At 39.1% G+C, this 144,179-nt stretch overlaps 3 pseudogenes; all 3 read left to right on the top strand.

Annotated features, from left to right (window-relative positions):
• The first annotated feature begins 18,819 nt into the window (after positions 1 to 18,819).
• LOC141566991 (large ribosomal subunit protein eL6 pseudogene) lies at positions 18,820 to 19,737 on the top strand (annotated as a pseudogene).
• Positions 19,738 to 23,556: 3,819 nt separating this feature from the next.
• LOC109449063 (small ribosomal subunit protein eS12) lies at positions 23,557 to 60,018 on the top strand (annotated as a pseudogene).
• Positions 60,019 to 79,401: 19,383 nt separating this feature from the next.
• LOC109449080 (large ribosomal subunit protein eL31) lies at positions 79,402 to 79,828 on the top strand (annotated as a pseudogene).
• Positions 79,829 to 144,179: the final 64,351 nt, after the last annotated feature.

A 144,179-nucleotide genomic window follows, 5' to 3' on the forward strand; every position in this document is an offset into this window, starting at 1 on the left:
AGCAGGAATCCAATCCCTCACAGACATAACAAGGGACCATGGGGCAGGCTGTTTCCAAAGACAGGAACTTAGGTATAAAGGCTAGGGCATAAGTCCACATTATCAAAACCCAAAGTAAGTGACCCACAGAGGACAGGGCCTAGAAATCTTCCAATTCTTTCAGAGAGCTTCAGCATAAGTCTTTGTCATCAATTGGTTTAACTCAGACAAAAGCCACAGTGGAACCATAGTGACCTAAACAGTGGGGCTGAATGGACTCAGGTAGAAGGTCACTGGAGTCATTACCCTGAAAGGGCAGCTGGCAGAGCAAACAACCTCATTTGGACATGTCCTGTGAGGAAGGGTGGGAGTAAGTAGGAGGCCAGACAGTAGTGAAAGTTGTATGATCAGAGAAAATAGACGTCTTCTCCTTCCCGTTAATAGAACCTTACAGTATTTCTTGTTTAGCTTTTCCCTCCTTCCCCATTATCTGGGGAAAGACAAAAGCCACACCAACATGTTCTCTAGAGAAAAAACAGAGAAGCAGAACTAAACTGGCTAGAGAGTGGGCAGTGTGACAAATTGGGAGGCATGTGCTGCAGGGTGAGGCAGACAGGAGAGGGATCGCAGATGTCAGGTATTGAGTAAATGTGATAGACACTTGGGGTGGGAGTTGAGAATAAGAGAGTGAGAGGCTTCCTAAAATTTGGGAGCACTAGAGAAGAGGGCAGAGAATGTAATAAATAAATAAATAAATAAATAAATAAATAAATAAATAAATAAATAAATGAAAGAAAAGAAAGAAAAATCTGTGAACTATGTACTGGAAAACTCTCAAATGTTAGCAAGAGTCTCAAAGAAAGATGAGAATTCCTGTCTGTGTTACGCTTCTTTAAATGCAGTACTTTGAGACTGGACCACATGGGTCCCAGCTGTCGAACAGTTGAAGTTAGTGGGAGTGCAGTGCCGGACAAAAAGCATAGCCCTGTAAGACCTCCCTGTTATTACATCTAGAGCGTGAGAGCCAGATTTGTGGAGTAAAAGGAGCTAGGCACCACTGCCAAAGCCTCCAGGGCTGTCAGGGCCAAAGCTGCCCAACCTCAGCCCTCCCCAAAGTGCAGGCCGTACTCAGTCCCATTGTACAACCCCTTGCACCTCCCCCATCCTGTGTCTTCATGCCCTAGGGCCTTCTAAATGCCTGCCCTCCCTAGAGTATTCACCTTCGCTAAGGGGAAGTGTTAGCGCTCCTGTACCTCAGCCTCAGCTTGCCCCCGCCTTCCTCCACTTCACCCTGTCAGCAACTTCCAGCCCTGGCCTCTCTCGCTATTTCATTCGTACCCTCATCCCTGCAAACCATGGAAACTTCAGGAGATACCCCCCTCCAGTAGCTCATGTGCCAGTACGGTGATTCTGCCTCCATCAAACAATCAACCAGAAGCCAGAATGAACATGCAGGACCTCCAACAATAAGAGACACAACACCAAACCCAGTGGGAAAATGGAGGTAAACCTTTGCAGGAAAAGGAGATACATGATTCCAGAAACCAGACTAATTCAACCTGGTAAGGGAGAGGAGAGGGTACAGGCTACACCAGGATCCAGGGTTCTTAATGGGACTACACACACCAGATGTGGGGCAGTAAGAGTGATCCTAGGCCTCCCTCACTGAGTGGTAGAGGTGCTGTTAATTTCCGGCCCTATCAAACTTGGCTCACGCATAGAGTAGCTTAAATTCTCAGTAGAGGGAATTGGAGTTAGGGAACCTTCTGGGAGGGACAAAGATGGCACGGTCTGAGTGTCAGGGACTCAGATGGGCAGAGGTCAAGGAGGTCAGTCCCCGGGAGGAACTTTCAGGAGTGGGGCTAGATGTGAGGGGAGGAATGTGACATTTATCAGGCACCTACCAATTGCTGGGGACTGGTAGACGTTTTATATACGTCATCTCCTTAAATTTCTACAAAACTCTAGGAAGCATTAGCTCCATGTTACTGCTGAGATCACTGAGCCTCAGTTTTCCTTGATTTTTTTCCTAAGTCTTAGGTAATCTGTGGCAGGGCTTTAATTTTAACAGACCTGCAAGTCTGATTCTAAATGCTGGGCTTGTTCCCACATCACCAGTGAGCATGAACCAGACACCATAGACCTGCACAGACTCAGGCCCCAATGTGTGCTACAGAAGAAACCAAACAGTATCTGAGATCTGTGTCAAAATCAAGGAGGACGGTGGGCGGTGAAATGAGTGGGAGGAGATGTGAAACAAGATTGGCCATGTGTTCATAACGGTTGAGGCTGCAGGAGAGGCTGAGGGTTCAGTGTATTATCCTCTCTATTTTTGTATATGTTTGAAATTTTCCATAATACAAAACAAACTTTGAGATGAGCTATGTGAACAGTCAAGTTAACACACCACTTCCCCTGGCCTTAGCCATCATTAAACACATGCTTTTTGGTTTTGTGCTTCCTAATGATTAGAAAACTGAACGTTTCATTTAACGACTTTTCACACTTTTCCAGGAATTTGCTTCTGTGTTCAGTAAGCACACACGTTAGGCATAGTTCCATGGGAAAGAACATTTTCAGGAATTTCTTGTCACATGAAAATAAGAGACTCAAGAAAGAAGCTTTTCTTACTATAATATTAAGTGAGGAAAAAAAAACAAGATATAAAACCACATTTGAACCATGAAACGAATGCTATTTAAACCCACATATAGAAGAAGGAAATGCACTAAAATTAAAATTGTGGAATTAATTTCTGAATTTTACAAATGACATTGAACGTGTATTTGTTTTAGGAGCAAAAGAAAAATATTTTAAAGAAAGTTTCTTTAATAGACTTTAGGGACACAGAACCGGCTTACTTAAACTCCTTGGTCTATAACTCTGTCGCCCTTGGTTTAGCAGTGCTTTTTCAATCATTAGTGAAGCTACTATTAATCAAACAGCTATCATGTGCCAGGCAATGCACAGGTTATTTATAATCTTTACAACAATCCTTCAAGTTCAATGTTTTTAATTCCCACTTTACACTGATTTTGAACTCAGATCTGCTGACTCTGAAACCTGTCTTGTTTCATCACACTTTACCACCTGCCTCTTCAGCTTTTACATTCTACAGTGGAGAAGGCACGAGAAACAGATCCCAGGAAGACGAGGACCAGAGGTTAACATCTCCAATTGTGGTTTGGGTTTCCTCTACCCTGTCGTGACCCATATTGCTCAGCAGTCTGAGTCTGGCCAGGACAGGGCTGATTAACCACCATCTGGCCAAGGAAACAGATGAGCCTGTTCTTCCTTCCCCTGAGCTGACAAACTATAACCCCAGTCCCCTGTTCTATGAATTGATCACTGCTGACTTATACTGTAATATAACCATTTTCTCAAAATAATACTAAAATAACAATTTGCCTATGATTTAGCTACAGGCCTTGGAAGGGAGAATGCTTTTCACCAAGGGAGAAATGGGTCGAGATCACCTTTTCCTCCCTCTGGCCTTAGAAGCGTCTACCTGGCAAACATGATGAAGTATAGAGGGGGAAGAGGTATCTCGAAGGAGACCTGAAGCAGACCCTGAAACCAGGAGAAAGTTGGAAATCTGAGCCAAATGACAAGAAGATGTTCCAGACAATTCTCTAGAAGGGCTACTGGGAGGCTGGCAGCCTGTTGTGTTAAGAGGGCAGGGTGGACAGTTCATAAATGGCCACAAAGAGAAGGATCCAGTCAGTAAACCAGGTCTGGAAGTTTACAAGATCCAAGTTGTGAAAGCCAGGCTTTCGTCTAGATCCTACCATTCTCTGAGTCACTGTAAGGACGAAAGCAAACACAATTTATTTTCCTATCAATGAAACTTGGACACACCTGCTCCTTAGCAGGAAGATTTCTTATTCTACGAAGTGTGTTGAGCAATTCAATAAAAAGTATCATATGCATAGCTCTAGTTTACAACAAATTATCCCAGAAATGACCAAATCATTTCCCCTGGTAACTAATGCAACCCACCGCACACCAATTCCCCCAAGGGAGGTTAACCACTGTGGTGGCACAGCTGTGCACAAGTCCCCACCTAAATGTCCCACAGTGGGGTGCTCAGCTCCATCTGTTTTCCAGGCAGTCAGAGACTTGGGTTGAAGAGTAGGCTGTTGAAGGCAGCCTATTCTTGGTCTCTTCTTTGTTCTACTCAAATTACAGTAACCAAAAGTACTTCTACCCTGGCCAGCCTCCCGTGCTATAACCAGAATAGGTAGGGATCAGACTTGCGAGAAAAAAAAACAAAACAAAACAGGAAAGTATTTGGGACTACTTTCTTCATGAAAAGAAATGGACCTAAGAGGTGGTGTATCTCATAGAAATCATCCACCTTCACAAAGCAAAAGTCAACCAGGCCTGAGTGGGATAGAAGGGAATTCCTAAAATCAGTCATTGCTGAAGAAACTTGGGCCTGAGTCCCTGATAGTGAGCAAGGAGTGAAACCCCAGCAAAAGGATTCCAGTACCTCCTTGGTCATTGCTAAGTGATTTGGTCAGCTGCTTTGACCTCGATTGTTTGCTACTGACTTGAGTTAGCCGTAGAGACTGCCCTTTGCACGTTTGCCGGGCAGCTGAATGACTTCCACTTATTTCAGGCCACACGGATTTGAACACCTCACCTTATTTGGGCTGCGATTCCAAACACTCATCCTGAAATCTACAATGCCTTAAGATAATTAAGATAAGGAAAAAGAAGGCATTTGATTCCTAGGCATTTGCAGAGAATTACTGATTTCAGATATTTTTAACAAATGAAGTGTCGCTTGCTCTGTTTTTAAGGGCCAAGGTATTTTATAAAACAGCTAAGCTGATTTAAAGGATTAGGCATCAGCTATTGGTTGTGTTATATTTTAATGATTCAAAAACTACTAGCCAAGAAAACCATTAGTAACCCTCTTTCAAATTAACTTACCTTAAAAAGCACCTTTGTGTGTATGTGGTTTAGGTTCGTGTGGGTTTTCTGTTTTGATTTTTTGGTTCTTTTTGTAGTATAAAGGGAAAATGATGGGGGAAATACATATTGTATTTTATCAAACCCCATGTGAAAAATAGTTTGAGACTGCTGACGCAGTTGCAGCTGGGTTCAGTGAAGCCTAATTAAAATGCCGGTAACACATGATTCTGCCCAGAAATGCTGACTACAGTGGGTACAAACCATGGACACTTTGATGTACAATATTAATAACAACAATAGGTAGAACATTATCATAAACGTTTTGAGTGAAGCCCCCAACCTCTATTTCAAGGTTTACAAAAATCTCTTATTTTCCAGGCAGTGATAACCACAGAGAAACCAGGCTTAATTACAGAATAAGAAACTAGCAACTGGCATATGGCTAAGACTCCCCGACTCCTCCATCACTATCAATCACTATGATTCCATCCTGCATTCATTGTTCTAGCAGTGCACTAGAAGCTGGGGACACAAAGTTAAAGTAAGGTTATGATCCATGATCTTAAGAAGGCCAAAATCTCGGGGGTTAATGCATTAAAAATCTTGCTTAAATCTTACGTTTTCTGAATCACAAAAAGCTGGTGGAGAAATGAATGACAAATTAACTCCATCAGAAAGACATGAATGGCTGAGTAGACGATATAGAAGGGAAGTTATACATCAATCCCTTTGCTGAGTGCTATCAGAAGATAATTAAGTAAATAGAGCTGATGTTATCATTCAAAAGTATATAATGCCCCAATATACCTGGCATTATACTGGTAGCAATTCAAATAGACTTGATTTCTGCCCTAACAATAACAGCTAATACTTAAATAGTGCTTACCATATGTCACACAGTATTATAAGCACTTTATATACATTAACTCCTTTAACGCTCAAATAACCCCATGAAGTAAATAGCATTACTATCCCCATTCTACAGATGAGGAAACTGGGAGGATAGTAATTCATTCTAGTTTATCCAGCTGAAAAGTAATGGAGCCAGGATTTGAACCCCAGCAGTCTGGCTTTAGAGACTGTTCTCAACTACTATGTTACCCTACTTCCTTATGAAAACAATTATATTAAAAGCAAAGGAACCATACGTAAATCCTGTACTCTAGTTGCTAAATTTGTTTCTCATGGGATACAGGATAACAATTCTGACTCTGCTTTACATTTATATCATCGTTGAATAATTGAATGAACAGTGGACAGTGGCAGCCAGGTTTCCTACTCTTGGAGAGGGAGTAACAGATAAGCAAGAAAGGAAGGCTAGAATGAGCCCTGTGTTGCTGAATTATAGTCAGAGAGACCAGTATAAACTCATGTTTAGCTTAATCTATAGATATAAAAATAACTATAGATAGGTATTTATATGGCTACTATACACACATGTTTTCCCAGCTCTGTCTACTAATAAGAACTTGAAGCATTGAGACCCCAGCAGAAATAAGCACACCCAGCACCAAGATCTTAGTTTCTAAATACCATTGCCCAATTAAAAGAATCAAGGCTCCTTAGAGAAATGGCTCTTTCTTGGATTGGGGCAGGGAAAATACAAGATGTACCTGGAGCATCTTGTAGTACCAGGAAAGAGAAGTGTTAAAAAAAAAAAAAAATGGGATATGCCAAAGTGACACAAGAACCAACCTGAAAGACCTCCCAATGACTGAAGCTGGAACAATTTAAGCAACAAAATAAATAACATCCTATAGGATTATAACCCAAAGTATAAAATAAATATACATGAGTCCATACTGATATAGGTAAATGATGAAATCAATAGGTGAAAAGAGACAAATCTTCCTTACAGAAGCCTTCTCAATGTTGTAGGCAGATACTCTGTCCCAGGAGGTAGAGCATATTCCCTTCCTCCTCCCTGCTGGGGGATGGGCTAAACTTAGTGACTCACTTCCAAAGAACACAGTAAGGAAGTGGAAAAATAATGACTTTCCAGTGGAGAAGCCTGCCTGGCAAATGCAGTCTTAACCAAGCGATGAAGGTTAACATCCTCAGTGATATCATGTGAATGTCATGTACCCTGTCATATGATGTGACACTCTACCTCAGCAGTATTCTTTCCAAAAACCCATAACCCTAGACTAACCCTGAGAAAACATCAGACAAATCCAGACTAGGGAACATTCTGGGGATATCTAGCCAGCACTCCTCAAAACTGTCAAAGCCATGAGAAACAAGGACAGACTGAGAAACTACCACAAGCCAGAGAAGATTGGGAGACACGACAACTAAATGCAATGTGGTCCCCTGGATTGGATCCTGGAACAAGGAAAGGACATTAATAGAAGGGGAAAAAAAAAAACTGGTGAAAGGCAAATAAAGTCTGGACTCCAGTTAGTAGTAATATACCAATGTCAGTTTCTTCATTTTGACAAATGCACCATGGTAGCATAAGATATTAACATCAGGAGAACTGGGTGATGGGCATATGGGAACTCTCCATGCTATCTGTGCAACTTTTCTGTAAATCTGAAATTATTCCAACATAAAAAGTTCATTTAAGAAATTATCATATTCTAAAATAGGCAATCTATGCAAAGTAAGTAAAAGAACAATTACATATCATGCCAAGGAAAGGAAGCTAGAAGATTTTAACAATTTTCATGTTAACATTCGCTTCCTGCTACCCAGAACTGCTGATATGACCGTTATTCCTTGACTCTTCATACAGTACTTTGCGGGGAACACTAAACCCATCCACAGATGCTTACTGAGTATATGCCAGGCACTGTCCTAGGCACAAGGGATGCTCTCATAAAGAAGGTATACTTCCTGCCTCCAAAGAATGTTTAGTCTCATTGGGAACAAAGAAACCAATACAAAATAAAACAGCATGGTAAGTCTTGCATGAGAGGTAATTTCAAATGGTAGGAGCGCACCTGTAAGGAGCATCTGACCAATTCAATGCCAGGGCACCATGTAGGACAGAGATGCTTTCCTGGAAGAGTCCATGAATGATCTAATGTGGCTTATAACCATCACAAGAACCCTGGAATGTCATATACACAAACCTCCTTCTGCGAGCACAGAGCACTTTTGGGAAATACAAACTTAATCATGCCATCTCTTCCTAAAATTCTTTAAGGGTTTTCCATTACTCTTAGGATCAAGACAAAGCTCCTCACCGTGTGTGATGGCTAGTTTTAATGTCAACTTGGCTAGGCTAGAGTACCCAGCAATTACCCACTAATCTAGGTGTTGCTGTGAAGACATTATTCGATGTACCTAACATCTACAGTCAGTCAACTTTAAATAAAGAAGATTACCTCTATTACCGTGTTTCCCCAAAAATAACACCCAGCCAGACCATCAGCTCTAATGTGTCTTTTGGAGCAAAAATTTATATAAGACCTGGTATTATATTATATTATACCCAGTCTTATATTAAGTAAGACTGGGTCTTATACAAATTTTTGCTCCAAAAGATGCATTAGAGCTGATGGTCCGGCTAGGTCTTATTTTCAGGGAAACATGGTATGTAGTAGGCCTCATCCAAACAGTTGAAGACTTAAGAGCAAAAACTGGTTACCCAGAAAAAAGAAATTCTGCCTCAAGACTGCCAAGACTTAGGCATCAACTTTTGCCTAAGTTTCTAGCCTGCCTGTCTTTCTGCCCTTCAGGCTTCAGATTTGCCAGCTCTCTTAATTTATATTATATATATATAGGATTATATATTATATATAGGATTACATTATATAAAGAATTGTATATATAATATGTAAGATACATATATAGGACATACATAAAATATCCTATTGGTTCCTCTGGAGAACCCTGACCAATATATCATGGTCATGGTCTCCAGGCTTCATACAGTCTAGCTTCTCCCCTCCTAGCCAGCCACACCTTCCACCCCACGCCTCCTCACACTGGCCTTTTCTCATCCTTTTCTTATCCTGAGTCCTTTTAACTCATCCTGTCCCCTCCTTCCACAGGTTGTTTTCTCTGCTTGGATCACTCTCCCTTCTTTTCCCTTAGCTCAAGTGGTCCTACTCAGGGAACCTTCTCTGACTTCCCAATGTCAAACTCACTGAGTGTAAGCTTTCAAAGCCCCTTGCACCTCTCCTGTGTTGCTGGAAAAGTTGAAACTTCATCCTTCCTTACATGTAAGCTCCATGAAGGCAGGAACTATATCTGGCTTTGCTCATTTTTTTGTAATTATATTCCCTAGCACAGTTTTTGGGACATAAAGGGCTTTCAATGAGTGGTTGATGAATGTGAATGCAGATGGTATCAGAGCAGAAAACTGCTCTCTTCACAGCCACAGCCTCTGAAGTTCTGACAGATAGAATCCAGTGGCCCAGTCCTCTTGACAACTCATCAAGCTGAAACTCAGGGTCAAGAAAAAAAGGGGAACTCGGGGAGGCAGTCAAAGCAGGCAGGAGGAGGGGGCTTTACTCGCCAGAGACAGAAATGTCTCTGCAGATGGGCTGGAGGTGGTCAGTGTGGCTGCAGCCTCACATTGACACCAACTTCTCCAAAAATACCACCTGCCTCAAAACCCAAACCAGGCTTTATGTAATGACATTTCCCACTTATTGCCAGCTGTCGACTGTTGAAACTTTCAAAAGCACCTTTTTTAAGTCTTAAAAGGAATATCAACTTGAGCCTATTAAAAGAGACAAAAACAGAAAGGTATGTCCTTACCAGATTTCTCTTTATAAATAAAAAAGGCTCAAACCTAAAACACAATTGAGCCCTAGCTGAATTTTGATAAATATAAGCAAGTGATTATTAATATTTCTTCTTCAGATTATTTTTACCCTGAGGTACCACACCAGATACCCTGGCAAATTCCCAACACATCAGTTTCCTGGGTCACATTTCCAAAGGCAGTAGCTACAGTTGATTCAATTTCTATACGTGGCAATTTTAAAGCCTATCTTCAAATTTGTTGGTATTCTTCCTAGTGATTCTTCCTAGTGGGGTCTGTTTCCCCTGTTTTTGAATCTGGGCCATTTGTGACTATTTATATCCAATGAAATATGTTGGAAGTGCCGCTGCGTAACTTTTTGGGGCTTGGTCATAGAAGACGATACAGTGCCATCTTGTTCACTGCAACAGTCATCTTTGGAGCCTTGAGCCAGCAGGTGAGAAGTCTGACTCTGCTGAGGCTGCCATATTGTGAGGAAGCCAAGCCCCACAGGGAGGCCACATGGAGATGCTCCAGATGGCCATCCTCATCTGCAAGTCCTCCTAACCCAGGTGCCAAACATGTAAGTGAATAAATTCCCAGATGATGCTAGTCCCCAGCTGTTGAATCAACCCCAGACTTTTAGTCTTCACAGCTGAGGGGGAGGAAAGGCTCAAACAAGTCATTCCCACTGTGCCCTTTCCAAATTCCTGCCCCCAAAGCATACTAAAATAGTTATGGTGTTACACCACTGTGTTTGAAGTGGTATTTGTTATGTAGCAATAGAAACCAGAACAATATAGAAAAACGGGAGTGATTTCAAGTGTACGACTCTTCTTCACAGGAGTCAATGCCTATCAACAGCTTTTACCTCTGGCAAATCCCTCAAATGTAAACAAATAGAGGCCGACCTTAACATTTCACGAAAGGAGTGGATTCCAAACCGCTTTACCGCCTCATAGAGAATTGTTTTGAGGAAAGGGAGCACTCAATCAATGTTTGAGTAAAGGAGAGCCGTGAAATGTTTCAGTAAGAAGACAACAGAAGGTAAAGCATCCTTTTCTGAGACCAGTGGCAACCTTATCCCCCAGTTCAAAAAATTCAGTCCTATAGAAATCTCTCGGGCTTGTCCTCCTTGTGTTCTTATTCCATCATATTTAATGGAGCCTTATATTCATTTGAGCTCTCAATATATTTTGAGGTATTCCTCCTCCTCACTTCAACTGACAGGATTAGCCACAGAAATTTAGAACCATTTTTAATGCTTTTAAAGAATATCTGGGTGGCCCACCATCCCTACTGCTCTCTACTTGAATAAATTGTAAGAAAACTGAGAGCTTTTGCAGAGCTAAAAAGAACCAAAGAATGTACAGCTGGAGGTATCAGCTGTTCACATATAATTCTAGCCAAAATAACTCCCAGGAGTGTCCAGCTGTAGAGAGAGAAAGAAAAAGAAAAATAGTAATTCAGTCAGGGAAGTCGATAGCGGCTAGAGAGTCAAGTTGGTTACAGAGCTCTACTGTAAGTTGGGTACAAGACAAGGTGCTGCTGCCACCACAACTTTTGGGTAACTTCAATTGCAAAGTGCACATCTGTTTGTGACCATCTGTCTGAAAGCATGTTTGGGTCAGAGGCACAGTAAAATGCAGTGAAATCCTGAAAGTGGAATGAGATAAGATAAGGAGAGGAAAATATGTAAGGAATCTAATTGATTTCACTTAGAAAGAGACAGCAAGTTGAAAGAAAGTGTGGGATGGGGTCTCCTTAAGTAAATTATGACTCAGCAAGTGCTATTTTATCTGTCTAAGAAAATAATTACAGGAAAGCAATGTTTCCTGAAAAGTGTCTCCGTGAATGAGCCTGTTTGGAATAGTGACAGAAGATTCTGGCAAATGAAGTGTAGTACTGCATGACTTCCCCAGAGATGACCTGGCCTGATCTTAGTCAGGTACAGAACTGAGACATTACAATCATGTACTTCTAGAAAGCACTGAAACCTGTTTTTCTTGGTCTCTGTGACATCTAGCACATTCCATGTGCTGATGGTTCTCTGACCTCCCCTGGCCATCCTGCAGTCACTTTTTCAGGTTTCTCTTCCTTGGCCTGTTTCTTAATACTAGATCTCCTCAGGCTCTAAGCCCTCTTCTCTTCCCACTCACTCTCCCTAGGGGAGCTCATATGCTCCCTGGGCTTTAGTGTCATTCATGTGTTGATGACCATCAAATATTTACTCTCACCAGATTTCTTGTCTGAGCTCAGACCTGGACAGTAATTGCACACTGGGTATCTTCTCTTGGGCATTTTACAAACTCTCCTTGTCTAAAATTGAACTCATGACTTTCTTCTAGAGACTCATGCCTCCTCTGCTATTTCCTTTCAATAACTGACACCTCCATTCCCTTGTTACCCAAGTTGGCCACCACCTAGGGGTCCTCATTTGAATGCTCTTTCCCTTCAACCACTCGCCAGTGTCCCAAATTAATCCACTGCTCTCCAACCCCATTTCCATTATCCTAGACCAATGAACCACCATCTTTTGTTTCATTATTCCAACAGCGCTCTGATTTGTTTTCCTGGTTATGATCTTGACTCTGCCCTACTTCATCCCCAATCTATTCTCAAGCACTCATTCTGAAACAAATCAAATCATCTCACTTCTTTGGCCTAAAACTCTTCAGTGGATTACTCCTGCTCTTAGGATAAGGTCTGAATTTGTTAATATGATGTACATAATTTAACCCACCCCACCTTCTTACCCCCCACCTTTGCCTCCCTTTAAACTATGCAGTCTAGACATGCTGATTTTTTTTTTTCTAGTTCCTTGAAACCACTAAATTCTCCCTCAATTACCGTATAGGCTGCCTGGCACTCACTTCTCGTTTTCTTTGTCGGACAATGACTATTCATCTGTCAGGTCCCAATTGAGACAAAACTTTCCCTGACAAGCCCTCCCTGACCAGTCCAGTCTGGGTTAGGTGGCCATGTAGTGAACTCCCCAACACGCTGTATTTCTCCATCAAATCATACTCTACTGTTAATGCTATTTACATATATTTGTCCTTTACTAGACCTTGAACTCCATGAGGACAGGAAGCATGTCTTTTGTGTGGGCAATCATGTATCCAGCAATCAACCCAGTATTATTACATGTTGAATGATTACATGAACATGTAGACTCTCTGATTAGAAGTGAAACCCAGCCAGGTCTTTGTCAAACAATGTCCCCTCAGAGAATTAGAAAGATTTCCAAGTTCCTTTGTCTGAGATGAGCCTAGCAGCTGCAACATCTCCAGGAACATTTATTACCTGGTGTGCAGCCAACAGGAATCTACTGAGGGGTTCTCAGCTGTAGCTCACTGCAAAGCTCTTACTCCAAGCACAAAATAATCTCTTCACTTCCAGCAAGAAACATCAATCGATAAAAAAAAAAATCTTTCCTTTGGTGTCAGGAGCTGAAGGAGGCAGAATATAAAGCAGAAAGGTCTAGATGGACTCGGAGTCTTCCTACAGAAGATTGTACTGGGCTGTTCCCTCAATCAGTGGTTTTAAAACTTAATTTTAAAACTTAAGCTTGTATTAGAATCACCCAGAAGACTTCTTAAAGCACAGGTATGTGGGTACCTGACCCCCAGAGTTTCTAATTTGGTAGGTCTGGGATGGGCCCATAGAGTTTGCATTTCTAACAAGTTTCCAGGTGATACTACTGCTGCTGCTGGTCTGCGGACCACAACATTGAGAACCGCTGCACTAAACACTTGAGTCACCCTCTTAGTCGTACAGCCCTAAGAGGAGTAGGTTCCCACTGTGCTGAGGGAGAAGCGGCACATCTTCCTAAAACCCTTGAGAGAAAGTTCTCCTTGCTGAGCAAGGAAACTTGCATAGAAATTAAAGAAACTCTGGGAAACAAGAAATGAGAAAATCAAAACTCCAATCCCTTTTGTATTGAGTTTGAAGGTTACGAGAACTATTGATAACCTAGGACAGTTCAAAGTATAATAATTCTTTAAGAAAAGGACATCAGAGGCCTTGTGGTAAAAGTACCTACCCAGCATTCATTCATTCTTCTATAAATAGCTCATTTTCCCTTGGGGACCTACCATTCCCTAGTCCTTTGTCCTTATAATTCAAGTAAGACAGACTTCATCCCCTAGGCACAGGTGAGGGCCCCAAACTCAGATCTGTCCAAAAAATGTGTGCCATACCCAGCTCACAATGATTGGTTAAGAGCTGGCATGACCCAACATGGTCCAATGAGAGTCAGACCTGGATGACCGTTGAAACTGTTCGGACAGGGACCCTCTTTCTCCTTTGAGGTTGCCAAACTGATAGGAGGTAAGCCTGGGGCTTCTGGTGGCCACTGGCAACAGAGAACACTCAGCCAAGAGACGAGAGACACATACTGCTAACAACATCATATGAATCCAGTGGGGCCTGAAATTAGAATATCCCTGAACTTGAGCTGAGTTTCTGATGCTTGCAACTGAAAGAGTCTTGACTGATGGAATTCTATTAGCAAACTCATGCATTGCTCTAGTTTAGGATGTTTAACAAGCTATTCTTGTGGGTTCTCAAGATGGACAGAACTGCCAGGCTTGCAGCTTTCCCAGCCCCTCTGGGATTCTACTAAATAAAAATTTTCCTGGGCCGGCCCAGTGGCTCAGCCAGTTAGAGCTCCGTGCTCCTAACTCTGAAGGCTGCCGGTTCGATTCCCACATGGGCCAGTGGGGCTCTCAACCACAAGGTTGCCGGTTCAACTCCTCGAGTCCCGCAAGGGATGGTGGGCTCTGCCCCCTGCAACTAAGATTGAACACAGCACCTTGAGCTGAGCTGCCTCCCGGATGGCTCAGTTGTTGGTTGGAGCACGGGCTCTCAACCACAAGGCTGCCAGTTCAATTCCTCGACTCCCACAAGGGATGGTGGGCTATGCCCCCTGCAACTAGCAACGGCAACTGGACCTGGAGCTGAGCTGCGCCCTCCACAACTAAGACTGAAAGAACAACAACTTGAAGTTGAACAGAACCCTCCACAACTAAGATTGAAAGGACAACTTGACTTGGAAAAAAAAAAAGGCCTGGGAGTACACACTGTTCCCCAATAAAGTCCTGTCCCCCTTCCCCAATAAAATCTAAAACAAAAAAAAAAGTACAAATTTAAAAAAAAAAATTTCCTAACAAATAATTTCTTTAGCATAGCACTAGCCTCCTCACTTGCCTTCTTTCTCTCCTCTGTGAGGTCCCTGACTGTAACAAGTATGCTCTTTACAAAAACTTTCTTGGTTGCTATGAACAGTAGCTGGCTCACAGTAGGTGCTCAATTGAGTTACTATTTGCAAACAGTCTTGAAAAAAAAAATAACAAGTTTGGGTCTGATTAGTCTGCATCCAAACAAAATGAAAGAAAAAAGGGGGAAGGGGAGCAAGGACAGCAAAGCACATTGGAAGCAATACTAAACTAAAACAGGTAATAACCCGCAAAGGTGAGCTTCCAAAGTCACATCAAACTTCACGCTATGATACACTTAAATACCAACTCGCATTAGAAGCTTCACCATTTTTCTTTTCTTTGAAAGAGCCGTTGTGGAGAAGGGGATGCCAGAGACTGACAACTAAGCTATGACTCCCACATAAGTCAACTTCCTCTCCTCCAAATCAGTTTCCAGAAACTGTGCCACATCACACAATGATGTGGCATCTAACTCAAAGAAAATTCTCAGAGGTCTTGGGCAAAGACAACCACAGCCCTCCTTTGGTGGCTTTCCATGATAAATAGCTTCCTGCTAGAGGGCTCACAAACCCCAAACTCGTAGAAAAGAATTACTATGGAAAACAGAATCCAGGAAAGGTTTGTAAGCATCTCATGTACAGGGTTTGTCACTCACATCTTAGTTGTTAAACGTTCTTGCAGCCTCGGGAGGAGTGTCTCGGAATCACTTGTGGTCATCGACTCTCCATTCAACAGTTGGATCCAAGATGTGGCCATCATTCTGACATCAAGATACCTGCCATGGAAGAAAAACAGAAACAGCACAGATGGAGCTGCCTTTTCAGATCCTTGTGGATGTCATGAGATTAGCAGCTTTCCTCTGAATTGGGCTCAAAGACTTCCTTTACAATTGTTCATGAGCTAGCTCAAGGGATAGGCAGTGAAGTTCTCTAAAAACAAAGACATAACCTCAAACATCCAAAACAGCTGGTGGAAATTGTGACTGTTTTAGAGGAGCTGACTTATCTAGCTGAGTCAAAACAAGTGTGAGTGCTTCAAACAGGCACGAGATCAGAAACAAAATTAGGTGTTTATTGAGTGCTGTCCCTCTTGATATTTTTTTTCCTCCCTTGCCGGACATGAATCTCCTCCTTAGCTTCATCTTGACAAGGAATAAAATTCTTCATAAAAATTGACATTTTGAGAAATTTATTTTAAAATAAGGTTTTTTATTCCCAATTGTAAAAGTAATATATGTTCTTTAGAGGAAATTTAGAAAATGCGGGGGAAATAAATAAATAAAATTAAAATCACCTGTAATCCATCGCTACTATTTCCAATTCTTTTTTGACTTTGGTTTTTCACACACACACACACACACACACACACACACAGACCACAATTTTAAATATACATGATTTTGATCCTGAGTTTTCACCTAGTACATTATAATCCATTTCCCCATGTTATTTATATATTCTTCCACAACCTTTTTATGGCTGTATATGAGATCCATAAATTATTTAGCTAATGCCAACTGTAAACATTTAGGATATTTCTAATTTTTTGCTATTGTAAATAATGCTGTGTACAATATCCTTGGTGATAAATCTTTGTACAGGTACATAGTTAGGAATCTACTTTCTCTTTCAGAGCACTGAAATTCAGGATATAAAATGGATGGTATTTGGCACTGAAGAAGTGTAGCTCCTTTCTCCCTGAGAGTTTCTGCCCTTTGTCTCCTTGTTAATATTTTCAAACCATTTAGACAGCTACTGCTAAAACTTGAGGGTCTTCCTGGTCTCATAGAAGACTTGCTTTCAGTCAAGTTAAAAGTCCCATCAGTTTGTAATGCAGAAACATTAAAATAACTGATTTTTAAATATATGGCAAAAAATGGAAGCAACTAAAATGAATACTACGAAAGATTACTAATCTTGTTAGAAAAAAGAAAATATAGAAGAGCAATTACATCAAAAGAGGTATCAGGCTGATTACACTGGGCTACTCAAAACTTTATCTTCCAAAAAACTCAAATTTAGATCATTTATAGCAGGTTTTACAACCACAGGAAACTAGCTGAAATTTTCCACTTTTTTATTTTTCCTATTTTCTAATTCAAAAAAGTGAAATGAAACATTCCTAAGGAGAAGATTCCCAAATGGCATTGTTGTTGCTCATTCTAGATTTACTGCCTACATTGAACAATTGCTCCCGTGTTGGCAGCCGTTCAGTCACTCACCAGTAGGGGATGAATCACTGCCCATGAAAAACCATTCCAGAATTTGGATAACAGAGAAGTTTGCCTCCCGCCAAAAGCTCAAGAAATGCTGGTAAAATTTAGGAAAATCATTATCATGCAAGTCTGCAGTGGTTTCAAAGAGCATCTCTTAGTAGTTTCTGCACTCTCTGACCTCTAGAAACAGTGGAAGCGACTTCATGCACACACACACATCCCCTGCCAGTTTCCCTTAAAAGTCTCATTCTCTTCATCACCACTGAGTGGAATTAAAAACAGTTGGTCAAGCTCCACTAATCGACAGCTGCTTGCAATTAGATAAAGCATTTAGAGTCCTTCTCTTAACTACCTTCCCAACTGCCTAACCATTCAGTATGAGCAATACACCGTGACAATTTGCCAGAATGTTTAACTTATCTCCATCTCTAGTGGTTTCTATACCTTCCTTATTTTCTTCAGTCTTCCCACACACTGTCTGACTCTTCCAGTTCCTCTTGTTAAATTAGGGGTATACAGAGAAGGGATTAGTTGAAATCCAATCGAGCCGCTTCGTGCTAACATGGAAACTTCTATCCAGGCAACTATTAGAGGGCAGAGCAGACCTTGATGTTTCTCAAAGAGAAAAGACACCCCCCCTTTTTTTTTTCTAAAAAATGAACTGGAAAGTTCACTATAATTTTTCTCTTTAAGGATGATGAGGAAAAGCAAAAGGTACTGGACTTCTATAAACTCTTTACAATTCTCATTATTTATAAACATTCATTTTAGAGTAGGGAGAAATGTACAGATCACTTTATTCGATTTTTTTTTTTTTCCCTTAAAAACTGGGCATCAAGAATCTAGATGCTTCTCCCAACGTCACAGAAAAAGTGGCAGAGCACTGACTGAAGCCAACTCTCCCAATTCTCAGTCCAGATTGCTTTCTGCTACTCCAGCTCCCTTCTCTAAAAAGAAAAACTTCCCATCTCTAGAAAGACGGAGAGGCCAGGGTGGCTCCCCCACTCACCTCACCCACCAAGCTTCTCTAGTCAGGAACCCAACTTAGGTCTTAAAGTGGAAGGAAAAATAGACACGATATAGCTTCTCCTTTGCAATTGTTTTTCTCATACCCCACCTAAAAAATACCCTCCACAAACTTTACGATTCAATTTTTTCTCCATCTTACCCTCCCTAATGTTTACTCCCATCCTATACTCGTTTGACCTATTCTGAGGAAGAGGGGGCAGAAAGAGAATGAAGGCGATATTGTAGGAAGGGAAGAGAAAGGAAGTAAGAGAAAGGACAAGGGGAATCAGTAGAAGGAGGCAGTTATAACCACTCAAAATTCAAGAAGTAGAATAGAGCTGAGAGAAGGATGAAAGCCCTCATACTCCAGACCGCATGCTTACAGCCCTGGCTTTTTCCTTTCTCCACTCTTCCTGAAGCTAATTCCCTCATCTCCAGGAACTTCCCCCTCACAACCTCGAGCCTCTTGTCCAGTCTTTAGACAGTCATGGAGCGTTCCTTCTGTATCTGAGGGCACCCTGAATAAATGTATTTACTTTCTCCTTAAACTCATATTTCCATTATACTTATCACGGAGAGTTATCCTTATATGTTTTTCTGCTTCATATCTTTTTGTGGATTATTTTATTATGGTCTGTATAATATATAATATCATACATAGACAGATACATAGATACATAGGAGATATAATTTTTTTTTTTTAATTTTCCTGTGGCCACAATGTTCTAAGTGTTAAGAAATATATATATTTTCCTGTCTCTTTCCCATCCTGCATGATGGTGGGTGGAAAAGCTGAGAAGCCAGATACTAAGCAGAAGAAACCTGAAGCCGAGAAGGCTGATGCCAGTGGCAAGGTTATGAAGAGGAATCTCAAAGCCAACAGGAACAAGAAGGGGAAGCTCCACTGCCGCCGAAACCCCATCCTACTCAGATCAATTAGCAGATATTTCCAATGTGTCATGTATTCCAGAAAGGCCATGTACAAGAGGACGTTTTCAGCAGCTAAATCCAGGATTGAAAAGAAAACAAGAAGAAGTTTCTTGCTACCGTCACAAAACCAGTTGGTGGTGAGAAGAATGGTGGTACCCAAGTGGTTTAATTTTGCAAAACAACTAAATACCACCCTACTAAAGTTGTGCCTCAAAAGCTGTTGAGCCATGACCAAAAACCTTTCAGTCAGCAGGTGAGAAAACCGTGACGTAGCATCACTCCCGAACCACTCGGATTGTCCTCACTCAGGACCACAGAGGCAAGAGGGTGGTGTTTCTGAAGCAGCTGAACAGTGGCTTGCGACTTGTTACTGGACCACTGATCCTCAATCAAACTCCTCTGAGTAGAACACACAGAAATCTTCCAACACCACCTCCACCAAAACTGGTATCAGTGGTGTGAAATCCCAGAACATCTCACTGATGCTTGCTTACTTCAGTGAGGAACTTGTGTAAGTCCAGATACCGGAAAGGTGAGAGCTTTGACACAGAGAAAGACAAATACAAGCTTGCAGAGCAGCACAAGGTTGACCAGAAAGCTGTGGACTCACAAATTTTGCTGTTCCTCAGCTCCAAGGCTACCTCTGCTCTGTGTTTTCTCTCACAAATGGCATTTATCTTCACAAACTCTGTGCTAAATTTCTTACAAAGAATCTAGTTAAAGCACTAATACATTTCAAAAAATATTATTCTGATTGGTGTTAGTATTACATTTATTACAAGTATACAGCTGGTCAACATAACATAAATATATTATAAATCTTATAATTATTAAATATATAAAATATATTGTATTTAAAATTGATCTCAACGAATTCACTGACATTATTTTTTAGCCCAATTAATTCATGTATTTATGCTTTGCTATTACTTAATGCTAAACTGTGGCAGTTTTCAGAGTCAATCCTTTTTGTAATTTTTCATTTTTTATAGAGGAAACCACTGAGAGAGTGCTTGTTTTATCCACTTAAATAAATAGAGGAAATGAAAGTTTTATTATAGTGATGACACTAAATTCAAGGGTGTCCTTCCTAATTATATATCAAAATGACAAAGTGATCCATCATCAAAAATTATTTTTAATGCCCTACTTGCCCTTAGTTAGGGCCTCCTTCAATTTTTTGAAAGCCAAAAACTAGAGGCCATCTTTCTTGAGAACAGGTTTTGTTCTTATTTCACGATAAGAGTAGTTCACTTGTTGAACACCAAGGTCACAATTTTGAGTTATTCCTTGTTTCATCCCCCAAGTTATTTTACACCCTAGCAGTATTCGCTAGGAGATAAGTATGCTTTGATCCATAAAGAGGTACGAAAGGTAAATGAGCATTACCCAAGCACTGGCCCTTAAGTAGACCTCTTAGGAGAGCAAATAAGATGATTCTCTTAAAACTATGTGCCTAGATAGCCTTAGAAAGTCTTCCTGTGGCCTAGGAATATACATATTCCAATTTTAATATCACTGAACTAAAAACCCTGCATGATCTAGCCCCGACCTATTTTCCACTGTTGTTTCAAGCCCTTCTTTCTTCCATGCTTTCAGTTCCTCTGGGGCATTGAGTAGGCTATTCCTGTTGCCTGAATGTCACTCTCTCAGACAGACCTCCTCTGACCATTAAACATACAATAGATTTCCCAGTTATTCTCTCTCGTAGTTCTCTGCTCTTCTCTTTCCTAACACATCGTAATTGGCCATCATATATTTATTTGTATTTAAGTAAGCCTCTAGACTGGTGTCTAATGTGATCCCTTACCAGTATCTTCAGCATTAATTGAGAATTTGGTAGAAATGCAATTCCCAGGTCCTACCCCAGCCCTGCTGAATGAGAAACTTTGACGCAATCTGTGTTTTATTAAGTCTTCCAGCGGTTTCTGATGACTCTAAAGTTTGAGAACCACTGCACTGAATCATAATTTCCATGAAGGCAGAGACTATGTCATCTTTTTCATCACTATATACCCAGGACCTTGTCCAGTGGCCAATATATAAGAGATGTTCCATAAATATATATTGTTGAATGAACTCAAATAAAACAAAAGCTTTCCTACAGTAAGAAACACATTTATATAGTGAATATATATATATATATATAAGAGATATATGGAAATACATACATAAATAATAAGTTTCACAAAATAATAGCCCTACTACATACCATGCACTCCAAACATTCTCTGTCTTTTTATGTGCAGTTGGAAAAACCCTAGTCATTGAGACTATTCTAAACAAAGTCAGGCCTATGCCCCTGTTATTATTTTAATCTGGAATTCCCTTTCCCCCTTTACCTCCTCATACCCAAATCCTACTAAGTCCTTAAGGCCTATCTCTCATAGTAGATTTCTCTGTAGAAGGTATTCATTTCCTCTTCTGAATTCCCACCACATTTTCTCTGTACCCAGGTTATGACTTTTCTTACTTTCTCCTTTTAATATAGTGTTTATGGGATATCGCTTTTCCCATTAAAGTTAATCCTTCAGAGCAAAATTCATATCTGATCACAGCATTCAGTATAGAACTTCAAATAATGTTTCCCACATAAACTAGACATTTAAGAAGGGTGCTGTTCATTTCATTTATGGTTCTGCAGAGAAATATTTTTAAAAGAAGTAGAATTTCCGTGGGTGGCTGAGAAAGGGAGGGCATATGAGAAAAAGGGAACCATCTGGGCAAAGTACCCAAGACAGAAAAGTGCAAGGCACATTCAGGCAATGCTATGTGTGTAGAGAAAAAGCTAGAAAGATCAGATGGCCAAGTGCATTAAATGACCTACACTTTATCCTGCAAGAAAAGGGGAACCATCAGAAGTCCATGGTTGGTTTTCTATTTTAAAAATGATAACGTTAGTGGCACTATGTAAGAGATACAAGGGTGCTGCGGCTGCGAAAACGAACCTCTCAGATCTGCTGCCGGCAGCAGATTCACTGACTTCCAGCTCCTACGGATCCACCGTGTTTGGGCTGGGGACATGTTTTCTCGGCTGCCCCCAACCTGTGACTGGGGGCACTAGCACGGACCCATTTCTGTGGGACATGGGACTCCTCTGATTTTGGCTCAAGGACTCCCCACCAACCTGGCCACAACCTTATTAGAACTGCTCTGCAGTCTGATTTTGTCCTATGGAGTCCTCTTCCTTTCCTCCAGTCAGAGCTGCATTGCAGTGTGAAGCCTCTCCAGACCACTCCTGCTTCCTCACCTTAATCCTTCCCAGGCATTTCCCCTAATAAATCTGTTATACTCCTAATCCTGTCTTGGCATCTGCTTCTCTGGGGATGTGAACCCACTGCAGAGGAGCAAATGCGATCAGAAAGGAGGCGGAGGCGAGAGGTAAGATTGGCATGCCTATGTATTAAAATACACATAGGCCTGAAAATATACATATGTGTTTGTTAATGGGCACATGCAGATGTTCAATCCACAACAGACACTCAAATTACTGAAATGATCAACACTGAAAAAAAAGGAAGAGTTCACCTAGGAAGCCTCTGTATAGGAAGGAATGCAGATCTTTTATCCAACTGCATTTCTTCATTGGCGTAAATCCAACTAAGGCATGAGACAATCTTTCACAAAACGTGAGGTGCCTGGCTGACCAGAACACTCTCCCCATATCACATGCTGCCAGAGAAGCTCGGACCACAAAATACAAGCAGATGTCAACACTTTCACCTTCCACTTTCTAAATATCGCTGATCCGGCCAAGTTTCATTTCACTTATTGGGCCACTTTCCATGTTGGGGGAGAAGGGTTGAGGAAGGGCGGAAGAAAGTGTTAGGATTCCAGTTTCATATCTGCTAAAGTAAACTGATGTTGCTTACTGCCAGATTTCAAGAGAAAAGCTTCCCTAAATCAGCCAACAGTTGCTCAGAGGAACATATAGACGAGGGGGCAGGCGAATGTTTTAAGGGGCCAGATAGGAAATATTTTCACCTTAAAGGGTCATAGAGTCCCTGCTGCAACTACTCATCTCTGAGTTGAGTAGCATGAAAGTAGCCGTCGAAAATATAAAAGTCAATGTGTGGCTACATTCCAATAAAACTTTATTTACAAGAACAGTGGGCCAGATTTGGACCATGGATCATTGTTTGCCGACCCCTGACATAGAGCATGAGGCATTCTTCCAAAACATACCCTCTTTTGCTTTGGAAGCGAATGCTCCACCTGCTTTCTAACCTGTTATCTACTTAATACAAAAAGTACAGTATTCAAATCTAGTTGAAAATGATCAATTATATTAAACACCATCTCTAATATGGGAAATGGCCACAAAACCAGCTCTGGCCTAAAGGAAAGAAGCCCAAATAGTTATCAGACTTCAATCTGAAATGACTTTTATCTACCAGACCAACAGTTCTCAAAGCCCAGTCCTTGAATCAGCAGCATCAGCACCACCAGGGAAATTGTTAGAAATAAAACTCCTCAGGCCCTGTCTGAGACCTACTGAATCAGAATATGTCAGATCATGTGTTTTAACTAGCCCTCCGAGTGATTCTCATGCAAGGGCAAGCTTGAGAACCATAAAATGCGCTATGTCGGAAGCTGCCTGTGCCTCAATTTCTCCAGCAGCAGAGCGGAATTATGGAAGTTATAAGGTTCGTTTTCACAGCCGCAGCACCGTTGTATCTCTTACATAGTGCCACTAACGTTATCATTTTTAAAATAGAAAACCAACCATGGACTTCTGATGGTTCCCCTTTTCTTGCAGGATAAAGTGTAGGTCATTTAATGCACTCGGCCATCTGATGTTTCTAGCTTTTTCTCTACACACATAGCATTGCCTGAATGTGTCTTTCCCCTATCACAAAGGCCACAAAGAGATTGCCAAGGCTGGGCTGATATACATTGAAGGTGCTTCATTTAACTGAATTGCTAAGTCAAAATACATGTTCCACATTTCTTTTTCTTTGAATTGGATCTGCATTTAGAAGAAAAGATTGTTTCATTCTAAATCAAATATGCATATACATATATGTGTGTGTGTGTATATATACATACATATATATGTGTATATATATACATATATATATATACACACATATATTCATTAAGGTTTTCTTCAGCTTGATCTGTAGAATGATAAATAGAGTCCTTAGGCCTTTAGAAATAAGATATATAACATGTAATGGGGATCAGATTCTTGCTGGCCAGGGCCAAGATTTGTATATCTCTGCTGTGTGGAATTAGGCAACACCCCAACCCTACCCAAGTAACTATTTGCACTCCTAATTTGCATAGGGACGAAGGAGCATCTTGGGAAAAAATCTCGAGCCATGTCTATGGCTGGGAATCAGATATCAGAGACATATCTGGGAAACTTGGTGGGGTGGGGTGGAAAGGAAATGATGAATAAGAGGGAAAAAGAAGCCAGGTTTCAAGTCTCCTCCTCCCCAACATGCACACACATGGAAATAAAATTAACCATAAGGGAAAGTAATCTGACAAACCATACACGACCAGCTAGAACGGCCTTCAGCACCTGAACACCGAAGCAGAGTTAGATTTTTTGTATGTCATGGCAGCTGGCATGTGAACCATTTCTCCCCAGCCCTCCTAGAGGCACCTGAGCACCCCAGGGATACACAGTGGCTGGGCTCATTGGGTTTGCTCATGGAAAGTGCAAGCTCACTAAGTTCTATCATGTTCCACGGGTCCAGCAATTCTCCTGAGCCATGACATCCTTTCCACTTAGCAAGAGGCTATTGAACTCTTTAAAAAGAAGTATAAGAATCACTGTTCTGGAGTCTGATGAGGAATTGGCAGCACAGCAGAAGCCAGGAGTTTTACAGTCAGGAGCACCACAAGAGCTTTTATTAGGCACCCTTTGAGAACTTCCTCAACATTTGGGGAAGTCTGTGTGAAGTCCTGGAGTTTCCAAGGGAGCCAGCTGGAGCTTGACTGCAGCAAGATTCAGGTAACTGTGTTAATGTAACTTTATTGTACCTATAACATAGTGAGCTGGGTGGGGGGATGTTTCTGATATCCCTTGTGCCCTGCATCAGATTCTCTCTGCTTCAACTTTCATTTATTCTAACACTCACTATAGCAACTGGTTTTGCACAGATTCTAACTAGCCTCACACAGATGCAACCCAAAGGGACTCTTCTCAAGAAAGCCTCTTGCCTTGTACCCCAAGGCTTCTCTGTTGAGACTGGGGAGAGAGGCAATTAACACCCATAGGGATAGGAAATGATTAATAATAAATGCTTTCATCTTTTTCCCACCACCACCATCACCAAATGGAAGGTTCCAAGATGCATTTCTTTCAGGTCCTCAAGCGACCTCGGGGGTCAAGTAACCAGTTGCCCACAGTTATGGTTGACTTGATATTGCATACTTGTTTTGGGTCTTTCTCCTTCCCTGCTTTACAACACTGTCCATCACTAGTGACTTCTGGATCTCACTCTCCCATGAATAATTGCTCTTAAACATTTGGTTCAGGCTCTGCTTTCTGAGGAATTCAGGTTAAGGCAGAAATGTTGAGGTTTTACATGACTTAGAAGCAATAATACATTTGTAGCCAATATAGGACTTGTACATCTTTCAAAACAAATAAATGGTACTATTTCCTATTTTATATTATTTACATACAGTGTAACAATCCCATTACATGCCTTTAGCAAAGATATTATAATCCTCATAAGTTCCCTAGATTCCTAATCTTGTATTTCCAACAAAGAATCTTAGCCTTTTTTTTAAAGTTAAATATAACCACATGCCAGCACTCGAAGAATTCATTAAATTCTAGTGATCTGAAACTGCAGTATCAAACAAGTTACGAAGTAGACTCAAGATAGATACTGAGAAGAAATACAAGCAGAAAGAAGACGCAAATACTACAGTGTCTTAGTTTCAGCAAAGAGAATGAGCAACTGAAGATTTACTTTCTACAACTATAATAATAAATCATCATTTCCTAAAACTGAAGGGGAAAAATGTTTTGACTGGTATTTAAGTTCCCATCCTATTCTGTTCGTTTCCCTACCACCACCCCCAATCCTTCCACTAAGGCCTTTTGCTTCTCTGAACAGATGATTGCTGCTTTATTCTGTATTCTGTTTCAGGCTTTAGTATAAAACTCCAATGATCATTTAGATTGCAGCAAAATTAAAGGGGAATAATTATACTAAGGGAGTGAAAATAAATTAAACGCAGCTATGATTTTCAAAACAGTCTATAAACTAAAACACATTAATTCTTTTTTAATTTTATTTTTTATACTAGTTTCAGGTGTACAAAACAACATAATGATTAGACATTTATACCCCTCACAAACTGATAACACCCCCCAAACACATTAATTCTTAATGTTAAAAAACAAATTCTTGGAGTATGAAAAGCTGAGGATAGGGAGAAATCCTCATTTCAAACACTCTAATTTTCTAGTCTGAAACAGAAAAATATAGTGGTAGAAATTCATTTTTCTACCTATGGTAGAAAAATTTTAATTTCTTGAACATGAAAGTAAAAATGACCTAACCTTTTGTCATACATGGCACACGGACCACCTGACAGATCTTCTCAAACATCCTTAGTGGCTCCCCAAACCATCAACCTTTAACCCTCTTCTGCCTCTGTCCAAGACCACCCCAGGTGTGAATCATTTTTAATTCCAGAAAATAAAGCTTCTTCCAAGACAGAGCCTTTAAATGCTATTTAAAATTCCCCTCTGGATTTTTGTCATCATTTGGCCGAATTTTCAACCCATGTAGCTCTCAGGGATTTTATCCCTAAGGATAGTGGAAGCTGGCCATCTATCTGGCTCTTTGGCCTTGAACCACCACATTTTGCTGACTCTACATTTTGATCACAGTGATAGGTAATACCATAAACAAGTACTAAAGTACTAGTTTGATATTACTTCAATATAAGGATCAATTAATTTACTGGGCAAATAGTTTTTTGGAACTTAAGTTACATGAAAACTTATTCATAGTCACCTTTTGCACTCTCACAAATGTCTCTAATAGTAACCCAAGACCCACACAGCTGTGCTATGGCAGGAAATCTCAGCTCATTTGATTTTTCCCAACAAAATGAAATGGCCGAAATAAATAAGCCACCTAAATAATCAAAGGGATATTACTATATTTCTCAGCTTCTCAAACGTGGCTAGTTCTGGCTAATAGTTTAGTGTCACCAGAGGGTAAGGGGAGGGGGGATGGTAGAATAGGGAAAAGGGAATCAAATATATGGTGATGGCAGGAGAACTGACTCTGGGTGGTGAACACACAATGTGATATACAGATGATGTATTATAGAAATGTACTCTTAAAACGTATGTAATTTTACTAAACATTGTCACCCAATAAATTTAATAATATATATAAACATTATAAATATGTCCATATTTTTCTGTTCATCTATAAATATAATATAATCTCTATAAAATTCCTTTCATTGTTGTTTTTTTTCTGGAGCTAGACAAGTTGATTATAAAATTATTGGTTCTTGGGGGCGGCCGACGGCTCAGTTGGTTAGAGCGCGAGATCTTAACAACAAGGTTGCTGGTTCAATTCCCGCATGGGGTGGTGGGCTGTGCCCCCCGCAAGTAAAAATTGAAAACGGTGACTGGACTTGGAGCTGAGCTGCGCCCTCCACAACTAGATTAAAGGACAATGACTTGGAGCTGATGGGCCCTGGAGAAACACACTTCCCCAATATTCCCCAATTAAAAAAAAAAAAATTATTGGTTCTTCTGGGATAGGTCATTAAAGTAAGCCTTTATCCCTTCCTTCTTCCTACTACTAGAAAGTAAGACAACTGGAACTCCAGGAGTCATCTCAGGCCATGAGAGATTTTACAGATAAATGCCGCAGGCTAAGATGGTAGACTGCAAAATAGAAAGCGCTTAAGCCACTGATGATGTTAGAACCAGCATGCTAACCTTTGACTCTTACCTTCAGCCTTCTCTTACCAGAGAAAACAATTCTTTTAAACCTATTAAGCTACTCTGCTTAGTTCTTTAACTTTAGTTGAACCTAGTCCTACCTGATGCACTATACTGTTGGCCAAATGGCCAGATGGTATCGTCCATGATTCAAAATGAGTCCATCCCTTCTGATGACTGCTGCTCACTTTGAAATGCATTCCCCCAAATAATAACAATAAGATAGACTGATAAATGTATAGAGGTGGATAAATATATGATTAAGTAAACACAACAAAATACTAATTGTAAAATATGGATGGTGGGTATATGGGCATTCAGTATACAATTTCTTCAACCATTTTGTAATAAGATGCTGAAAATCCTATTGACAAGACCTCAGTGCCATTTATCATGCTGTTAAAAGCTATTCCTAGAAATGAGGAATTTTGCAGCTTCTTTTTTTCTTGCTAAAAGGGTCACTTCTCTTCCTGTTCCATAAACACTATTGTGGGCTTAAAGTCTTAAAAAATAGAACTGGAAGTACTGCCAATGGGACAAACTGGGTGCAAGTAAAAATTTTAAAGGCTGTATAAACAGAAATCCATCTGGAAAGATGTTTTCTCCATCAGCACAGTAAAAGCTAGAATAGAATTTCCTGATATAGATGTACTGTTTGACTCTCCACAAATCCCATCGGGTACAAGAGAGAGGCATCGTGCTCTTTAATTTAAAAGCAACTTTCACCCATAAAATGAGGCTAAGAATGTTAGAATCTCAACTAAGCTGAGCTCAGCCCAAGGCAATTTCATTTTGTTCCCCTGTAGGAGTCGCTCCTCCTTCCTCATCAGTATCGGTAGTCTTCTAAAGAGATATAACTTCAGCTTGGTCTTCTGATCTACTTGAAGCATTTCTGTTGAGAGAGTAACTATTGTGGTGCTGAACCTTTTCCCCTGGGTCTGTATTCTAAGCAAAACTAGACTTGAAATGCCTGTTGAACAATTACTGGCAGAGCACTAAAGTTTGCAGAAGCTTTGCCTGCAAACTGCCAATACAGAAAAAAAAATGTCTTTTCCTGGTCTCTGAGATGCAGTAAGAATATGAATTGGGTTCCTGAAAGCAATCCTAAAATATTGATTTGGACTATTGTGTCTACTGAAAGAATCTATTTATTGGGACTAACATGTCTACAGAAAATGGTACAAATGGTACAAATTTAATTCCAGAAACTTTATGAACTCATCATCCAACAGTATTTATTTATTATACCTATTGAAGGACTGCAGGAGCAGACACTGAGTCAGTTGAAAAACGTGGAATCATATTATAATCCTGTAGAGTCACTTCCTTATGATTTACTGAAATTGTCTGATTCTGAATCAACATTTTCCAAATTTGATCTCATCTCAGAAAGAACGCTCTTGCAAAGCCTGGAGAAAACATCCTCAGCTGTGTTTATATTATTCAAGGATGAAAAAGAATACAACTTCCATATATATTTAATTTTAGTGGAAAATCGCCCACTGTGCATAGAGGTATATAGCATGGAGAGAAATAAGGAATGGAGAGAACACCAGATATTATAGACATTATCTGTATCAGGCAAAGTATTAAGCACTTTCCATATTATTACCCCTGATCTTCACAAAACCCTGTAGGACACAGATTGTTATTATCCCATTTTATAAATAAAGAAACAAAGGCTTAGAAATGTTTGCCCAAGTTCACCTGCCAGTAAGCGGTAGAGCCAACACTGGGACCCAAGTCTACCTGATGCCAGAATCTTATCTTTTAACCACCATCTGATAGCGCGTGACCTTTGAAAGCCAAATACCACACAGAGCACTCAGTGCGTGGGGAGGGGGGATAGAGGGAACAGGGAAAGGAGGAGGAGGAAGAGGAAAGGAGGGCCAGAAAGACTGGTCTAACACACAGGTTGGGAATATTATAAAAGAAACATTTAGAGGTTATAGATATGAAGTACTTCACATCAATCTGAGGGACTTCTTTGTTTCTTACTTACTTTTTCCAACCTTCATTTCTTCTGTGTTTTATTTCTGAAAAATAAAAAATAGAAAAGTATTTGTAACTTAAACAATTGTAAAATTGATTAATTGTAAAGTACCTCTTCCTCGCCTCCATTTTTTCTACATCTTTCTCCCAAATATTTATTGAACACCTACTGTGTGCCAGACCCTGTCATTTATATTCTACCTATAATATAGAATAAATTCAACTTAATTCACTTTTATTAATTATGAGAAAAAAGTATTTTAACTGTTAACACAGAATAAGAAAATGAGGTACTATGCTAAAAGTTCACCAAATGAAGTGTCAGAATACTAAGAGTATTGGCATTAAAGAATCAGAGGAAATCTCACGTTAATAAACCAGACCAAATGTCTAGCTTCAGTTATAAGTACATTGCCCCTGATCAACACCATGAAAGATATGCACCCTCCACCAGCACCACTGATATTAAGGCTCCAGAAAGAAATTGATACCACTTGAGAAGATCCTTTTGTGGGAAGGAAAACAGAAAAAGAGAGTGGGAAGGAACCAGAGAACCAATGAGGAATGATGGGGAGAATTGAGCCTACTCCATTTTTACTTTACTTATGGCCTGGTGGCTCTGTGAATTATCAGAAAAAGGTTGAAACCTTATCTATTATGGTCACCACTGTATCCACAGCAGTTGTCACTACAAGAAATATAGTAGACACTCAATAGAAAATTGGTTGACTAGATGAATGAATAAGCCAGAAAGTGACAAAGAAGCAGTGACATTATTATCTCTCTTATTTGACACAAAATAGCTATTCATCCAGTAATCTCAGACAGCCTAGAAGTTTTATTATGAATCCACATCTCACAGTAACCACAAGAAAAAACCACAGTAATCTATAATGCTAATATAAGATACAATCATAGATAAGAGATGTAGAAAGACGGCACATGGAGGGAATTACTCACTTCCTTACTTCTAAACCTGTTTGGTTTCACAAAGAGATTCAGTCACCCTCAAGATTTGTCACACCCATGAGGGAATCTTCCTCTTGGAAGAATCACCTTATTGGTTTCTGTCAAATGACCCCAATGATCACTGACTTCCAAATATCCTAATCCAGCAATGATTGTGAAATGTGGGGAAATCTTTTTTAGTTCAAATCATAAGGCCCCAAAACCCCAACCAACAGTCACTAATATTTAGTCTTGTCAAGTACAATAGGAATAGCAACTATTCTGATCAATTTTCGTCATTGATGTCACCTGTTTCTGTCCCCACGTCACCCCAAGGGAGTTTCATGTAACAGAGTCATCGCAGTTGAGTGCAAAAAAAAAGAAGGACATGTCAAAATAACATACTGTAGCAGTCATTTTTATTCAAGCCTTTTGAGTCCCTCGACACATATTTGCTCCCTATCTCAAAACAATCCTCAGAAGCCATCAAGAGTAATTGCCCTGGAGCAACTCTGTGCACAACTCCAGAAAAGTCAAGACATGTCCCAAAGGAGCAAAAGAGAAGCAAGTATCAAGAGAAGTCAGAAAGAGCGCCTGAAAGGGACACAGAGCAGAGCAACCTGGCATGGAACACAGGGTCCCTGAGAAAAACAGCTGGACAGGCAGAGATAAAATGGGGTATAAAAAAGGGGGTCTTGATGTGGTGATAACAGGTAGTAACAGTACCCAAATAGTAATGTGAAGGAAACAGTGTAGGTGGAGAGGAGAGAGAGAGGAGACAACGAGACAAAATAGATATACCATCAGCGTAATCCAAACGTAGGTGATAAAGACCTTGGCTGGAGCTATAGTGATAGAAAAGTCAGAAAAGGACCAGTTTAAAGTCTCACTAGACTGTGTGTCCTCAGGGCCTCATGTTCACCACATTTTTGTGGAATGAATGGAACGAAAAATGAAAAAGAAGAATAAAAATGACAGGCTGGGTACTTAACAGGACGGCTCTAAGTTTTACTCCTAAGAACAAGAAAAGGAGAAGCCCCTATGCCAGAGTGGAGAAAGGTAGCACTTGGCCGTGGGATTGAAGTGACGGGGGAGGGGGGGGGATGCCAAGTAGAGCAGAATCAGGACTGGAGTTGGGAGTTTAGAGATGAGATCTAATGGCAGGAATGTGAGATCACAAGAAAGATGCTGAGGGCAAGAAGCAGAGCTTTAGGTACATTAGGAAAGGGAACTAGCCAAGGAGACTGAGAAGAAAAAGTTGGGGGAAAAAAGAACAACAACCAAGAAAGTGCAGTTTCATGACTTTGGTGGAGAAAGTTGCAAGGGATTGTTTGTGATAAAATGAGAAGAACTCAGGCCTGAGAGGGAGGGAGGCTGAACCTGAGCTCCAGGTCTGTCACAAGCTCAGTTTGTGACCTGGAGCTAGTGGGCCTTCATGTTATGATCTGCAAGTGGTCTCTGAGTTCTGTGCCAGCTCTCAGGGTCCCTGAGATTCTGAGGACTGAAGGTGTCAGAGATCAGGAAGAACGGGACAAGGAAAAGAGAGTGGCAATTAATCTCGAAGAGAAAATGCCACCAGTAAGGGCTGAAACCAGCTGGCAAGGACTGAGGAGAAAAGAATGAATAGGACTTCAAGACTTTGCAAACAAATGCAAGTACCCAAAAAGCACCAGGATCAAAGGGAAGTTTTGTTTGGATGAGAGAAGAAGGTAGAGGTTGTCAAAGCCACAGGAGAGGAAGATTAATGGTGAAAATTTGAGACAAGACCTTAGAGAACATGGGTAAAAATGGGATCCAAAGTATAAGTAGATAAAAATGAAAGAACATTTTTTTAATCTGAGGTGCTAAGGAGAATGGTGTTGGAAAATTCAAAGAACTCTACTGTATAAGTCCTATGAAGGCAAAAATTAAAGAATAGAGACTGTTCACCTAGAACTGAATCTCTTTATGACATAGTCTAAAGAAAGCATATCTTTGTATTAGTTATCTATTGCATCATTACAAATTGTCCCAAAACCTTTGATTTAAAACAACAAAAACTTCATAAGAGCCAGGAATCCAAAAATACCTCAGCTCAGTGTTTTGGCCCAGAATCTTTCATGAACCATGTAGTCACGATATCTTCTTGGGCTGCAATGATCTGAAGTCTTGACTGGGACTGGAAAACTCACTTCCAAGATGGCTAATCTCATGGCTGTTGGCTGGAGGCCTCGGTTCCTGGTCACATGTACCTTCCTTCATGCCGTGGCAGCTGGCTTCCCCCAGAGCAGGTGATTTAAGAGAGTAACAAAAACGGAAGCTGCTGTCTTTTATGACCTAGTCTCTGAAGTGACAGGGTCGCTTCCACCATATTCTATTCATTAGAAAGGAGTCAGTAAATCCAGCTTACTCTCAAAGGAAGGAGAAATAGGCTCCACCTCATGAAGGGAGAAATATAAGATAACTTGTGGACAAATTTTAAAACCACCACAGTGTGTATTAGGAGGAAGATTGGCAGTTTTGAAAAAAGTAGCTGTGAAATATCCACTGTGGGGGCATCTTAGGGGTTATTGAGAGGAGATTTAAAAGTTCCCAGGAAGGTTATACTTATGTTACAACAAGAACAACAAAATGAACTTTTCGAAGAGCAAAAATAATCATATGGATTTATATCAGACCAAAAGTTTACAAAGGAAGAAGACGAACGCTAACAGATGGGGTAAAAGCTTAAAGGTCATAAAAGGTAAAAGACTAATATCACACCAGATCCACCAGGCAGACTTGCCCTCTCTGGAGTCAAAAAGGAAACACAGAGGCCTGCACAATATCAGGCACGTGCTCTTTATGCTCACTGCAGTGGTCAGTGAACCCCAACATGAACCCCTTCCAACTGAGTAAGAAAGTTCCTGAGTGCTCTTAGCTCCACTGTATGAATTATCCCCTGGAAGCAATTTAGAGCAAGAATCGCGTTGCTGTTGTCATTGTTATTCTCATTTTAGTATCCCCAGTATTAGTACAACATCTGGAGGAGGAAAAGCACAGAGAACATATACATATCAATTGGATGGGGATGGATGAAACTAGTTTAAATGAAGAAGCTAGTATCTGTAATTCCCCTTTTATGAGCTTTGAATGTTTAGATTTTAGTGAGACAAAAAGGTACTGAATTCATTTCTGAACGTTGGAAATACTGGTAATTTACAAAGGACCATAAATAAGTAGCATACAATGTGGGAGCCAAATAGGAAATTCCTGAAGTAGGAAAAAATTAATTGAATAATTAACAAAATTATTTGTTAGATTTCTTAGGTATATTTTTAACTAAATGATTTATTCATCTTTAGTTTCTTTTACCTGTCACTGCTATTAAATGATAAATGTGTACAATAGATATGCTTGAACCTAACACATTTTCAAAACGGAGGAACCTACACTCAATTAATATACTTTCATAATCTAATTATTTATAAGGATAACTATCTTACTGTGAGTTGAAACCCATTTGTCAAGAATAAATAAATAGGGGCTGGCCCGGTGGCTCAGGCTGTTGGAGCTCCGTGCTCCTAACTCCAAAGGCTGCCGGTTTGATTCCCACATGGGCCAGTGGGCTCTCAACCACAAGGTTGCAGGTTCAACTCCTCAAGTCCCGCAAGGGATGGTGGGCTCTGCCCCCTGCAACTAAGATTGAACATGGCACCTTGAGCTGAGCTGCCTCCCGGATGGCTCAGTTGGTTGGAGCGCGTCCTCTCAACCACAAGGTTGTCAGTTCGATTTCCGCAAGGGATGGCGGGCTGCGCTCCCTGCAACTAGCAATGGCAACTGGACCTGGAGCTGAGCTGCACCCTCCACAACTAAGACTGAAAGGACAACAACTTGAAGCTGAACAGCACCCTCCACAACTAAGATTGAAAGGACAACTTGACTTGGAAAAAAGTCCTGGAAGTACACACTGTTCCCCAACAGGGTCCTGTTCCCCTTCCCCAACAAAAATCTTAAAAAAAAAAAAAAAAAGAATAAATAAATAAATAAGAAAGCCAGTTTAAAAATTAGCTAAATTCTTCCCAATTACAGATAGCCCAGGTGTGCATTTTAATATATTATAAATATTATTTTTTCCTCCTCATAAAAATATAAAACTATGCCATCATAAGCATATATTTAATTTTGTTGAGCATCTGTTGTAAATAAATTGGATATTGTACTGGAAATAAAGAGCAATGAATGTATTTATTTGGGTAAATAAAATAGAAATAACTCTTTGGTGGATAGCTAAAAAAAAAGTTGTCCAGATCTATTTTCAGCATGGCTATAACTTTTCTGCACATTTTGTGTATAATGTAGAACAACTTTAAGTTAAATAAGATTAAAAGCAAATGGAATGTTTGTTGCTTATTTTAGTATTAACTTTATTGTAACCTTATTCTAACTTAATATAATACTTATGTTTGATACTTATTACACACATGGGAATATATATTATATCACATAATGAAATATGAAATATATATAAAATGGGAACCATATATGATTGTATAAATATCAACATGTCAAATGCTCTTAAGAAAGAAATGAATATTCTGCTCTGGACTTTTATAGGAGAAGATTTAAATTATTTGCTACATTTATACAAATCAACTTCAGTTATTTCTAAATACTAGGAAATTAAATGTTCTATTCTTTTTAGTGGAAGGGGAAAAGAGTTAAAGCTTTAAGAAACTTAAATAAAAATTCACCTCCTAGATGCTTCTAGGTGATTCTTCAAAGTGGCAAATGGTAAAATGGAAGGAAAGAAGGAAGGGAGGGAGGGAGGGAGGGAGGGAGGGAGGGAGGGAGGGAGGGAGGGAGGGAGGGAGGGAGGGAAGGAAAGAAGGAAGGAAGGGAAGGAAAGAAATATATGCTCATCTACGAACAAGAATGAACTGTGTTTTCATAAATGGGCAATGATTTAATTGGACTTCTCTAGGAAGTATCAGAGATCCTACCAAAAAAAGCAAACTGCTTCATGCTGAAGAATAAATGACTGCAGAATAAATGACTCTGAATCCATTCCCAAAGCCTACAACGTGACAAATGATCCAGAGACTTCAGGTCCTGACCCTGCTTAGGAACAGCTAGGGAGAAATTACATGTCCGCAGTGTTTGTATCTGTGGATATCTCTTGGGGAGAGGAGGGGACCACATGCAGAGGTGTGCTGGAGTCAGCACCTATGGGTGGTCAAGAGCCAATTGTGTGTATCGCTTCCCAACTCCATGTTCAGTGATGTATTGGTAGCTTGACATGAGCCATGGTGGGAATATTTACATTGCAGAAATTGGCAAATCCTAAAAAACAGGGCTTTTTCCAGACAGTGAGTTGTTGAACACTTATGGGCATACCACTACTGATCACAAGTGAACATATCTACAGAAACACTAGAGATCAGTGTTCATGACACCGTTCCCGAACATAGCAATCCTGGGGAGATTACATTCTGAACTCCAAATTTCTGGGTGAAATCAACACTCTTTTGAAAATAGGTTAGGCTATAACTATTAATTATTTGATTAACTTAAATGTCCAAGTGATTGATTGTGCTGCCCTCATTGTTCAAGTCAATAAAATTCAACTGGATTCGAAGCTCCTGAGTCCTTAGCTGAAGAGAGACAGAAGAGTTAAAGATGTAATCCCTAATACTATGTGTCCCACACCATAGCTAGAATTACTTTATTCTCTGGATGTTTATTTAAATGAATTGCTCATACAACACTGTCAAATGTAAAGCAGAAGTAAGCAGCACAGGATGAAAAAAGAGGACGAGACGCTGATGAACAATCCAGAGGCACAGTTTGCCTCAGCTTGTACGTGGATTCCTAGAGACTATCCCAGATAATGGATTCAGATAGATGGTCTGACTCTCTTCCATTTTGTTTCCCTAAGTCAGCACTAACAGTAAAGATAATGGCTGGGTATCTTCTGGTTCTCCTCCCGATCTGCTCTCCACCTCTCCTCATCCTGCTCTGTGTCGCGGGGACTGACCACGGGCTGCATCAATAAGGCTCCCTTGTCATCTGGCTCCTGGGGAGGAAAAGAGGAGGAGAGGGAAATCAGGACCTTTTCCCCCAGCTCCATCCCTCCACCAAAAGGAAGCTGCACCCCTCCATCAAAGGTCACAGCTCTTGCCAGGCAGCCTCTCCACGAAGTTGCCCCCTTCCAGTTCCAATAACCTATCCTTCCATAGCTCCCCTGCCCCCAGCCTTGGGTGGTAGCAATGCCTGGCTGTGACAGCTCCAGCATACTTCACTATCCCTTGTGGGTGGCCAACACCTTGCCAAGGCTTCTTTAATTCTCTCTTTATTACATCCTGTTCCTATTACTCAATGTGAGTGTGCCACCTATTTTCTGCTGGGAACCTGATGGATATAACAGTGTTGGAAAATCCAGGAAAACTAAGTACAATCAGGTTGCTGTCTCCCTGACACTTCTGATACCCTCCACATGACTGTGATGCATAAAACCCTGTGTTTTCAGACTCATCTGAAATATCAGCCAAATGATCCACAAGAACTCACTGGGCCCGTGTCCCACACCCAACACCATCCTGGGCACTTGGGTCGCATGCTACCTACAGAGGATCAAACTGGTCAACTTTTCATTTTTCTAAGTTGAACTCCTTTAGGACCCTGATCTAATTTCTCCCATAGAGTTGTACAAATGTGCATGACCACATTAACTTTGATATTATTTTATCCCCCGTATGACACTTCTATATTTAAAATACAGAAATTACCAAAAACAAAATAAAGCCTGCCTCCTCTACAGAATCAACATAAGGCAGAACAGAACAGACAGCAGAGAGCATGTCAACCTCCAAAATGTCAAACACAGGTTTAAATTCAGTGGGAGAACAATACCCACCTCACTATTCTCATACAGAACCATGCCAGAAGCCCGAATGAGAAAAAGCTAATATTTTTTGAGTGCTTACTACAGGACAGATCCTGTGCTGAGTGCTTCACCTGGAATAGCTCATTGAACACTCTAAACAACTCTACAAAGTAAGTGCACTGCATTAGCACTCCCATTTTATAGATGACGAAACTGAGGCTTTCAGGTTGTGGTTCTGGTCCAAGCTCACAACTGGTAACAAGCTTGGATTTGAATGCAGGCAGCCTGCTTCTAGAATCCAGGCTCCTAACCTTTGCACCAGCATTCAGGCCAGGGTCAAGAAACTTCTGGAGACTGGAAAATCTGATGTTTGAAAGGACAATTTTAAAGAAGAAAAAAACCTTCAATTTTCCTGTAAAATATTCCTTTTGTCCCTTTTAAACCTTCAAGGTCATCATCTGGATCTAAGAGTTGAGGGGGAGTGTGTTCTGTATTACTTTTGTACTTTGGACAGAATGTCTTCTTGGCCTTAAGCTATGGTCTCCCCACACCCCGTGGAGTTCTCAAGTTCATATGCTTCCAAAAGCCCCTATTGTCTTCACTTGATAATGGCTTTGTAGTATCCAAGGCCATAAAGGATTTAGTCCGTAGTTCTTTATAATGAACAAAGGCAAAAACAATGATTTCAAAGAATTTTTTACCCGTACTCTCTTTTGTGATACTTCAGGTTGCAACAATTAATAGAAGTTCCCCTAGGATATTCTAATTATAAACTTCTTCCCAAGGGAAGAAGGGAAATGGTCTGTTTCAGAAGAGTATTTTGTAAAACTCAAATTTCAAATTGAGCTGAAAATGAATTCAACTATTTCACCTCATCTTTTTCCTGCCGTTGGAGCACCATTATATCCCATTTGAACTTCAAATAATGGCCATCGCCACTTCCTTTGGTGGGCAGTTTTTGTTAAGTTTACACATTCATTGGAACTAGCAACCCTAGTCTTTTGTGCTTCTAGAGACATTACCATATCATTCTCATCTACCATATACTAATTTTTTAACTCTCCACAAAGCGGAATGTCCTGTTTCATTTCCTCCCCAATTCTAAGGATTGTGGTATTAGTATATCAGTTTGCCAGGTCTGCCATAATAAGGTACCACAGGCTAGATGCCTTAAATAACAGTATTTATTTTCTCCCATCAAGTTCTGGATGCTAAAATTCCAAGATCAAGGTGTCAGTGGGGTTGGTACCTTCTGAGGGCTGTGAAGGAAGGATCAGTTCCAGACCTTTCTACTTGCTTGTAGGTGGCAGCCTTCTCCCTGTGTCTTCACAGTGTCTACCCAATTTGCATATCTGTTTCCAAATTTCCTCTTATAAGGACACTAGTCATATTGGATCAGGGCCCACTCTAATGACCTCATTTTAACTTAATGACCTCGGTAAAGACCCTGTTTCCCAATATATGTGATCATATTCTGAGGTATTGGATGTTAGGACTTTAACATATAAATTTTGAAGGAGACATAATTCAGCCCATCACAATCAGCATTTGTCCTATAATTAGTTTACTGTCCTTTTGATATCAACCTATTGATATTTAAAATAGAAAATCCAAAATAGCACATCTGTTTTTGACAGATAAAGCCCCTGCCATTTCAAAAACTGTAGTTACCTTCACTCCAAAATGTACTGACTGAAGCCTTTTAAAAATTGTTTTGTTTTGTTTTGTTTTCAAAAAGAAAAGAAGAACGTGGATAAAAACAGCTTGTTGAGAAAGCTTATGTTTTAAAGCCAGTCCATCTAACAGAGCCTTAGGTCCTAATCCTTAGAAATTCCCACCTGAGAGGCCTCGTTCTACCACTTATGATTCTCCCTGGGTGCCGGCCTGCAGGCCTGCCTTTGCTTTTTTTTTTTTTTTTTTTAATTATTGTTTTTCACTCTTTAGAACATTTATTTGTTGTGGTTTTCTTTTTATATATTCCCCAGGGTGAATGTTCCCAATTGGGTTTTCCTTTCTATATTTATCTTTCCCATGGCTTTGGCTGATGTCCATGTGGGCAGGTTTAGTTAAAAAGACTATGATAAGGGCAATATGCTCATCACATACCAGCAATAGCAAATGAAATTCCTTATATAACGTTTCTTTTGAGTACCATCTCTTACTTTAAAAAAAGAGAGAGAGAAAGAGAGCGAATTTCTGTTAACGCAAGAAACACTTATTATTGGCCTACCCACTTTCTCATCCCTTCTAAGGCCAACCATTACAAAATGCACATTACAGAAGTGGACAAATTGGAGCTCAATGCGTATGCATGAGTTGAATGAATGTTTTTATCTATGTGTTTTATTTTATACAACTAGTTGGCTAGTGATTCAATAGTGGTGATCACTAGTTCATTAGTGATTCAATAGCAGAACTTTCTGATTTGATCACTAGCTAGTTTATGGAAACTTCAAGAAGTCATTCCATATCTATGCCTCAGATTTCATATTGATAAAATATGAGTTATATCACCCAAGATATTTATTTTATAGAGGCATCATATACATATATAGATTCTATATATATATGTAGAAGTGTCTCTGTACCTCCTATGCACTCAACTCTCAAGGAAAATCTGTGAAGGACAGAAGAGGGGGGTCTATAGGCCTATGGGAAGGGGCTTCTTAGAAGTGGAGGAGAGCAAGGGACTCAGCAGCCTCAAGGTGAAGGAGGGAGAACTGCAGTAAAGGGAATCAGGAGGAATGAGCTGCGAGGAAGAGGTTTTAGAACCACTTGTCCAGGAATCTGACAAAGATTGGGGGTGGCAGGTGCTGGTGCAGGGAGCTGCCAGTGTACCACGTACTCTAGATCAGGTTTAGAGCCAAGTTTGTAAACAAGCAGACCAGCTTTTATTTATTTGTTTGTTTATGCTAATTGACACTTAGTGCTTCCTGAGCCAACAGAAATGGAATGGCGAAATGCAGTTATCAAGGTGAATGATAATTCTTTATGACACTGAAGGAAAAGGATCTGCTTAGGATCATTCAGGGTGTAACAAAACCTACACTGGAACCTCATAAAATCTTTTCAGAATGAGTGAATGAATACGAGAAATAACTGCAGAGCCAGATGATAAAGTCAGATATCAAAAAGACATGGATATCCATTTCAAGTAATATACGGTTACGTTACATTGTAAATGAAGTTAAATGTCCATCAGTAGGAGAAATACCATACAGCTTTTTAAAAAATAAAGAGACTATATGTGTGTGTGTGTGTGTGTGTGTGTGTAATATATTATTAAGTGATAAAGGCAAGGTGCCAAACAACATGTCAATATGTGTTTTGTAAAAATGGTAGCACAGTCCTACATAAATATATATACCTAATATATAACAGATTTCTAAAAGGATATCAATTATGGTTACCTCTGAGGAATGGGCATATGAATTGCTGTAAAAGACTAAAAGACAAACTTTACTGTTTTAGCCTTCTGTGCTGTTCAAATTTTTATCACAAACAAGAACAACTTGTTTTTTCATTTTTATTGTAGTAAAATATACTTTACCTAAAAATTACTATTTTAAACATTTTTCAGTGTACAGTTCAGTGGCATTAAGTACATTCACATTATTGGGCAGCCATCACCACCATCCAGAATTGTTCTCCTCTCCTCAAGTTGAAACTCTGTACCCATTAAACAATAAATGCCCCCATTCTCCTCTTCTCCTAGAAGGACTTATAACTTAAGACACTAACGTAGAGAAACATCAAAACATCCATATTAAATTAGCTGATAACAGTACTACCTTTAGAAGTGATAAACACACTCATTTGTGATAGACATAATTTGATAATAAATTCATGATGTGAAATCAGGCTAACAAGCAGATTTTCTAGATTCTATTGAAATCATAATCAGAGTCTGTTTCTGAAACAGGAAATTCCATAACACCATATCAGATTGAGTATTCATCTGTATACTATTCATGTATGCAATTTATTAATCACCCTTGATGGGAGGTGGTTCACCTCCTATTTATCCTGACTCTCAATTGTTGCTACATGCATGCATTTGGGACTGCAAACTGAAGTATCAAGTATGCTAATAGATCCTAAATGCTTTGCTCACCCTTCCCAGATGCATTCCTCCTTTCCTCTTCCTAGCTTCATGACAACAATGAATCCATCGAGAGGGGAAAGCTATTGTATTTACACAAATTTGTGTCAGATTGCTCTGAAAAGAGGACCAGCATGTGACATATACCATATGTGTTCAGGCACCAGATGAGAGGGGAGAACAAGCTAGAGGCAGGAGCGGGCAAGTTGGGTGGGTGTGACACGGGCAGGAGGTGTAACAGGAACAGAGGCTGGGGAGGCCCAGATGGCCAGAGCTCTGCCATGGGCATCTGAGACACAGACCTGGGGAGCAGCAGTGCTTCTGAGCAGAAGAGCAAAAACCTAGCCGAGGATCAAGAGTGTGGGGAAGGCAAGCTTAGCACCCAGAGGGCTGAGAAGTAGAGGTTGTTTGGTTCATTCTCATATATGACACATTACTCAACCAGTCTCTCTGATAAGGCAAGAACATGTTGCAAGTTTTCTCAGGAGTTTTTGGTCTTCGTTTGTCTGCTAGAGATGGAGTAAAAGGAAACCAGACTTAGGATTTCTCAATTTATAAGGGAAGAAAAACATCTATCTGAGAATTTTCAACTATCTAGGTATTCCCCAAAAGTATAGCTAGAAAAAAAAGAATGCAAAGTTGATGACATTAGCCATGTCTAGAAGTGGGTAGTGAGCAGTGAATGTGTGACTGCATAATTTTGACACATGCAAAACACAAGCAAGGTGATTAGGGTGTGGCTTCAGGGAAGCATGTCCAGAATGAAATTACAGTGAAGAAAGTTGACACCTAAATATTTGTATTGCGAAAGCACACAGAAAGATCATTACATCAGGAGGAAAATTATTTGCAGCGTCTGGGAAAGTAATAAGAAAAATAATAATAACAACAGCTAATCATTTCTTGAATGTAGTGCTATGTGCCAGGCTATTATTCTAAGTGTTCAGAAAATATTAACTCACTAGTCCTTAGAGTAAGAGGGCAGTGCTGTTGTGATTCTTTCCATTTAAAGATGAGGAAACTGAGACAGACATCGGGAAGAATGAGGGGGTATTCTTGTATCCAGCACTGTACAGAGGAGAAAAACATTGGCGTATTGAGCACATAGTTTCTGCTCATTCAAGAGGTCCCATCTAGTGCTGGGCAGAGATAGGCCATGTGATTCATCATAATCAACATGACATGTCCAGGAGGCCATCTACCTTCCTTTGCTCTGATTCCATTCTTTCCTGGAAATTATCTGACTAGAAATTCTGCTTCCCTAGGACCCTGATTAGTGAGCACAGTACCCTGGGCACCAGAAAGGAATATCCACCAATACACATGGGTAGATTAATATTCCAGCTTATTTATCAGTCTCTTGTGAGTTTCATTAACCTAAATTGGCCCCAGAAAGCCTTCAGAGATTAAATAATTTCTGAAATTCCAAGCTGAGGGGCTGGGCCAGGGTGGTCTCATCTCTGGAAGGCCTTGTCTAGGATGTCATTATTTCGGGTCTGTCCACAGCAGTGAACCATTAAGATTAATTTGCCAAATTTAGTATTGGTTCAGCTCTATTCTTTCCTTGAACACAGTTGTGATCTATTCCAAACATTCCCTTTCTCTAGTCTTACAGTAACAAGTCTGTTTCTTTATAGAGATGCCTGCCTATTCACTACTATGAAAGGAAACCCTGGTCCCAGGATAAGAAAAAAGTCACAGAGGGCTGGGTTCAAGACTTACATGAACAAGCACATAAAAGAAGATGATGGTAATTTAAGAAGCAATAAACAAAGAGGAGTATCCTACAAATTTCTGTTTGATTGTCTAGAACTTAGACTTATCACCAAGTTTCAAGAGCTGATTTTAATTGAAGATAGATTCAACAAATACGCATAGAGCATACTTCATGTCCCAAACCATGTACTGGCATCTATAGGCATACAGGAAAACTAGACCTAAAATCTCATATTCTGCAGATAGTTTATTTCTGTTTCTTTCTCATACAAGACTAGGAAGATAGTGATACATAATCCACAAATTCTTCTTGAGTTAACTTAAATTTTGGTAATTTCAGTTCAGTGAGATAACCAAGAAAGTTTGCAGATACCACCTGATTCCCTAATGCATTATTTCTATGCATATTGGTTTAGTAAGGGAATAAAAGCCAAAAAAGAAAAAAATAATGAGCTTAATGTTAAGAACATGCAAAGATTCCGGAGATCTGACTTTCACCACATTAATGTCTCCTGCCTGGGTCTTTTGCCTGAAAACTGGACATATACAGTTAACCAGTAATAGAAAGTCTAAAACAATTCAGATAAGTGCTGTGAATGTTTTTCATCTCACTACCTTTTCTCTCCTATTTCTGTTGAATGACACATGCCTGAAACATTTTTTCAGAGGCTACTAAGTAGTGTAGTCTATTAGTTTTCAGCATAGTTTTATTGATCATCTACTAGGACCCAGATACTACGTCTAGCTCCATTAGTAATATTAATAATATTTCTTATGCTATTAAGGGCACGCATTTTAGAATAAGACCCAGTTCCCCAGATTAGTAGTTCTGTGAATTTCTCTCTTCAATTTCCTCATTTGTAAAATGCATATGATCATAATGCCTACTCTAACTACCCTCAGAGAGAACCATAAGAACTGCTTTCTATATAGCGGAAACTACTTGTATTTGAAGATAACACTGCTAACAGCATCTTATGGGGGGGAAATCCTATAAATCACAGGCAACATTCCACATTCCTTTTTAGCACTAAAGCAAGCAAAGGGTGTCCTATGGCTCATTGGAGCTGAGGCTTTTAGGACTTGTCTCTACATGTTGCCCTACTTTTTTGCAATGCCCTGGTCCCTGAAAAGTCTTTGTTAGAAACATAAACATTGTTATGGCCACTGGGGTTGTATTATTAAAAGATGTGCTTCAAGATATCCATTGCTGAAGAAACTTATGAAGAATCGACACCTGAAAATCTTAGAGAACTCTGTAGCTTGGATAAAGATGCTCATGGTTCAAACCAGACTTGGTTGTATTGGAAAGCACATCTTCCCCACCAGGGCCATGCTGTGACTTTTGTAGGCCTTGGGCACTTTTGCCTTTATGAACCCCTTCCTCCATTAAAAAAAAAAATACACACACACACACACACACACACACACGCACACATATATATAATCTTTTATGACTACCTTGATAAAAAGATGCATATAATCCAAGCAGGACTCATTAATATACATTTCTTATTATTATACTGTTTCTTTTACAAGAAATTAAAATATTCTCATTGGCCCTAAAACTATTGTGGGCTCTAGAAACTCACTGGTCCTATTCACTGAGGCAGATTCCTGCCACCTCTGCAGGCACACAGGAAATGATCATAGCTGAACTCTCTGGGCTCCTTTAAGAAAGTTCATTCAGCAAGTGTCCTGTTAAATATCCACTATGGGTCAGCCACCATCTGAGAAGAATTGGATTACAGTATTCCACCCTTATTCATGGGGGATATGTTCCAAGACCCCCAGTGGATGCTTGAAATCACAGGTAGTACCAAACCCTATATATGCAGTTGACCCTTGAACAACATGGGGGTCAGGGGTGCCAATCTCCTGTACAGTCGAAAATCCACATATAACTTTTGACTCCCCCAAAATTTAAGTTGTCCCTCAGTATCTGTGGTGGATTGGTTCCAGGACCCCCATCCCCATGGATACCAAAATCCATGAATGCTCAAGTCTCCTACATAAAGTGGTGTAGATTAATGCATATGATCGAGTTTCCACAACCACAGACTCCAATGAAAAACAGTATATGTATTTATTGAAAAAAATAAATACAGTTCAAATCCATGTTGTTCAAGGGTCAACTGCACTATGTTGTTTCCTATACATACATACCAATGATAAAATTTAATTTATAAATTAGGCATAGTAAGAGATCAATAACTAATAATAAAATAGAACAATTAAAACAATATACTGTAATAAAAGTTATATGAATACGGTCTCTCTCTGTCTCTCAAAATGTCTTATTGTACAGTACTTGCCTTTTCGCTTACTGGAAGCACTTTAGAGCTTCTCTTTGGCATATTCGAATTATCAGCATCACTCCTCTTGCACTTTAGGGCCATTTTAAGTGAAATAAGGGGTACTTGAACACATACCCTGTGATACCACAACAGTTGATCTATCTGGTAACCAAGATGGCTACTACGTGACTAACGAGCATGGAGCATCTACAACATGGATACACTGGACAAAGGGGTGATTCATGTCCTGGGCAGGATGGAGCAGAACAGCTCAAGATTTCATCATGCTACTCAGAACAGCACACAATTTAAAATTTATGAATTGCTTATTACTGGAATTTTCCACTTAATATTTTCAGACCACAGTTGACTATGGGTTACTGAAACTGAGGAAAGAGAAATCATTGATACAGGGGGACCTCTATAGTTTCTACCCTCAAAGGATACAATGAAAAGGCAACCAAATCAAAACTTGAAAACTAGGAAGCACTTTGAATGGACATATATTCCACTCCCTGCCTCAGGCAGGATATGGGACATTGTTTAGACTCGGAGAGAAATGTTTTTTGGGGAATGTGGGGGACCTTTGTTGTTTGTCAGCATGCTTCTTTTGGTAATATTACATCTATTATCTATTGAACAATTATCTTTCTCCCATTATATGTAAATTTGGCAAAATTCTCATTCAAGGTCCCCAGCCTTCTTCTCTGACAAGTGATCAAGTGACCCAATAGAACCAATCAGACTTTCTCCAGAGGCTTGAGTCTTAGCAGTAGCACAAGAGTGTAGGGGGGAGGGAGAGAAATTTGAAGCTTTCATGTATTCCAGTAGTGGCACCTTCACAAAACCATAGGTTAGTTCCTACGTCTAAGAACCCCAGAAATGCCCAAGTATTCTTCACTTCTAAGCCTGATTCTCCAATTTGCCTAGATTTTATAAAATTCCTATTAACTTCTTTTCTGTTTAAGGAAGCTAGAGTCATTCCTGCAAAGCCCCCTGACTAATCCAGGGGGACAGGTGCTGGACGAGAGTCAGTAGACTGGGTCTCCAAATGCAGGGAAACCAAATGACCGACTTCTCTGTGCCTCAGCATCCTAAGACTTCAAAGAGAGGTAATTCCTACTCAATAAACTTCCCAAGGTTATTGAGAGGTTGAAATGAACTAGTAAATTAACTAGCCTATGTGTCAGATAGGTCTCCCAGGAAGCAGATTCTGAGACAGAGTTAGGAGAGCAAGTGGTTTAGAGGTAACACCTCTGAAAGATAAAAGGGGGGAAAGCAGAGACAGGCAGGGAAAGTCTTCATACCACAAGGTGTAATCTTGTCATAACTTGATGATGACAGGAATGTACATAAGCATAAAAACCAATGAATCTTTTGGGGAAAAGGAATCCAGACCCCAGCCTTTTCCCTTCTGAGGTTCAAAATTATTAGAACTTTTTGATGAGCTGTTATAGCCTCAACTGGAATCCAAAGGGGAACTCATCCTAAGAGAGGGGCAGTCTAGACTGGTGCCTCAGGCTCACTACTAGGTTTATGGAGAGAGTTGTTCTGGCACTGCTTGTGGAAACCCTTCCTGAGCTACCCTTGCTTGCAGTCTCAGTGCCCAAGGCCTTGATTCAATGAACAGTCTAGACACTAAATGTCTGATTTTACATTTTTTAATTTTTTTTTTGTTGTTAATCTTTTCAGCACTGACTTCTTTCTAGTTCTACCCTCAGATATGCATAGACAACTGGTTGATGTTAAAGGAAGACAAAATAAAGAAGCTAAAAAACCATTGAACATTTTAACCTAAGTGGAAAAAACATAGTTTTCAATAGATTAAAATTAGTTTAAATCTATTTAAAACTAATTTGCTTACATGCTGTCAATAAACGTATTGCATTTATCTCTAAAAGAAGCAAAGATCCTGGGCAGAAAGAGGGAGTACGAAGAATGTCCCCAGACCCATCTAAACCAGACATCAAGGGCGAAAACAGTCGCTGAAAAGTGACCATGCTTCTTTTTAAAATATAATTTGTAGAGTAACAAAATAAGAGGGTGGGTGTTAGGGAATGCGTTCTTTTTCTTTTTCAAATTGCCCTAGTGTTGACATGAGGAAGATTAACATTTGATTCTATGTGACCTTAGAATCCACTTATTTGTCATCTTGGAAACAATACGTTAACAGTTTTCAAAATAACCGAACAATATAAACAAACAGTTGCTTTGACTAATCTGGGATCTACTGCCGCCATGAAGTCACCTCGAGGACATTTTCAGAAAGGTTTCTTTTAAATCTCCTGACAGCGTGAAAAGCCTGAAAATTGACTGGTGTGTAAAAGGAAGCCATTATTCACACTAATGGGGTCCTTCAACTTGCTCTCCCTGTACTCTGAGCTGCCCTAGAGCTGAAATGTGAGGCTTCTGACACCCAAGGATGGCCAAAAGAATTTCACCACCCTTCCTACACACTCAATGTAGGCTTCTTCCTAGTAGATTTTCTCTAGGTTTTCATCAGAGTACTATAATCACTGAGATAAAGCACTCAATTTCTAAGCACGTGAAAAGTGCTGATATATATGTACCTCAAATGAATAGGGTGTTTAATCTACTTCTCCATGTTTCCACCCCCACCCCCAGCAATAACCATGTGTGGTGTATTGACACAATCTATCTTTATTCAACGTGCTATTTTTGGTTTGTTTGTCCTTCACCCTGCCCCTCACCACAGGCGTATGTACAAAATTTGAATCACTTCCAAAAGCTGAACCAATAAACTAAGATGCTCAACATTTTTATTTATCTACTATTATTTCTCAAGTCTGGAAAATTCAAGTTTTTATGAATTTTCCCAGGACAAGAAAATTCTCCATAACCACAGACAGCTTTCATAATCACTCCACGGAAATGACAAGGTCTTCCTGGGAACAATTTCTTTTGCTTTCTGAAATCTGAGGTGAGAAATTTGTTTTTTAGCAAGCCACAAAAATGGATGACGTCATTCTAATACCACAGGAATTGGTACCCTAAGCTCTATCAAGAAAGGTATGTTCTCGTTTCCAACAATAGATTACCAAATTATGCATAGTATTAGTGAGTAAAGGGAGGGCAAAGATGAAAGTTGCATTGCAATTATTGGTTATGCAGACTGTATCCCTACATTTCTCCCTTCTGGTATTTTCTTCCGAAAAGTGTCAAGGGAATATTTGGGGCTTTTTTCTTTGTGTCATTTCCCCTCAGTTGGAAGCTGCTAGCTATTTGTCTAGATTGGCCCCAAACAAGAGCAATCAGCTTACTGGAAATAAAGGTTCTACCTCCTCAACTACATTTGTGACAGGGGTTGTTGGGTCTACAGAGATATAATAGAAAATGATAACAATCATGTAGCAAAATATCTGCTTAAAATATTTTTTAAATCAGATGAACCTTTTAAGTACTTAGAGATATTATATTCCAGCCAGACACCTCCTCTATATATAAGGAACGTAAGTACCAAAATGTTGGGCTGATTTTTCCAAGATCACACGGCTAATTAGAGGCACAACTGAAACTGGAACTTAGCCCTTCTACATCTATCCTTATTGTATAATTATAATGGTAATCAAGAAATTTATAAAGTGGAATTTAAGATAGATTTTTATATTCAAAGAATGTTCAACCACTATTTTCCATTTAAAAAAAAAAATCCTACTACATTTTGCCTTCAATACTAGTACATCTATAAAGTTATCCAGATCTGTCTTCACCTTTACTACACAGCAAATAAATTTGGTGAAATAAATTTAACTACAATACACTGAAGTGGTAGTAGTCTCAAAGAAGAATCTGAACAGAAGGGTTATTGAACCCTGGATCAACCGGGTAGGCAGTAAAGCAGTAAAAATCATAGACGCTTCAAGGACGCGGAGCTTCCTTCCCTACGACTTGAGTTCAGGTTGCACCTATTAACTTGTTTCCAAAGAGCAGAGTATATAAAAGGGGGAAAGTACTTTTACAGTGGAGAAACCTGGAAAACACCACCCAGCCATGTTATCAAGGTTAATATGATGTTGATAACATGTTCTCTTGATCTGATGTAATGAAAAGGGCACTTCATCTTTGTGGTCTTCCTCCAAAAAACCCATAACCTCTATCTAACCATGAGAAAAATATAAGACAAATCCAAACTGAGAGACATTCTACAAAATACTGGGACAATGCTCCTCAAAATTGTGAAAGTCATCAATATCAAGGAAAATATGAGAAACTGTCACAGTCTAGAGGAGGCTAAGGAGACATGACAAATGTAATGTGGTATCATAGATGGGATCTTGGAACAGAATGGACATAAGGAAAAAACCAGAGAAATCTGAATAAAGTGTGTGTTTTAGTTAACAGTAATCTACCAATGTTTATTTCTTAATTGTGACAAATGTAACATTCTAAAGTAAGATGTTGTAATAAGGAGAACTGTGTCCAGGGTATATGGGAACTCTCTATATTATCTCTGCAACTTTTCTGTAAATCTAAAACTGTTCTAAAATTGAAAGCTTACTTAAATTTAAAAGTATAGAGCAATTGTATGCCTGAGATATGGTTCTGTATAACAGATAAATAACTTCCTGGAGTTTTCTTCATCTTGGTAATACACTTTCTCTCATTCAGAAATAAGGCATAATGGAAAAATTATACGTCACAAACAGATCAGCAATAACCGAATACCAAAGGAAGTTCTTTGAGCAAAAGGAATGTGACCCTAGTTGGAAACAAACTAAAATGAAAAAATAAATGAAGAGCATCTGAAAGGATAAATACGCAGATAAATCTAAATTAATATTAACTCTCTTCAACCATAATAATAATAATGTCCTGTGGAGTTTAAAATATAGGAAACATTAAAATGCATGAAAACAATAGCACAAAAGTTGAGAGAAATAAATTAAGGTCAAGTGTAGTAAGATCTTTGCATTGTCTTGAAGTGGGAAAACTACTTATTTATATCATAATTTGAAGATACATTTGAACTCTAAAGTGATAATTTAAAAAGTAGTAATGTATACTAACAAGCTACTATTGGGAGGAAATAGAAAAATAAAAATAAATAGTACAAAAGAAATGAAGAAAAGAGAAAAAGAATAGTTAAAACAAATAAAAATAAGTAGTAAAATGACAGATTAAAACCTAAATATATCATAATTACATTAAATAAATTATATACTTCTATGAAATGGCAAAGTTGGTTAGACTGGATTTTTAAAATTAATTATGCATTGCTTATAAGAGTTATATCTTAAATATAAGAATATAGTTTAAAAATGAAAGGAAGGAAAAAATATATTATGAAAATGCTAACCAAAAGAAACTGATATGACTACAATAATATTAGACAAAGTATACTTTAAGTGAAGAAGCATTGCTAGAGATACAGATGAGCATGATAAAAGAGTCAATCCACCAAGAAGATAGTATAATTTGAACTTTGTATGTACTTAATTATATAGCCACAAAATGTAAAATGAAAAAAAAAAGACAAGCCTAAAAGGAAAAATAGACAAATCACAATCATAAAGAAGACTTTAATGCACTTTGCTCAATAACTAATAGAACATGCAGACAAAAATAAAATCAGTAAACACACCAATTTGAGCAAAATGATTAAAAAACCTTTCCTAAATGACCATATAAGGAAACTCCACCAACAGCACAGAAAGCACATACTTTCCAAATGTATATGGAAAATTTACCCAAATTGACCATGTGCTAGGTCATAAAGCAAGTCTCAACAAATTTTAAAGAATTAAAATTAAACAGTATATGTTTTCCTACTATATCAGAATTAAATTATAAAGCAATAATAAAAAAGTACTGGAAATATTGCAATATTTAAAAATATTAACATATATCTAAAATAGACAAAGGAAAATTCCAATGGAAATTTTAAAATATTTTGAACTAATTATAATTAAAATGTGATTTATCATAAGTTGTAGGATACAACTAAAAGTCATGCTTAGAGATAAACATATATAAATAAATATATAAGAAATGAAGAAATGCTACAAATCAATGATTTAAGTATCTACCTCAAGAAATTCAGGAAACGTGGGGTTGCAAATTGGTATAGCGACTATGGAAACAGTATGGAGGTTCCTCAAAAAATTAAAAATAGAACTACCTTTTGACCCAGCAATTCCACTCCTGGATATTTATCCAAAGAAATCCAAAACACTAATTCGAAAAAATATGTGCACGCCTATGTTTACTGCAGCACTATTCACAATAGCCAAGATACAGAAATAACCTATCAATAGATGACTGGTTGAAGAAATTGTGCTGCATTTTATATGATGGACTATTATTACTCTGCCATGAAAAAGAATGAACTCTTACCATTTGCAACAACAGGGATGAACCTAGAGGATATTATTCTAAGTGAAATAAGTCAGACTGAGAAAGACAAATCCCATGTGATCTCAGTTATATATGGAATCTAAAGAACAGAATAAATGAACAAACAAAATAGAAATAGTCTCATAGAAACAGAGAACAAACTAATGGCTGCTAGATGGGAGGGTGGTTGGGGGGGTGGATGAGAAAAGTGAAGGGAATAGGAAGTTCAAATAGGTAGTAACAAAATAGCCATGGAGATGTGAAATACAGCATGGGGGATATAGCCAATAATGTTGTAAACATTACGTATGGTGTCATGTAAGTACTAGACTTATGGGGAAATCACTTCATAAATTATATAAATGCCTAATCACTGCACTGTATAACTGTAACTAACATAAAATAATATTGAATGTCAACTATAATTTATATATATATATATATATTTATATATATATATAGTCACAGGATGTAAAGTACAGCATAGGAAATATAGTCAATGGTATTGTAATAGCTATGTATGATGTCAGAGGGGTAGAAGACTGGGGGGGTTTATCACTTTGTGAGAGGTGTAAATGTCTAATCATTATGTTGTTTTGTACACCTGAAATAATGAATAAAAAAGAAGTGCAGGAAACAAAACAGCAAATTAAACCCAAAGAAAGTAGAAAGAATAAAGACAAAAGCAGAAATTAATGAAACAGTAAACATACAATAGAGAGGATTTTTAAAAAAATAAATATTGGTTCTTTGTAAAGGACGTTAAAATTGTAAGACCATGGCAAGACTAATCAAGAAAAAAAGAGAAAGAAGATATAAATTACAAGTATCTGGTTTGAAAAAGGAGATATCACTATATGACTTACAGACATTTAAAAGACAGTAAGCAGATACTACAAAGAAGTATGTGTCAATTAATGTGAAATTCTAAATAAAATAATTTCCTAGGGAAAAAATGTATCAAAATTCACACAAGAAATAGAAAACCAAATAGTCCTTCTTATAGTAAATGAATTGAATCTATAATTAACAATCTTGTATCCTCATGTATTCTTCTAAGCAGTTAAAGAGGAAATAATCATTCTTTCATAAAATAAAATAGAGAGGGAAACACTTCTTGACCAATTTTATAAAGCTAGCATAATCTTGATACAAAAAAATGACTGAAAACTAGAAAAAAAATTTCTAGTGAGTCTCTGCCATAGGTCTTGGGTTCTGAGAGCTTCATTTAGCTTGAAATAATTACCCTAGGGCTGAGGATTTGCTTGTTTTCTAAATTTCATGGGTGTTGGCTATTGCTGTGACAATCTAGAATATCCTATTAATTCTGTGGACTCTTTAAAAAATAAAAGGCAAGCACATGAGAGCCTTGGTGTTGAATGAATACAACCTCTGAGCTGTGAAGGCTTCGGCTTCAAGAAAAAACCCCTGGACAGTATGATAAGAAACTGGACAGGATAAGTTTGGGATTCAATTCCTTTGTACTATAACATCATTAAACTCTAACTTATTAGGGGATTTCATCTTTGCGCTTGAATTTCTTCCTAAAAGACTGATAATGGAGGGGATTTTTATTCAAATTTGGGGCATCTCTATGTTGGTGACGCTTTATTATTGGAGTATGCTTACAGGTATGCGGGTATTTAATCTTACTGTAGAATTTGTATATTGGATAGATGTACATGGACATAATACGGGATGGGAAATGGAATAAGAAGTAAGCTTTCAGCCTTAGATAATATTAACGATTGTCCATTTTAACCCATTTAGGAGATTCTGGGGGGAAAGTTACACAACTTATAAGCAGTCCCCAGTGCGTTGGGGAGCTTCCTTGCAGAGGTGGGAGGAGGAATGCCCTGGTGGACTGCCAATCCCCTCTTCCTTGGGGCCAGCCCCTGAATGATCAAAGGCTTCATAGGAAAGCCAAAAATGAGTAAGCCAGGAAGTCGGGCAGAGGGATGAGGGAAAGAATCTCGTTAGCATGACGTTCCTGGGTTTTCTCCTCAGGATTGCTGAGTCTGAGAGAAGGAGAGAAGCATGCTCTATCCATGCCCCTCTCCTCTTTTGGGGAATGAGCCAGCCTGTACGAAGCACACGGTCTCTGTTCCTTTATGCCTTGAGTTTTATGGGGGTGGAAGTAGTTTTGTAAGCAAGGTGGAAAGATAGGAGTTATGCTCAGAGTGAGAATTCTGAATTAGTAATATCAGAGTAAGAGCAATATTGGGCTTAGATATGGCCCAGGGGGTGTGGTAGTGGGTTACTGAAGTGGGAGAAAGAAAGGACCATTGTAGGATGAGGAGGGCACAATCCAAGTCTGAGTACGAAACACATCATCCACAAGCATTCTGAAGCCTGCCAGCAGAAGGTGGGGGTTCTGGGAAAGACCATGAGCCTGCTACCCACATCTGTGATGCAGGAGGCACATCTGGGAGGTAGCAGATGACAGTAGTGAGGGAGAGCAGTGATATGTGCAGCTGGACACTATGACCTCAGTGGAGCAAAAAGTTGAAGGTTAATGTGGCGCAGTGTGATCTGGGAGCAGCAATGGAAAATAAGAAAGATCCCTAACCCCCATCTCCAAAGTCTGAATGAAGTACAGTCCAGTGAGAGAATGAAAGCACCCTGGTGACAGTATACAGGGGAAGGGCGGAAACATTTTCAGAGGAGATTGCAGACATGGAATAGGTTTTGCAGGGAGAATGACAGTGGGAGCAGCACGTGGTTTGAGGAATTAGGGAGTGAAAGTATGTCCGTGCCGCAGATGGGGACTAGGAGCAACAGGGATGGGGGCTGGGGAGGCTTGTTCTTTGGGTAAAAATCTCAGTACCTTCATGATAGAAAGGGAACTGTCCATAGTTACCCTTCTAAAGGGCAAATCTGATCAGGACTGCCATTCTCAAAACTTTTCAATGATATACTATTGCTTTGAGAATAAAACGAGAATTCTTCAATAAAGCTTTCTAGACCCTCCAAGCATAGTCCCAACCCCACCACACTCCACCTCTCTCTTCTCTACCATGCACTTGATGGCATACATCAACATACTACACAATTCCCAGTCCTGAGATCTGCCAACTCTCTCCTTCAGTGTCTGAGTCTTTGTACTCTCTAGATCACTGCATCAAATATAATTTTCCTACCTAGCCCTTCACCAGGTTCACTCCCTCTTATGCTTCGGGTCTTAGAAACCAGTTTCTTTGGGAAATCTTTCCTAATTCATCACCTGAGTTGGATTAGTTGTGTCTCTCAACCGTTCCCATAGTATGCTGTGTTCCACTGCCATAATTGTGTACTGAGGTGTGCCATATGTCCTGGAAGACTGCAAGCTCTCTGAAGGCAAACACTATTTATCCTGTCAGAATTATATCCGTAGAGTACAGCACAGTGCTTGCCACATTGTAAACACGCAATACATAATTCTGGTTAAATGAATTAATTAATATAAATCAAGGCGAGCAGGTTGAAAAATCAGTTAAAGAAGTCTAGATTGAGGAGGATCTATCTTAATGTTATTGGCAACTTACGTGGCAAAAGATACGGGTTTTTAGTAGAGTATAAAGGTAATAAAATGTTAAAAAATCCACTAATTGTCAAGATTAAGAATTGTGATAGTACTTAAACACTTTGATTGGAAAGTTAGACTTACCGTTTTTTAAATTTCCTTCTACACTAAGATAATACAGTCCAGTGCATTCCTTTTTCAATGACCTGTCTCAACCAAAATGAGACTCAGAAACTGACAATCCAGGGCCTAATTGTTACCACAATAGTTAAATATTCAAAGGTTTCAAAAATCCTCCTAGGGGATGGCAGGAAAGTCTTCAGACTACAAAGAAACTACAGGGGAGGGATCTGTAAAGACAAGCCAGTTTACTCCTTTTCCAGATGTAGGTACTTCTTGTAAACAAGGAATTTACCAACTGCACCTAGAAACCAAAATCTGTAGATTATCTATCCATGACCTCCACCCAAATCTTCCTCTCTAGTCAGTAAAATAAGTGAATCTGTGGATCTGGTCTTCTTGTCAGAGAATTTATACATTAATGTGAACTGAAACTTTTCAGAAGAAAAATAACATTTGAGAGTCAAAGGCTTGCCATTGGCTTTGAAGTTAGAAAAACCTGATACTATTGTTTAAATTTTATTGTGTACCCTGGAATCACAAACAAAAACCCAACGTATTTCCAATACAGTTGTTACCAACAGTTATTCCTCCTTTTCTTAAGTTTGCTAGTGCTTTTATCATTACTACAAAATCTGCAAATCTTAGAAAGTCTTTGCTCACTTTGATGCCAGAAGAGAAATTATTTTTAAAAGGGGAAGGGGGAAAACTTCTTCTTCTCAGGATCTCCTTTGCAAATTCTAGCTTGTCTTATTTAAAAGCTCTAAAGTTGATCATCTGCCGATTTTGACTACCTCCATAGTAAGTTAAAAAGGGAGACCAATGTCTGGGAGTGAGGTTCATTAAATATTAACAGAATTTAAAAAGTATGAGATCATTGGGCCAGCCTGGTGGCTCAGGCGGTTGCTCCTAACTCCAAAGGCTGCCGGTTCGATTCCCACATGGGCCAGTGGGCTCTCAACCACAAGGTTGCCAGTTCAATTCCTTGACTCCTGCAAGGGATGGTGGGCAGCGCCCCCTGGAACTAAAGAATTGAACAAGGTACCTTGAGCTGAGCTGCCGCTGAGCTCCTGGATGGCTCAGTTGGTTGGAATGCGTCCTCTCAACCACAGGGTTGCCGGTTCAACTCCCGCAAGGGATGGTGGGCTGTGCCCCCTGCAACTAGAAAACGGCAACTGGACCTGGAGCTGAGCTGCGCCCTCCACAACTAAGACTGAAAGGACAACAACTTGACTTGGAAAAAAAAAGTCCTGAAGTACACACTGTTCCCCAATAAAGTCCTATTCCCCTTCCTCAATAAATAAATAAATAAATAAATAAATAAATAAATAAATAAATAAAATATTAAAAAAAAAAAAAGAACTCAAACAGGGAGAAAAGTCAATACATTTAAAAAAAAAAAAAGTATGAGATCATTAAACTTCAGAAATTTGTAGAGGAGATATTCTCAAAATGTCGTGGCTGAACCAGCAGCATCACCAGGGACCATGTTTAATAATGTAATTCCTGGGTTCCAACCCTGGATCTACTAAAACAGAAACTTCCATATTAGTACTCAGCGATCTACCATGTTTCCCCGAAAATAAGACCTAGCCAGACCATCAGCTCTAATGTGTCTTTTGGAGCAAAAATTAATATAAGACCTGGTATTATATTATATTATATTATATTATATTATATTATATTATACCCGGTCTTAAATTATATTAAAATAAGACCAGGGCTAGGGCTTATTTTCGGGAAAACATGGTATGTTTAACAGACTGTGTTTTAACAAGACTTCCAGGTGATCCTGGTGTATATACTCAAGTTTGAGAACCATGGACATGGAAGAATCTTAGAACAAAACATAAGGATTATAATCATTTTAATATCATCAAACTGAAAGATGGTCTTTGTAGAAATAGAAATAATTACCTGATAGAAACAGAACAAGCTATCTGACTGAAAGTTCAAGGAGGCTAATCTTCAAATTGATTAGTTTCTGTGATTTTCTTAGCGTATTTTCTTGATGGAACTACCAGAAAGAAAATTCATATCATTGGACTGTCTTTGCCAATCTTCAAATGTTTCTTTGTCTATCTCTATCAATATCCACACAAATCACTGCTATTAGAGGTCAACTTTGGAATTCCCCATTCTCTCAAATATTGATTAGCTTCTTATTATCATTTGAAGACATAAATTTGATTCTCAAAATATCTGAGGAGACGTTTCTTGACCTCTGTCTACTCACTTCCTCAAGGGCCTAATCCAGATGAATTTCTCTAAGTTCCATCCTCACAGTGTGGCTCCCGAATCACATCTTCTACTCACATTTCCATGTGGACCTCCAATAAGGATCTCAAACTTAACATGTCCAAAGTCAAGCTTCTGATTTCTCCTCCCCTCCCTCCCCTCACGCCCAAACCTACTCCCATGGCCATCCTTCTGTAGTCGTTCCAATAAATGACAATGGTCTAAATTCAGTCACTCAGAACAGAAACTTTGGAGGCATCCTTGACCTCTCAGATTCTCTCACACCCCACATCCAATGCATCCTCACATCTGCCTTTGGTCTAAAACATTATATCAATCTGACCACTTCTCACCAACTCCGCCTCTAGCATCATGCTCTAAGCACCATCTCCCACACATGGACTGTTTTAAATGCTTCCTAACAAGTCTCTGTTTCCACCTTGCCCCCATTTCGGTCTTTTCTATCTATTCCATCTATTTTCCACAAAGTGATCATTAAAATGGAAATCAGATCATGTCACTTTTTGTTCCAAACTCTCCTAGTTCACCCTGGCCTCTAAGCTCCTCACATAAACTGTCCCATAGCTACTGATCACTCTTACTCTCCTCCTTCACTCTGCAAGAGACACACATAAAAAAGATTCCTTACTGGTCCTAAAAAGAGTGCCTCAGGGGCTTTGAAACTTTCCTGAGCCTGGTTCCTCCAAATACAGAGTCTGAGACAAGGTTTACCTACAATATTGTAGTTTTTGTGGAAAGAAAAAAAAAGGGACAGAAAGCAGGAGGGACCAAAGGAGTGACACAGAGGAGGAAGGCAGGCAGATGTAAAGATACATAATTGACTGGATCACTTCTGTGGGAGACAGGTACTCAATCCCATGGGACCATTCTTATGAAAGTCTTAGGAAATTCATCTCAACTTCCACCACGGGAAAAATAAAAAGAGCCGTGGACATAGAATATATCTATAGGCTCCAGTTTTCTATTGGTCAAAAGTGGCCTTAAGGGCATGCACTCTCTGGCATAGCTGGATTGTGTATGCATGAGTATTGAATGGTTTCTGCTGTAGCATCAGAGAAATCCCAGGGCAGGAATCAAAAGTATGTAAATATAAGTGACACAGGCCCCAATGGAAGCACTATCAGGTTACATTTCCATGCAGCTGGTTGAAGCCTGAGGGACTGGATATTGTAGCAAAGCCTGCAGTAAGTGGTAGAAAGAGAGAATTTGAAGTGACACACCGAAGATGTCGAATGCAGACTTGCTCTTTCTTCTGCCTAGAAAAATTTCTCCCCACGTGTCCAAGTGGCACTTGCCCTCACGGCTCAAATGTCACCTTATTAGAGAGACGTACCCGAGCATCCTATTTAAGACAGTCACCACTACACACACACACACACACACACACAAAGATCCTCCATACTTCAAATTAAAATTATAAATTGTCTAAATTTAACTGATATTCTAATTAGAGGGAAATAGACAAGAGGAAAATAATGAAAAGGTTCCTGCTCTTTTCCTGCCTCTGCGGAGTAGCCCGGAGACAGAGGCCCAGATGCATCAAGATTCGTCTCAGCAGTAACCCAGCGCCCTGGCCGAGGACTGGATCACTGCTGGAGGTGTGTAATGGACGTTAATACTGCTGCACAAGAGGCGCTGAAGACCGCCCTCGTCTATGATGGCCTAAGTACATGGAATTCGCAAAGCTGCCAGAGCCTTAGACAAGCACCAAGCCCATCGTTGTGTGCTCCTATCCAACTGTGATGAGCCTATGCTTGTCAAGTTGGTGGAGGCCCTCTGTCCCCAACACCACATCAGCCCAATTAAGGTCGATGACAACAAGAAGCTGGGGGAATGGGTCAGCCTCGGTAAAATCAACAGAGAGAGAAAACCCGGGAAAGTAGTTAGTTGCAAGTGTGGTGATTAAGGACCACGACGAAGTGTCTCAGGCCAAGGATGCCAGCAAGGAGTACTTCCAATGCAAGAAATGAGCAAATAAACATGGCTTTTGTTTTTCCAGTCAATCAATCAATCAATCAATCAATCAATCAATCAATCAATATAGCCTAGAACATTGCGAACCATTTTGAAGTTTGTGACAAACAAAACATGGGCATATGGTTGGCTGATCATACTTTGCTGAATCCTATTTAATATCAGCTTTAACTCTATACCAATGGAATATTAATCAGACAGCAGGAAAATAAAACTTTCCTTATCAATGATTTCCTAACTTGAGTGAAGGATTTTATCACTAGCACAAACAGGAGAAAAGGAACAAAACTCTCTTTCCCTGAACCACCTAGGTTCTTTGTCATTATACTCAAAGATCTATTTGACACCATTGGAACATTGTACGTAAAAGACATTAAAATCAGTCCTCTTTAAGAAAAAGGAATTTGCGGAACTAATGGTCTGCAGACAAATAGGATATGGTGGATTCAGAAATAAGAGAAACAACATGAAAATGTTGTGTATTGATTTACAGTGAACACAATCTGTGTAATCACGCACACTATCCCTCATCTGTAAACAGTTGCTCCTCAGAAGCCGTAAGTGGGAATCAGGTTCAATGCCACTTTTAGAGCATTAGAAGAAATGCTAAGAACAAGTCTCAACATTTAGAGTTTCATTTGAGGCCACCCCGCTGAGCAACCAGCTTATTTCAGTCTTCTGGAGAAAAAGGGACATTCAAATGCCACATTTAGGAAACTTATTGAGAAATAATGCTATTCTGTATCTTATTCAATCCTCCCAAAATGTATGTCCATCATAGGTAGACTAATAAAGCTATCAATCTCTCTGTGTAACGGTCTACATACAGAGGATGCCCAAAAAATGTATACACATTTTAAGAAAGGAAAAAACTGTATTAATATACCAGGGGTGCCAAAAAAATGTATACACATTTTAAGAGATACTAACACTTGGGTCCACGTTGCTCCAGCAGTAGTTTGCCATAATCAGAAGTGTCTGGCCGCTGATGGTAACCACTTTGAGCACCTCTTGTAATTGCAGAAGTCAAACGTGACTTGTATTCATCTTTTGTTATGGTATATATTACTACAGTTTTTTCCTTTCTTAAAATGTGTATACATTTTTTTGGCACCCTCTGTATACCAATAACAAAAGACGAATACAAGTCACATTTGATTTCTGCAATCATAAGAGGTGCTCAAAATGGTTACCATCAGCGTCCAGACACTTCTGATTATGGCAAACTACTGCTGGAGCAACGTGGATCAAAGTGTTAACATCTCTTAAAACGTGTATACATTTTTTGGGCACCCCCGGTATTCGATACACATTTTTACATCATCCTGCAGTTTCCATTTTTCTTTTATGCTACAGGATGATAATTTCTTTCATCCTTTCTTGCAAGTTTAATTTCCTCTTAACTGCATCTGGCTCAAAGTTTCCTATGTCTTCTAGTCTGAGGATTCGAGAGGCTAACCAACATGGACGACCATAACAGGCCTGATGATTTCAATGTCTGGTGTTTCTAAAGTCAGTATGGCTATGGTTCCCCAGCCAGCAGCACCTGGGATCTTGTTAGAAATGCAGATTTGTGGGCACCATGCCAACTACTGAATCAAAATTTGCCTTTTAAAAAGACCCCAGGTGTTTTATTGCACATTAAAGTCTGAGAAGCACTGGTCTAGAGAAGCAGAAAATGAGAGCACCACCGTCATCCCTAGTACTCTCCAAGGACCTAGTATTTTGATCTCTCAGGCTGGTGATTTCTTCTTATAACTATGTTTCTAGTATGTTAATCATTTATAAAAATTAGTAAAACCACAACATCTTTTTTAGAGGCAGCAAAGGATAATAGAATTCATTTTAATCCTTTAAGAAAAGTTATTTCTTCAAGGTGCCATTTACTATGTATCATACAAATGAAATTTAATCTATGCTACTTTGTATTGTTACTTGTTTATGTTAGTCTCTCACTGCCTAGGTTATAACCATCCTGAAGGGCAGAGACTAGGTTTTACCTCTCATTGCAGCTCCGAGTATGCATATACTCAGATTTTTACAAGCACTTGTTAAAGATTGTAAAAAGAATGCAGTTCCTTGAATCTTTTGTCCTAAAAAACTTAACTTATGGACGCAAAAATTTGGAAAGTCAACCGCATTTCTCAATTTCATTGTGGAAAAACAAAGCCAAAATTCTTGTTAAAATCAATATAGATAAAATCTGTCATTTCCTTTTGTCCTACCAATCCCATTACCCTATCACAGTAAGAGATAAGATAGTCTGATCACATTTAAGACCAGGATGTTACTACCCAGGAATTCTTCAAACTATTAGATTAATAATGTTTTTACAGCCCTGAAATCTGCCTAATCAAGATCAATTCATTTAATTTTTCAAAGGCAAGTTCTAGTCTTCATTTTGGTTCCTCTTCCTACTAAATTTCTTATTAGGAGTGGAAGAGATCATTCTTTCTAAGGAATGTACTAGGTACAATACTATTCCTTTCTCATGTCACCTCTGAGTATCTTTCCATCTTAAAAAAGGGGATCAACATTTTCCTTTACCTTCTTTCTATTGCTCTGTGTTGTGGGTACAATAGAGGAAATTTTTCAAGTCTTCTTTCTGCCCCAAATCCTATGCTCCAGAGTCTTCCCTGAGGAAAGCTGAGTACAAAATGGCATTTTCAAAATGCTTTTCTGAACATTTCCGCAAGCCTTCAAAGTTTATGTGTATTTCTTGACCATCTACTCAACAATCCCACTTTCTCTGCTCAACCCATTTGCAAAAAACTTATTCAGCACATCATGGAAATATATAGATTTACTTCTCTCCTTTTTCATATTTCTATGTTCCTAGTATAATACACAGATACACACACACACACACACACACACACACACAAAAATATAACATAAGCTCTACTTAGCAACACACTATAAACAAGCCAGTGATACTGGATTTAGTATCACAGCACCTCTCTCCTCCCCACCCCACCTTCTCTTTGCTGATCAGAAGCATGAAATAACTCCTTGAGTTAGGAAATGTGTCCTTATGCAGGTGATTGTCAAACATCTTAAGGTTATAGGAGCCCATCACCACCATACTTTAGGCCACAGAAGTCAAACAAACAAGTGTATCGTTAGTGTATCTTTGGGCTCAGATCCCAAAAAGATTTCAGTCCCGCTACTCTTCTCTGTTAGTATTGCTGGTGCCCAAGCTCAGGCTCATGACAGTCAGGTGCACCGCTACATGACATTTCCCACTGTCTACACCGTGCCCGAATGATTTAGTGTGAAATATGCTTATCTCCCCACATAAGGCACCTAAGGGAAATTATCACACGTTTTCTCTATACCTCAGCACTCAGCAAAGTTCCCGCCGCTTAGTGCCACCCTGAGCCCCTGACACACTTCCTAATACAATATTGAGCACTTAAATACTTCTTTGATGATTGGTCCATTTATTGGCTTTTACTCTTTCACTAGTAGATAAAATCTGTGTCAATACAAGTAAGGCAAAATTGAGAGTTGAAGCAATTACCTAGCTAACTAAAGCAAAAGCCAATCCTTCTCTCCAACCTCCATTTCTCTCCCACAATAACACTTGCAAAATCAGCAGATTGGATAGTTCCAGCATGAATCCACACATAGTCAACAGACTTACTCAGCCCTCTGTCAAAGCATTTTTTCAAAAGTAGCCAAAGATAGCACAGAGCTTTGTAAAACATACACCCAGGATAACTGATATTTCTCCATCTGAGCACAGGATTTCAATTTGTTGTATATATTATATCAGCCCAAAACATAATAAATCATGCTGTAGGTTATTTATTCATTTTGTTGCAAAATATGACCTCTTTCTTTTTTGCAGTGTACACAGTAGAAGAAGGCAGATTAATGTTTATATATTGGAAACAAATCAACAGACTTTCTAATAAAATAAACTTTAGCTTTGTTTTAAATTAAAATTCTCTCCACTGTATATATGGACTCTGTAGCTGTGCTGGATTTTACCAAAAAAATCTCTCATAGTACTTGGACATGTGTATGCCTGTGGATTTGGAAATAGAACAATATGTTATTATATTTATTTATAATCATCTCATTCCGAAAAAGTATTCAAGATGGTATACAGAAATGTAAGACTCACATCCACATACTGATAAGCACATAGACACACATATAATGACACCTACTGTGAGACAGACTGGGCACTGTTGAGAATCAATTTTACAACAAAATTCAAGCTTTAGTTTCTGTTTGATAATGTTTGCTTCATTTAATTACAGAAAGCGGCATATAGAAATACTTTTATTATTTAAGTTGTAAATTAAATTGTACTGAAACTCTTTTGCTAGTTAGATTTGAGTGAACACAACTGCATACTTTCATTTCGGAAATATAAGTAACGATATACTACATCATTAGTCATCTTCAAAGCCTAGGAGGTCTTCACACCTTTCTCTCAGTTTCCCCTTGCCAGGGCTGAAAAAGGATACTATAAATGTCATGTTGTAAATGGTAAATCACATTTTTATGGACTTGGAAGTTAATTTCGCTTAGAAGCATTTTTATGGACTTTGGAAACTAAAGAATAAAAATAGCTAGATTTGTAAGATCAAAAACTTTCTTTCCAGGGAACAGCATTCGCCATTGGTTTCAGTTTTCTCTTGGTATTTTTTCACTGCTAAGAGGTACAGGCAAAGTCGTTTTATTGTGCTTCACAGATGTTGCATTTTTTTTACAAATTGAAAGTTTGTGGCAACATTCTGTAGGTATGTACATTTAATTCTTTTTTAGACATTATGCTATTACATACTTAACAGACTGCACTGTAGTGTCAACACAACTTTATATGCACTGGGAAACCAAAAAATCGGGACACTAGCTTTGTTGCAAGACGTGCTTTATTACGGCGGTCTGGAATTGAACATGCAATATCTCCAACGTACACCTGTATAAGCTGGAAAGAATATAGAGGGTGTTAAAAGAATGTATACACATTTTAAGAAAGGGAAAAAACTGTATTAAAATTGTAATACTCAATATATACTGACAACAAAAGATGAATACAAGTTATGTGTATACATTTTTTGGCACCCATCCCCCCAGTACTTAATGAAGGCAACTTTTCACCCAGCCTCTCAATGGAAAGAGAAATTATTTTTATTATATATAGGAAACAATAAAACAATATTGGATTTCCCTCCTAACTGGCCACTACCCCTTCTTCCTTGCTGATGAGACAGGGATTTTGCTCAGATGTCCACACTCTTCCTAAGGACATGAGAAAAGCTGGCCCAGGTCCAAGGGGTGAGTTTGGGTCAGTCTATGGTGTTCAGAGTGATGAATGATGAGATTAAGAAAGGGGCATGTGACCTAGGTCTGGTCAATAAGATCCCGTTTCTGTCCCTATTTCTTGTCCCTCAAAGGGATGTGAAACTACAGTGGCCATCTTGCTGGAGAAGCTAGACCACCTTAATGAAAATGGTAGAACAGAAACATGGAACCTGGATCTCTGGTGACACTATTGAAGTACCAAAGTACTACCTGAAATTGCCCCACTTCTGAACTTTATCTAATATAAAATAACAAACTACTAATCTTTTAAGCCAGTTGAATTAGGAGTTTGGTTATTTGTACCAGAAAATTAATATTCTCCCTTCTATCTCATGCTGTGATGGAGTAGCAGGAAATTCAAAATGCAGAGAGAATTTCTTGATATTTCACTATATAAGTAGGAGGAAAAGGGAGGAAGATGAATACAGGACCTGAACATGAGTCCTCCATTCATGTATTAACTATCTTTTAACCTCAGTGTTCACTCATTCATTCCATATTATGTTGTAGAGCTTTTAGCTGGGTACTAAGGGTATGGAGATTAACATACAACTCACCTCACCATTAAAGAACTCATAAACCATTGGGTGAGACAGATGTGTCTACCAAAATTTTTACTACTACCTAATTCATTTAGATATAGATATAGATAGAAATATAGATGTATGAGTAGATATATCTGCTGCAGAAGCCCTGTGTAGCAACTAATTAAACCTGGGACCAAGGGGCAAGTTATTGGGCTGGGTTAAAGGAAATAGACTGTTCAGGTAGGATTCCAGAAGGAAATTTTTTTCAAGTTATAATATATTTTTCTTTCATTTATGCAAACATTTCACACTTATGAAGTCATTTATTTCAGAGCAAATCTAAGTGACTCTTGGAGTTGATCTTGAAGGAAGAATCAGCCTTAGCCAGATGAATGCAGTAGGCAAGGGACCATCCAAAAGGAGAACAGTGTACGCAAGAAAGAAACATGAAAGCACAACTGGGGAACTAAAAGTAACCTGTTATGAGAGGGCAAAATTGCACTTGGAGAAGTGGTAAGTCATGGCCCTGAAGAAATAAACATAGGCCAGACAATAAAGTTCTTTATCCTGAAGAGTCAAGAGCTACTAGGGAATTGCAAGTGACAGAGAGACATTTCTACAGGTTTTTAAAGAAAACCACCCTGGCAGTAGAAGGGGTGATAAATTTAGAAAGGGGAAAAGTTAAGAGACAGAGAGACAAGATCCCAAAGTGATTGCAGGAATGCACCCAAAAATGGTAAGGACCTGAGCAAAGACCGTGGCAATAGGGACAGAAAAAAAAAGGGAACATGAGGATAATATTTTTAAAATTGAATGATGGCTGAGTGGATGAAGGGAAGGGTAAGAGGTAATCTAAACTGACCCCGGAGGATTAGATTGGACTATGGCACTGCGTCCACGATAGTTTCTCCGTGGTTTATTTTGTTTTACAATGAGCAGTAGGCATCCCTTACTGCCTAACTCCTCCACATCCAATACAATTTTTCTAAGGTAGGCTGTGAGAGAAAAGTCAATCTCAGTTATTTGTTACATAACCCAGTTGTGTTGGCGAGAGATACTATGCAGCCATTGCTGATTCTCAGCCAGGATAAGGCGAGCAGGAGGAAACAGGGCTCTGCTCACCTAGGCACCTACCTTATGCCAAAAAAGAGCGGCCTTTTGTCATTTTCATTTCCCCTCTATTTGTATAGAATGTCATTGAAGGCTATGAGTAAATTTATTCAGAAGCAACATTCAACATATTCTTCCATTACCCTTTTATTCCATTGTGTTTTATCCAGGTATCATAAAATAAATCAATGTATTTATATCTACCTCTGAGGTTTTCTGTTACCGGAGGATCAAATGGGGTTAGGAGGAAGAGTCCACTGACAGTTGTCTATTCACAGCTACAGGTAACATAGTTTCAGGGATCAACTTAGTTCCTCCTTCTCCCCTCACCCTGGCTGAGAGTCAGCAATGGCTGCACCGTGTCTCTTGCCAACATATCTGGTTATATAACAAATAACTGAGGTTGACTTTTCTCTCACTGCCTACCTTAGAAAAACTGTACTGGGTGTGTGGGAGTTAGGCAGTAAGGGATGCCTACTGCTCATTCTAAAACAAAATAAACCATGGAGAAACTACTGCGGGCGCAGGGCCTACTAAGATGGGCTGACAGCAGGATTCCTACTAACCAAAGGTGAAAAGAATGAACCAGAGCAACACCAGAAGCTGCAGGACGTGTTTCATAGTTGAATGAGCATTTCAACTAGGTCTTAAAACTGAGTGAGGTTCCTAACAGGCAGATACAGGAAGAAGAAACAGTATTCAAAGTCAAAGGAAAGCATGAGCAAAGAAATGGAGAGCAGAAAGAACATGGTAAATGCGTGGTGTAACACATCTCTTCTTTGGCAACTTTCCTCGGACCTCTGACACCACCCAAATGCCTCCATAGCACCTGCCACTGCTTCTATTGTAGAGTCAAAAGTTATACACAAATTTTTGACTGTGCAGAGGTTAGCACCCCTAACCCCTGCGTTGCTCAAAGGTCAACGATAGTTATTTTCTCAGAGCTGTCTCTCCCAAGCTAGAATGCTAACTACTCCCAAAGATCTGGGACTGTGCTTTTTCATCTGGCATTCACAACACGTGATGCCGCATGTGGAGCATAACTGGTATCCAACAACATCCTGTTGAATGAGCAATCCAGTTAGCTGGAACTAGGGTGAATAAGAATCATAAGATGGGAGATGAAATAAGAAGTGGAGCTTGGAGCCAGATCATGAACAAGTCAAATCCCATAATTAAAGAATTTAGACTTTATAGAGAATGTGGACTGGTTTTCATCATGAGAGACTGGCGGTGGGCAGCCAGACGAGAACCTGTTACGATCGGCCAGAGGCCAAGAAAGTCAGGGAATATGAGGGATGGTGTGAGGTACAAAAGACTTGGCAGCTATTTAGAATTCGGAGATCACCCGGTGCCAGGCATCATGCTAAGCACGTTGTGATGCTATTTCATTAAATGTTCACAACGCTCTGAAGTAGGTACTATTATTCCCAATCTAGAGAGGATGGACCTGAGGCCAATGAGGACCTTTATAAGTTAAGGCAAAGATTCCTTCCCATGCACACCTGACCCTAAAAACAAAGCATTATTTTGAGCAAACTGGTGCACGGAACCCCAAATGGAAGAAAATGCCAACACTGATCATGAAGAAGCACTCAGCGAACAGAACTGGGGGCCGTCCTGCCCCGTCCACAATCTCTCAGGGGAAGCCATAGCATGCTGCCACTGGCACAAACATAAAACTTATCTTTGCAATGAGTTAACCTTATGAAAAATTTTAGACACCAGCTTTAAAATGTGCCAAGGTGAATAGGTGTTATTTTGTTTTGTTATTTTTAGGTGGTACAGAAGCAAACATATTTGAAGACCTTTGCCCTGAGCTAAGTTTCTACATAAAATTTTCTATGCAAGGTATATTTAGAGGTATAGGTATTTGCTCCTTGAAGGCATGGATTTGCTCTTATTAATTTTTATGTTGGATTTAACACAACAATTCACACATAGTTGAAGCTCTGTAATATATTTTAAACCAACCTAAATTTAATCCGTTTGGGAATGATAGAAGGCATGGCTGGCGAGATGATTGGCATCGAGTCAATAGGTTCAGAATCTTACCTTTTGTCTTGTGGGTCATTAATTTTGGAAATATTTACGACAGGAAGTTTTGGGCAGGTGAAGAAAGAAAAAGAGAAAGAGAGAGAAAAAGAGCACAAAAGAGGAAAACAAACCACAGACTTCACTTTGCAGTACACAGTGATATTTTCCTGGAAGTAGCCTCTTCACACAGGTTGCTATCAGGAGAAAAAATACTATACTAACTGAGCAAGAGTTAAGCTTTATTGTCTTGGTCAAGAAACCAAACCCTTGGTTGCTTGACCAAGACAAACATGAAAAAAAAAAGAAAATGAAGATCCTTATTGCCAGGGATGAAAGTGTGAAGCAGTGAAATTCAGAACAGAGAAGGAATGCCTACATCCTTTTTGAAAGAAAACAAACCCCGAAGCCATTAAAAAACAAAGAAAAGGGCCACTATATTATAATAGTTTAGAGCGTGAGTAATTGGAGATTGAATTGGAAGAACCAGGGATACGGAGATAAGGAGATCATGATACAATTTTACAAAGCAGTATTATTATTGCAAAGAAAATAATTAGAAAATACCTTCACCACTAAAAAAGGTATTAATTTACTTAGTTTCCATGTTAATGAACTTATTGATGACATTAAATAACATGTGAATGAATCTGTGTCCCCAGCACATACTCGTTACCAAGTGTTCATCATTCTAAATATATTGCCTTTTAATTGTTTCTTTTTATTCATTTGCCCAAATAGTAAGCAAAAGCATTTGTTTCTAAGAACCAAAATCAATTTCCTGATTCTTCCATTCTTTATACAAATCTTTTTTCTAACAATGTATTAAATGCAAGCACTCAATACTAGTATGCCATGGGGAATGTGGTGATAAATGGGACATTCCAGAATGCAGGGAGTTTTAATCTTGTAGGAGAGGTGACATGTATACAAAGAACTATAACTCAAGTAGTAAGTGCCACAAGAGAGATATGAACATGTTTCTAAGAGTTCAGTAAAAGGAGCACCCACTTCCGGCTGAGGAGATCAGGGAAAGCTCCATACATGAGGAATAAGCAGACTCCTGAACCTAAAAATGCTCCTTCATTTGGCTTTTCCAAAGAGATTTTTGCCTAATTGGAAAATGCTTTGCTTTGCCCTCCATGTGCTTGCAGGTTGACGGAGGGAAGGAATCCTGACCTGTCTCTTTCAGGATTAGAATGTTCCTAAGACAAACACAACAGCACAGAGAAAATATACACCAACAGCATGCCTAGGCATGTTTTCAAATTCATGACAATCAATAGAAACAATGGGTACAATGACATGTGGTGGGGCGACTCAGCCTTTCTTCTCTGTGCTTTCCCTCATGCATACAACAGAACTGTTTTCATGCAGCGTAACAACATACCTGAAAAAACCACAAATAATATAACAATCAAACAACTCTACACAATTGGTTATAATGATTTCATGCTTGAGTAGTACTGATAACACAATGTTTGGCTTTAACCCTTGGCTCCTGTGTGTTTGCTAGAAGCCCTCCTGGCAAGGGGAGAGGAAGGGAAGGGAAATACTTCATCTCTACCCTCTACCTCCGAATAGCTGCCTGCCTCTGTCCCCTTGAATCCTTCACCTTTCAGCAAAGAGTCAGGTATAACTGTGTTATAATGAGAACATTATCCATAGGAATCACTTGGGGGGGGGGGGCCTCTTCAATTACAAAGGTAATGTATCTAAATTTATGTCATGTATATTTTACCATATTTTTTAAAAATGTATCTAGAAATTCTTCCTTTTAAAAAGGAAAAAAGAAATAATGTTAAAAATGATTCTAAATTTCCCACCATCTGTAAACACAGTCACTTCTCCCACATTCTTTTGAGTTTGGGTTGTATCCTTTCTTCCTTTTTTTTTTTTTTTCAATAAATAATATGTGGTGTTGTTTTCTTTGCTTTTTGAATTTATACAAATGGTATCACATTATTCATGTCATTTGGCAACTTGCTACGTATTTTTTCTCTTAGCATGGTGTTTCTAAGATCTGTCCATGTTTGTTTTGTGTATAGGACCTGGTTTATTCTTTTTAAGCCTTTGTATAATTATGGTTCACTCTATAAGCCCATTTCTTACTGATAGGCAATTAGAATGTGTCCTTTTGTTCACTACTGCAGTGCTGCAAAGATTATTCTCCTCTTTCTCTGTGCAATTGTGCAACAGTGTGAGACATTTGTACCATGTCAATTTAGCTAAGCTGGCACTGTTTCTGAGAATCCCCTCCCTGTATTTTTTCCCAGTTAGCATGTGCCATGAGAGTCATTTTGCCCAAGGTTTGGGAGGCAGATGTGCACAGCAGCCAGGCCTGCAGCTCCTCTGGCTCCTGCAGATCTCTTTTAGCATCTTTGCCTCCTAGGCCACGTGTATGTTGAGCTCTGAGACACCAGCTTCTCCAGCAGGTAACTCCCATCTTCAAAGCTGTACACTTAGAATTAGTTAGAGACCTATACAGGCTGTAGGCCATCTTTGTTTTTTGGTGTTTTCAGCTTGTCTTTGCTCTTCCCACTTCATGTCCATCATTCCTTCTCAACTGCCTGGCCTGCTGACTTCAGGCTCCAGCACCAGACACAGAAGCAACAACTTCACATAAACTGTTTAAATCAACTCCCTGTGATAAAGCCCTTATTCTGTATCAAACATAATGGTCCAGCTTCTCTAGATCCAACTGTGTCTGGTACACAGGAGAGATGTCTTCAGGGTCAGAGAAACGCTAAGCTGTCCTCTTCTCCAATCACCTCACTCCCTCCTGCTTCCCTGGGAGATACAGATGAAGAATAGCTGCCTTATGCCTAGGAAATAAAGTTGTTCACATTAGAGTAAGATTGCCTCCCACCTCCTCTGTTAACCTCCTGTCCTCCCTTTTGAGGGCACTGTCTACTCCTTAGTCAGAAATTAACTGATCAGTGGAGCATAAAAATTCTTCTTGCTTTCTTACAAAACTACACGTACTCTTACCATACAGTCTAGCAATCATGCTCCTTGGAATTTACCCAAAGGTGCTAAACACTTCTATCCACAAAAACCTGCACACAGATGTTTTTAGCATCTTTATTCGTAGTTGCCAAAATCGGAAGATGTCCTTCAATAGGTGAGTGGAGAAATCAACTGTGGTCCATCCAGACAAAGGAATATTATTGAGCACTGAAAAATAATCAACCAAGCCATGAAAAGACATAAAACACATTTAAGAGGAAGCTTAAATGCTATTGCTAAGTGAAAGAAGCCCATCTGAAAAAGCTATATACAGTATGATTCCCACTACATGACATTCTGGAAAAGGCAAAACTTTAGAAACTGTAAAAAGATCAATAGTTGCCTGAGGTTGGGAGTGGGGATGGGATGAAAGTCAGGAGGATTTTTAGGGCAGTGAACTACTCTGTATGATATGATAATGATGAATACATGGCATTACACATTTGTTGAAACCCAGATAATGTACAACACCAAGACTGAGCCCTAATGTAAACTATGGATAAGGGTGATAATGGTGTGTCAGTGTAGGTTCATCAATTATAACAAATGTACAACTGTGATGGGGATGTTGATAATGGGGGAGTCTGTGCATGTGTGGGTACAGGGGGTATATTGGAAATCTCTGTACTTGCCCCTCAATTTTGCTGTGTACCTAAAACTACCCTGAACATTTTATCTTAATAAAAACAATATTTTTTTTTAATTTCTTCTTGCCGAGGGTCCACAAAGAAGGTAACACGCCTTACTTTTGAGTTAAAGGAAATTCATTTTCTTGATATTCAATATGAAATGTGTCATTTGAAAAGAATGAGTAAGTCAACATTGCACTTCACCAGGGGCTTCCCCCTTCAATTTCATCAATATTGAAACAGACAAGGCTTGAGAAGAATATTTTTTTCAGTTAGTTTTAAAGCTAAAGGTATAGCTGTGGCAGGCAATAAGCCATGAGTAAAAATCTAACACATTTGCTTATGCCAAGGAGAAATGGGACCTAACCAACTCTGTTACATTCTAAGAGTCATCGTAGTAAGGCCGGGCTCCCTTGAATGTCTCTCCCAAAAGGATGCCAATAGCCAGGGCCCGTGAACAGCAACACAGACGATAGTGAAGAGAGAATGATTATGGAAGCTCAATCTCATAAAAGAATTTCCTGCCTCTTCAAGATGACAGGGATCTGAAAGCTGGTTACTTGAAGAGAACTGAAGCACAACAATAAGAAGGACTGAAATACACCACCTATCTCACTCCTTTCAGTTAGATTGCTTCATCCTGCCCATACTAACACTTTCCCCCTCAACATTAGGATTGACAAGGGATGGAGGAGGGGGACGATTCATCCTTCATTGCTTTTGAAAGAGAGAGGGAGAGAAAGAGAGCTTGTGAATAAGCAGAATATTTTTCTCTCATGTAACTATTATCAAACTGGGGTTACAAACTGTTTTGTAACATGTGAAATCGTTAAAAAAAAGAAAAGTTCAAGGTAGAACAAGATATTTTGGGCAAATTAAATAATAGCTAAGTAGTCAGAGTTATTATTGTACCTAGGACTCCACCGGTTCTATTACATGCATCCTAAGGTAGTTCTACACACGTCATGGAAAGGAATATATTTTTATATGTGAGTCTGCTTTTAGAGTGAAAGGGGAGTGCAAGCATGGTCGTGCCTAAGGTCATCTGTTAAATAATCCAATCTAAGTAAGAAAGAGGCTCCGGACAACCCCAAATAATTCTTTGCTTCCCGTTAGGATACCTTCCTCAATGAGTAACTGAAGACCCAACTAAACACTCAGAAAATTTACATGATTACATTTAAAAAGTCCAGAAGAAGATCATTTCCAGAATTGATTAATCCAACTCACCAACATGGTCATGGACTCGGGGCCTTTCCATCTTCCTATCTCATCATCAGGGTGTCAGCGAGGTCTTCTCATAATCACAAGACAGTTACAGAATCACATCCTCAAACACCAATGTCCAGTGGTTTGCATCTCTGGTTAACAGCTAAGAGGCCTCTTTCAGAAACTCCTCCCATATCCTTGTCAAGAACTAGATCATGGGCCCATCCATAAGCCACTCAGTCGCTAGTAAAAGGAATGAGACTTCTATGACCCACTTAGACCAATCGGGGTTGAGCTGAGTCCCATGAGTGGACACTGGAGCAAAGTCAAGGCTCTGGGTGAGCCACTCACAGCACATGCTCTGCTGCTGCAAAGCCGGTACCTGGCTCTACCTCTACGTAAGAATAAAATACTTGCTGTCAGGTTCAAAATGGGCAGCTGCTGTCATATTTTTCTAACTTAATATTTTGCCCATTGAGAAGCCTAATTAATAAAATGTTAGCAGGAATTGACACTATCTGAAACATATTTATGCTGGTAATCAGAGCTCATTCCAAATGAGCAATCTGAAACCTTTTTCCAGGTAACATTTCCCTTGAATATCAGCAAACAGCCAAAGACCACTTAACTTCCTTGTTGAGAAAATAATGTTCCATAAACAAATTCCAAATACGGGGTGTTTATAAGACAGGACCTTGTGTTATTTACCCAGAAGTCTTCTTTCTGTTGGAAAACATAAACCCCCACAACCCAGTATTCTTACATGGTTCTGATACACCTGCCAACCCCAGTGCCCGCTGCAGAGGTGGACATATGGCCCCGGCCTCAGCAGTTAGGGCACTCCAATCCCCTCACCATAACATTAGACCATCAATTAGATACTTAACCTTAAATCAATCAAGCACTCCCACCCCCAAGAAAAGGCCTTCTCTGAGATTAATTAGACGGAAACCAAAAGAATAAGTGTCACTGTTCTTTTTGGGGGGACCCTGGGGGCCACAGGCCAAAATATGGCCAACGACACACAAAAAGAAGCAGAGACTAGTAGCTATGAGAGACAGGGAAAGAGAGAAAAAAAGGAAATAGAGGTGGATTCAACGGGCCTGAAGTTCTGAAGTTCCCAGTGTGACAGATTGCACAATTGGCCCCAATTTTCACCCCCCACCCCAACCCACCCCCGTATCCACAATGTTTTCCATTAGACTTTATAGTTTCCCCCACTTCCATGGGGAGAGTATATTTTCCCACTCCCTGACTTTGGGCTTGGCCAGGAGACTTACTTTGGCCAATGAGATATTAGCAGATATAACCCAACAAGGGCTGTAATGTGCCTTTGTTGTCACCAGAAGAATCTGCTCAGCTGCAGGCTGAGAAAGCTGAGACCCACGGAGCAGACCCACAGCTCTGTACCTCAGCCTCCCGAGCCTAAATCTGCTGATGCATGAGCAAGCAGAGCTGAGATCAGCAGAGCTGGGCCAGCCAGCCACAGACGTGTGAGCTAAATAAATGCTTGCTGTCACATGTCATTGAAATTTGTGTGATTGTTTATTACACAGAAATGGCTGACCGACACACCAGTTGTGTGAGCCAGTAGGGCACTCCCCTCTTTTGTTCACCAAATATTTGTTAGCTTGTTTTTAATCACCAAAATGGAGGCTTCAAAAGGGCAGGGCTTTTTGCCTGTTTTTTTTTTTTCTTTTTTTTTTCTGTTACTGCTCTAATACCAATAAAACAGATTGGGACATTGTAAGCACTCATTAAATAGTTGATGAATAAAGCAAGTTTGAGCTGAATTTCTGTCACTTCAAACACAGGCCCTGACTAATACAAGCCACAGGTCAAATGGTTTTGATTTTACAACATATAGTAACATCACAAAAATCACATCAGTAGAATGTAGTCTAGTGGCCTTTCTCCCACATTTGGAGGATTTTCAGTGTTAACAAACCAAGTCAAGAGTTGCCACAAAAGTGCAGGTTAGTACTTAATACATTCAATCCTTAATTCTTCCTTGACTGAGAAAATAAGTCAAAAAGCCCAAAACTCAACCAAGTCCAACACTATGGCACTGCATGGCACCTTGCTGTCTTTCTTATCTATATCACCTCTACTGATTATTGAGACCAGAGTGGTTTTATATTATATAACCACCATTTGATTTTTGTTTCTTACTTTTTATTTCACACAGAAAAATTACAAGAATAGTACAAACAACACCTGGATGCCTTTTACCCAGATTTCATTAATTGTTAGCATTTTGTTCCATTTACTTCATCACCTGCTTACTCTATGTACTTTTCCCCTGAATCATTTGAGAGTAAAAATTTGAGAGTAATTGCAGACATAATGCCCTTTATCAATAAGTACTTCAGTGTATATTTCCTAGGAATGAGGACTTTCTTTAACATAAAATAACCATGGCACATTTACCAAAATCAACAAATGTAACATCTAATATTGATATCCAACTCACTGTTTATATTCAAATTTTCCAATTGTACCAATAGTGTCAATTACAGTTTTGTGGGTTTTTTGTGTGTTTTTTTCCTGGTCTGAGATCCAATTCAAAAATCACAGAATTCCAATTAATTGTAATGTCTTTTTACTCTTCTCTAATTGGAAACTTTTCGTCAGCCCTTCATTGTTATCATGATTTTGTCATTTTTAAAAATTTGTAATTCAACCTAAATTTATTTAAGAATTTGTTCTTGTTGAGCATTGCATTGAATTATATATTTAAATTCTATAAATCCTCTGTCTCCCCTCTCTCTCTCTCTCTCTCTCTTTCTCATTGTATGATTGAGTATACAGTAGCAAGAAATTCTATTTATCCCAAATTTTTTTAATTGTAGTAAAATACATGTAACATAAAATTTACTGTAAAATTTTTTTTAAGTGTATAACTCAGTAGTATTGAATACATTCACATCATTGTACAAGCATCATCACCATCCATCTAGAGAACTCTTTTCATTTTGCAAAACTGAAACTCTGCACCTATTAAACAGTAACTCCCTATTTCTCCCTCTCCCCAACCCCTGCAACTACCATTCAATTTCTGTTTCTGTGAAGGTGACTACTGTAGGTACCTCACAGAAGTGGAATCATCAGGGAGTTTACTTTTTGTGATTAGCTTATTCCATTTACCATATGTCTTCAAGGTTCATCCATGTTATAGCCTGTGTCAGAATTCCCTTCCGTTCTAAAGCTGAATAATATTCCATTGTATGTATATTTCACCTTTAGTTTATCCATTCATCCCTCCTTGGACACTTGGGTTGCTTCCACCTTTTGGCTATTGTGAATAAAGTTGCTATGAACATGGGTATACAAAAATCTGTTGGAGACCCTGTTTTGAATGATTTTGGAAATATACCCAGAAGTGCCATTGCTGGATCATGTAATAATTCTAATTTTAGTTTTCTGAGGACCAGCTATACTATTTTCCACAAAGGCTGCACCATTTTACATTTCCATCAATAGTGCACAAAGTTTCCAATTTCTGTACATCCTTACCAACATGCTATTTTCTGGGTTTCTTTTTCTTTTCTTTTTTTGGATAGTAGACATCCTAATAGATGAGAAATGTTATCTCATTGTGGTTTTGATTTGCATTTCCCTAATGATTAGTAATGTTCAGCAACTTGTCATGTGAGTGTTGGCTAGTTGTATATATTTTTTGAAGAAATGTCTATTGACATCTTTTGCCCATTTTTGAATTGGGTTATTTCTTTTTGCTGTTGAGTTGAAGGAGTTCTTTATATATTCTGGATATTAACTTTTTATCAGATATATAATTTGCAAATATTTTCTCCCATTCTGTGAGAGATTTTCACTCTGTTGATTGTGTCCTTTGATGCACAGAAGTTTTTAATTTTGATGTAGTCAAATTTATTTATTTTTTCTTTTGTTGACTGTGATTTTGGCCAAGAAATCATTGCCAAATCCAAGGTCACAAAGTTTTTCCCATTTTCTTCTAAGAGTTATATAGTTTTAGCTCTTATACTTAGGTCTTTGATCTATTTTGAGTTAATTTTTGTAGATGGTATGAGGTAAGAGCCCAATTTAATTCTCTTGTATGTGTATATCCAGTTTTCCCAGTATCATTTGTTGAAAAGACTATCCTTTCCCCATTGAATGGCCTTGGCACCCTTGTCAAAAATCATCTGACCATATATGAAAGATTTTATTACTGGGAACATAATAGATTCTATTCTACTAGTCCATATGTCTAGCTGTATGCCAATACCACACCATTTTGATTACTGTAGCTTTGTAGTATGTTTCAAAATCAGGAAGCATGAGACATTCAACTTTAGTCTTCTTTTTCATATTGTTTTAGTTGTTCAAGGCCTCTTGAAAATCCATCTGGATTTTAGGATTCTTTATTTATTTATTTATTTATTTATTTATTTATTTATGCAAACAACACCATTGAGATTTTGACAGATTACATTGAATCTATAAATCACGTTAGGTTGTATTGACATTTTTACAATATTAAGTCTTTCAATTTATAAACACAGGGTGTCCTTTCATATATTTATTTGTGTCTTCTTTAATTTTTTTCAACCTTCTTTAATAGTTTTCAGTGTACAATTCTTTCACGTGCTTGGTTATATTTATTTCTAGGTATTTTGTTCTTTTTTATGTAATTGTAAATGAAACTGTTTTCTTAATTTCCTTTTCAGATTATTCAGTGTTAGTGTATAGAAATGCCACTGATTTTTGTGTTTGGTTTTGTATCCTGCAACTTTGCTGAATTTGTTTATTAGTTCTAATGGTTTGGGGGGAATCCTTAGGGTTTTCTATGTATAAGATTATGTTGTCTGCAAACAAATATAATTTTGCTTCATCCTTTCCAATTTGAATGCTTTTTATTTATTTTTTCCGAATTGCTCTGACTAGGTCTTTCAGTACTATGCTGACTAGAAGTGGCAAGAGTGGGCATCCTTGTCTTGTTCCAGATCTTAGAGGAAAATCTTTCAGTCTTTCACCATTTGAGTATGATGTTAGCTGGGGGCTTTTCATATATGACCTTTATTATGTTGAGGTAGTTTCCTTCTATTTCTAGTTTATTAAGTGTTTTACCATGTTTCATTTTGTCAAATGCTTTTTCTGCGTCTAGTGAGATGATCATAGGCTTTTCTCCCTTTTTCCTGTTAAAAGTAAATGATAACCTATTCCTTTGCTCTTTGATTAAGAGGAAGAGTGTCACAATCTACTGCATGAGACAGGCCCTTCCCCAAGTAGCCCATGAACTCCCTGCTTTACTCACAGCAGCCTATCAACCACTCCCTCCTATTTGCTTATGGAGTTCCCTTAGACCATGATTCTCTGACTCTCCTCCCTTCTTTGCCTGTCAAAATCACAGACATTTTTTCAGTCCTGGCTCAAATTCTACTTCTTCTGAGAGATAATTTCTGATCAGACTATGCAGAATTAACTACTCCACCTCTAGAATCTCTATTATAACCTCCCTACTCATTACTCTGAAAATTTAAAAGTAAAGAGAGCTTTCCAACTTGGGCCTGGCAGGATGGCTCCCGCAAAGAAGGGTGGCAAGAAGAAGAAGGGCCGTTCTTTCACAAACGAGGTAGTGACCAAGGAATACACCACTACATTCACAAGCGCAACCATGGAGTGGGTTCCAAGAAGCGTGCCCCTCCTATTTGCTCATGGAGTTCCATTAGACCGTGATGCTCTGACTCTCTTCAGACTCTGATACTCAGATCCGGAAATTTGTCATGAAGGAAATGAGAATCCCAGATATGTGCATTGACACCAGACTCAACAAAGCTGTCTGGGCCAAAGGAATACGGAATGTCCCATACTTCATCTTGGTGTGGTTGTCTAGAAAGCATACTGAGGACAAAGATTCACCAAGTAAGCTCTATATGTTGGTTACCTATGTACCTGTCACTACTTTCAAAAATCTACAAACAGTTAATGTGAGTAAGAACTGACTGCTGATTGTCAGTTATAAAACTGCAAAAAAAAAAAAAAAAAGTAAAGAGAAAGCATCGAGCATTTATTCTGCCTCTCCTATACCATAGCTATTCAAGGGAGACAAAGATCAGATAGGAGAAAGTAATATAAAGAAATATTCCAGTTAATAAACACAGTTGAATAATAGAATGAGAAAAATCACCATTTATTAACCTCCAATGAAGTGATAGCTCTTCTAAGCAACAATCATTGGTAGATCCCAAGACCATTAGGCAAAAGGCTGACCCTGAAACCACCGGTCTCTGGGTCACTGAAATTAGTAGCATCACTGAAATCAGGATAACCAGACATTATGTGCTTCAAGAAATGATGCAAAATCCACCGACTGTGGCACTTTCTATAGGATAAATGACTTCGTTTCACCAACAAAACCATTAAACACACAAAAACAAAATGACAAGGGACAGTTATAAAATAAAAGAGACTTTTGAGCCATAACAACAACATTCAATGTGAGGACCTTATTCGGATGCCAACTCAAACAAATAGTAAAAAAAAAAAAAAAAAAAAGAAGATATCTTTAAGACTGTTAGAGAAGTGTGAATAAGGAGTAGATATTAGATGATCTTAAGGTTTATTGTTAATTTTGTTAGGTATGCTAATAGCATGGTTGTTACTTTTTTAAGTATTACTTAGAGCTGCATACTGAAGTATTTCCTAGTGAAACAATACAGATGCTGGGATTTGCTTTAAAATACTCCAAAAATAAGTAAATAAACAAAAACAAGGCAGTAGATGAAATGGGAATGGTATAAAGCTAGGATATATACATATATATAACATATATAAAATAATATATGTAATATATTATATTATATATTATATGTATATAAATCATATACCTATTTGTATATATTATATATTATATATAACTTATATATCTATTTATAAATTATATATTATATATAAATTATATATGATATATATAAATTATATATGATATATATGTATATATGTATATTATACATATACATATATATGTATATATGTGTATATATATATGTGTGTGTGTGTGTGTGTGTGTATATATATATAAAACTCAGAGGTACCAAAAATGGATACACATGACTTGTATTCATCTTTTGTTATTGGTATATATTGAGTATTACAATTTTAATACAGTTTTTTCCTTTCTCAAAGTGTGTCTACATTTTTTTGACACCTTCTGTGTATATTCATTATACTATCCTATTTTTGTACACTATAGAAATTATTCATAATAAAAAGTAAAACAAACTTAACAAATCAAACAAACAACAGCAAGAAAAACCCTTTGACATGGAAGAGCATTGGAAAATCAAAGGGTGGGCATCTGTTCTGCATTAGAGTCTGGATCTGCTACCACCTGGCCACTCTAGGGCTCTGGGTCTCAGCTTATTTATTCATAAAATGAAGAGTTGGATTTGAATTTCTAAAGTCTCTTCCAATTATAACATATTATGACTCTGTTACTCTGAAATCCCCATCTCTGGTTCCTTCTTAAGAATCCTTTCCCAACTAAGTAACTATAAGCAAGACAGGAGTTTCCTCTAACTCGCCCAAGACTACTTTCTCTGAATAGATGACTTGCATATCTCACTTTCTATTCTCTCATGTATAGAAAGCACCACAACTAATTCCTGTATATCTGAATCATTCAACACGTACTGTACTCCATATATACATCTGTTTCTGTTATATGTGTATATGTGTCAGTACTGTATGTTAGAGACTACAAACTAGGACACTGTAAATCCAGCACATGGGTATTCACTTTAATAATGCTGATGATGTAGCACATTATCAACACAAGCAATGTATGATACTACAGTACGATAGTATAAATAATGAACTTTCTAAGCAATCTGTTGCCGCTGGCTAACTGTTCACAGACAGAATACAAAAAAACCTGTATTTTCTGGCTTACTCTGCTTCTTTTCCTCCTGTCCAACATTATGACTTGGCATTTGGTGAATCATATTTTCAGGGGTGGGTAAAGAATCTTTCTGTACATTTCATGCAAAGTAGGCTTAATCCACAAGGCTTCTCTTTTCCCTCACTAAATAAGGGTACATAGCCCCCTTTCTGGAGTGAGGAATGCAAACTTCTCCAAATTTGTCTTTTAGATAACTTCTAACAAAACAAGTGATGACCACATGAAAGCTTATGTGGATTTATTTTCTTTTCTTTGGGGGTGGGGGAGGGGTGGGTGTTTGTGCTTTTGAGTGTTGGGCCAATTCCAACTGAATCATCATGTTTTGCCTATATATAAATTTGCTTACATATAAATTTTCTCTAATCCATCCTCTCAACTCCAGGATGATCTGGTATAAAGATGAGGAACATAGTAGATAGCTGAATTTCATAACTGCTAAGGCAGTGTCAGAATATTTTTTTCTTAAAAAATGTGACCGTAAATTTCCAGAAGATGGTTTGAAAAAAAGGAGATCCTTGCTATTGCAAATGATTTCATAGAACTATGCTGCTCTGATAGTACCTTGCTGACTGAATTACACGGAAACTTCAAGTTACATTCTATAAACAGGGTAATGATAGTCCCTATATTTCAGGTTGTTGTTATGAGGATTAAATGAGATAATACACATAAAGTGTCTGGGAGCAGTAGGCACACAAGATAGTTCTTTGTAAGCACTCCCTGTACCCCTTGCAGTCACTAGAAAGAGTACATTTTTCAATTAACATTAATTGAATAAGTACATTGACTAACATAATAAGAAAGTTATTCAGTATCTGTGAACAGAGGTTCTCCCTTAATAGGGTAATATAATTTGTCAAGGGTTTTTATACTGTGTTAAGCTGTAAAATGCCCCAACATAGAATTTTAAAATCAAATAACTCAATTTTGAAAATTTACAAGGAAGAGTTAATAAAAAGGAAGGCCCATTTATTCAGATGAATCAAAGATGAATCTGAGATGTAACCAAGCTGTATTTGTACACGGCACTCACCTTAGAATCAAAGCACTCACAACAGATCTCATTAACCCTTACAACACCCCCCAGGGGGCAGGCAGATGTGAAAGACATCCCGGTTACTGATGAAGAGAGCCTGAGGCCCAGGACAGCGAAAGGACTTGTCAGAGTATACATCAAGTGAGAGAGTAATGGAGAAAGAAACAGAAGTAAATTCTGGTCTTTATCCTCTGTACACTCTTATGTTTTACCCTGAGGTTGCCAAACATCTCAATTACTTTTTACTCTAAAATCCATTTAAAAATACTTTTTTTTTTTTTTTTTTTTTTTTTTAAGCAGCCAAGAGTACAAACTTCTGCATCCAGCAAGCAAATCGCTACATTTTAGGGCAATTAATGTGAACTCTAGTTTGCAACTGAAAACACAGGGCTTGGTTTTGCATTCCGAAAAAGAACTTACAGTTTGAGTGTATCTCTTCATTGATTTGCCTATGATTCTACCTACCGTGTTTCCCCGAAAATAAGACCTAACTGGAAAATAAACCCTAGCATGATTTTTCAGGATGACATCCCCTAAACATAAGCCCTTATGGGTCTTTTGGAGCAAACCTTAATATACGACCAGGTCGTATTTTCAGGGAAACACGTAGAGATGGTGGGTTAACGAACTCTTTTTAATTGACTTGTTAGAACGGGGATTACCAGAATTTTCAGGTATTTTAATCTCCAAATTTTTACAGAAGGCCACAGAATGAGTAGTTATGCTTTTAGTATCTCTGAACTGAAAACACCTAATGACAAAATGACCTAGAAGCTCCTATAAACTCAGTGACATTCGCAATGAATTGGTTTAAACCCCCCACCACCTCAAATCTCTCCGCAATTGAAAGCTGTCGCGCAGCTAAAGCGTGGTGGCTGGAAGGTTTCCCAGACGCACGCAAGAAACCCCCCCACCGGCAAGGACCCGGAATCCCGTGTCACAGGGCGGAAGGCAAGGAGATTGGCTTCTACGTTCGCCCCATCTCTGCAAGGATTGAGCAAAACGGGTTCGCTGAGTGAACCATTCCAAGTTGTTTTTCTGGCTTGATTTTATGCATAAATACGATGAGAACCAGGAGCTAGGTGGCAGCGCCTTAAAGCGCACGTGTAGCGGTCCCTGCACCCCGCCCACTCTAGGTGCCGGTGGCCTCACGTCCCCACCAGGGGCTGGGCGCCCAAATTATCCCGCGCACTCGCTTCTCCGTGGACGCAAACCCTAGCGCCTGAGCTCGCCCCGCACGCCACCTGCCTAGTGCAGTCGGGTTCTCGGTTCCCAGAGACCTAGTTCCCAGTTTCTAGTTTCCTTACCGACATGATTTCTCCCTTGGGGTCTTCCAAGGGGATCGGAGGGTGGTGGAGCCCCCGGCTGGGGAAACCCGAGCCCACGCCGGGCTCGGTCTGCCGGGCTTTTTGGTGGCTCACCTACGGCTGTGTCCTGCTGGCCGCTGCTTATTCCTACCCCGAAAATTCAAGTTGCTTGAGCATCAGCAGGGACTTTGGAGGGAGGGCTTTTAGAACAGGGTTCTCTGCTTCACTTCCTGGACAGACTGATGGTCGCGTGCCAGGCCCGCGCTGGCTTCTGGGCATCTTGGCTATGACCTGGGACACACCAGGGGCCGCGGAAGCGATGAGGGGGTGTTACTGCGGCTCTCAACCTTCAGAGCTTTCAGGATCCAGGCCTGCTGCATTTGATGCTGCCATAGGCCTCACCTTCTCCCAAAGAACGTTGGGGCTCAAGCCCTAGACCCAGATTGTATGGATTCTGTCTTCAGCAGCACCATTAACCAGCTGCTGCGTGACCCTGAGCAAGTTACTGAGCCTCGCTGGTGTTTAGTTTCTCTATTTGTGAAATGGAAATGATAAGACTACCAACCTCAGAGGACTGGGCTGTTGTGAGAATGATAGAAGATAATGCATTTAAAGTGTTCTGGCACAAAGATTGTTCAACTTACGTCACAGGCCGTTTGACAAAATTCAGTAAGCTCTGTATGAAGGCTCATTCAACAAGAATTTGACAGCAGCCCCGTGTGCCAGGCCCTGCCCTAGGAACCAGAAAGAAAGCAGAGAATGTAACAGACAAAAATTGTTGTCCTCTTGGGGCTTACATGCGTGGAGGTAGTGGGGAGAGTCACACAGCAAACAGAGTGTGTCAGAACAGGCAGTGGGCTCAGCCGACATTTTAAATAGGGTAGACAGGAGCGAAGTGATGGGAGGGAGGAGCCATGGGAGAAGCTGGTCCAGCTAGAGGGGAAGAAGAGGATGGAGCTATTGTCCAATTTCCCTTAGTACAGAAATGCTATCACCCCTCCCCCACCCCTACCGACTCCCCTACAATCATCCCATAATGTGCACCCTCCCTAGGGAGATCTGCCTGAGGATAGCCCCAGCTGAAAGGAGGCAGCCCAATTCTAGCACGACTTCCAGCCCATGGTGTTTAAGTCAAGTGCCCCTTACCCCATTCCACCCCACACCCAGCAGACCCCTCCTTTCACTCTTCAAAAGAATTTCCCTGATAGAGTCATAAAGGGGATAACTCACATTCGCTCAAGGAATCTAACTTCTCCTTTTCCCTTTCCATGGAAGATGATGAGGAAGGTAGGTAATGATGCTGACGTAAACCAAGCAAAATGTGGCTTTGTTCCCCCTCAGCTCTCAGCAGTAACAGTGACTACATACTTCCAAGACACTATACAAAGAAATATCAGTAACAAAGAAACTATTTTAGCTAATGCTACATTTTTATTTACATTGCTCGCACCTTTACAAATAGAAAAACGACTTGTAAAAGGTAGGTAAGGCACACACTTGAAAGTCTAGCCTGCATATACACTATCAATCATATATAAGTAAAAATCACTACCACTTACTGTGCTTTTCTCATGGGCTTAGTGTTTTATGTGTATTCATTCATTTAATATCAGAGAATAACCTTGTGAGGTGGAATCTACCATCATTTAACAGATGAGAACATTGAGTTTTAGAGCAGTTAAATAACTTGCCCAAGGTCACAGAGCTAGTAAATAGTGGAGCCATTCCCTTCCTCCCATTTTATTCATAATACAACAAATATCTTTGAGTGCCCTCCATGAGCCAGGCACTGTTCTAGGAACTGAAAACACAGCAAGTTTATCAATCCCTGCCTTCATATATATTACTTGCATTCTTGTGGAGGGACAGAAGCAAGAAGATTGGAGAGGAAGCACATTTAGTATATGAGAAGTTAAGTACCATGAAGAAAAATCAAGCAGGGAAAGAAGGGATGGAGTTGCAATGTTAAATAAGTGGTCAGCGGAAACTTTACCCAGAAAGTGTCATTTGAGCAAAGGGAAAGAAAGTATGCATTTGCGGGGAAACATACTCCAGGCAGAGGGCCAAATGCAAAGACCCTAAGGTAGGACTAACAGGAAGGTCCCTGTAGCTGAAGGGGTGTGGGCTCGGGTAAAGAGGAGTAGAGGGGTCAGAGGTAGAGTGGTCTCCCAGGGGTGTAGACTCTGAAGGACTTAGGCTATGACCCTGAGTGAGGTGGGGGGGGTCACTGAGGGATTCTGAGCTCCCTTAGAGAACTGGATCACTCTGGCTGCTGTGCTGAGAATGCATTATAAGGGGACAAGGTAGAAATGTGAAGACCAGTTTAGAGGCTGTCATAATAACGTAGGTGAGAGATGATGAGGGTCTGGGCCTTAGTAATAGTAGCTGAGGTCATAAGAAATGGTCAAGGAATTCTGGAAATACATTTTCTGTGTCCCTACCTTTTGTGTGTATCCAGAATTTGGAGTGTGAAAGAAAGAGGAGTCAAGGATGGCTGCAAGGTTTTTGGCCTGAACAATTCCTGAAAAAAATGATTTGTTCTGAAACAAAAGGGGAACACAGTGGATGGAGCAGGTTTGGAGGCAAAGCTTCAAACAAGTTAAATTTGAGCGTCTTTTAGACATTTGAGTGGAGATGGATATTCAACAGGTAGCTGAATAAACAGAACTGGAAGCTGGACTTTAGGGAAGACATTCAGGCTGGAAATACTGTGTTAAAATTGTAATACTCAATATATACTGATTTTAAAAAGATGAATACAAAGTTAGGTTTGACTTCTGCAAGTACAAGAGGTGCTCAGAGTGGTTACCGTCAGTGTCTGGACACTTCTGATTATGGCGAACTACTGATTGTCAGGCTGTAGGTGCTGATGGCTGCAAGAGATCACTTAAGGGATGGGGGACAAATGGAGAGAAGACGTGAGAGAACCTGGCCCAGGTGTGCTCCAACTTTTCCTGTTTCATCAGGATTGAGAACAAGGGAGAAAAAACCAGCCTTGGCACTTGCTTCCACTGTTAAACTCTCTTCTCTGTCCACTTGCTTCTCTGTCCACTCTCCTGGGCAGAGTTAATTCTTTTCACTAGGAGGAAACAAGAATTTAGTATGTCGTGTTTGACGTTAAAGGCAACAAGCTCCAGTGCCACACCCCCAGACAAGTCATTTAATCCGTCTAGGTGTCAGCATTCCCCTTTGTAAAATGGGGATACTAACACCCTCTAACTGAATAGTAAATCTGGGTTCAGTGAGAGAAAGAAGCCCATAAAACCAGCTCTTTAGCTCCTTTCTGCTACTCAGGGCTTTCCCCAGCATTTCATGTCTGTTTATCTCCACACATAGTCCTATCTTCATGGATGCTTCATTCACATCCCCAGTGCCACACTGGTACAAAGTAGGTGTTCAAGAAAGGATGAATGAAGTCAAACATGGGGTGTGAACAGGAGAGAACTCTGTCAATTCAGCCCGCCTGGCTTGATCTGGATCCCCCCAGCACCGTATGCAGTGCAGAGCCACGAAGGTGTCGCTCTGCGTGGAGCCTCCAAAGGGCCCCTAGTCCCCTGGCACCCTGCCTCCAACCCACAAACGTGTGGAGAGCCTTTTACCCATAGACCCAGTGGGGAGGGGCCTCTGTCTGCGGTGCGCCCCGGCCAAGGGCGCTTTCTCTTCGAAGCTAGCAGCGTCCACCGCGCCGCGTTCTCCTGAACTAGCTGAGAGAAGCTGGGAGACGTCGCGCTGTGACTGTTCTGCTGCCTAGACTCGAGGTCCCGGATCTGGGGGCGAGGAAGGGGCCGCCCGCAGAGCCCGGAATCTGCGAGGCTCTCACCTAAACCCCTGCCGCTCCTGCCCCTGCCTGCGTCAACGCACCAGGGAAAGGATGTATATATACCCCTCTACTGCCGTCCCTCAGGTTTCTGCAGGAAAAGGGAACCCAAATTTCCTCTAGACAGGTCACCCAAGGAAGATTGTGTAGGGCGCTCTCCGATCTGAAGAGCGTTGTTCGGAGAGAAACGCTGGGAGCGGAAGACGCGGAGGCGTCGGGTCTGTCCAGGACGAGGGTGCGCCCGGGGCGAGAACCCAAATATTGGAACCAAGTTTCCCGTGCCTGCGGATGAAACCCCGAGGACTATTGCTGAGAATCTCACAGGTTATTGTAGAAATTCATTAAACCGAATTTACATGGCATTTTCCCGTAATTTCCAGCAAAGCAAGCCTAGCAAGACCCACCAGCCTGGCAACAATGGGGGAATTAACCTGGATGTTAAGGGTAGTGATTTGGCGGGCGGGGGTCACGGATCTCTTCAAAATTGGACGCAATCTGTGCACCTTGGCTCCAAAACACACACCTTGGGATGCAAGTTTGATAGCCCAGGAAAAGACACACACACACCCTCTTCTACCACACCTGGAGCCCTGGATGAGAACCTAACCCTGACAGAAAATGTGTACAAGCTTTGTGATCTCTGCAGGGGAAAACAAAAACAAAACGTCCAGTTAATTTCACTGGGCTTGTTTGGGTGGGTTTTCTTTTTCTCAGTAACAAGTGGACAACACTTAATCAAGTGATTGAGTTTGGTGGATATGAAAGGACGCAGGCCTCCTGGGAAAGGAAAAACGCAATTAGAATGAAATCATTCCCTTGGGTTGTCCTGGCCTCTTCAAACCACCAACAAAAAACGTAATTAGGGCGAAAATGTTTGGGAAGGAAGTTAGCAAACAGGGAAGGTTTCCGTAGAGGTAATGATAACAGTTCTGTAGTTTTGTTGTTTTATTTACCAAGAAATTTCTGTGTTTTAAGCCAAAAATGTTTGATGGTCTCAGAGAAGCAGTACATGCGATGGGTTTTATTGTTTTGTTTTGTTTTTTGTTTTTCTACAGGGTGGGGGAAGGGTAAGAACGCCATCCGACATCCATGCTGCTCCAAGGACAGCAGCTCTCCACCATCTCAGTGGCCTGCTGGGGGTGTTTTCGTGCAACAGTGAAGGATAACATATCTGTCTTATTTTATTTCACCAGATGGAGAAAATGCAACAATATTTGGGGAAAAAAACATTTCCTGTCTTTTTGTTCTTAACATAAAAAGTATTTTATGGCTTTTTTTTCCAGCATATTTTCTCCTCCTCGGGGGCACTTTTTAAAGCCTCAAAGCATATATTTGCCAGGAGTCTTTGGATTCTCACAATATCCCTAACTCTTACTAACAACGGAGACTTGCTGGACCTGCTCCATTAGGGAAACTTGTGTTTTACAAGCTGTAGACCATAACTGCAATAGCTAAACTGGGGGGGGGGGGGGGGTTGGTGCTTTTTTTTTTTTTTTTTTTTAGGGAAAATTTTCAACTTAAAACACTTAGCATTTATGGGCCATTGCCTTTTCTTTTATTACCCATTTAGCCATGCCTTTTCTTTGACGCTCATCCAGAGGTACTCTCATCATCCATGGCTAGATCAGAGAAGCCCAAAGGAAAGGTCTTCATCATCCCTAATCTCCATCTCTCACCTCCCTCCAAAGCAGTTTACAATAAAGAGAACTCACTCCCACATCCTGATCCCTGCTCTTCTTTGATCTCCCCCATCATTTTCTTATTAAAAACAACTGCTCTGTTGCCACCACCACGTTTCAAGTTGTCTGAGTAACTATTTTCATCCTTAAATTTTTAATTTTGAAAATCAAGTCATACATTAGAGTTATTATGGCAAATACAATATCCCCACTTGAAAAACAGGGGAAATCTGTAGAGAACAACCTATTAATTTTCCACCAGTTAAAAAGCACTAAAATGCTACCTTCTGAATATGGGTCTCTGGTTTTCCAGCCTGCTTCTTCCTGTCTCAGTCACACCACCTTTCATGATTTCCTGGATTATTTCTTCCATTGAACAGTAATTAAAAGGAAGACAATACAAAATTTCATTCCCAGCAACATACTTTAAAAATTTGCATTCTGTAACAAGTTACCAAACTCCTGCCAATGATGCAATGTACCACCAAAATCAGTGGAACAAAATGATTTGAATAAATCCTTGAATTTCATCATTTTGGAATTTATTAACTACTAAAATACACATTGCATGACCTCTTTACAAATGAATGGGTCAAATAACTTATCAAATAAAAATTTTAAAACAGAGGTTAAAAAGTTTATGCTTTAGGTTTTATGCATCAAGATTGTAATCAAATTTGGGAACGGGGCATTAACACTAGCCAAAGTTTGGGGGGAAAAATGAATAAAGCAAGATTCTTTTGATTTTTTTAATAATACCTATACTATATACAAGTGTATAGGGAATTCTTTTATTCATAGCTTGTATATCTCCACTTTCTGAATTTCAGTGTTCCTAAGGCCAACGCTACATTACATTTGGAATTATCTTGCTCCAGACAACATGCTCTCAGCCTAATAGCCTTCTCCAGACTGGGTGGCTGGGTCAGTAGCTGCTGCTACAGAGTTCCCTCAGCTGCACTTTGTCCTTCCTCAGTCAGAGCAGTGGCTGCACATTACTGCCTTTGCTTATACAATTGTGAGTCTTCCCTGCTATAGTGTAAACTACACAAGGGAAGAGACTACATCTATTTTGTGAAGTATTGTATTTCAAGTACCTGGCACACAATAGGTAGTTAATAAATATTTAATGAATCAATAGTCAGTAGAATTGTTTTTTTCTGTTTGTTTGTTTATTTTTGTTTGTTTATTTGTTTAAGCCTAGGAAAGCCAAGTACAAGAAACAGAACCAGAGATAAATTCCCTCCCTCTGTTTCATTTAATCTAGTGAGGAAGCCTCATAAGTGGAAAAAGTGCAGTGTAGCCATTGGCCAGACACCTGAGTTTGAATCCCAGCTCAGACACTTACCAGTTGTGTGACAGTGGATAAGTTACTTAACCTCTCTGAACCTCATTTCCTCTTCATAGGAATAGGTATAATAAAGCCCACTTTTGTAGGGTTGTTTTAAGAATTTATAAATGTATAAAACACCTGACATATATGGTCAATCTACACACAAACATTATCGGTATTCATTCATTGAATGTTTGCATGCCTGCTGTGAGCACTGGGGATACAAAGATGAATAAAACAAAACACTTGTTCAAGGCCTAAGTCTCCTCAGTAATATGGCAAATGCAGTAACAGAAACAATCAAAAGGTTTGGGGAGCAGCTCAGCTAGAGAGAAGGGTACGATCTAAACATAAGGGAGCATATGACTAGAAACACAAGGTCTAAACACTATGGCTTATGCGGGTGACCACAAGTAGTTGGCTTTCCATTTAATGCAAAGGAAGTCCCCAGCTTATTACAGTAGCTGATGAGAACCTGTCCAAAAGCATACTCACACACCCTGTTTTCTCTTTGACCTCTCCTCCTGCTACTCCCTCTGCTCTCTCCTCTCTTCGGTGTGCTAAACTATTCCCACCCTAGGCTTTGCACTGGCTGTTCCCTCTGCCTGGATTGTCTTCCTCTGTTTATCCAACTAGCCCACTGTCTCACCTCCTTTCATCACTTTGCTCAAATGTTGCCTTTTAATAAAGCCAACCTTGACCACTCTATCAAAAAATGTGCTTATTTATTGTTTGTTGTTTTCTGACAGCACCCACCCACCCCCTCCCATATAAGCTCCATGAGGGAAAGACATTAGTTTTGTTCCCCAAAATGTCTAGGACAGTGGCTGGCACATAGCAGTGTCAAATGAATGAATGAAGTGTGGCTGGAATGTGAAGTCAGGCCAGGAAGTAGAGAGAGGTGAAGCTGGAAAGACGCACAGAGGCTTTGAATGCTTTGGTAAAGAGCTTAGATTTTTATCTGGTAAGTAAGGGGAAGCCATTAAAGGTGAGTGGCAGGTTCAGATCTGCTTTTTAGATAAGTCATTCAGGGAAAAGATTTGAAGGAAATAATGACAGAGCCTTACAGTTAAGAGGCTGTAGCAGCAAATGAGTCATAGAGCAAGATAGGAAAGACCTAAACTAGAGCAGTAGAAATAAGAACGGAAGGGAAGGGATATACCTAAGGCCTAATTAGGAGGTTAAATCAGGCAGGATTTGATAACTGACTTAAAGAGAAAGAAGAATCAAAGATGACTCTTAGGTTTGTAGTATGGGTGACCGGGACCCGTTGAACTAAGTAAGTGAGGTCTAGACTCTGGAGAGGGGGAGGGGCAGGGGAGGTGAAGAGTCAGCTCCATACACAGCCACATACAGTGGTCCCAAGTGTGATTTGTGGAAGAGGAAATTTGGAGCTCAGCAGAGACGTTTAGATGGGGATATTCTTTCTTTCTAGCAAGATTTACATTAATTTTGAAGGGAAAACAACTTTCATTTCAAACATTCAAATTTACTTCCAAAAACAGCAGGCATTAAAACACAGCTATGTTTCTTAATTGAGATTTTATATATCTGTATACTATATATATTTGATATTTTTTCCCAAGATAGCAAAAAGAATGTGATTTTTTTTTTTTTTTTGAGAGGTGGGGGTAATTTCATTGATTCTTGCTCCAGACTTCATTTTTTTGTTGGGAGATTTTTAGCTAACTGCCACAAAAAAAAATCATAATTTCCTCCCCCAAAAAAGTTACCATGTTTGGTTGTGAAATAAGTAGTGATATAATAATACAAAGAACTTACCCTTTCATTTTGTAAAAGTATAAGGGGGAAGTTAAAGAAATTCAAAGGCAATATTATATATTCACAAATCTGAGGAAATACTTTAGAAATGACATGTAATTTGTGGAGGTTACTAGCACAACATACGATTGAAGCAAGTTGGGATTTTTTTTTTGGGGGGGAAAGGGGAACAGGGCTTTATTGGGGAACAGTGTGTACTTCCAGGACTTTTTTCCAAGTCAAGTTGTTGTCCTTTCAGTCTTAGTTGTGGAGGGTGCAGCTCAGCTCCAGGTCCAGTTGCCATTGCTAGTTGCAGGGGGCACAGCCCACCATCCCTTGGGGGAGTCGAAACCGGCAACCTTGTGGTTGAGAGGACACGCTCCAACCAACTGAGCCATCAGGGAGGCAGCTCAGCTCAAGGTGCCATGTTCAATCTTAGTTGCAGGGGGCAGAGCCCACCATCCCTTGTGGAACTACGAGGAATTGAACTGGCAACCTTGTGGTTGAGAGCCCACTGGCCCATGTGGGAATCGAACCGGCAGCCTTCGGAGTTAGGAGCATGGAGCTCTAACTGCCTGAGCCATCGGGCCAGCCCTGAAGCAAATTGTTTTATGAGCTTTCTCTTCTCCCTAATCAAACCTCTATCTAAAGCATGGAAGAAGAGACACTATATTATCATTTAAAATTAGAAGTAGGAGGAAATGTAAATTGTTTCACTTCAGTTATTATTTATTGAGCATTTACTTTGTAGGCACTGTGCTAGGCAATTGTCCAAGCTTTACCTGGTTTCCTCTTCCCATTGAAGGAACAGGTGGTAAAACAACAACAAAACAGGACTTAGTTGAGCAACGTGCTACAGGTCATTTTGCCATCACGTGGTGGAGACATCTTTTAAGAAATGGGAAAAGATTTTTTTTCTTTCCAAGATTCAACCAATTATTTGTTGCAACTTGTTTTGACCTGTTAACAGATGGGGACTACGCAGGCACTTCATTGTGAGACAGTCTGTTTCACAGGTTGCTACTGTAACCAAAACCTAGCAAGTCCGGCACTTGAAAAACTGTACTACGTATGTACAAGTTTGGACAATTAAGTTTGCAAACTCATCCTAGAAAAAGTGCTACATACTTCACTGCTGAATATCATTAGGGTCACCTTCGAAGTATTCCCCTTGGGAAGTTATGCACCAATGCTAGTGCCAGTGAGTTTCAAAGCAATTCTGGAACTCTTTTTCTGGAATGGCCATCAGAGCTGTCATTGTATTACCCCTGATGTCTTGAATGTCATCAAAATATTTTCCTTTCAATATTTCCTTTATCTTCGGGTAAAGAAAGAAGTCATTGGGGACCAGATCAGGTGAGTAGGGAGGGTGTTCCAATACAGTTATTTGTTTACTGGCTAAAAACTCCCTCACAGACAGTGCCATGTGAGCTGGTGCATTGTCGTGATGCAAGAGCCATGAACTGTTGGCGAAAAGTTCAGGTCATTTTCGTCTAATTTTTTCACTCAGCCTTTTCAGCAAATAGTAAACTTGACTCACTGTTTGTCCAGTTGGTAGAAATTCATAATGAATAATCCCTCTGATATCAAAAAAAATGTTAGCAGCATCGTTACAACAAGTTCTCAGACCTCATATAATAACTTTGTTATATAAATAAAAAACAAATGAATGGTCAAAGTCCATGATAGTTGATCCGAGAACTGTTTCCACAGTGTTAGTAATAACTGTTTTCAATGTTCTGCAATATTTTCTTTCTAAAGGTGACCTTATTACTTAGGACTACGGCGAGAATGTTTTTTAACTCCATAGACAGTAACTAGCTGCGGTAAATAGATAATAAGTGAAATAGAAGTTGTGTCCAAGCACACACATTGGACTGTTAGCTGGGCCTGGGTTTCACCCACTCACTAGTTCATCCTGGACCGACCACAGAGCTCTCTCCCTACACTTCTTCTGAACTGATTCTACTCGTCACCGACAGATTAGAGGTGAGATGGAAGCCATCATCAGTTTATTTTTTAAACGGGCACTGTTTCCTAGGATGCATAACAAACTAGTTTCGGTGGCCTTTTACTGACTCTAAACAAACATACTACGTGGAGGACTTTCCTCCTCAAAACCAAATTACCAAGCACCGCTCAGAAGGTGAAGCACCACTGCTTTCTACTGTTGATCGCGATCCTACCCGCTCTTGTAATTCGCAGAACGTTTTATGGACCTGCAAATTCAGTGTTACCTGCAAGCGAGAAATATCGGTTTCCCAGCCCCTCTTCTCCGGTAGAGAGCACCCCGGGTCAGCCCCTCCCCTCCCCCCTCCCCCCCCTCACCCGCCACGAGAACTTGCAACCCTTATTTCTTTAGAACGCCTCCCTTCTGTACCAATCACCTCAAAATCCTTTTATTTAAAAATCAAAAAGCAAAACCCACGCTAACGCTCGGGTGTCAACTCCCAGTGCAGAAAGTGAAAGTGGGCGCCAGGCCCGGCTGCTGGCGACGCTCGCGTGCTGGGGATGGGGGCGGGAAGCGAGGACGTAGGGCCCGTCACGTGACGCTCGGCTGCCCAATCCAAGCGGAGACCGGGCCTGGGAAGCTCTTCTGTCAATGAAAGTTGTCATTTGCGCTGTTACTACCTCAACGCAGAGTAAGGAGGGCTTTGTACCTCCTTCCGCTTCAGGTACCCCCACCTGTCGACAGCAAGAGTCGGACATTCCTAAATCTGGCCTCCTGGGCACTGTGCACAAACACTTTAACCAGACGCTGCCTACTTACTGGGCGGTACAGAGCCTCTCCTTTCAGGTGTGTCTCTAGGTGGGCCCAGGAAGGATCCCGGGCTCAGTTCCCTCTGGTTTGTTTTCTAGGGAGGGAGCTAGGTACGCCTACTTTCTCCAAATCAGAAATGCAAAGTGGTAATTACAGCCTGAAGCCTTTGGGCCCCAACATGCGACCCGGGGAGTCCCGTGGTCGCCACTTTTTCCAATTTGACAAGAGGGGACCCTTGAGCCCCTGGAAAACAGGACAGATACCGTAGATGCAGACGTCAGTCCTTCTTTTACAATATTTCAAATGACTGAATATTTTCTCCACTGGAGTCTTTATGCTTAATTCAGTATCTTAAACGATTTAAAATAACAGAAGTCCTAACTTGGATAAAGTTTTGCCCTTTCAAAGACTTCTGGGAGCCTGAACTGTAGCTTCTCGGTTTCTACCCCAATATCCACCACGGAGGGAAAAAAAAAAGCTAGTTTTCCTAAACTCGGTAACAATAGAACTGGTTTAATCCACCTATGGGTAGGCAACCCCCAACCCGAAGCCCTCCTTCACACTCCAACCTGCCCCTAGGTATGTTTGTGTAATCAGACACTGATTGTAGCTGCATTGCCTTTTCTCCCCGGGAAAGCTAAGTTTGCATTCATTGAAGTTGCTTCTTTCCTAAATTGATTTAGGCGAGCAGAGAAGATGCTACTCGGAAGATAGCTGGGATTCATTCCTGCTGGACGTCTTCTGGAGCGGGCTGTGCTGCACAGGTGTGCGGGTTATGGCAGTTGCAATAAGGTCTTTAAAACGTTACGTGTGCGATTTTAGAAAATAGATTTTTGAAGAATCAAGACTATGGTAGCAAGATAGATAGATAGATAGATAGATAGATAGATAGATAGATAGATAATTTGGGCTTGGATTTTAGTGAAAAGAATCAAGCCCAGGGTTAGGGACAGTAAGAAGAGTTGATTTGGGGCTCTGCTCTTGTTTAAACTGTAAACTTTGGCCATTGTTGGTAGTCATCGCTCTGGCATTAATTAGTCTGTATTTTAAAACTGTGGAAAGAAAGAAGAACGTTAGAATGGATCATTTCGGTTTGTTTGAAGGCTAGAATTCCGTGTCACCAACTTGCAGGGGGAATGAAATGCAGAATCGGATACACCTTATTTTTGGAATGTTAACTATACATTTTCCGAGTTTATGAAATGCGAAGAGAAGCAAGGATGTCTACGTTAGCTGAACAAGGGTAACAGCATTTATTAATCTCCAGGGTCGGAAAAGCTGCGACCAAAGTTTTAAAAAGCGCTGGGATTGTGTCGAGGGGGTGAGGAGCGGGAGCGGCTGGGGCTGGGGCTCTCAGCGGCGGGGTGGTGGGCGCTGTGAGGAGTAGATCATCCACGGGAGACGCCGTGGGAGGCCAGGGGGTCGAGGTAAGACGCCGCCCTACGGGGATGCGGCTCCGGAGAGACTCTTCCCCCAGGGTCATTGTTGAAGAAGCAAATTCCGTAGTGACTTCTGAGCTCAGTGTGTAGGCTACTAGCGGCTCTCCATTGGGCTGTATTAGCCTAAATTGCGTAATTAAAAAAAAAAAAAAAACCTGCAGCGCCGCTTCCGCTGAAAGATGAGCATGAACTTGTGACTTTGCGGAGATAGCTTCTCAATTACGCACCTTTTCTCCGAACTCCAGCTCCTTTATTGAAACTCGCTCACCACCACCACCGCCACCCAAAAAATAGAAGGGGAAGGGATGAGAATTACCAGAATGTTGTGTTCATTTGGACGAGATGAGAAGGAAAGAATTAGAGGTCCTGACATCTGGCCGAGAGGACTCTCGAAATAGGTTTTGCCTTGATCATTTTGTCTCGAGGTGCGCGGGCCCCAGGAGAAGGGGCTTGTGCAGGACGGGCTTCCTGAGACATCCTTGCCCCGAAGCCTCTGTGCGGTCACAAGCATCAGTCCTGCTTGTAACGTCCTGAGCGTAGCTTTCTTGGGGCAGATTTAGCGGTGTGGACGGCTGGGTGTGTACATTGGAAGATAATTTTCAGCGCGCCAGTCTGAGACTGCGTGAGGAAGGCGATCCCGCCACCGCCCTCGAGTCAGGGCCGGGTGTCGCGCCCTTCGTCCCAGTCGGGTGACAGTGGGCAGGGCAGAGGAGGCTCCGCAGATCTCGGAGCATCCCGTTGTTTTGAACTTTTTGGCTGGGTGAGAGGAGGGCCCCTGGTTGAGAGGATTAGAGTGCGCTTTTTCTCCTGCCTAGCAAAGTGCCTAACTCCACAACAGCCGCGCACTCCCCTTTCCGATTTTGAAAGCCAGAGAGGTGCTTCAAACGCAATCGCTGCGGATTGACAGTCTAAGCTTGTCGCCCAGTCTCATCGTCCTTCCCCCACCTCCCCGCTCCACCTTCTTTTAGAGTTCCAGGCAAGTCTGTAGGTTGGGCTTGGGCGGAAGAGGGTCTGGGCAGGTGCCACCTGGAGGCACCTACCCGGTGCTGTCACGTTCTCCTTGGAATCAGTGAACCACCGACTGCCTCTCCCTTTCATAACAGGGCTGGGCATGTTAACTCAGCCGCGTGGGCACTCCGGGCGACGATTCCGTAAGGTTTTTGTTTCTTTTTTTCTTTTCTTTTCAGCAGAGCTTTCTAGGAAAAATATTTATTTTTTTTTTTTACGTTTTAAATATTTTGATGTGCATGGAAACGAAAAACAAAATTTCAAAACAGGAGGGAGGAACGAAAGGAAAAAGTCTGACTTGGACAGGAGGTGTTTTTACTTAGCTGTCACTGATGAAACGACCACTGTGAGAGACGGAGGAAGAGCGTTTCAGAAGAGAATTGGTAGAGTAAAACCTGTAGTTGTAATGTAATAGGAAAGCTACTAGTGGGGAAAACAATAAAATGCACAGTAGGTGCACCACACAGATGGTTTGAGAAGCTCTGCTTCCACCCAAAGCCTTGGGGAGAAAAATATACTTGGTTCTTTTCACAGTATTACATCTTCTTTTGAATTAAACTTTCTTTTTAATCAGCCAATTGGACTTGGTTCCTTAATTTGGAGACACAATGAAGTTTCTAACATATGTAGTCAGCCACAAAATCTGATCCAAAATAATATGTAGATTTAATGTCAAGGGACATCTCTAGTTTATAAGGCCTGAAATTAAAATATAACATTTTTAAACACTGGTACTAAAACACAGGGAAGCATAATTGTTTCAGAGTCTTATAGTAACACCATTTCCTTACTCTGTTGAAAAGGCTTCAGTAGAATATGGCCCCTCTCCTCTCTCATTCCAATACCTCTTTATTCAAACTTCATTTCTTTCCGATCAAAAAAACATCTTGGGAAATTCTACTTTAAAAATATTTCCTGATTTTGAAAAGCAAGACAGGGTGAAATCCTTAAAATACCACACAGTCCTGACTGGATTATACAACTCCTTTTCTCATAACCTAAGTGTGTTAGAGAAGATGCTTAAGCAGCAATTGATCTAAATATAGTTTTTAAACAGTCATAATTTAATCTGAATGAATGTTGTCAAACTTCTAGTACACTGAAATATAAACATAAAGGTCAAATTCTCTATAATAATTGTCATAAAGGTGATAATCCTGGTTCTGCATGAAGTGAAAGTTAATTAAAGATTGATTATTTCTATTGAACATGCAACATTAAGACAAATTATTAAGTGAGATTCCAAATACATCCAGTTCTTAATTCTTATGGTATCATGCCTATTAAGCTCTCTAGGTAGTAGTATATTAAAGATTTATCATTGTAAATTATCAGCTTCCTACCGGTAAGCATTTGAAAGAAACAGAAAGTTAACGTTTTCTGTAGCATCCAACCCCTTCCCTGCCAAAAACCTTATGGTTTGGACTGTATTTTAATGTTTACCATGTTTTGAAACATATTTGGTTTTGAACAAACTTTAGCCTGTGTGCAAGATAACTTATCATCCTTTAGTAAATCTTTATGGCTATTTTAAACAAAAGTTTTTGAAAAGTTAATACCAAGAGAGAATGTTACAAACTGAAGTCTGTATCTTTTTGGGAGCCCATATTTATTTGAGTCTTTGGGTTTATAAGTGCATTTCATGTTATAGTGACATCTTTGAAGGGGACATAGGGCTGATACTATCACCACCTTTTGAAAGAAAGAGGACTAGAATCCTGTCGTTGTTTTTGCTGGACTGTCTCCTAAGTTGGAGTCACATCACCAAGATTTGGGTTTGCCACATTTAAGTAAATATGAAAATAAATACTGGCCTTGCAAACACTACTGCTTATTTCCCCGTTTCTTTTATGACTGATTCTTTCACTTTCCTGCCTTGCTCTATACTTTCACACTATACACTTATGGGCTGCTGGGGAATTCTGAGCAGTAAAAATCTTCTTGAAGGGCAACCTAATTTAAATGACAAACATGTATTGAGCACCTATAACAAGGGGTGGGGTAAAAGTGGAAGATAAGGAATCCAGTGTTTACAAATAAAAATGCCCCACAAATAATCATAAGGTACTTGGATGGATGGATCACATTACTTTCCCTTCAAATTCTTTTAATAGCAGTATTTTAAATTTTGTACTAAGTAACTTCTTCTAGCTGTCTAAATTGTTCTTGACTTTTGTCATGTAATCGTGGAAAGCCTGAAAATGGGCAGGGATTATAATATTTTTAAAAAATCATTTCTCTCAGTTTGTTCTCTTCTTTAATACCAGTATACTTGCTTAATAAATAGTACAATTTTAATCCTTTCTAAACAAAATTACTTATTTGTTCTTTAAAGCTAATGATATTTCTTAATTGCACTTGGTTAAGAGTCTCATCATATTTGGGCAACTGTCCAGTTTTACCTCCTTAACTAGTTAGAGGTGAAGTTTCCCTAAGTACTGCTATCAGTCCACTTACAAGCCTTTTCCAGTGGAAGTAGGTTGAAGAGGTTGTCCTTAGAAAGCTTGTTGTACTCTCCATATTTATAAAAGGGATTTTGAAGTATTTCTTTACCTATTGCAAATTACAAAATGATTGACGGCCTTACCACCTACTGGAAAATAAAAGGAGAGCTCTCTGGGCTTGGCAATGGCTATTTGGAGGAGAGCTTCCAGAGTGTGTATTGAAAAAAGGAACCAAACGATCTGTTTCAGTAGTGTTTTATTGTTGGGTAATTAAATATAATGTTTTCTTGCCCTTCAAAAGTGTACCTTAATTCCAAGGAGTTTTTTCTTTCAAGATTTTAGCCACATTTTCCTGTAACCTTTAAACAGTTCCATAAAGAAAGTTGCTTGTGTAAGCAGTGGAAGTCTTTGTACACCAAGTCGAATGACTTTCAACAGTTGTCGGAGTAAAATATGTAGTAGGTTTTCCCTAATGAAATTTTGAATATGGTTCTATGAATTCTAATACAATCTGTGGATAATATATGAACAAAAGCATGTGTGTTAAACATTACCATTGCAGAAGCAAAATATTTTGTTTCTTTTGACCTTAACACTTTAAATGTTAGTAATAGTGAGGATCATTGCTTTAAAGAAAAGATCACTGCACGTAGTATTTATTCACATCTGACAATTAATAATCAATGTTTTGTAACTAATTCACTTAGTAAAATAGTACTGGATGCTCAGGCAGAATTTAAAAACTGGTTGTTAAGAGTTTAGGAATATTCTGTTAGAAAACAGTATGCTTTGGCTGATTTCTATTTTACATTAATGTACATAATTATAAACTACAAGGAGTTTGGATCTATGAATTTTAAGTTCTTTTATTACAAATTTAATTTGCATCTGGCTGTGGTTTTCTAACAAGTTTGTTATTGTATATTAACATTGCGGCCTCTCACAGCATTTCACACTTGAAATATTTCTGAGTTGTATTTTGAGGCCATCAAACTTGAAGTTTGCGGCTAAATATTAAACCTCTTTCATTTTTTAAATTAATAAGGTATTTTAAATAATGAGAAGACACATACTTAAAAACTTTTTACATACTCTAAAAAACATTTTAGAACACTTGAGATTTGATAATAAATATTTTCTTGTTCCTAACATAAATTAGTGTCAAAAATGCAACATTTTGTTGGATAAGAAGTTTAAATTGTTAATAAACCCATGAGTAAAATGGATACACTGAGTAGTCTCCCTCTGTATCTTTCACAGTTAATTTTATATTATTTAAATTCCCACTTCTCCCAGGATTTCGGATCTCAAAATCTCTTTTGAGTAAGGCTCAGGGAAGCCAGTCCACCTGGTTTAAAATTAAATGACATTAATTCCCAATTTTTTCAGTACTTCCTTCATCTCATGTCTTTTATTTGTCAGCCCAAAACTGTTAGTCAACTCTCATCAAAAGGAAACTTTTTGTCGTTTATGATTCTGCCTCTGCCAGGCTGGTATCATCCATCTTCCCTTATTGGGTTATTACAGATCAACCTGGCTATGGTTTTGCATTGGCATTAAAAAAAACTAATAATGCACATGTACTTTTTCATTCAAATTAGAAAATGCATTGTGATCAACTAGAACAAAATTAGTACACTAAAGTGACACATAATGCTTTCATTTGCGTTAAACTAGAGCAAGACATCAGCTTCCGGATAGTTTCTGGTTAGTGTGATTAGGTGGAAGCACTGTACCTTCGAACCAGAGAGAATTAGTGTCCCAAGTACACAGCAGACCCAGGCCCTTCCAAACACTTCTCCATTTGGAACTTTTCTCCTGCTGGTCTTTCTCCCCAGCTCTACTTAATAAAATGCTGTCTGCTCTGACAGTCCAGCATAGACTGGATTCCTAGGGAATCTTGTTCAGCCAGTGGCAGCCCTTCTGTGGACCTCATTAAGTGTGTTGGTACTTCTAGGTACTTGCCTTGCATTCAGTTCTCTGAGATTTGAATGGCACTATGTGATGGGCTCAAGTATACCAATGCAGGCCTTCCAATCCTGTCCCCAAGTAATGTGGCTCAGGGCCTTGAGTGCAGTAGAAACAGACTTGGAGCCAGTGTTTACCCACAAGCTTATGTAACATTTGGAATTACTTAACTGTGCTGCCTTGGTTTCTCTATCAGTTAAATATGAGGAGTCGAGATGAAATGATATTTGAAATAATATCCAGCTTAACTTCAAGAGTTACAGAGTGTTTTCAGAGTATCTTTTTTTAACTTATGTCATTTTTTAAGGTAGGATAAAATATATGACTTTCCTTTACTTATGTATTTTAACTGTACCAAAAAGTATAGAGAATAACATAACCAGCCTATCTCCAAAGTACTTATCTCTGTGTACCTATCTTCATGACACATAAAAGCTATCATTGCTTCCGCTTTTACAAATATAAACATTTTATATGTTAAAATCTCCTTGTCTTTCCATCTCCTTTTCCTTCCTTGCTAACCAAGGTTATTCCCATCCATGCGTTTTAGACTTGCTACATTTGTATGTATTCATAGTTTGTTTTGCTTATTTAAAAACGTGTCACAAATAGCATGTTTTATACATGTGTTCTTTTTGACAAAACATTATGTTTTTTTGAGATTTACTCACATTGATACATGTTTTGGTTCATTCCATTATCAATGCTGTAATATTCCACTAATGGACATGCCATCATTAATTAAGCTATTTTGTAATGTTTGCTAGTTCAAATGATGCTGCTGTGAAAATCTCATGCATGTCTTATTGCACACAAGTTAGCTGTCTCTCTAGAGTACTATATTCAAATGGAATTGTAAGACCATAAGCAATGTATATTTCCAGCTTTGATAAATATCACTAAATTGCTTTTCCAAATGGTTGCACCAGTTTACATTGCTACTAACAAGTGAGAATTTCTGCTGGAACTATATTGTCACCAACACTTGAAAAGGTCAAACTTTCAAATATTTTCCCACTTTAGACAGGTATAAAATGATGACTCACTGTTTTAAATTATGTTTCACTAACTGCTAGTGAGACCGAACATCTTTTCATTGTTTGTTAAACATCTGGATTTCCTCTGTTTTGAATTGCTTGTTTTATATTTTGCTTCTTTTAAAATTTTGGGTGGGTCATTTTTTTTTACGATTTTCATTCTTTTTCTGTTCTGGATTCTAATTCCTTATTGGTTATGTTTGCTGTAAAAATAGTTTCCTGATCTGTGGCTTAGCCAGGCATTGTTTATGGTGTCATTAAAAATGCATTTTTATGGGGGTGGCTGGGTAGCTCAGTTGATTAGAGAGCAGTGCTCTTAACAACAAGGTTGCTGGTTCGATCCCCACATGGGCCACTGTGAGCTGTGCCCTCCACAACTAAATTGAAACAACTACTTGACTTGGAGCTGATGGGTCCTGGAAAAACACCCTTAAAAAAAATGCATGTTTTATTTTATTTTGTATTTTTAATTAAGATATAATTGACACATAACGTTGTATGAGTATTACTTTTAGGTGTACAACATAATGATTTTATATATGTGTATATTGTGAAATGATTACCACAATAAGTTTTGTTATCATCCATCACCACCCAGTTTTCATCTCTTATGATGAGAACTTTTAAGATCTACTCTCTTAGCAACTTTCGTATATATATAATACAGTACTGTTAACTTTAGTCACCATGCTGTACATTACATCTCCAGGACTTATTTATCTCATTCTTGGAAGTTTGTCCCTTTAACCACCTACCCCATTTTGCCTACCCACCAGCCCTGTCTCTGGCAACCACCAATCTGTTTTCTGGATCTATGTGTTGTGGGGTTTCTTTTAGATTCCACACGTAAGTGAGAGTTTTATTTTTAATCTAGTGAAATATATTAATCTTTTCCTCTAGAGTTTGTGCTTTTGACTTTTGTTTAAGAAATGTTTCCTTAGCCTGAAGTCATAGGTGTAGTTCCCATGTTTTCTTTTCAGTTTCGAAAAGTTTTACTTTGTTTTTAATCTACCTAAAATATATTTTTGTGTTTGGTATGAGGTAGAAATCTGTTACTCCTCCTAAATGGATATCTAATTGTCCAAGCACCCTATATTAAATGACCCATCCTTTCCTTATACCTGTAAAATGCCACCTCCATCATGTATGAGATTCACCCATATATATGTGTGTGTCTCTTTTCTTTGGTCTACTTGTTATCCTTGGGCCACTACAGTGAAGAAAAGTGCTTTCTGTCTTAACATCTGTTAGGGTAGGTTCCTCCAACTATGTTTTCCAAAATTGTGTTGGTTATTCTTGGCATTTTGCTCTTCCATATGGACTTCAGGGTCAGTACATACATTTTTTACAAAGTGGAAAAACATTATAAATTTTTTTTTAGATGCTAATACCCACAAATAACTTTCTGTGGAATTTCAAGCTGGAAATATTTATTTAATATTTAATAAGTTTGGGATTTTCATTGAAATGCATTATGTACTCTATTGATAGTAAACTAACTTCAAACCGACTGCTGAATTTGGCTGTCGTGAATTTTGGTGCGTGAAGAGTTGGAAAAGTTAATTTAGTTTTTTAAAAATCTGAGTTTGACTAAGCTGAAGAGTGGTTGGAAAAAAAAAGAGAGTTTTGTTTTCTTAAGTAGCATCTGAATTGAGATGTAGAGGTAAGGCCAGGTAATCGCTTTCTTTTCTCCTTTTGTCATTAAGTCGAGAGAGAACAATGGGTGTTATTTGAGAGCTGCCCTTCTAACCTTTGCTGCTCTTAAAATGCCTTCAGGTCACATCACAAGTTTCTTAGTGCTGTTTTAATTTTTTAATTTAATGTTTAACTGCAGAGAGAATGGCTTAGAAACATTTATCTTGTTGAGCTGCAGGGAAATGGTTAGATAATGGTTTCTGTTGGTGACAATAAGGGATTTCATAACATGTTTATTTTGGGGAGTGATTAAAAGAGGATTGACAAAGTTTTATTTAATTGGACATTCATTTCTTTGAATTCTTTCATCCTTAAGGCATCCAGTATTGTAAATGACTTTGAATATTAAAAAGCAGGAAGATGTCTAGGGCTTTGATTTTTAAAATGTGTTCTACTTTATACAAACTTAGAAAATACTTTAGATTATCTTTATTGAATACAGATTTACATCATAGTTTTATAAGTATTTTGAGGGTTTTTTTCTAACTTATCCACTGGAAGAAGAAATGATACTTAAAACATTTAGTTTATTCCATTCTATAATTTACTACAAACTGTCCCTAGACGCATCTGGGCATACCTATGGAGAGTACAGTTTCTGGTTCATAGTCCTGAGTTTTCTCAATTTCTCATCCATTTTCCGTTGTGAACTTTACTTGGCCTTTTTCCTCAGTTGTGCGTGGCCAAGAGGAAAAAAAACAAAAACAAAACATAACAAAAAAAACAGCCATTCTCCTTTGGAGACTTCAGCAGGATTACATATTATGGTGTACAGGAGTTTTTACTTTATTATAACGTAATGGTGTTAGTTTATGGTTATCTTTCATCCTCTCTCTTTTTATGTTAGTTGGTTTAGTCCAAGTTTAGTAAAGATTAAGATATACCTAGTCAGAGAATTCCTTTACAGGTACACATAAGAACATGTAGTTAAAATTGAAGATTATTGTTCATTTATTCATTAACTCATACATATACATACATATTATGAATACAGTGGTCATATAATTTATTGTCCATGGTAAGCATGACACTTTTGACGGTCACAGGACGTATTAGGAACAACAAACACAAAGGAGGGTCTTCCCTGGCAAACTATCAGGAGCTGACCACTGTGTATCATGCTTGCTACAATCCGGAAGTTTTTAAATAACCTAGTTAACTTTCTCAGGATGGGAAAGAGTTGATTAGAAGGAAGGGGGGAAGGCTTTTGTATAGTCACTGCACCTTTTAATATAAAACAAACACCCAGAGACTGCAGGTTTATTGGGTGCTAAGTGTGCCCTGTCTGTAATCTGCTGGTTTCATTGAATTCTCATACCCTGTCTTGGTCCTGCTTTTCTAGAAATTGTGTCTCTACCTTCCTTCCTTAATATCCTTAGACATTTTTTAAATTGAGATATAATTAACACAGAACATTGTATTAGTGTTAGATATACTGTAGACCTTTTTAAAAATTATCTTTAGCTTTTGCATTTCTTTTATTTTGGACCAGTAACATACTTGTGGTCCTAGTCTTTGTTACTATTTTTATTATTTTATAGTTAAATTAACTAGATTTCCAGACCATTCTCTAGGCAAAATCGTTTAGTTCTTTCTTTTGATCACTTAAGAAGAAGGCCTCCTAGAAGTGCATGTGCTTTTCATTCTCCCAATTGCTCAAGTCACAGGTTTTGTAGGTGGTTTTTGGATTATAAAGAATCTGAAAGGAGCGCAGACTTTATCATCTCAGGTCTGGATCTTCCCAGTTTTTGGACACAGGTACGCAGGACTCTCAAGGCAGAATAGCTTTGTGTGCCTGTGTTCCGGCATTGCTGCTTTGACCTTTGTCTTTTCCTCCAAAGGCAGAGTGGTGAGATGGAGGAAGGGATTGCCCTTTCCTTGTGTAGCAGACAGGATGATGGTAGGCAGTGTGGACTGTTTTAGAGAGTCAGTTTGTTTTTGTGGGTAGTACTCCCCCCCCCCCACCTTTTCTGAAATCTATACCCAACAGTACAAAATATGGGAGTGTGTGTTTGCTGGTAGTCAGATCAAAGGTTGCTAGGGGGTTAAACTACCTGAAAAGGGAAAGGAGCTAGAGTAGCTCTCTGCAGCCTGACCTCTTCACTCTCTCATTGTAACCAAGTTTTTGATAGGCAACTAGAGAGAAAGCCACTGGGTATGACCTTGCCAGGTGCTTCTGAGATGGAATGTGTGTATCTGTGTATGGATATGGTAAATTTGAGCTATTGGAGGTAAAAAAAAAAAAAAAAAGACAGTAACATATATGCTAACATAAATATTGAAACAGATCGCTTATCCTTCATCAGAGCCCCTTGGTTTAGAATCCTTTTGTTCAGCGATAATGAATGTAACTATTGACTAATATTGTTTAAAAGATTGGTATTTGTGGCACCAAGGGTAAGCGTAACCTGAGTAACTTCTTGACCCTTTGCAAATATTTACAGCTTGAAAGAATATAGTTTGACAAAAGAGCCAAGTGATTTTGTAGTGGTTTACTTTCTGGTTGTCCTACAGTTCAGAAGATACCTTATCTGGGGAAAAAAGAAGGTTTTGCTTGTGGAGGTGTAATAGATTATTCTAAACCTCATTCTTTTCCTTTAAAGGTTACTGTATTATTGCTTTATTGTTTTCAAGTTTTTGGAAACACAAAGCCTAGATGATTTTTTTTTTTGGCACTTTAAAGTCATTTATACATTTTGGCATTGTGATTAAAAATATGTGATCAGCATAAAACTACCTTTTCTTAGAATAGATGTGTAGGTAAAACTATCCTATGAACTTGTCAAAACGACTGTTAGAAATGATATATGTGTGAAAAGGTGAACAACTTCCGTCAAATAAACGTTTTTATGGAAATAATGAACTCCTTGCTAGTTTTCCTCTTCCAGTTTATGGTTCTTCTAATAACGTCATAAGTTTACAACAGGACTGATACCTTAATTTCCCGGTCCCTTTGTACAGTTAAGTGCTGGCTGGAGTCTTCTCAAAGCTGAGAGAATGACACATTCAAGGAGTCTTTGACAGTGTTTAAACACCTCTTATCAAAACTTAATTTCCATGAATGATTGATTTTGGCACTTGATGGAAGGCTGAAGAATGTTCAATTACCCCATTTTCATGTGCTAATGAAGCCAAAAGTGACTTAAAGGGATTTCTTTACACTGTGGCAGCCTGTTTGGATATGCACATGACTTCTTAGGTTTCTCTCCCAGGGTTTGTCTCTACTAAATAGTTTTTTTATTGAGTAACTGTGGCTAATCTGTCTGCTTGGCCACAGGACTTGGCCTTCCTCTGCCAAGCGGACTCTAATTAGTGAAGCTGTCAAACTAGGTGTTTAATTTCAGGAGAACTTATTTTGTATAAATCTTCCAGTAACTTGCAAAATCAATGAGGTTTAGATTTTCTGTTTGTTCACAGGCACTCTTTGGATATTAGGTTTTGAGGAAAATCAATATGGAAAACAATTTAAATTAGAAAAAAAAAAAAGCAACTTGAAATTCCAAATTTTGGGTTTAAAAGCTTGACCACTAGAATCAAAATTTCACAAACTGCACTAGAATTTTTATTAAAACATTTAGTCCAAGCTTGGCTGGAAGTACAAAATTTAAGAATTTCCTGCCCTCCTTTTTGAGGGGGGGATTGAATGAGGGAGAAGAAAAGTTGCACTATTGGAAAATACTTAAGATTCTCCCCACTAAAATATATATTGTTGGTGGATTTAAATATTGATGATAATGCTACATGTTGTTTTATAATCATCTTCAATACAATTTTAGTAATAGAAACCAGAAAGCTTTAGCTTTAGATGTCCTTAACGATTGAAATTCCCATGGGGTTTCTAATTTTGTGGATTCCAGAAAGGTTATTTCTCTGGCCTCTGAAGACTTCTGAGGCCTGAAGTAAGTCACCAACTGGAGTTGTGACCCCAGATGAGCCACTTCTAGCCTCTTAAGTTCGAAACAACAACAGTCCTCATCCAAACTGCTTATTACTTCCTCACAGGTTCCACTTCCTTCTGATGAAGGTGTCTGATTCCTCCAAGCATGGAAAGTGCTGTATTCCTGGGAGATCAGATCCTTGTTTAGATTGAGGCAGTCATGTTGTGTGTAAACACTTAAGCCTCTCTCCTTATGGGTGTGTTCAGACTAAACCAAGACTGATGGTGTCTTTTCTTTCTCTTTTACTTTTCCTCCTCGGTATGGATGGTAAGACTGACTTTTCTACACAACAATTGAGTGGTTGATTACTGACGCCTGGCATACATATCCTTACTTTTGCAGAAAGGGGAAGCATGTCAGGGAAAAGAGGCTGCTTTGCTCCCTCAAAGGACCCTTGCCTAACGAACTTGCAATTGTGAATATATAATAAATTTGCCATATGGGGTGAACCTAATCTCTCATTAAACTGTAGCTAGAGATTCTCTGAAAATGTCATTTAACTTTAGATATCATTCCATCATTGTACTTAGAAGACACCTTCCCTTTTCCTCCATCCTCCAACTAGTTAGTTATTCCCACACCATCCCCCCACCAAAAAAAAAAAAAAAAAAAAAAACAGGGAAGAAAATAAGACCATTACCAGCTATCACCAACCCTCTGGGCTTTTGTGGTACACGTAATGGAGAACTGAGCCTCCTGTTTTGCCAGGTGAAGGCCTATCCTGGTCCCAGCCACCCCTTGCTTCCCCTCAGTAGCTGCCGGTCTGCTCCCTACACAGCCACGTGTTGTAGTGGAAAAGAGAATTAAACCGGAAGGCAGGACTCCTCATCACACCACAGCACAGCAAAATCATCTCATTCCCTGAGCAAGGGGGTGTGTTGGTAAGTTGCAAATGTCTAAGGTTTCTTCTAACTCCCAAGTTCAGTGATGGCTTACGCCACTTGCGTACAATTAGGAAGATGTACTAACCAATGATAGCACACTACACTCAAATTAATTATTATTATTTGCAGTTTCCCCCAGGTATTTCACTAGGGCCTAGTCACAATTAGATCTGACCTGTTTTCCTTCTGAGTGATTTCTCTTCTCATTTTTTTCTTAGTTTGCTTCATTACCATTTCACTTGTTATTGAGGAGTTGGTGAATCAAAAACAATTTGAGACAAAGGCAGCTATCATTTTTGTTACAATACTATTTGAGCAGACCGTTCATGTAAAATTATCTGCTCTATCACATCTTCCAAATTATATGTAACTAAAGATGAGGGAGAGATGGCAATTAAAGTTATATCCAAAACTAATTTTCTTGGTACTTTTGATTATCTTAATTTCTTAAGGCTTTTAAACTTTTCCCTACTTCTTTATTCCTTAAGACCGTCTACTACTGACACTCTTCACTTGCGGGTTAGCAAACCAGGGTTTGCCTACCCATTCCTTTTGCCTCGTGCACTGGTCAGCCTTCTTGTATTTTCTTAAGTTTAACTAGTAAAACTTTCTCCAGCTCCAGGCTCTCCCGGAGCCAGGTCTTTCTCCACAATGGTGTCAGCCTAAGCTTCCTAACACAGCAGATGCTACACCCTACGAGGGCGGCAGTCAAGCCTGTCTTTTACCCCATTGCACCCCTTTCACTCACTGGGTGTTTGTTCAGTGAAAAGCGTACTATTTTGATGAATTCTCTTTTTTATCTTCAGAGCCTCTAATGGCTTCACATTATACACAAACTAAACTTCAAGCACCTTAATCCCGCATTCTTGTCAAAGCCTTTTAGGAAATGGCCCCAATGGCTCTCACATAACTCACACTAGTGGGAATTCTTTCCCAGGCTTACCTTCCTTCCTGTCCCAGTGCAGAGCTGGGTGCTGAGCTCTCTAAGGCCTCCCTGTAACTGAGCTGGAGCCCCATCCTTTCCAAATCCTACCCTTTATTTTGCTCCCAGTGTCCTTATCACACCAGTGAGCACTTACTGAATGTTTACTAAGTGCCTGGTGTGGGATACAAAGTAAGTCAACTAGGATTTTCCTCCCTCCCCTGACTAGCAGGCAGGCCGGGATGGGCACCATCAGGTAAGGGGGGGCGGGGGGGGGGTTGTGGTGTTAGGGGATGCTCTGTTCCTGAAGGGAGGGCAGAGACTTGATTCATCCTTGTTTCTCTAGAGCTTTGCCTGCTGCTTTGCTTAAAACAGATGTGTGATTCCTGTCACTCTCTCCCCACTCCCCTCTTGCCTGCCTTGTCTTCCGCTCCCACCAGAACCCCCCACGTAGAATCTACTCCCTTTCAACTCTGCCTTTCACCAAGGTCCAGATCAAATGCTACCTTCTCCATAGAGCTACAGGCAGTACATGGCCAGATACCATCTGTCCCTCTTGAAGATCCCAGAGACTGAACATAAGTCCTCAGTATTCTTCCTTGTGACTGTGTCTTCCCCTGCAGTCGTGCTCCCTTTGCCTGTCTTACTCACCATCTTAATCACCATCCTCTCTCCTAGAACACTTCCGTGAGGGCTCTTATGCAACTTGCTTTTGCCTCTCAGTATAAAGTAAATTCACTTTGACAAAAGATATTTGGAGCAAGGCCCTTGGACAAAATCCTAATGAATGAAATACACCTAAATCATGTATGTGATAATCGGGTTTTAACATGTTACTCAGATGCTTCAAAGTGGATTCATTCTAGTTTCAATTTATAGTGTAGCAAATATTAACATGGATTGTTAAAGGATTACTTGCTCTTTCTCCTGGGCCAGAGAGCTGGATCACACTACAATGAGGACAAATTTTAGAAGGCTACAAACTTACTTGGGTGAGTAATTAGCACTCTTTAGGCAAGTCATTCCCCCGGGATTATGTTTTATTTTTATTTTCCTATGAAATCTCATTTTAAAAATTCACACATATTCAAAACTGTAGTAAAGGGGGAAGAGAGAGCAGAAAATATATTTACATATGTACGTATGGAGGAAAGAAAACACTGCTATCCAGGTGGAGAGCAAAAGGAATCCATGAATCAAGGGTGCATGTAGGGAAGAGGGCACTGAAACTAAAGAAGGAGCTTTAGAAGAGGACAGAGTCCAGGGAAAGCTGCTGAACTTCTGTCACGAGATGTGATTGTCTTTCCTGAATATCGGAATCACCACTATGGCAGGTTAGAATTAGCAGAAGTCCAACAGGCCACTCAGAAAGCTATGGGGTCCCAAAACGTGCCCAATCCCCCTCTCTGAGGAGTACGGTGAGGCTGGTTTAGGCCCTCTGTAAGCTAATTTAGCTTGTATAATTAAGTCTCACAGCTTGAGAAACTCAAGCAACCTGGCAGGGCACTCTCCTGCAGGCGTTTCTAATCCTTTCTTTTCTTTTCCTTAAGGAGCAAAACCTCACTTTTCAAAGAAAAGTTTACTCAGATTCTCAATAAATAACATCTATACGGCAGCTTAATACTACAAATAATATGCATAATAATATAAATGTATTTTATATATTTAAATTTAAAACATGTATTTATTTATTATGCGATGAATCAATTCAACTCCTGTTGAATCCCAAATATGAAATCTATGGTTGTGGATGATAGTTATAACCTTACGTTAGCCTGGGCATCCAATTAATTTTTATATGTTGTTTTGTGTTCACTTTATCAAATCAATGAAAGTATTCCCCAGTTTAGTTCAATTTATCTTAAGACTGATTAATCTTGTTATATCTATCATCAAGTTCTTTTTTTTTAATTTTCCTTTTTTTATTTCTAATTTCAAGGTCTAAAAAAGTACCCAGAACGTACAAGTGCTAACAGCAGAGCTATCTGCAGCATGCCACTTGTGGACCTGTGTTATCTCAACATGCCTGGTGTGTCAGCAGTGCCTTTGTAATTGCACAACTCCCTTTTGGCAGAGAATCTGCATAGGGCAATGCCCCGAGCTTTTCCTAGGAGCTCATGGAGCTCAGACTGTGGGAACGGGAGGTCCATTCACATAGCTTTACATGCATGGACTTGCTCAGGACTACATTTTTAAAAAGACCCATGCAAAGCGAGTGGCCTTCTAATCAGTACCACACGTCTGAGGATTTCAGCCGCAGTCACAGTGTAACAGCAGATCCAGCCGGCAGAGCCCGTTTGAAAACTTGCTCTGGTACACTGGCCTTATTTATCCCCACGTAGTATAACTTCTCATTTGTATTGTCCTCTCTCATTTCATCTTTTTGTCTTGGAGTAGTTCTCTTCTGTTTGTTTATTTTGTTCGGCTTTTGTATTTTAAGGAATTAAATTGCGTTGTTATAGATATTACCCAAGATATACAGAAGGCTGAAATTTCTTACTTTTGATAATGGGCCATCCCACAGGTTAGACTATGAGGAACCTCTGGAGCCTGATTTCGGAGTCAGACCCCCCTACCGTTGTTCCACAAGGTCCTTGGCACCTGATTTTGGCCTGGCCTCTGGAAAGGGAAGTTGACATGACACGAGAAGTCCTGATGTTGACTACAGTTATTTGAAACCTAATGAAGCAATTTGGTCCTTTTTTTCACAAGATCTGAATTCTCCAGTCAGTCTCCAGACTAGTATATGCAGAATATTTGGGTCTTACCTGCCTGAGACAGAAGTAGGAGGGTGGAGTGTGAGTGGAGTAAGCCCTGTATGTGTGAGGAACAGGGCACACGACGCCATTATCCCTAATCAGGTATGCCAACAGAAACAAGTCAAGAACCCCCTCATTCCCTCTACCTTCACCCCCCCCCATCCTGGGAGAACAAGTGTTGGAGTTAAAAGGCCTCGTTTAGTTATTGGCACAAATTGATATTTCTAATATTCATAGACAGTGGTTTTACCAAAGGGGGTGATTGGAAGTAGCCCAAGCTCACCTCAGCATGCAATTTAAATGAAAACAGTATGCTTGGTGGCTAGAACCCTATCTCTCAATTTGCGTCCTGCCCAAGGTCCCATCCTATTCCATCCCACAGCCCCCCAAAAAGAGCCCATGGTTATGCTTGCTTTGCAGCTTACAAGATGTCCCACTGCCAGCATACACCCGCAGATATATTCAGGGGAATGGTTTTCTAGAGCAACTTCAGAAAGCTCAGTAATCTGAAGAGTTGAACCTGAGTGATATGTTCTAGGGAAAAGATTACTTGTTCCTGTGCATGTTCGAAAATGCTGGGTTTTCTTTCTTTCTTTCTTTCTTTCTCTTTCTTTCTTTCTTTCTTTCTTTCTTTCTTTCTTTCTTTCTTTCTCTTTCTTTCTTTCTTTCTTTCTTTCTTTCTTTCTTTCTTTCTTTCTTTCTTTCTTTCTTTCTTTCTTTTTTAACTTTTGGAGTTTGTTTTCTGCTTTTTTGTTTGTTTATTAACTGGCTGAATAAATATTCTGTTAGTTAGACATATAAGATTTGCCATGTCTTTTTTTTTTCCCCCTTACAACTTACTCTTGAACAATTGATCCTTGATATTTGTAAGTGCATTTCCATAATCCTTCCAAACCCTTCAAAAAACAAATAATTTTTATAGGTACCTTCCCAAACCGAGCTTATCTTCACCATGTATGGAGACTGCCCTTTGACCTGTCCTTAAAGTTTCATCTTTCACTCAAGGGTCATTCATGTAAAGAACCAACACTTTTAATCTCCATGAGTGCTGCCAGGAGTTTTGGAGGAGCCAGTGTGTGTCAGTAGAGATACAGATGCAGAAGTAGCTGCAGGGTTTGCCCAAGGCATGGTTCTTGGACCCACACCCTCCATCAGGTGATCCATTGGCCCAATACCTCCTGGATCTTTGTGTAAAAATCTGTTGAAATGAATGACTGAGTTTCCCGTCCCAGAAGAAGAACTTCTCGGAATCCTTCAGGGTGCATGAGAATGTCAAAACTACTCTGAATGGTTCAAAGAGCAGATATTAGATCTGCTTATTCAGCATGATCTGACCCACCACTCATTTCCTATATTTTAGGATAAAATTCATGGCCTACAACAGGGGTTGGCAAAATTTTTCTATAACAGCCAAGTCATAAATATTTTAGGCTTTCCGTGTGTCTTCATCAGCTTGGGCTTCCATAGCAATATACTAGGTGGCTTAAACAGAAAAAATGTATTTTCTCACAGTTCTAGAGGCTGGAAAGTTCAAGATCAGGGTTTCTAGCATGGCCAGTTTCTGGTGAGAGACCTCTTTCTGGTTTGCAGATGGCTGTGTCTAACTGTCTTCACACAGCGTGAAGTGAAGGTGGCAAAACAAGCTCTCTGGTGGTGTCTCTGAGGGCACTAATCCTCTTATAAGGGCCGCACCCTCATGACTTAGTCTAAACCTAGTTATCTCCCAAAGGCTCCTTCTCCAAATACCGTCACATTGGGGGTTAAGGCTTCAACATGTGAATTTGGAGGGGACACATTTCAGTGTATAGTAGTGAGTCACATGGTCTCTATCACAGCTACTGAACTCTGCCATTGAAGCATTAAAGTAACCAGAAAAAAATAAGTAAATATGCTGACAAATGAATTTTCATGTGAAAAGTTGTCAGAAATTATTATTCCTCTTTTGATTTTTTTTTCCCAACCACTTAAAAATGTAAACTCAATCTTAGATCATGGTTGACACAAAACAAATAGCAGGCCAGATGTGGCCTCTGGGCCACAGTTTGTGGACCCCTAACTTAAGAGGCCACACTAATCTAGCCCCTTCTTGCTTCTCTGACCTCTCTCACCACTTCTCTCCCCTCGCCCTGGTGCAGCCTCTCTGATCTCTGCCATTCTCTCCCAGGCTCTTTTCCCAGGGTTTGGCCCTCTCCCTTTTTGAATTTGGTCACCTCTTCACAAGGGCCTTTCCTGTTGGTCATAGCTAAGAGAACTTCCTCTTTCCTCCTTCCCCGTCCTGGTATCCTGCTTTTATTTTATTTCTTAGCTCTTGTCACTGCCTAAATGCATCTGTCTATTTGTTTACTTCTGTGTTGTCTGTCTCTCTAGCCAGAATGCTGACTCCATGAGGACAAGAAATTTATTTGCTGCTTTGTTTACTGTCATGTCCCCAATTGGGAACCATTTGTGGCATATAATAGATGCTAAAAGAAAAAAATACTTGAATAAAAATTATTGAATAAATGAATGGCTTGAATGAATGCAAATGCTGAAGTGTTTAAGATTTTTTTAAGTTTGAAACTTGATTATTTTAATGTATTTTATCTACCTTTTACATGTACTTGCTACAATTGTCTCATTTCTAAATTTTGGATTTATCCTGAGAATATAGAAAGTGTTGTTTTATAGACTTAAAATGCAGCAGTTGTTTTCCTGGTGACAGGTGTTTTTCTCTTTCTATCTCTCTTTGAAGAGCCAAAGTTGTTGAGACCAACATAGTTTGGGAAGACGATGGGCTCGGTTTTACTTGTTTTGTCTGTCTTTTGTGAGATGAGGTTGGGCGAAGGGAAGGAGGCCCAGGGACATAATAGGTTTATAGAGTTCAGGACACAGTCTCCTGGGACGCCCAGGGAATTTCTTTAAATTGAAAAGAACAGAGCCTTACTTAGCCTTGGAGTCAGAGTAGTGGTCATCTAGAGGCCGCCCCCCAACCCCCACCACAAGCGTTCCCTTTTTCTGGGACGGATACTCAAAGGTGGGGAGGTTTCATTTCTTCCTTTCTTTTACAAGGTGGTAATCTCTGAGCTGCCTATGGAAATAAGGCTGCTTTGAAAGAGGAGCTTTACACATTGTAAACTTTTCCCCCAGGGCAAGTCAGCCATCCTTAATACTTCTTGAAGTTAAAATTTCTCCTCTCTGTCTCTCTCTCTCTCTCTCTCTCTCTCTAACTTTTCTTAATGAAGTAGAAAGTGAATGTCTCTGCACTTATTAAAAAGTGCTACTTGGGTAAGGAAAATATGCCTGTGTCCTTTTCCCCTCCCAACAAACATGTAAAATCATCAGTTTTGAATATGTATTTAAAATATTTCATACTCCTCAACATTCAAATAAAAGGCAAGGTGCTAAACAATGAATCTGATATGTCACCTTTCATATGAGAAAGAGGGAAAGATGAGAATATCTATTTGTATTTGCTTCTGTTTGCCAAGGAAGCCCTGGAAGAATAAAGAAGAAAGCAGTAACCATGGTCTCTGATGGACAGGTGGGAATGGGAGGGGCTGGGGACGCGCAAGGTTGGAGACAGGACTGAGGGTGAGACTCTTCTCTGTATAACTTTTTATGTCCTTCTGACTTTTGAATCATATATTGTATTCCCTATCCAAAGATGTAAAATAAAAATTTTCTAAATTCTTAACTCAGATCTTATTTTGATCTTTGACGCTCTTCTAGTGTTTCCTTTTTTTTTTTTTTTTTGGAGGGAGGTTAAAAATTGTAAAATACACATAACATAAAATTTATCATTTTAACAATTTTTTAAAGTGCGATTCAATGAAACTAAGTACATTCATAATGCTCTGCCACCACCACCAATATCCATTTCCAGAACTTTTTCGTCATCCCAAACAGAGGCTCTATGTGAGTTAACCGATAACTCTTTCCCCTCATAGCTGCTGGTAACCTCTATTCCTACTTTCTGTCCCTATGAATTTGGTTATTCGAAGTAACTCATATAAGTGAGATCATACAATATTTGTTTTTTTGTGTCTAACTTATATCACTTAGCATAATGTCTTTAAGGATCATGCATGTCGTAGCATGTATGAATTTCATTCCTTTTCATAGCTGAATAATATTCCACTATATGTATATGCCACATTTTGTTTATCCATTCCTCTGTTGATGGACATTTGGGTTGTTTTCATTTTTTGGCTAATATAACTAAGACTGCTTTCTTAATACCATTATATACTTATGGCATATAATTATGTGCATTTTATCTTTCTCCACTTTTAGACTGGGAATTTTGAGAGTAAGGGCCGTATCTTATGTGTCTTATCTATCTGTATCTCCAGCACTGGTGGGTAACAAGCAGGTGTTTAGTTGGCACTTAATACATATCTCTCTGTTAAATGACAAGACAATTGAAAACGAGTTTTGAGTTTACTTCATAAAGGACGAAAGAGAATTCAAAGGTATTTGTCCAGCTCTGTCAGCTCTGAAGCAATGATCTTGTTTCTTTGGAATTAGTTTTAAACTGAAGCACATTTAGATGATAGGAAGAAGCGGCAGAAATGTAGCCATTTTCCTAGCACAACATGGCAGCTAGAAGGCAATATTAATGGACACAGGCTAATAGAAAACACTCCTGCTCTGTGTGTGTGTGTGTGTGTCTGAGTGTGGGTTTGTGACTCCACTGTGAACTGGCCATAGAGGCTGACCCGTGCACCCCTCCCCTACCCCTGCCGGAGGGCACCATGTTAAGAATAAAGCCACTAAGTTTAGAAACAGGCAAAGGGAAGCAGCCATGGGGTTTGTGGTAAGTTCACGCAGTTGCTTGGCCAGTCTGACCCTAGGCAGATGTCCCCTCATTTCTCAATGATGGATGGTGCCGCAGCTTTGACCAGGCTGAACAATCCTGGTTCCAAGGCCAGCTGTCAGAGGTTTTTTTCCCCTCTTGCAAAGGGACCCTGAAGGGATGTTGATTTAGTGGCAGCCCCTCATGGTTGACTCTGTCCATCATGGCAATGCTATGGAAGCAGGGGCAGAGGAAAGGCCAGGCCCACTTTCTGAATGAGATAATGAAGCCTGTGGTGGGCTGAGAAAGGGGGTTTGGGGTGGGAGTAGGAAAGTTCCTTGTTATTTTGAATGTGTGCCTCTGGCTTTTGGAGAAATGATATTGAATATGGTGAAACCATAGAGCTGTAAGGAACTGTACTGATAATCTAGTCCAGCTTCTTGAATTTATTGGTGAGGAAATTAACAGACGAGGTTACTTAGGAAGTCTTGTATGTAGCCGTATTACTCTGAGGCCAAGTTGGACAGATACCAAGACATTTTCATTTGAACCTCTCAGCCTTTATGAAACAACTTTATTTTCCAGTGATGGCTATTTCTTCAACAGAACACCATTAATTTTTCTTAACAAAGCTGGAATTACTAGATATTTGACTCTAGAAAACTAGGTTTGCTAGTAATGGAATGTATAGTTATTAAAATAATTTTGTTAATGTAATGATTTATAAGGTGGTTTTTTTAGAATAGACTTAGATTTACAGGAAAATTAATAAGATGGTACAGTGAGTTTCTTCTGTTGTTATATTAACATCTCCCGTTAGTATGGTTCATGTGTTAAAATTGATGAACCAATCTTGATACATTCCATTGACTGAAGCCCATACTTTTTTCAGATTTCCTTAGTTTTTAAAGTCCTTTTTTTATCCCAAGATGTCATCCAGGATACCACATTACATCTCCTGAGGCTCCTCTGGTCTCTGACAGTTTCCCAGACTTTCCTTGTTTTACATGACCTTGAAAGTTTTGAGGTGTCTTGGTCAGATATTTTGTAGGATGTTCCTCAATTGAAATCTGTCTAATTTTCTTCTCATGATTAGACTGGAGTTATGGGTTTGGGGGAGAGAAAGACCATAGAGGTAGTCAAATACCCTACATCACATCATGTCAATGGTACATATTACCATTACCGATGGTAAGCGATTACCAGCATGACTTACCACTGTTGTTCTTAACCTTGATCACCTGGCTGAGGTAATGTTTGTCAGGTTTCTCCACAGTACTCTTTTTCCCCCCTACCTTTCCATACCGAACTCTTTGGAAGGAAGTCATGCATAGCCAATACTGAAGGAGGTGGGAGCTACGTTCCATCTTCTTGAGAGCAGAATATCCACATAAATCATTTGGTGTAGAGGGTTTTTATATTCTAAGGAAAGCATAATCTTTTATATGTTAGTCTATAGTTTTTGATTCTTTCTTCCCCCTACAATTTTTTAAAACTTACAACAGAAAATTTGATTAATTTGCATTTTTATTCATCTGTCGCAGGAGTAGCTAAAAATGGAATGGAATAGTTGGAGGAATAGATGTGAATACTGCACTTATTGGTTATTCAGCCCCTAAGTAATAAATGATGCAGTATGTTCATTATTGACTCGCTTGATTTCTTTTTCTTTCTTTTTTGGAAATTTTAATTAGAGTTAAGGAGAAAGAGAACCAATATTTACTTAGTATTTCTTGTATACCAGGCAGTTTACATTTATATTATTGGACAGAAACTTCGAGAGATTACGGGAGTGGTGGTGGGGGAGGAGTATATTTTCTCCATTTCACAGATGGGAAAGTTGAAACTTGGACAGAGATGAATCAGTTTGGCCCCAAGTTTATACCGACTGGTCTTGATTCCGTCCAGGTCTGCAAAGCCCGTTAGTGATCTTTGTACTCTACTACATACTCCTACCCCCAATCTTTGGTTCTTACCCTTAATGGTGAATTTGATGGGGGGAAGGAAGGATTCCTCCTGATTCAGGGAAAATTCTAAAGCAATGTTCTTAACGTTCCACACAGGACCACTCTTCTTTGACTTGTATAATTTATAAGCCGATTGTTGGTCATTAATTAGTTGGGCAAATCCCTTCACACCTGAAATTCAATTTCTAAATGATAAGAAGAGAATCCTGAGTAGATCACCCTAGAGCACCTTCCCAGCAATCTCACCTGCATCCTCTTCTGGGTCAGCCCTTGCCCATTCTTTTGTAGCTTCGCATCCTCTAAAGAGTTGATTCTGTTGGTGTGGATTTGGGTTCTTATAAAAGGCTGGCTAACATTATTGAGTAAAAAAGTAGGCCATTCATAACAATAACTTATTAAAGATAGTTTTATTTGGTTTTTGATTATTGAAGGAAAACACAAGTGTGCACACTAAATCAAGTCGGCAAGAGTGTGTAATCTGATGCCAAGTGTAAACTGAACAGATTTCAGGCTTACTGACATCAGATTCAATGATTTTTTTTTTCTTTCTTTTTGTAAATACTTCCAGTTTCCTGTGTTTGGGTGATTTCTGTCCTTGACCGCCTCTCCTACTTCTATTCCAATTTCAGTAAAAGATGCAGAAAATGGAGGAAAAGCCAACAAAGACTCTGAGTGTGCCGGGTGAGCAGCAATGCAAGACCTCTGTAAGTCTCGCTTCGATGGAAGTTTGTCCCAGTAACTAAGACTGCCCCCTTGAGCAGAGTAAGCCAGACAGGGTTGGTTGGTTTTCTCTGAGTTTACCTAAGAGGCTCTTACTTCTTTATTTGGGGACAAAAGGAAGTTCTGTTGAGCACTATCATAGGAAAAGATAATGATGGTCATGCCATTAATTAAGAAGCAAAAGGAACATTCCTGTCCTCCCCAAAACTGGAATGTTTATTTCTTCAAGAGTGTGCCAACAATCAGGAGACTGTCACTAAGTAGACTGATGATTCTGAGAAAGTCATTTTATGCCTGATGTTTGAGTTTCCTCATATCTAAAATGAGAAATAGTATCTGCCTTCCGACCAAAAAGGCTGGTATCTTCCTTCCGACCCAAAAGATAAAATAAGACGAGAAAGAACAATTAAGAAGTTAAGGTGCTGCAGTGTATAGAGATATTTTTATTGAAAGAGCAAGCTATTCTGGCAGAATTGGAAATAAGAAATTCTATATAAATCTTCCAGATTGTAAGGCATGTATCCGTAATCACTAAATAGAATATTGAACGTAATTTACTTTTTCTTAAAGAGTCAAGGTCATCACCATGAATATTGATTATAGTATTGTTTAAGGTCCCTGGTATCAAATTTAGAAGTGGGCTAATTGTTTTGTAGACTTCTCCTTGATTATCTAAACAAGGAGAAAGGTATTGAATTTTGTTAGAGGAATATCTATCTATGTATTTGTTACTTGTGAGAACAAAGAGGAATGTTTACTTAGATACAAGAAATATTAGCTTAATAAAAGCAGATATACACCCCACAAAGAAAAAGAATTGTTCAAGGTTTGTCCTTCATTCTAAATGGCTTCAGGTTGCTGTGATTTTTTTTTTCCAGCTCTTAATCATATGTTCTGCTTTTCTATTTCTTTCTCACTGAAAGGCTGTCAGCTGCTACTCTTGTGTTATTAATGTGTTTTCCTTCATCCTTTCTGATTTCCTTTTCTGATTTTCTGCTTTGGGGCTTAGAAATCTGGTCATTAATTCGTTAGCATTATCTTTGATACACAAGTAAATGGCTGGCAGTTGGGAATTGCCATGATTTGTGGACACCACCATTGTTTCTCTGTTGGTTATTTGGTCTGTTACATACCATGGACATTATGCATATTTTCTTTCTTTTCCTCTATTATGGTGTATTTTCTGTAGTGTTGATATGATTCTTGCACTTTACCAAGAAGACTACCTTAGTATTTAACAGCGGTTTAGATTTTAGTGATTTAAAGTAAGTGCTGATCAGCCCTGAGCTCCTCTAAGAAGCTTTCCCTAAATAGGCAAGGGAGGTCATTACTTTTTCTTCACTTGCCAGGAACTTGGCTGAATTCCACGGCTCCTCATCTCGGTCGAGTAAGCTGGATTCTTAGTTCTTCCTTAGGATAGGAGCCACATACCTCTTGCGTGAAAAAGCCTGCCTTTTAGAAGAGGCAGGATACTCTTTGCATACTTCTGTCCCCATTTACAAACAAGGAAACTGGGCTGGTTAAAGTGACACAGGCCACATGGCTTGTGGCAGGGGCAGGACTAGTGCTGATGGAATCTGCTGGTATGTGATTACAAGTTGTTTTTCTATCGCATCTCAACTGTGACGTGAATCCTTACTTTTTCTCTGATAACAGATCCAGGAAAACCAAGCCAAGTGGCTACATGTTCATTTACGTGTTCCTGAAGACTGATTCCTTTTGTGCCATATTGGCCATCTCTTCCTGTGGAGCAGGGTCTTGTGGCTATCTCAGGGTGGGCATGAACCCCCCAAATTAAATGCAATAGTTTGTGTGCCTATGGCTATGATTATAGCTTTCTTTAAAGTTTCAGGGAACTTTGGCCTTTAAAAATTGTTATACACTAATATATAATTGTTTTTACATTGCAGATAACATTTTACCCCCACCAAATTAGTGCTATGTCCCTTTCAGAGGATTAAAAATACTTAACACACCTCGTTTTATTTGCACGATATGATAACAATGACAGATTGCAATTGAAATTTTAAAATTGTCTCAGACTGCTTCTATGACAGGAAATGAGTTTTCTTATGAGACAGACATGTGACATTTGAAAATGTCATTATACTGTAAATTCAAACTATTATTATCTGCATTTTTAATCATCTGTCCAGTGGAAGAAGTCACATAAGAAGGTGTGGAACTTTTTAAATTTCACCGAATCTGATTCTATCTTTTTCTATCCAGTCGAGTACAAATGAAGACATTGGTTTTTCCATGGGGGAAGGAGAAGGGTTAGCACTGATTTTACGCACAACTTCACCAGACGCTGTATTTAAGGCATCCTGCCAGGAGGTTATTTGTCATGCTCTAGGTAGTGAGATCCCTATTTCTTCTTAGCCATCAGATTTGCAGTAAGAATATGTGTTAAGTAATAAAGTAATATATCCATGCTTGTGAAAAACAATAAAAGGAAATGGAAATGGTTCTGTGTAGAGGAAGGTGATTAAGATCTGGCACTTGGGAGTGAACCCCACAATTTGCCACATATTCTGTTTCTTACCTCCGTGAGGTAGAGCATCCTTGACGTCTGACGGAAAATAAAAGAATATGTAGAGGTCATGATTTAAAACTAAGTCATGCTGCATGTAGTCGAGATCTTGTTTTATAAACAAGTACAGCATGTCTGAGCTCTCTGGTGACGCTGAAATGTGTTATCAATCAACTTCTTTCACATTTAAAAGGAGTAAAGAAGGGGAGGGGCAGTGGAGATGGAGATGGAGACCTTATGTTAAGGTTACAACGCACTAAAGGCCTAAAATGCAAAACTGTTATTGTGTCATTTAGGCTCTTCCACAGCTGTATGCCTTTGTGGTGTTGAATCCATTAATGTTTATGCCATATGCTTGACATAACCCATTGTACCAAATAATCCAGAAGCATAAGAGGATTGAATTTGCCATAGATAATACATAACTTTGGGCTCACTGACATTCCTCAGGTTTAGTGTTTTGGCAATTTTTTAAGCTAAAAAGCATTTAATTAGTGTTTATTACCCAGAGTGATGCAAGATAAGGATGGTACTTCTTTTTCTAATTGCTTTCCTGTTGAAATGCAGATTTGAATATTCAAGTCTTGAATCTGCTTCCTAGAACATTTTAATAGGAAACTAAGAGGTTGTTTAGCATGGTGAGGCTTCATGGAGAGGAGAGAGATGTGGAAGAGTAATTTTCAATTGTCTCCTAAAAAAGAAGAAAGAAATGAACTGTATTTTTCCATAAGCCAAGTCTTAAAGGTGTAATAATATGGCATTATGAAGCATCTTCTTACTATCAAATAGGTACTCTTTGGGGAGTTAATAAGTTGCTTGTGCAGTTTTCTCACAAGGTCAGTTGGCCTAATAACACACTAAGTTAATGTCTTTCTGGTGTTTAGTCATGGACTGTAATAAAAACAATAAACATGACTAAAAGTTGGCAATTTTATATACAGGGAACTCAGAAGTTTTGAAACAGACCTCGTGAGTTTCGTAAAGTAAGTGAAACATTACGAAGGCATTCTTTTATTTCTCTCTCATTTCTTTTTCTTTATTTCCTTCAACAGTCTTCTCGAAAATTCAGTAACTCATGAGAGCTATAGTAACAGAGGCACCTATGACGGTATCCTTTTCCTTGTGAGTGACATTAAGGAAATATTAATCAGACAACTTCTTTGAAAGAAGGTTGTTTTCGTTTCCACTGTACTACGTATAGTTCTCAATATAGGAGGAATGCTATTTGTGTATTTGATTTAAGGAGCAGAAAACTGAACAATATGTTTTTCTCTGATGCCGTGGAGGGGAGGGAGGAGCGTAAATTTCCTGCTCGTTAGTGACAGTAAGTGAAGGGTGTACTGAGCAGCATCTGGCTGTTCAGCACCAGATGGATATAACCTAATAATTAGTTTCTTCTTACTTGGTTCAGCCCTTAGATGTGTAGGTCTTTATTTTTCCTATCGTATGTAAAGAGGCCTGTGTGCATACAAAGATGTGTATTTGTAGAAGGGAGACTGTAGACTAAGAATGAATGCAGATCAGGACAGTCCTGGATGAGAAGAAGCAAACAGAAAACTCCCATCTGTGGGAAAACATGGAACAGCAAAACCACAGACAGGAAACAGTGCTAAATCTAAAGGAGTCACAGCAATAAGTTTCAGCAAATGGGAAAGAGAATGTAAGATGTGCTGTTTTTACCAAAGACATGTGTCAGAGTTTGAGCATCGCCTACCGCAACTTCCATCTTTTCTCTCCCTCAGCCTCCACTACTTCCACACTGTTGAAATTCAGATCCCCGCCACCCACCTTATTTTTCCACAATATGTCCTATGTGATCTATTCAGATCTCATTAAACTGATTTACTGGCCCCGCTGGCTCTGCTCACCCTCAGTTTATTCCTACTTTGTTTAAAATTCGGGAAGTGCTGGGGGAGGGGCAGGACATTAATCGCTGCACTTGTGCAAACGGAGTGCCAGCTGATTTATGGCAAAGGTTATAAAGGAAAAGTATTAAGTGTGCTTCATTCCATTTGGCAAAACCATCCTGCACAATGTCCACAGAAACCCCAAGAGTCCTGTTTTGTAGAAAGAAGGGGGGAAAAGCTCCACCAAAGATGTGCTCTTCTTCTTTTGAGCATTAATTAAGACTGTAAATCACAGGCCACATGAAACAACTGTATACGACAGAACGTGGATGGTCCGGGAATTCTGCTGGGCTTGTGTGATCAGTCTGAATACCTACACCAAAGCTCTAATGGGAGGGCAGACTTCAAAGGGCAGTTCTGGCATGAAGGAAAGGGCTGCTCCAGCAAGGCAGGGAGACAGCATTGTAAAGTACAGGCTGCGTGGAAAAATAGGTGGTGGGGGACCAGAGGCAGGGGGAGAGAGGACCCAGAGTGGAGCAGTGCATTGTTGTTTTTTTCTTAAGAGTGCCAGATAAATATTAAATAACGTATTATTCTTCTATCATAAAACAATGGTTTTGATGTCATAATTTTGGGAATAGCTTCCAAATGAAATATTTCCTCTGTTTTAGGGAAGAGCAAAAGTATTGCACACACATATATATATATTTAACCCCAGTGAAATGTCCTTTGGCTGTTTTGTTGACCATTCACCATCTCTTACTGCTGGGTTTCAGGCCATTCCAACCAGTGGTAGTTAGCTCATTACACATGACCTCTTGGAGTTGATATACATATTGTGAGTTAATTCACATTCCTTAGCGCAAGATCAGCTTTCAGCACCCATTGAGCTGAGACTGTATTATTTAATTAAAGAGCTCTTCTGCATTCCTCTTCTACCCCAAAATATATATTGAATACCTGCAGTACATATTTTTTTTCCTTTCCTCCTTCTTTTAAGGCTGATTCAGCGTATGCTTTGCATTCAGAAACAATGTGGCTGATCCTCTATTTTAGCATATGCTATTTTCTCTTCTGGTGGAGCTGGATTTCTGTTGATTTTCCCTCACGTTGAGCTGGTTCAGTGCCTGTTGGTCCAACTGTATGTTTAGCCCAGCAGTCCAAGATTAAGGTTAAGTCCAAGATCATGGCTATGGAACAGAATTGTGGCGTTGGACCTCTGCTTCGTGAGTATAGTATTCCAACTAACTGAGGTAATGCAACTGAGAATTATGCATGGCCTCTCATTGAAAATACTGTTGTCTCTGGGTTGTAATAGTAAACAGTTGAAAGCAACTTGAATATCCCATAACAAGGGTTTGGTTAAATAAATCAGAGTATGTTCATGTAATGGAATAGTAAAACATAGTACAGAAAAATAGACATTAATATAGAAATGTTTCATACCATATTGTTGAGTTTTAAAATAGTAGGTATGTATGATCTTATGTTTGATTTTGTTTTTCCACTATATTGAAGTAAAGTTGAAGTAAACCAAACTACACATGTTTAAAGTGTACAATTTGATAAGTTTTATTTCAGTGTGTTTTTCCAGGACCCATCAGCTCCAAGTCAAATAGTTGTTTCACTCTAGTTGTGGAGGGCGCAGCTCACAGTAGCCTGTGTGGGGATCGAACCAGCAACCTGGTTGTTAAAAGCACCTCACTCTAACCAACTGAGCTAACCAGCCGCCCCAATATGATAAGTTTTGACATCTATAAACACTTGTGAAACCATCACCATAATCAAGATAATAAACACTCTATCAGCTCCCCTCCAAAAATATAAGTTTTCCTTGTGCCTCTTTGTTATCCATTAATCCATCCCTTCTTCCACCTCCATGTGCAGGCAAACACTGACCTGTTTCCTGTCACTATAAATTAGATTGCATTTTCTAGAAATTTATATTAATGGAATCATGCAGTATATGCTTGGTTTTTTGGCTGCCTTCACTCAACATAATGATTTTGAGATTCACCCATGTTGCTGCATGTATCAAAAGTTCATTTCTTTATGTTGTGGAGCAGTAGTCCATTGTCTGGTCATTTCTAGATGGTCATTGTTCTACTTACATCTCCCTGGTAGTTTATCTTGTTTCATGGCTTTATCAAATTTCACCTTAAGGAAATTAAACTTATTCAGTCAGAGACACAGGGGACCCTTATGCAATTTTCTTATGCTCTTTCTTTGCATAGCTTCCTACTGTTTGGTTCTTTACGTACAAATTCCATCCACCTCTGCCTGCTTGTTCTTTGCTCTCTAGCACCTCAGGTTAATGAGATTGCAGTAGTCTTTTAAGGTTCCCTTCCTTTGCAGGTATCTGGTAGGTGCCCTCAGGAAGAAAGCTGGGTGATGATAAGGCCCATCTTGTTAGTTTTTCATCTCTCAGGGATCACAGTTCTTTGTTGCCTATTCCATATCTGAAAACATTTGTATCGTGTATTTGTCCAGTGTTCTAAGTGGCTATAGTTGGAGAACTGGCTCAGTACCAGTTATTCAATCATGACTGGAAATTTAAGTCCATGTGTATTTACTTGTGATCGTAATATCTAGCATTCATTGAAAAGATTTATTTTTAAAACTCTTGTAATGATTTTCCAAAAATGAAAGGGAAGTGGCCTTACTAGGTATCATTATCTTCATATTTCTCAGGGGAAGTAAATACTTTAACAGTATTCAGTGGGAGTGCAGAATAAAGAAGTAGCATATTTCCTATTTCCCTGGTAGAGAGAAATCTTCCTTACTTATGTTGCTTTGAAATCACTTTTCATTTTTCATTAGGAGCTTTCTTCATTGAGTAGAGCAGTTGAACAATTAAAATAATAATAGTTTCAAGTACCCATTTACCAGATGCAGCCCATGTTGTTTACATGGGCAGGGAAGCTTGATTTAGGATGTGCACACTGTCTGCTAAATGAGACAGAAAGAGTCCAGCCTAGGACTTTCTGTTTTTATGTCAAACGCATTAACACATTCCCCAATAATTTCTGACAGATTCTATGGATAAAAACAATCTGCTTCAGAATCAGGGAAAAAAACATATACAACCTTCATTTTGTGGTGTTTCAGTAATATATTTTATCATCTTTCAAAAGTTTTCACGAAAAGGAAACTACAAATACAACTTATAGAATGGGCATAGAGTTAATAAAGCCGCTGCCCTTTTTTTCCGTCCATACTTTGGGAACCTAGCAATGGTGCACTCAGGCTTGATTTTCGGCTAGAAATGTCTAGAGAATTCCTTAAAGTCTCAACTGAGCCTTACCAATTACTTGGCTAGAAAAATTCTCAGAGGTTATTTTATTTATTTATTTATTTATTTTAATTTAAATTTACTTTGTGACTACTTTTTTTTATCATGGTAAAATACACATAATATAAAATTTACCGTCTTACCCATTTTTACAGTACAGTTAAGTGATCTTAAGCACATTCATATTGTAGAAATTTTCAGCCATTATTTCTTCAAATACTCTCTCTTCCTCTTTCTCGCTCTCTCTCTCTTCTCCTTCTGGGACTTCCATGATGCATGTTAGTCTACTTGAGTTCCAAAATAATTACACTGGATTTTTTGTTTAGTGGGATTACTGTCTAGGTGCTTCCTACTCCACCATCTTCCAAGAACCTTGTCCCCTAATTGCCATTTTGAATACATATATTTCATCTTTCTACATGTATTTTCAGGAGCCTTATTCAGTTTGACATAGAACTTGTCAATCTTAATGACCCGTTGCTAGAGATGACCAAATGAGATAATATAGACGTACGTATTTTTAAAATATTTAGAAAATAACTAGGGTATCTTCTTGCTCATATTATTCATAAGTAGATCATAAACTGAGAAAGTGCAGAAATAGTTATGGTTAAAGATGGGGTCATCTCTATCTTTCCAGTTTATAATGGACAGGTGGAGAGAGGCTAAGAGGTTTCAAAGAAACCTCTTAGACACTATCTAAGGATAATATCTTTATCCTTAGAAAAGAGACAGGTAGGAAGCACTTTTGTGGATGTAGATTTTACTATACAAAGAATATAAAGTTGTATTTGGTCTGTATTTTCATAAAAGCCTGTCTTAAGTTTTTCTTTCACCTAAGGGGAGAGGTGAATCAATTCCTGTTATAGTTTCATAAACTTATGTGTTATCCAGCACATTGATTATAGGAAGAATTATCTTCTCTAGTTGCTATTTTGGTTACTCATACATATTTCTGAAAGAGCATGATGACTTGTCAGACAAGTCTATGTTCCTAAACCTACTCGTTTCAGGAAGCAACCACAGATATTTTTTTTCTTTTTACTTATTATTTTTATTTTGTAAAGATGAAAATACAGGCTACCTGGAATTTGCTTCCTTCTGTCTCTCCTTATCATTAAATTCAAGTGTCTAATTTTACCCCTAATGTGTTCAGTGAAACATGATTAAAATGTTAGTTTAAAAAAGCTAGTTTGCAAATCAATAGCACTAAATGGGTTAGTCATAAATCTATCATACAATATTAGAAAGAAGTTATTTCTTACTGACATCCCTGCCTTAATCAGTTAGCTAGTCCTTAGTGGCTTAGTGAGATTGTGTTTAGCCTGTTTTCCAAATGGCAATTAAGAAATGGTTTCATTCCCTAATAAAGGTTCGCCTGTGAAATCTCTCTGGCTCGTCCATCTCTGTGAATTCTGTCTCCAGCCTTCCCCTCCCCTCCCCACACCTCTCTAGAAACCCTTCCCCTGTCCCCCATTCTATGACCAAGGCTTTCCAAACATTCTCTGTGTGTTTGGACAGTGCACAGTGAGGAAGAAATGATTAAGCAGCCAATGTTTGAATCCCAGCTGAATGCACGGATTATCATCGGTTTAACTCCTTCTTATCTTGAACAGAAAGGGGCTTAATGGCTAGGACCTATTGTTCTCCTTTTCTTGACATTAATGAAGAGCATCCAGCTGATTTCCTAAGGTGGCTGAGAGTGACCTGCTGAATTGATTTATTTGTCCCCTCCTTTCCAGTACCCTTCCAACTAGACTGGAGCAATGGAGAGTATGGTATTGTTAGAATAAATACACAAGTGCCTGCGTGCCTGCACACACAAATACAAGCACACAACTTCCTCCTACACTCAAACTAGGATGTATTTGCCTCTAATAAAAGGACTGAAGGGGCTTGCAGATAGTCTGCTTAAGGGATATACTCCCAGTTTCTGTTCACTTTTTCAGTGATTAAGAATTCTTTCAGCAGCAGCCTGCAGCTTCTCTGCATAAACAGGCGTTCCAGTTTAAACCTGTATCCTTGGGGCTCAGATGTTGTCTGAATACACACCTGACTATAATATTAGGTTGGTGCAAAAGTAATTGAAGTTTTTGGAATTATTTTTAACCTTTTAAACCGCTTTTTTTTTTTTTGCACCAACCTAATACATCAGGCGGTTGTCTATTTCTTATTTTTTTATAGAATTATTATTAACTTGCATTTTTATGACTTAAGAATACAAACTCCATTTTCAGTATTAACAACATGGTGTGTGTCCTTCACTACCTTTTTCCATGCTTACATAATTATAGAGGAACATAAAAATATACAGCGTTTACTGTCATTGTTTTTGAAAAATTGGGTCATATCATATATCTTGCTTTTCTCCACACATAGATGATGGAAATCCTTCTAAAGCCACTATTACAGATCCAGCTTCTGTTTAATTTGTGCCTGGCATTCACTGGGATGGCTGTATCACAGTGTATTCAACCACTAACCTGCTATGGGCATTCATTTAGTTGCCTCAGGGCAAAAGCAATTCAGCTCCCCTCTTGAGCTCTCTGGTTGGAAGAGGGGTCAAGATACACCTTCAGGCTGTGAGCTTCTTGGGAGGATAGATAGGGCTATCCAAAGATCCTGTTGGCGCCTCAGGACTAAGAATTGAGTGTCTTAAGGTCAGGTAGGGATTCCATCCAGGTCCCCCTCCCCCCTCAACCTTCAGGCAGGCAGAGCCCAAAGCCTCTCTCCCACCACCCAGGCCTGTGCAGCCCCACCAGTTATTCCCTACTTGGATTTGGGTTGAGAGAAGAGGGTATTAGGAACACTACCCATCATTTCCTGAAATCCTGCCCGGAAGAAAACTACCTCCCTAGACTTGGCTTCATAGAAATGTATTTTTCTGCTTAATTAAAAGCAAAACATATCTTGAATCTACTTTTAATGCTGGATAATTGAATCAGAATAGACCTTAATAGCTATAAAGTTGTGGTAGCTAGTTCTCGTAATATGATGGAAGGTCTGGGATTACTTGTACATGTACTGATACAATCTAAATACACACTTCATTAAACAGGAAAAGTAACAGAAATATTTCTTGTGTTGAATTTTGTCTCTTCTCCCCGCCAGGTCTTTTGAACTGGATTACGGGCATTACTAATAGTATTAATAATAATGTTACTATGTCTCGTTGTTACTTTTCATTGTCGTCGTTCATTTAAGAGAATCTTCTGGATAACATAAAGTCTCCCCTAGGCCATACCCTCAATGATGATATTTTTCTGCATTGCTCAAAACTTAGTATTTCTGGCCAGGAGCAGAATGAGTCAGTTGTGGGAGATTCTAAAATTTAAAAAATATCTGAAGCATGTCTGTCTCAAATAATAATTAGGGGAAAAAGTCATTGCTTTAGGGAATTGCTGTTTATGTTCTTTTTTTATTTCTGTTACCTCAAATCATGTTTGTTTGTTTTTCCCCCTGAAAATTAAAGCAATATATGTTCATTGTAAAGAGTTTGAAAGCTACCTAAAGTTATAAAGATTAAAGTAAGCCGTCAGGTGTGGCTATAAAGGAATAGCATGAGGGAGTTTTTTCGGCATGTACCCTGATTGTGATGGTGGTTACAGGAATCTATACCAGTGTTAAAATTCATAAAACTATAAATACCCCCACAAAAGTTCACTTTACTCTATGATAAATGGAAAAAGTTAAATAAAAAATAGAACCATCTATAATTTCTCCACCTAGCATTAATCATTTTTAACTGTTTGGTGTATTTCCTTCTAGTATTTCTGTGACTATAACTACAGATGCATTTCTCTTTTACAAAAGTGGTATTATACATTTATTATATATTGATTTTAAATATCTTGAACATTTTTGTATCATTAAATATCCTTTTAAAGCATTTTCATGTGATGTACTTAACTTATTTAACTGTTCTATTGTAGTACATTTCTCTACTATTACTTTAAAAACTGAGTATACAACAAAAAGTGTTAATTTAAGAATAAATACTTAAGTTTTTCTCCTACTAGAATTTCCCTCAGAAGAAAATCCAGCTGGCATAACCCAAGGGATAGTCAGGGATCTTGTTTGTTGCCTCAGGACTAAGAATTGAGTGTTTTAAGGTCAGGTAGGGATTCCATCCAGATCCCCGCCACCCCCCGCCCTGTCTTAACCTTCAGACAGGCAGAGCCCAAAGTCTCTCTCCCACCACCAAGGCCTGTGCAGCCCCAGCAGTTGTTCTCTACTTGGATTTGGTTTGAGAGGAGAGGGTATTATGGTGGGTTATGAAGTTCTGCCTGCTTCTGCAGCCTCAGCTCATGTCACTCACCCAGCCGTGAGTTCGGTGACCCCTCAGTTCCAGAACTCACCAAATGCTTCCTGATTTTGGAGTGCTGGAATGCTTCTCTTCTTTCCACCCTACTTTGCCTCCACCTTTATCCTCTCCTTTCCGCTATAGAGCTGATACTTTAAGCTTCAGCTTAAAAGTTACCTCATAGACTAGTCTTCCTTGAACACTCAGTTCCCCTCCATTTCCCATTTTTCTCTCACAGTACCCTCTCCTTTTTAAAAAAAAAATCAGTTCCCATACTTGATAACTATATTTTTACGTTTACTTGTTGAATGTTAGTCTTTCCCACTTAATGATAAGCTCTACTGAAAACAAGGACTGTGTCGGTTTTGCTGAATACTGTATACCTACTGCTTAGCACAGTGCCTAGTATCTGTGGATACTGCTCAATAAATAATCACTGGCTGATTGACTGACTGACTGAATAAGAGCTAACAGTGAGAGCTGTAGTAAGACATAGACCTAATGATTACAAAAATCTGTTTGGAAAGCTTACATTCAGATTTTAATATTTTAATCAAATTAATTGTAAGAGGCATTGAAATTGGTTAGTGACCATCTGTGTTTCTTAATATAATGGTTTGAGATCTTTTTATTCTACACTGGAAAGAGTATCTTAAAAAATCTAAGGGAAGCCTTTTTTCCTCACTTTCATTTCTTTCTGTGTTGGTTTTGTGCCTTCCTCCCCACCCCTACTCTTTCTCTCTCCCTCTCGCTCTCTGTCTTTCTACACACACACACACACACATTTGTTTGTTATTTTTTAAGTTATTACTGGTTTTACAATTCTCAAATTTCTTGGAAAACAAAAGCTTTCAATTCTTTTTTTCTTCCACCAACCACTTTCCCCATTTGTTTCCTTTTCTGTTGTTACTTTTTTTCCCTATTTTTCCTCCCCCGCCCAAAGTCTGTTTTGCTAACACTCTATGAGTTTGGTGTCAAGCCTCAACTCCATTTCTCTTCTTTTGAACAGTTTAGAAAATTTTAAAATTTTAAGTTAGCAAATTGAATACTAGTTAAAATTTGACACAAAGTTAGTGTGTGTGTATTTTCTAGTATTGTTGTTGCATTTTTGTTTGGTAAATCACATAGTATTTTTCACCAAGGGAAGCAAGAAGTAAACCATCACTTTAAAGCATAAAATAGATCTTATCCAGGTCAAACATTTGGGTGTGGGGCAAGCAGTGCTGTTCAATAGCTATTAGTATCAAATTATATAACCTGTTTCTTCCCTTCATTTCCTTCAACCTTTTGCTAATGCTTCCTAGAAATTCTTTATTGTCCGATCCAAAGCAGATCAAAAACCTAGAGCAAAAATGTTTGGATTCCTGCTACACCCCATGCAGGTGAATGATCATTCCCATTCTTGTGATTATTAAAGCCCAGGAATAAGCTTGTTAGTCATCAACGGTGGTTAAATCAGGTTCCTTCTTGAAGGACATCCTATCCACCTAGATAAGACCAAGGAAAGGAGGAAAGAGCACTCTGATTTCCAGTGAGAATCAGGTGATAACAAAAAGTCAGTCAACAGTGTTTTCACTGAAGGTTTTTGCCCCCCTCAAAATGGAAAAAAAAAAAAGGATGAATACCTGGACTCTTTCAGAAACTTCACTTTCACTTTAAAGTGACTAGAAGACCAAATGGCTAGATGGCTAGAAATGTTAAATCCAAATTAACCCTTCAAGATAAGATAATTGGATACATTGTAAATAGAAAATATGGTACGAGGCTATATTTTTAAGTGATTAAAAAAAACTTTTATCTTTCTGACAAGTCACTGTGGCTAAAAAATATCATTTCTCAGCTGTCTTGTCAAGGTTTCAACTGACTGAGAAACTATCCCAATAAAATGCCATCATAATATGATATTGCTCAGGTGAGTGAGACTAACAAGAGTGAATCCCCAGAGAAGTGGCTATTGCACAAGTTGCAGCAGGGAGATAGGAGTGTCAGTAGGATTCAAAACTTGGATTAAGCTACAAGTCCACGATTTTACTGCTTTCCTTAAGATATATGGTTAAAAAAAATAGTTTCATATGAGGCTGTTTAGAAAAGCAAACAAACTTTATTTCGTTTGGTAGATTTTCTTCCTGGTGTCTGGAACTATGCTCTCATTTACTGTGGCTTATTCAAAACAGCATATTTTAAAGCAGTAATTACAGTGCAGGTTATCAGCAAGGCTAAATATAGGTACCATGCTAATCTTTGTACAGTGATCTGAGAAATAAATGTTGTTCTCTTTTATTAGCGGCTGAAAGTAGTTAAGAAATATTTTCAGTAAAAACCTTGCTGATGTTTAAGGTATTTTTTATTCTAAGAAACAATGCAGAGATTTTTTGAGGCTATCTTTGAGTCTCTCTAAAATGTGATGGATAAAATAATACAAAGAGATAAGAGTCTATTTCTGCTTCATTCTGATGAATGTGTGGGAAAAGATTTAGAAGAACTTGGATTTTTAAAACTCAAGCTAAGTCTAGCCTTTACTAGGCAAAGGCTAAACCAAACCAAAGTTTGTGATCTAGACAAATGTTCTAAATAGCAATTTCTTCTCCCCCACCAAGGCTCACAAGATAGAGGCAGAGCCTACTCCAGGTCCTCAGGGGTGATTTTATTATAAAATATACTCTCACACCCAGTGACACTAGTATCTGATTTTTTACCTTGAGCAAGACAGCAAACAAACAAACATTAGAGGAAAGGAAAGTATTAGTCCTGATTCTAGCGGAACTGCTTTAGAGAAGGAACACACACACACACACACACACACACACACACACACACACACAAAACCCTTGGTTGGATGCTAATCAAGCATATTCTGAAAAAAAAAAAAAAAGCCCTAATTAATGTAATTAAAATCTGTCAGATCAAACTGATTAGGCTGATACTCAAGCCGGAGCAGAGGGAGTGGGGCTCCTGGGGGGAGAGGAGGCAGTCACTGCCAAGGTGGGGTTAGCTTTCAGAAGGAGGTGGTTGGTCTCCAAGGTGATCAAAGCAACTTGTCTTTCATTTCCATGGAATAAGGACAGTGGGCTCCTGGCCGCAGATCTGGTTTCCTGCGTCTCTAGTTCCTGGCACATACTGAACCATTCAGGTGGGAGAAGCAGGTCCTTTCTGGGCTATGATGGAAGGAAGTAGAAGAGGCTGCTTGTCTTCCCTCTTTGACAGCTAGAATACAGATGAAGCACTTTTCATCCCCTGGCAATCCCCTGTCTCAGTCTTTGGCCATGGCCACTGACACACAGGCAGGAAGGAGACAAAGGCCATGTCATGTGATCGAGATAATGCTGTTGACACAAGCCTCTTTTTCGGATCCACACTCTAGGGTGGGAGAGCGGTGAGTGGCCTCTGCCCCGGCTGCGTTCTGTACGCAGGACAGGGAAAGCTCTGCTCAGGGGCAGTTCTCTCAGAGGTCCAGAGGAGAATTCCAGACCGCTTGAGTGGAAAAGTGAGTATTTCATCAACAATGAGAGAGAGTCTTATTCTAGTCGAATTAAAGAAGAATGAAGGACAAGTAAATTCAGGCTTAAGACATTCTCTGAAATTCTAATTATATCCTGAGACTATATTCTTTCCTATAGAGGGAAAATGATATTCTTCCTAATAAGTTATTCTGAAGTTTCAAGTAAGATCATCATAGGTATTTTTCACTTGTATACTGATTAAGAAGTTTGAAAAGCAAGTCTCACGAGATTGATCACCATAAGAAGTGACTTATATGATCTTTCCTGGTTTCTTTAACAAACTAATACATACATACGATCAAGTGTCATCATCATTCTTTAGGTACGTTGTATCTTTTTTGATTTCTCTGCCAACATCTATATCAGAAATACTAGGAAAGGAAAAAATAATAACTGGTGGAGGTGAGGGAAGAATTTGGAATCTTAATTTGTTTCCTTACGTCTAAGTACTGCGTGTAGTGTACCCCTCTTTTTTGTCACAGCTTAGCAATTTAAATGTATTAGTTAATTTGGGTTGTACTAGCATAATACATTTTAAAAATGGTTGTTAGCAGAGAAATAGTTCTTCGGTAGACATGCCTGTAGAGAGACAGAAGACACATTAACAGTTGCTCAAAAGATAAGCTGAGAATTGCATATCTTTTCATTGTGTGTGGCTTAACTAATTACACAAGAGTACGATATAAAGAGGTAAATCTTTGTTATAGGAAGTTGATTAAGACTTTGCAAGGGGAAAAGGTTTGTTAGGATCGCCACTGCAATGCCCTCTTCTGTCATCCTTATCTTCAGAGTTACCTTTTGCTACAATCTCTCATAATGGTTGCACCAAAGAATAAGAATTACATGGACTTTCACTAAAATTTTAAAGACTAACAGGAAAACCATTTATGGTAACTGAGAGAGTAAGAACAAGAAGTTTAGAACTCTGGATGGTTGTCAGTTTTTGCTGTTCATTAGCCAAGTAAGAGCAAATCCCATACCTCTCATGTTAGGTTTACTCGGAGCTAAAATGCAGGGGCTGGCTATAAGAATGCACAGTTTTGAAATCTGGGATATTTTAATAAATAAATTCAAAGTAGAGGGATAGTCTTTATTTTTTTAAGCTGTACAACTTCAGATTTAATACTTCTTAAACAGCTTATGTAGAAATTCTAAAATGTAGTGACAAGTAGTAAATGAGTATCATGTCTTTGTTTATATTTTATTTGGTATGAGTGACTAGAATTTGGAAACATTCCTCTCTCTTTTCCAGACTTCTGATGACATGGGCTCTACATTTCTTAAAACATTTCTAGAAGAAGCAATGCATGAGTAGAGATGGGCAAGATTCAGGCCCTCAGAACTGACCACACTACATTATTGTTATGTCAGCAGTTAACTCTGCTCAAACCTGTACACATCAGGCTAAGCCAAGCCCGTGTTTGACTTAGCCCCCTTTTCTTGCTATTTCTCAATTTTATGGCTCTTCTAGTTGCATTGATATCCTTGAAAAAGACAGTTTAGTTCAGTCAGTGAACCTGCAGTAAAGTGTGTTTGCCTGGTCAGCACAGGGTCTTATCAGGAGAGAAATGTGTTTTATGGAATACTGAAGGCCAGAGAGTAGGGGAAGGCTTTTCTCTCTTTCTTTGGGTGTTACTTGTGTCTTGCTTCAGCGTTAATCTTTTCCACTCCTTGGTATTTAAGAACTCTTTTCTCTAAATGTGGGAGGAAACGCTTTCCAAATTTATGGCAGCACCATTGGGGACAGCAGAGTCTGGGAAGAATGGTGGGGGTTGAGTTGTAAAGACATTGATTCTAGAAAGCAAACTAGTTGCAGCCCCCCTACAACTGATTACACTACCTCTACTGTTTTATAGAGAAGAGCTTGGCAACTGATGTTGAAATCTAGTCCGACCATTGTGCTATATACCTGAAACTAATATGACAAAAGGTTGGATATCATATATAATTGAAAAAAACAAACAAAACATTTACATGTTGAAATCTAGAACTTTCTTTTACCAACAATCCTGAGGTGGCTGACCTAAGTTTATACATTTTATTTCTATAGACATGTGTTGTCCATGTATCCCTTTGGTAAATAAACACTTCCCTTCACTCGCCAGTCCTTTCCCCGTCATCTGAAGTCTTGGTCTTCACTTTGTCTCCCAGCTACCTCCCTTCTCCCTACCTGCAACCACACCACAGAATGCGATGAGCTTCAAAGTTCTGGCCAAAGTAACTTTTCCAGACATACTTCCCACAGTCCTGTAAGAGTCCTTTATTTGAGCCTGTGTGGATGGGAGAAAGGCCTGCACTCTTTTCCTCCTTTCTTCCTTTGCTTGCTCCCCAGAGGCTGCTGGGGTCCATCTTTGGTGACACCACCTCCCACCAGATCTTGGAGGCTCAGCTCACATGATACCTTCTCTGTCACCTGCCCTGATTGCTCTTTCCTCTCTTCCTCTCTGCCTTTCCTGTGTCGCTTTTGTGGCATCTGTCACATGCTGCCTAGGAATGCATGCACATGTGCAGTACTATGCCAAATTGGAAACTTGCGCCCAGAAACAAAGTCATAATTCACCACGGCATCTTTCTCAGTACATGGTACCATGTCTGCAATAACTGTTGCTGAACAAATGAATATAGGAAAGAATGATGAATGACTGCCTTTACCTTTCAATTCAATTTGGTCCCTCCTTTTTCTGATTCTATGTTTCTCTTTATTTGTTGAATTTTTGGCCTTGAGAACCCAAATGCAGGTGATCAGGAATTTCAAACACACACTGTCCCCCTGCCACTAATCTTTGTGCCACTTCTTTATTTCTCCTGTAAGTGTAAAATAATAAATTATTTGAAATTCCAAACAATTAATATTTGATAGAGAGTAACATAGGAGATGGCACTGAGTAAGGAGCTTGCATACTAGTCTCCATTCCAATGCTGGTGTGCTGGTGTGTGAATTTGCAGAAGTCACCTAACATTGGGCCTCTGTTTCCACTTCTGTAAAATGAGGGAATTGCAGAGGTAGTGGTTCTCAAACATGGGCTTTGGGTCCTCAGGTTGCCTCCATAACCAGATTTCTGCTTTTATCTGTTACATTTGTTTTCATTACTGTTAGATTTCTGTAGGTTTAATAGAAGTAAAAAGGGTAATCAGTGGTGGTTCCGCTACTAGAAAATGTTTGGATACTGTCCTGTTACACTATATTATCTCTAAGTTTCCTTACAGAATTCTAAAATTGTGTGACTTTAAAAGATCATGAGACAAGCTTTAGTCAATTTAGAATGAAAGCCTAAAAGAGAAGTAATACACATAGGAATTTTTTTTAACCAGAGTTATTTATTGTACTTTAGGATATAAAATGCTGTGGTTCTTTTTTATGGTTTTTTTTTTCCATATTATTCTTCTGCAAAAACAGATGAGATTATTTCAAAGTAATGTATATTCTTGAGCTGTCAGCTTTCTGAGCATGCTAGGTTCTCTCTCTTCTTCCATTTCACCTACCAAATCAAAACTTTCCTCTCTAGAGAAGGCTCTGTATGGATTTAGTGGTTTTGTGTGCTAGATGTCTCACAGAGCTACGCCTTCAAAATATATTTTCTAAGAGTGAGTCCTTAGGTGGATTTTGGCCAATCATCTTTTCTTTTTTCTTCCTTAAGGTAAAAATAAAGCAAACCCGTATACCCACACCTAAGGTATTGAGAGAAACACTATTCAGAAGTTATAATTAAAAGAAAACATTTTTAAAAGTCACGTTCTTAAAGAACGAACTGTATACTTTCTGTATTTATAATCTAGTGATAAGTTGCACTTAGAAAAAACTTTTATAAAAATATATTTGGAAGCAGTACACTCATAAAATCTTTACACTTGATTGGTTGATTTTGCCCCTAAACCTGTAGTGTTGTATCCGTTTTCAAAAAAGAAAAAAATCTTTCTAGAAAAGTCAGATTTAACCTGTCATAAGTCCTCAGTGTTGTCCATTCAGTTTGTGTGTATTTTGCATTCAGAGCTTTTGGGCCCAACTAAAGAAAAACTTAAGAAAGACCAGAAAGCAAAATAGTCTCCTTAATTATAACTAGGAGTAAAAAGCATGGCAACAAGAAAATGTGACATGTAGTATGGCCCTTGTTAATCGTTAACTTTTTGAGTTGGACCTGGCTCCTTAAACAAACATAACCACAGAGGGATGGGTCTTACCCCTATAGACCCAGGCTTATGGACTAAGCTGGAGGGTTGAGGCAGCTCTTCCCCAGACTTAGAGAGTGGACGCACAGCAGGAGGGCTTTCACTGTCTCCTCAAACAGGAAGGGAAGGAATCATGTTACTTCAACTGCTATTTTCACATAAAGAAAGCAGAGAAGGGGGACTGGTTCTGTAAATGTCTTTCAGATCATAGGGTAACTGACCTGGCTTTCTCAGCTGTTATTTTGCTTGTTTAACTGCCCCGTTGTCTGAACAGGTGTGTGGGGCAGCAAAGGGTTGCTTAGGATAGCTGGCATAACTTTCTTTTCCGGGCAGGAAGTAGACCACAACATTGCTTGTCCAGGAAGATTATGAAGTCTGAGCCCTTGAAGGGGGAAATGATGCTGAAACCTGAATTTTCTTTGTAGAAGGCCAAAATTATTTTTGAAAAGGTGAGTGGGTGGCCTATGATGCTTATGCTATATGTTGGGAATAGTGCTGCCTTTATGTTGTCTGGGTAACAAATGTATTTTGTTTTTCCGTATATAGATTGGATGATTAAGATTTATATTATTAAAAAAAATTTAACATTGTGCCAAGTGAAATAAGCCAGACACAAAAAGACAAATATTATATTCCATATGAGTTACCTATAATAGTCCAACTTATAGAGACATTAAGAAGAATAGAGGTTACCAAGGGCTGAGGTAGGAAGGAATGGGGAGTTGTTATTTAATGGGTTTGGGGATGTTGAAAATGTTCTGGAGACGCATGGTGGTGATGGTTACACAATAATGTGAATATGCTTAATGCCACTTCAAATGGTTAAAAGGGGAAATTTTATGTTATGTATATTTTACCACGTTTTAAAAAATCAGCTATTATAAACATTGTTAAAGACATTTTTGTTATAAGATATACCAAAGGAAATTGGTCCAGTGACTTGGGATTATTGTGATCAAGACATAACAAGTTGCTGTTGTTGTTGTTGTTTTAAAAATGACCTGTGTATTTTGTCAATATTTCTCACTCTATGGAAGATTTTTCACATCCTGTGTGTTAAAGGCATGGTCTTGAATTTCTAGTTAACAGATGCCTTTTATGCTTTATATGCTTACATTTAGCTAACGATGCTAAAAATAATTCTCAATTTGACAATAATATATGTTTTACCTCATCAGATTGGCATAGTAAAATATCTGGCATATTAAACTCAGTAATTATTTTAGATCCTGTTTTTTAGAAAACAAATTTTCTCCTGGTTGCTAGCAGTTGACGATGCATTTTAGTGAGATGGCGGATTTACACTCAAATACTTAACTAGATATGTTTAAATCATTAAACTTTAAAAATCCATAGTCATCACCAGAGATTATTAAAACTTAAAAATTACATTATTATTTTCTACAATTTTATTCCTTAAAGTAATTTTTAGAGTAAAATTATATTTTAATTAAATTTGACTTTAGGATAAATTTGTTCTTTTATTTTATTCAGTTTAGGCAAACTGGACCCCATTTTACTTCCTACTTCCCCTGATGATTTTATTTATACCAGTTTTAAGAGCATGGTCAGTGAGCTTTGCTTTGGCAATCCCCTTCTCTACTCTTCCTCTCACCCCAAAGAAGAAAAAGCTTTTGCAGTCTAGGATCAAATAATTCAATTTTAATTTGTGGTTGAAACATCTTTGAATCTGACAGAAGATCTTTTAATGAAAACTAAAATGCAATCGAAAATTAAAATTAAAACAATCAAATTAAAATGAAGCAGACATGCTGAATAATAAGTAATCTCTTTTGAGTAGCATTCTTCCCTTTATGTTTTTTCCTGTATTTCATTTACAATTAAAAAAGAAAAGACACCATTGAGACGCAGACTATAAATATATAAATATCCTATTCTATTGTATCCTAATTCTTGTTACTCTTTTAAATATACTTTTTATTAGCACCTACAGATGCTGACAAAACTTCTAAATGCTAGTACTCTGAAGAGGTTTGCTTGTTCTCATTGGGATTCAGCTCTTGAGTAAATGGATCGAAGTCGAAATTGGGTTTCCTGAACTGAGAGAGGCTCCCTGAAGAAAAGTGTCTTGGCTAATGTCCATTTTTATGGTTTATTTTAGCAGTAGCACCGTGCCTACCCCAAATGTTTACAATACTCTGTTTGGGTAGAAAGTTCATGCCTTCAAGCATCCTTAGCCCCTAGTTTACAGGGTGGTGAGGTAGTTTGAATGAGTGTCTAGAGTACAAAGGTTATGAACTACTTGTAAAAACTTCCAGAATAAAAGCCCCTCTGGGTTTCACTACAGAGTATGATCATTGGGTCGGTCTCTCTTTTTCACGGAGACTAAATTCTTGAATCATAGGTCATCTGCTTGCAGCATCAGTCTGCCTGCTCCTGGGTGAAGTAGCTGACCCAAAGACAGATGATGTCTTGAGATAGCTGTCATTATTTGATTGTAGCAGACAAATAGAGAACAAGGTCATCTAAAAGTTTTTATGCAAACAGTTATGTGTAAAGAAAACTTTGACATCAAGTAAATGATTTGCCTCTTATTCTTCTTAAAAGTATTCTTAAAATCTTTTGTGTGTGTGTGCCTGGTTATACGAGGTCTGACAATTAAGTTTGCGAACTTGTTGCAACGAGATTGCTAACCTTTTTTGATATCAGAGGGATTATTCGTTATGAATTTGTACCTCTGGTCAAACAGTTAACCAAGTTTACTACTTGGAAGTGCTGAAAAGGCTGCGTGAAAAAGTTAGACGACCTGAACTTTTCACCAACAATTCATGGCTCTTGCATCACGACAATGACCAGCTCACATGGCACTGTCTGTGAGGGAGTTTTTAGCCAGTAAGCAAATAACTATATCGGAACACCCTTCTACTCACCTGATCTGGCCCCCAATGACTTCTTTCTTTACCCAAAGATTATGGGAATATTGAAAGGAAGACATTTTGATGACATTCAGGATATCAAGGGTAATACGACGACAGCTCTGATGGCCATTCCAGAAAAAGAGTTCCAAAATTGTTTTGAAGGGTGGACTAGGCACTGGTGTCTGTGCATAGCGTCCCAAGGGGAGTACTTCAAAGGTGACCGTAGTGATATTCAGCAATGAGGTGTGTAGCACTTTTTCTAGTATGAATTCACAAACTTAATTGTCTGACCTCGTACTACTTTTCTACAGTGAAAATCAAATTGCTACTTGTTCCCATATATCTGTCTGTCTCTCATTTAAAACTAATTTTGATGTGTGTGTGTGTGTGTGTGTGTGTGTGTGTGCGTGTGTGTGTGTGTCTATTGAGGGGAGGTGAGAGTGTCTTGGGTGGTATTCGGATTTCTTTCAAGACTTTTTTCAAGAATATGTCAAATATTTAAAAGACCATTGGATGGATAATAAGCATAGCTCTTCAGCTAAAACAATAGAGTCTATATGTTTTCTTTTGTGCTTTACAAACTAATATATGAAAGACGTGGACATTTCAGCCTAAGAAGATCA

This window comes from Rhinolophus sinicus, linkage group LG05 (assembly GCF_036562045.2).
Source record: "Rhinolophus sinicus isolate RSC01 linkage group LG05, ASM3656204v1, whole genome shotgun sequence".
Lineage (NCBI taxonomy): Eukaryota > Metazoa > Chordata > Mammalia > Chiroptera > Rhinolophidae > Rhinolophus > Rhinolophus sinicus.